This window comes from Mchenga conophoros, linkage group LG8, assembly GCF_057382185.1.
Source record: "Mchenga conophoros isolate Kocher_MC1m ecotype Shallow Benthic linkage group LG8, M_conophoros_male_GT1.1, whole genome shotgun sequence".
Taxonomy (NCBI): Eukaryota; Metazoa; Chordata; class Actinopteri; order Cichliformes; family Cichlidae; genus Mchenga; species Mchenga conophoros.
The window spans coordinates 28,891,460-29,003,175 of record NC_140533.1 but is presented as its reverse complement, the minus strand read 5'-3'; the positions used below and the strand labels follow the sequence as shown (position 1 = coordinate 29,003,175).

Below are 111,716 nucleotides of genomic sequence, written 5' to 3'. Positions count from 1 at the left end.
CCCGGTTTTATACAGCGGCACAACTTTAGCTATTTTCATTTTGTTTGGCACTTTTCCCGTCTGAAATGATAAGTTGCAAATATATGTTAGAGGTCCTACAATTCCTTCAATGACCTTCTTGACGATTTTCATGTCAATATCATTACAATCAGTAGATGTTTTATATTTACACATGTGTACAATGTCAATTATTTCTTTTTCCTCCACTGATGTGAGGAACATTGAGTTAGGGTTCCTATCAATCAGGTTTTCACTACATTCTACTGATGGCAGTGACTCAGGAATTTGTTCTGCCAGTTTTGGTCCAATATTTACAAAATAATGATTAAAGCTGTTGACCTTATCAGCAGTGTTTTCCATAATATTGCCATTATCGATAAAGTATTGTGGATAACTTTGTTGTCCAGAATTATTTTTAATGATACCGTTTAAAACATCCCATATTCCTTTCATATTATGTTTATTGTTGTTCAATATTTTACTATAATACTCCTTTCTACATACACGTATAATATTGGTCAACTTATTTTTGTATTTTTTATATTTATTTTCAGCTTCTTTTGTTCTTTGTTTTAGGTATTCCCTATAGAGTGTATTTTTCTTTTTACATGCATTTTGTAAACCCTTAGTGAGCCATGGTCTATCTGAATATTTGTGCTTTCTGTTGTATTTTATTGTTGGACAGTTTTTATCGTACAACTCCATGAATATTCTTAAAAATATGCCATATGCAATATCAATATCAGCTTCTTTGTACACCTTGTCCCAGTCCTGATTTAATAGATCGTTCTTAAATGCAGTCATAGTTTCTTCTGTCCTTACACGTCTGTATCTCAGTTGTTCTTCATGCTGATTTTTCTTATAATTAGTGTCATAAACTGCAAAAACTGGTAGGTGATCACTGATGTCATTAATTAATAATCCGCTCACAATGTTGTTTTCCATATTGTTAGTGAAAATATTGTCAAGTGAGGTGGCACAATGTGGTGTAATTCTGCTAGGCCTGGTTATTTTAGGATGTAAACTCAAACTGTACATAGTGTTTAGGAATTCGTCGGTCATTTTATGCTTTTTTGGATTCAACAGGTCAATATTAAAATCACCACAGATAAACATAACTTTTTGATTTGTTTTAGAGAATATTTCCTCTATGAAGTCATTAAATACTTGAATACTAGAGCCAGGTGTTCTATATATACAGCTAATTATTAAAATTTTTTCTTTTTCCTTATAAATTTCAATTGTTATACATTCTAGTAAATTATCAATTACAGTTGTCATACTTTCTACCACCTTGTAGTTTAGGTTTTTATCCACATACACAGCTACTCCCCCTCCACTCTTGTTCCTTCTATTTACAAAATTCACTTCATATCCCTCCAGTCCAAAGTCCATCTTCATAATAATTAATAAACAAGTGAAGTGTGTTACCAGACTGTGAGGCTTGTGCTGATTATTCATGTCGGTCGGTGTTACTGTTCCAAAAAGTTGATTCTGTTCACCTGGATGAAAACATGCATTTTAACCCATGTGTCCTGTGTTTGTATTTCTCTTGCAGCTGGAATGAATATCACTTGGAGTTTCTATGTGTGGACAATGATAAATCACAGGAGTTAGCGTGAAAATGTTTGACAGATCACTCCCGTAAACAGTTTGGACTTTATAGCCTAATTTTGTGGAACGAACTGAATTTTCCAGCAACTTGTTAGCAGCACAGGAAACTGAAATCACAGCATTCATGGCGTTTAGCATCAGCAAACAGTTCTCTGTTTTACACATCCAAGCACAGTCATTTGGAGGTTAGGACAAGTTCAGTATTCCCCAAACGGGAACTGCTATCAGCTGATCAAGAAACACAACACAAGAAAGCGGTGGAGCACTGGGAGTGTTGATTCTCACAGCAACAGAGAAGATGATGTCGCGTTTGCTTAGGAGGGAGAAGAGACCGACACAGCATGTAAGAAGGCCCTGAGTGTGCAGGGCAGCAAGTCCTTTTCAGTTTGAGAGGTGGCAGTGACTTAAGCCAGCGGTCTCCAACCTTTTTTGCGCCACGGACCGGTTTATGCCCGACAATATTTTCACGGACCGGCCTTTAAGGTGTTGCGGATAAATACAACAAAATAAAACTAGTACCGGTACCGAAAAAAAGAAGATTTATTCATAACACACGTGAAAAGACCCAGGAAAACAGAGTAAACGATAAAAACGATAACAAAACAACGCTGAAAACCGATAAAAACCCTGAAAACTATACATTTCATACCTGAGCCTCAACTCTCGCGGCCCGGCACCAAACGACTCACGGACCGGTACCAGTCCGAGGCCCGGGGGTTGGGGACCGCTGACTTAAGCTACAGATTTTTAGGTTAATATTAAAGCCATAACCGGCACCCACGGCCGAGGAAGAGCAGTGGCTGTGTGACAAAGATGTCAGTGATGGAATGAATGAACCAGATTCCCATGTGCAAAAGTAAAAATACAATAAATTGTGTCATTTGTCAGTGTTACTCATTTGTTCTGTGATGATTGGTATTGACGGAGGCGGTCGCACTTTCTCCCTCTCCCTTATCTTTCCTGCTTGGCTTCTCATATCTTCTTATCTCTTGTATAGTCTCGCTTATTCTCTAACCCTAAGAGTCTCCCAGACTTGTTCTCTAAAAACCTAAAGAAGAATTATGGATTTGATCAACTGGTCCCTTAACGAAACTGACAAAACTCCTGGGCCGGGGAGAGCCCGATTGTCCTGCGGAGACATTTGCTGCCGGATACTCGATGGTCGGTTGCGTCGCGTGTCTGGCGACACTCTCGATGGAGGACACTGATGATATCTACCAATTCGGAACCACGATAGACTGTGTTAAATGGATAAGACCTTGAAGAAGAACAGTGGGAATTGGTGACCAGTGACTGACATTAGACCAACTGTAAAATTTGAAGCAGTTTGCTCGCACTAACCAAAACAACTACCATCTTCATCTCATGCGGCCCCCCTGGCTCCAGCTGGATGCTCAGACAAAAGCTGACGGGAATAACACCTCCCTCCACCCCCTCCAAACATTTTTGACTTGACCTGATCAAGTGCCACTACCTCGATACGCCTATAAGACGAGGGAAAGAAAAGGAGCCTTTGTGGACAGTTCTGGGAATGTCATCATACCCCAAACTCGTTGCTGTGCTCCTTAGACTATTGCTGAACTGCTTTTGTTTTGTGGCAGGGCCCATTATCCTGCTGAAAGAGGCCACAGTCTTCATGGCATGCAACAATGCTTAGGTAGGTGCTACATGGCCCCATTACTCAGAAGAACATCACCCAAAGCATCACGCTGCCTCCACCAGCTTGCCTTCTTCCTGTAGTGCACCCTGGTGCCAGGCGTTCTCCAGGTAAGCGACACACACAAGAAAATCCAAATGCATCAGTGAGCCTCGGCCTTTACGACATGCTTGTCCGTCCACAGTGATCGTTATCATTAAACACCTGTAAAAATACCTCGGGAAAAAGTGGATATCTTTAAGAAAGATAAGACCCTGTTTAGCCTGAGCATGACACATTTCCACTATGCTCACCAGCTTCATGCTTCATGGTGGAAGCGTGCAGAAGCTTCAGACTATTTAGGCAGCTGGTCAATGAGAGACAGAAGCACACACTCATCTCATTCTCACTCTTCTGCAAAAGGATAGTTGTGTGATCTCTTTTTAACATAATAATAATAATAATAATAATAATAATAATTTAGTGCAACTTAACTTGCCTGCTCACTTCTTTCTCACCACTGACACTGGCTGTCAAATCCCACAAAGTGAATTTGTCATAATGGGACATTAAATTAACATGCGAGCCCACGACTTTGTAAAAGTAGCTTTGAGGGAAGTGAATAGATGAGGGTCGACTGAGCTCCAAGTTGGCAGCAGCGTCGAGGAGGATCGGAGCGAGCGGCCAGGAGCTAACGTGAGCTGTGCTGTCACACTGACAGGTGAATCCAGCTGCAGGGCTTAAACACAAACACACGCAAAGGTACGTGCAAAACGCCTGATGCGCGCGCACACACACACACACACACACACACACACACGTGCAGACATTGCAGTAATAATTACTGCAATGACCTGAAAATCATGCCCTCATCTAGCACCTTCACTGCATTAAGAGGGAAAATTGTCCATCAGTTGAAATATTTCAACATAACAGCAGAAGGGGTCAGACACACAGTCCCTTATAATTACTGAGCTGTCCGTCCAATCTGACCTCATCTATAAGTCTCACCATGAGTCCTAACTCAGCTGGCTTCACGGTGTCACTTGAAAGCACAAAAGCTGCACTTAACCTCCTGGACTGAGGGTTACATGATTGGTTTGGTTTGCTTGTCTGTTTATTGGCAGGTTTAGCTATGTGTGCATGATTACATCAGTGTTTTGTAACTAAACTCAGTTTAGAAGAGATTAACTTTTGCAGATGATGCAGATTATATGACCCCCTTTTTGACATCACACACACATCAACCTGAAAATTTAGCATGAGCCTCTGGACATTAGAAACGTGTTGTTTCCAGGCTGACGCACCGCTGTGGGTCTGCATGTTGTATGAGGAAAATGTAGCTTTCGAATTAAATTGATCTGCGAGCTTTTTGGTGGGTGGATGTGGAGTCTCACACCACCCTTGCTAACTGTTTGTTTTAGCACTGCAAATACATTGTCTAAATACAATAGTCCTTAACAGTCATTTGTGAAAATGCTCCACGCAGCGTGAGAGGCTCCAGACGAGCTCGCACAATATGTCGTCTAATCAGTCCACTTTCAGACACTAACTAATCAACAAAAATAAAAACACAACATCATTTAATTAATGTTCATTTAACACTGTTTTCTGCATTTGTATAGTTCTGTAATTAAACATAGAACAATAAAACTCCACAAAAGCTGAATTTGCAGAAAAACCTTTACATGTAGTTTCCACTGTATTCATACATGCATGATAAAATAACAACAGCTTTAAGCCACATATGAACTACATAAAAACTAAAAAAAATCTTGATCAGTTGTATATTGTATAATATTACATTTTAAAAAGTCCTTTTGCTCATACAAACACTGATGAGGTCGTCTTAGAGCCTTACTAGCAGTGGAGCTACAGTGAAAATGTAAAGTTTGTCCTGACAGGTGAGACTCATCGTCATAGTAATTTCTCAGGTTTCTTTCAGTATTTTCTGTAGGTTTACAAGAAAGTTTCCATTGAGTACCAACATTACATCCAAAGAAAAGTTTTAACTGTAAATTTTGTAGAAATGTAAGCAGCACTTGTTCAGAAACAAAAGACCAGCCTTAAAGCTGGTTTAACTAACGTTCGTCCACTTCGGGGCTGCACTCACACACTGAACTGAAATCTGTCTGAGGACAGTGATACTGAAGATATCTTTAACTTTTCTGTCAGTAAGAGCTGCTGTTACATAACCTCGAAAAAGGGACTGACAGTATCTTTAACATCCTAAGACCCGAACTCTTTCATGGCATGCTTTTTTAATTTCCTTTTGCTATTTGGCCTAATTTGGACCTGATGGATGTAAAAAAACAAAGAATTATCTTTTTACAAAAGCAAAATTTAGTATTGTGGTCTAGAAAACCCAAAATGTGATGTCCAGATATGTGGACGCCTGGTCCTAGGCAGGTTAAAGACAAATATTAAGGTGTGAATGTGGGTGAACAGCCCAGATTTGAGTGCATTAGAAAGTGCAACATGACCTCCGCTGTATGGATGGATGGATGGATGTAGTGACTTCCCTTATGGTTACTGAAGACCAGCTTTGAATCTTTTACTTTAACATGTCAGTTTTTTTTTAACATATATGACTAAAAAGGTGGATTATTTGAGTTGTTTAGCAAGGTGCCTCAATGTGCTTAATAGATATGTAGCAGGTAATGTGCAGAGACTCCTATGTGGTTAATTGAACTTGCTGGATGTTCAGGAAAGTGCGTTATTGGCCAGAGAGCTGTCAGGCTTTTAAAATCGGTCATAAAACGTCATATTTTTAAACAGAAAGACGTCTGTTTATAATGCACTCCTGCATTTCTTCATATTTCATCCATCTGAGTTTCTGACACCTTGTGTGGAAAACATCGGTCTCTTAAAGCTACTAAAAGTTGCCCTCTGTACTCTCAGTGTGTCTGTTCGGTGCTGAGCAGGTCGTGTACAGTTGGTTTCCAGCTGCTGCTGGTTGAAATAATGAAGATAGAGAACAGTCTGTTCTGGATGTGATTTTAGTTTTTCTTTCTTTCCCCCCTCCCTCACAGTGAAGTCAGGCACGACTGAGAAAAAGAGCCAGCCCGGGTTGTTCAGCAGTCAGTGAATGTCTCAGCCTGATTGGCCGAGCAGAACACCACCAGCTCATCAATAGTATAAAATGAACGAGACAAAATCAGAATACTAAAACGGTCGGGAGCATCAGATGGTATCACAGCGACACCACACGCTGAGAAAAATCACACGAGACGGCGTCAGCCCGTCACACGAGCACGTCAAGCTTCCAAAGAGAGAGTACAGCCAGTTTTACAACACAGATCAGTCAGAGTGTTTGTGAACTTTCAGCTTGTGCATAGATAAGCAAGCAGATTAAAAATGTTTATTGAAAGAAAGAACGGAGAGACGATGGCACAGAGAGAGAGGAAGGGAGAGGGAGATGAAGACAGATCTGCTCGCTTATAAAAAATTAATTTCAAGGCAGCAGGCCATGCCTGAAGCAAGTTTGGCTTTCAATTATTAATTTATCTTTACACCAATCCCACAGGAGGACTGTGTGTGTGTGTGTCACCCCAGTACTGTAAGACAGTACAAACTGTTTACAGCAATTACACATGTTTATCTTCACAACAGAGAACACATCTGCATGCACGATGTGATTTAAAGAACGTGTCTGTCTGTGACGTCCAGCTTCCCTCTTTGGATCGATGCCTTTAGGCTTCGACATTAAAAGCTCAGATATTGTCTCAAATACTGTATACGGCATTTGTTGACCTTTAGATTCATGGTGTATTAATACTGAGTAGGAAAGTGTCAAAATAAAAGAGTTACAGGAGGATTAAATGCTGATAAAGAAGAAAAGTGAGTTTAAAGGTCAAGTCTGTAATTTTTTAGGTTCTTTATTGAAAAAAAATCTGTTATACTCATAAATATACATTGATTCGTGTGTGATTACATTTTCCAACAAACTGGCACATTGTCATAAACCAATAAGTGTCATCTTCGTCGTCCTCATCTCCTGACCTAAAGTCGGGGCTCTGACACATGAAATGTGCATAAACGTGCTCATTTATTCCTGATGTTGTTGCAGTTGTCAACAGATCAGACATGCAACTCTCCCATTTCTGGACAGCTGACAACAGCTGGCTGTAAGCTACAATTACTCCAGCCGATTATGCACAAGTGTCCTTCAATACAATTTCCCTCTGATAAACACTTTCATTCTCATATTGTGTGAGAGTTTATTCACTAAGCGTAATGAATAAACTCCCTGGTAACACTCTTCAGTTTCAGTAATGCTGACTAGCATCAGATAACTGCTTCACTGACTCCTCTCAAAGTTTTACAGCCTCCTCCACAGCATATAAAGCTCATCCAGCACTGACAGCTGAGGTAAACAGGGAACCAAACGCCTTCCACAGGGAGGGAAAAACGTCTGGTCCAGAGTCACTTTGATATCTGAGAACAACTGAAGATGAGCCAGAATTTAGGAGGTGACTCTGGGATAAAATAAAATAATAATAATAAAAAAATAAAAATAAATTAAAAATAAAAATAAAAAAAAATAGTGCAAAATATATAACTGACTGTTTTTTATTTCCTTATTTCTTGCCAAGTTTGATATTATATAAACATTATTCAAATATTATTCCAATTTCTACAAGCATGTAAAATAATGTATTTTTATCCAAACAGCAGTAGAAACTAATGTTTTCTTAGTTGACTAAAACATCAGACATCTACTGATATGTTGTGGTAAAAAACTTTGCACACTATAACTTTAATAAAAAGCTGATTACTAAAGTGGGAGCACAGACCAAGAAGCAGTTAGGCACCGAGAACTGAGACAAACAGGTGAGAAACAGCCAAAAAGAGAGAAGACTGGACTATTTATACACCAAAATAAAGGTGGCATTAATGAACAGCGTGAAAACACAGAGGGTGGAGCAGACGGTAGAAATCCCTCTTGTTAGGCTGCAGATGTGGAAGAAGCCAAATGGAGACTCAAGGGAACCAAAAATAAGCTGAAATATTTCAAGTTCAACAAGCCGGAGTCCAAACTCACGAGTACAAAACAGCGCAGCAAAGAAACACAGAGGCCGACGAGGCGTGGCTGAACATAATCAGCACAGGTGAATACAATTAGTGCAACAACAAAGCAGGAAAATAAAGCAGTGTGAAAGTAACACAGAATAACTGCAGCTGATAACAGAGACAGCAGAGCAGGCAGGAAACACAGAACTGAAACTAATAAAGAGCCTCACAGGACGCACAGCTAGGACTGAAATGTAACAGAGGAGACGAGGTAGAGCTACGCACACAGAGGAGTGGAGGCAGACCTGGTTGCTGTGGAGCCTCATTTTAAAGTGAGGTCAGTTAAATACTGCTTGACAGGAGAAAAACAATGAAGTACTGGCTGTTTTTTTTTTTTTTTAAAACAATCTCACACGAAACAGTGCTCAAGATATGTGACCTTTTCTGAAAACCACACAGCAGGAGTGAAGGGCAGAACGTTTGATGCTCTTCATCATCTCATAGATGTGAAACACCAGATGAATAAAAAGATGAGCTGTTTGAAGAGTCCTCCTCCCACCGTGGCTTTTACATTCCAACTGTGAGCAGCAGAAACACGTCGAGGGTTACAGCTCAGTGCACAGTGAGATATCCCTGAGATTAACCTCCAGGTCACAGGCCAAGGAGGCAAATTAGTGCTTTATCCATTGAAATAATCTCTAAACTGAACTCTAGTCATCAACAAAGTGATGATGTGCGTATTTTTCATGCACAGGCCTCATTAAAATGTTGGCTCTCTAATAACGCCCTCAAAACCACCTGACGACCTCAAGTTGGTTAAACGATCCTCTCTAGGTGAGCGCTACGAGCATGGCAGCACCGTTTCTAAAACTTGTTACTCGACTTTATTTCAGATTCACAAAGAAAAAGATCATTTTAAGAAACAACATCATAAAGTGATTAAAACACAAACAGGCCTTTGATCCAGGCCATTGTATTTTCAAAAAGGCTAAACGAATCCTATCTGGACGGCTGCGGCTATAAAAGACATTGACATTTTTATTGGTATTTGTTCAAAACTTACGTTTATGTTGTTACGTCTGCAGTCACTTTCTCAAAAGCACATGTTTAATCACCCATCGATTGGTTTTCCACTGCTCAGCTCACATCAAGCCTTCGCCACAGACTGATTTACCAGCTCCTCCTGCTGGTGGTCTGGCTTTTTCCAGGCCAAATAAGAAGTGCAGCGTGTTCCCTGCAGCATGTTCAGGATCTGCCCCAGGGCCTCCTCCCAGGATACCTCCCAACAGGACTGTCTCCTGATCAGACGTGTGTCTAATCTGAGCCCAAAACTCAGCCATGAGAAGCTGTCTGGCTCAGTGAGGAAAAAAAGGCTGAGTTTGTGCCACAGCCCACCATCCCCACTCTAAATGCTGTCATTCGCACTTTAAATCTCGTATTTAATTGAAAAATGCCCAAAAAAAGAAACATGGCGGTGGAGTAGACCGGCCTCATGGCGAAGCGTGAGTGAAGGAAACTATTTGTTTACTTAGGTGAACACAAATGGACTTTTTTCCTGTTACAACCTTGAAACAAACTTCCATAAAGTTTAATTATTGCAGTTTCATTGTTTTGACCTCTATGGATATGTTTCTTTTATGGCAGTGAATGTTTTTATAACTCATTCATCTGGATGAAGTGTGCTGTTTGGATTTGGACCCTGTGAGGTTTTGCCCTCATGTATGCGAGTCGCTGTGCTGGACCTCTTCACTGCGTTTGTGCTGTTGGCGCCTCTTGGAGTAATTTTAATGGAATTACCGAAAATTGCAGGGCTTACGGTGCCATCCGAGAAGTCAGAGCTCCAGTTTGGGGAGTTAAGTTTTGGTATTTTATTAGTGAGTTACTAAACTAATGTTTCCTGATAACGTCCACACGTTCCAGACTGGACCCTGTTACAGCCCCGGGCCTTTGATGAGCGTTTTCTGTGCAGGTGTTTGCTTTCCTCTCCCCTGTGTTCCCTGGGTGGAGATGCAGTAGACCTGGCCAGGGTTCTGCAGGGCGATTTGAGCCTTGTCCCATCTCCCACTCGCCGGACTGAGTGATCTAGGTGATGAAGCTAAAGTGCAACCACCAGAAACCACCATTTTTATCTTCTAATTCCAGATTTTAGAGATGATATGAATTTCTAAAGTTTCACAAACTGCTGCGACATTGTGTTGGATGGAAAGACACCAGAAGAGTGAAAGCTCTATGACAGTTCACACTCATCGAACCATCAGATAGAGAGAAGCTGGAATATTCTGGTGTCTACATACTTTTGGAACATTTCCGTGCAGTTTCCTCCTCCTTTCACTGAGCCAGTCTATTTTCACTTTGTTTTGCAGGACCTCTCTCTGTGTGCTCCACCACCTCACTCCTCTTCTAACGCTGTGAAACTTTTACCTCTGCAGCGCTGCAGCCACTTACTGTTGTGCAAAAACTTGAAGAATTCCCCCGACTCTGCTCGTTCTCCTCCATCTCCTTCATCCGTCTGTCAGACAGAGAGACGTTCTCTGTCTGTCCTGGTTCTCCCTCTTCGAAACTGTGGACAGGCAGGGACCTACTTTTCTATCCACAGAGAAACTCCAGGGGGGACAGATTTCAACATTGCACGATAAATTATTGATGACTCCCCTTGCTCTGCTTTTCTTCCCCCCCTGAGGCTTCGTGCTGAGGGACGCTGAGAGAAAACCAAAGTCTCAGAGGACTCAGTCTACATCTCCGCACACTGCAGATGGGCTCTTACATGACGACACACATATACAATTTACATGCTCTCTATGAAATCTTACTAGAAATAGTACAAAACACACACACACACACACACACACACACACACACACACACACACACACACACAATTGTGTATTGCAGCCCAAATGGAAACAGTGACCCCTTGAGGCTGCAGAGTTCACAGCACTTTATATTAAAAACTTGAATGAAAGTTACAATTTCTTTCTCAGAGCTCTTATCTGGGCGCTTTTAGGGCTTCTTGTGCCCTCTGACTTAAAAGAAAAGTTCAAAAGTCATTCACAACCTGAGAAAAAGCTTGTAGGACAAAAACATCTCAACTCCAGGTGAAGAAATTTTGCATCATCTTCAGTCTTAAAGGGCCGCTTTCAGGAAATGATTTTAGCAGCGGCACTAACGTAGAAAAACTTTATATAAAACCACAAAGTAATTCATGATAAAAAAAAAATTGAGAATATAAATATTCGCTGTTGCTGGCATCCTCCTACCATCTCCAAAACCACAGCTTGGTATGCATTAATTATTCACCAGTATATTTACACGCCTTATTTTTTATTTATGTGCTGGAAATTGGAAACTCTTCAACCTTGTGTCAGATCTGCAGTCTGTGTTTAACAGATCTCGACTCGCTGGCTCAGATGTGCAAGAAGATGCTTGAAGAGTTTCGGTACAGAAAGCTTTTTTACAGCTACTTAGCGCACAGCGCTCCTATAATTAGTACTAATTATCTCATCGTCCACATGAATGCAGAGGTACATGAAAATATGTTCACATGTTGAGGCGTTACTGAATAGTTTTGATAACGGGTTTATAGAAAATTCTAAAAGCTTACCTGATTTGAATTTGGCCTTCTCTCCCTTTCAAGATCACCTTCTAGTGCATCTCTTCATGGAAATATGCTTCTGTCCATTTACACTACTCACTCTGTGTTGAGCTCAGTCTCCAACTGACAACTGTTGCAGAGGCAGTAACAGAGATGGAGAGGTTACCGTCTCCAAGCCTGAAGACAGCAGGTCAGGAGTGAGACTTGATGCATGCTCTGCATTTTTTCCTGACATTCACAGGTTTGTTCACCAAGAATTCGCCCCCCCCCCCGGATCCAGACAGATTCTACTGTAATGACCTGAGGGAGCACATTCAACAGAAACATCCAATCTACTCTGGATGTCCTCCTTTGTCTCCTCAGAGTGCAGGTTACACCAACACAAGTCAAGATGAAGGATTGCTGCCCAGCACAGAAGCATCTCAACATGCTTAGCAGAGATGTAAACATATCATCAGTAGTATTAACAGCTCGACTGGTAATGCTCAAGGAGACGCTGTTGGAGTAGAGACTGGAAAAGTGTAAAGATGGGTTTTATTTGGCTTATTACCAGAACTTTTAAAGTCTGACCTTCTATTTGAGTTCCACACGTTCCACTCAATCTCATACGAGGTTTATTTCTATGATCCAATACACAAAAACAGGGATCCACATTTCAACACCTCCAACCTTCACGAAAAATTAATTAATAATTGGAAATATCACAAAAATAATTCACAGCCTGCTGCAAACAACAAAGACGCCTCAGGATATAATTCAAAGAAACGCCCTGCTAACGCCACGAGGGGCCGTATGTGGTATTCAGTAGACACGATGAAATGTGCCAAAAGGGCGAGCCTTCATTTTTAATGACATTTTGACCCATCACTTGGCCCTGCAGCGGGGATGCACTTCCATCTTTCATCCATTTTTAAGCATTTTCTTCATGCCTTGACCTGGTGTAGCTTTACTCTGCGTCTGAAACCACTTTAGTCTCTTTTTTAAAAACCCTCGTGCAGCACTCTGCATGTCGACCCAGGTTCAGAGCTGCACCACATCATTTTGCTTGTCATGTTTCTACCAGGTAGATTGCTAATATCCCTGCAGATACCAGATTTCTAATTAAACTCTCCACAGCAAATGGCCTCCTCCCTCCTCCATCTCTTCAGGGGGGAGACTGAGATGCTCCCAAGCCAGCACGGAGACAAAATCTCTACAGTATGAAACATGCATGAAACATCTCACCTCAGAGGCATCCTAGTCAAATATCTAAACCACCTCGCTTCACTGAGCTCAATCTGAATGAACAAGGTCCTCACTCTAAGGTTCACTGCCTTTACTTCTAATCACGACAGCTTCACTCTCACACTCAACTCTAAACCTCAAACAACAGAGAGGTGCAGGCTCTGCAGTGGCCACTCTTATGAAGAAGACCCTGAGATGCCTCCACGTGAGAAGATGCTCATTCTCATTCCCGCCACTTTGCACTTGGCTGCAAACCATGCCAGCACGAGGAGTCAACAGAATCACACCTACTATTAAAATTAGATGATGTAAAGAATCACCAAGATCCTGAACTTTTAAGTAGACGCCCTGCGTTTGCTGATTTTTTCCCCTCCTTCAAACTTAAGCAAACAGGTGTCGAGCTTGTTGAAAGTGGATCAGTCATCACTTCTTCTCCACAGCCTGAAAGACTCATTAGACAAAGATTCAATACAAACGTTCGATTTTTACACTAACATGGAATTGGTTTGAAGTACTCAGAAGACCAAAACAGGAATGCTGCAGTGATAGTTTGTGCTTTTCCACACTGAAAAACTCACTTATTTAAACTGTTTACAGCTGTGAAACATTCATCACGGCTGGTACGTACAAAGGATGGAGGAAGGTCGCAGTATCGACTGAGGTATTGATCTTTCCACAAAACCCTGAGAAAGATATTGTTTTATTTATCTGTACATTTTTATTCAACATGAAAAACAAAAATAAGAAAAGAATTTCTCTGGCTCCAAGAAGGAAAGAAACGAACACTCGGGAGGAGATAACTGAAAACATGACAGATAGAGCAGCATTAATAGGATTTGCCCACACGGGGGCAGTCTAATGACCAAAGAGTGGCTTATTTGAACCGTTAGATTCAATAAATTAGCGCATTTAAATCTCCATTTTTCATCTGATCCTTCATGTCCTAAATTAGTGGCTACCTTGATGAGCTAGTTATTAACATATTAACAGTGACTGGACAATGAAAACAAGCTTTAACTTTGTCTGTAACTGCTCAACAACTGTTCAGTCTTGATGGGCGTGTTGTTGAGACAGTGACTGTTGAGCAGTTTTGTGAAGACATTTAATGGCAATGATCTCCCCAAGTCTCCAATTTTGTCCAGCACTTCACCCTGATTCTCTTAATCCTCAAACAGCCGTCAGCAAAGTTCTCTCTCCTACAGAGATAACTGAGATACGTTTGTGACACATTTTCTGTTTTATATTACTGTCATTACATTTTTTGTTTCATTTCCTTTGATAAAATTACTTCAATCGGCCAATCGTGTAGTTCAGACAAGACGTTCTTTAGAAAGCAGCGTTGTTGTTATGGACGAGCCTCGGGGGGTCCAGACCCGCCCAGTACAGTCACTCTGCCCCCTCAGCTGAATTCTACTGACACACTGAAACTACAGCTTACAGTAATTCACTGACATTGAATGCACCATTTCTTTTAATTGTCATTTGTGTGCAGCTCTCCTTCTGTCATGCCCAACACCACACATGCCTCATTTGAACCATTACTTTAACTCTGGAGTCTCTGTGGAAAGAATCTGCAGGTGCATCTGAGCCATTTATCAGACCCCAAGGTGACATTTTTAAAGACGCGCTCTTCGCCCTCTCTGGAGAAGTTCATGAATTTGCTTTTATTTTAGAAACTCTTAAAACCCTGCTTTCCTTTCTGAAATATTTCATTTTAATTGGCAGCTTACTTTCATGATGTCCTCACACATTTAACACCGCAGTGAACGCACTGCCGGTGTGAGCCCTTCAGACTGTGGCCTCCCTCATTATGAAGGTTGTGAAGGTTTTAAACAACTGGAAGTTGGTCTGGAAACAGATTCCATTCAATGAAAATGGGCGCCTTTAGGTGTGTGTGTGTGTGTGTGTGTGTGTGTGTGTGTGTGTGTGTGTGTGTGTGTGTCCCTGCTGAGCATTAAAAGTGGAACAGCAGCTGGTTTAAGCTGCACTCTCAGTCTGTCAGCCTGGTTATTAGACAACACAGCCTCACTAACACAATGCTGTGCTCTTTACTGCCACAGGGGAGTTCAACGGATGAGCACACACACACACACACACACACACACACACACACACACACACACACACACACTCAGAGCACAGACAAGAACAAAGACAGTCATTATTTCCCACCTCAGAACTGTTCGTTACGCTTTCACAACAGCCTAACTTCACTCCAAACTTATTTTCATTCCACATTAGTCTCTTGATTTCTGCTCCCATTGTTTCATTGACTAATTAACCGTTAATAAAGCGATTGCGGACAACTTTTGGACTCTCCCGTCGGTCCAGATGGCGAGTGTCGCTTTGTTAAACGCGTTTTTTGATTCACGTCGGCGTGTGCAGAAGGTGCGATATTTGTCTCGTCTCCTTTCAGGCTGAGAGGAGCATCGTCGCTGTTTAATCCCACATTCCCTTCCAGTTTATTCCCACTGTCCCCGCTGCTTCATCACAGCTACACAAAAGAAACAGTAAGATTTTCTCTCATCTTTCAAAGATTTAACAGACTCCCAGTTTGCCCATCTTCTTCTGCTGCTACACCAGTGTGTTCCCCAAGTCTGGGGATAATGTTCAGTCTCACCATGGTGCTTTATGTTAATCTGAGAAGAGGAGGAGGAAGAGGTGCTGTACCCTTCCTCATTGATAGGCATTTAGAAAACTGACAGCTCTCCATGCATTTGAAAAAGCTACAAAAGAAGCTACAACAAAACTCAGAGTTTATGTGGAAGGTCATTCGTGATGAGGAAGTCACTCCCAACTCTGTTACAGTTAAGAAGTTAATTTAGTCATTTCCTGACCAATTAATAGAAATTCAAGTTATACCGTTATATATGAAAAGGGGAAAAAAAACAAAAAAAAAAATGCTTGGACACTGCCAGCACGGGGCGCCCACACAAACGCAAAGCAGGAGATGAGGCATCGCTGAATATGTTTCCAAACCAACTTCATTCTGAGCCAAAGACTAGAAAATATGTTGGAGCAAATCTGCCCTTTGGCTTCACCCGCACAGGTGCCGAGGTCGGTCTCCCTGCAGGACTGGTTTTCCCTTCGTCGGGAGGAGTGCTGGGCTGTTCAAATCCCAGACAAACAGGATCCAACAGTTGTTTACATTTTTAAACCCATTTTGCACAGAGAGCCAGAAAGAATTAATCCAAACACATCCTGAGTAGAATGGGGGCCTTTTTTAAAATGTCAAGTCTCACAAGTTTTCAAAGCTTTTATGAGATTTGTCTGGCGATTCTTTACATGAAAGGAAATTTATCGACGTCTTGTTTAGGACAGAGCTTCAAATTAACTCACCAGATTTGTTCCCAGATGGCTGTTGAGTTACCTTTGTCTTTTTCCTCTGTGAGTAAGTGATTAACTGGCTGGAAACAGATGCAGCACAAAAAAAACAAAAAAAAAAGGCAAGAAGAAGAAATAGATGAAGTGTGTGAAACAGAATAAGAAGCATATTTGGTTTGTGTTTGTTTTCCCTTTAAAGTGAATGTGTGTGCATCAGACGGCCATTAGAGCGGACTATTATGCTTTGATTTTCTTTTCTTGTAAAGATCTGTTGTTAAATCTTCTCCCTCAGTGACATTTTAAAAAGTTTAAAATATATACAAACAGGTTTCCAAATTAAACAGGAAGTTGCCAAACAGAAACACAAAACCATGACCGGATCAATCGAAGGTCAGATTTTCTCTGGTTTCCTGTAAACTGGATTTTGGTCACTTCTGTCTTCATCTCGCCCAGATTCCAGCTGGAACATCTTTACATTACGCGGTGTAAATGACAGAGGTAGAGCAGCAGGATACACTGCAGGAATTCTTTAGTCTATGAATAATGAAGGACGCTTTGACAGGACGTCAAAACATGTCATATTGAATTCACTAAAAAGTTTGCCTTCGACTGCTGAAGAAACACCGACTCCGTTTCCTTCATCGCCGCTCTGACAGACCCGTGAGCAGCAGATGCAGAGCAACAGCTGTCAATCAAACGCGCCGTAGCCGAGGCCGCGATGGAGAAGGGAGAAGCGACTAAATCGCTTTTTTCCCCCCACAGCAGGAAAACAGAAGAAGCGATGACACATCTCAAACCCAGATGCTGCTGAGGAATATGAGATGAGATCTGGTATGCCAGTGAGCAGGAGTTACTGTTTAAGAGGTGGAAATGAACAAAAATAAGATACATCACAATACATCTCAGTATATGTAGTAATATAGATGAGAAAAGCGCGGAGCCACAACACCCATCAGACAGAGGTCACCAAAGGCTCCACCGAGAGTTCAGCAACACGTCACCAAACAGAGACTTTAACCAAAACAATCAAACACCAACAAAGTTTAAAAAAAAAAAAAAAAGAGGACGACACAGGGTTTCTTTTTTTTGATGATTAAACAAGAACATGACCTGATATTAAGACTAAGGACCACACATCCAATAGTCTCAATGCTTTTTCATTTGAAATGGTCTCCATTTCTGTGTCTCCTCAGTCTGGTAAGTCCCCTGTGTGCGAGCCCGGCACATGGCTGTATCAGTTTTTACTTTATGTAATTTTGACTTTGAAGTTTTTCAGATTTTTATGTTTTTTGTTGGGTTTTTTTTAAGTTTCAGCCCTTTTAATTATTATAGCAGAATGATGGTGAGTGTCGCTTTGTTATATGTCGCAGAATCATTTCTCATCCAAGCCATTTACACACACCACCACCATCAGCAGCACCACCACCATCAGCAGCAGCACCATCAGGCTAAGAGCTGTTTCCTTTTTTGGAAGACTTCATGTAAACATGCAAAGGTTCAATTTCCAGAGTCCTGATTTCTGTTGCAACGTTATATGTTGTTTTGTCAGATGCTGCCCTCGTGCACTGCACGTGACGCATCTTTGGTGTCGGTGCTTTGATGCAGAAAATATTGGCTGCCAAGAGATAATAGGCTGGGACCTGGTTTCATGATTCCACTTGCTTGGCTAGTAATAGTCACTAACAATGACTTTGTTATTAGGTTTAAGTTTAATACACTCCCTAAATGACAGGCTGGGAAGGGACATCCTGTCTTTTTTAGTGACACGGTGCAGCCAACATTGAACAGCCTGCAAATAAACCAAATAAACCTGAAATAAGTGGAGCTGAAATACAATAAGCTTTAATAAGCAGCGGTGAGTGAGTTGGAGTGATTTTTGCCCGGGGTTTCACTTCTCAGGTAAATCAGGTTGACCTGAGAGGAAAAATACTGCAGCTGCTGCAGCCTGTGTTTCTCTTTCTTGATGGAAATCAATTCTTCAGTAAAACCAGTTCACCACGTGTCTTTGTACAGCTTCACTCCTGCTTCTTCCTCTCTGACTCCAGCTCTTTAAATAAAGTTTCACACTCCTGTGTCAGACTGACTCACAAGAAGGTTGAGGCTCCAACGCTGTCAGCGTGCAGTCTGTACGAGCCAACACTCGACTGGTCACCGAGCAGGCCGTGGCCTTTTGTGACCAGGTGGGAGCCAATCACTGCTCATTAAGCCTGTACTGCTTGTTTACCTGCTGCCGAGAGACAACACACAGAAGCAAAGTCTGTTACATACACGAACACTCACAGGTATCAAACAGAGATGGACAGAATTACCCCCAAGACTATTCAACCCAACCCACACACACTACTGCACACTGCCAGTCCACAGCTGCAACACAGTTTAATGAGTTTTTGTTGTATAATTTAGCACACATGTCATCCTCAGTCTGTACGTGAGGATGAGTCTCTGCATTGCAGATACGCAGAGTTAGAAAACTAACTGCAGAGCTGTGGTTCCTTTCTCTGGGTGGCAGGGTGGCTGTAGCTTAGGTGGCAGAGCAGGTCAGCCACTAATCAGAAGGTCGGTGGTTTGATCCCAGGCTGCCTCCTGGCTGCATGCCAAATATCCTTGGGCAAGATACTAACCCCGTGTTTGCCTACTGGTGGTGGTCAGAGGGCCCGGTGGCGCCAGTGTCCGGCAGCCTCGCCTCTGTCAGTGCGCCCCAGGGCAGCTGTGGCTATAATGTAGCTTGCCATCGCCAGTGTGTGAATGGCTGGATGACTGAATGTAGTGTGAAGCGCTTTGGGGTCCTTAGGGACTAGAAAAGCGCTATACAAATGCAGGCCATTTACCATTTCTCTGGCCTCAAACTGAAACACTCCAACTGTTCTGCAAACGATTGTTTTTATTTTTACTATACATCCAATGACCTGTGAAGGCTTTTCTTTTTTTAAAATTGTTAGTCATCAAAATGCATGATGTGATTTTTACATCTTATGTCACCATTTCTGATTTTTTAAGCTTCATCATTTGAGCTTTGCCTGCTGCCATGTCGGGTTTGCAGCTAAGAGTGAGAATATCTGCAGAGAACAAAGTTTTCAGTCAACACTAGCACATGTTAATCCGTACAAACTTCACGGATGATCTTTACTACATGCCATCTTTTCTTTAAAAATACTCAGCTCAAACTTGCAGAGGTTTGCAAGGCGTAGAAGAAAACAAGTCCTAGAAAAATAAAAAGTGAGTGAGAGTGAAAATAATTGGCAAGTGGGCAAAAGGCAAAACCGAGTACAAAGCGCTGAGATCTGCAGGGGATGAGAATGGCGCTCCCCTGACTAATAAACCCGGGACTTATTCCACCGCCACCCCTCCAGCCTCCTAATGCAGTCTTTGCAGGTCTATAAAATCGGGCTGTTATTGTTGGTGCATCAAGACAGCAAAACAAAAAGACACTTTGTGTGAAACGCTGAGATGGACGAGGCATCTGGTAAAGCTTTTTACAACGTTAACTAAATGTTAAAAAGCTCACTTTCCTTCTTTTAAAAGGGTAACTGCCACATCTAAAAGGGGAAACCCCAGTCATCGCACTCTGCTTGTCCAGACTCAGGTCCTTCTGCTCAGCAAAGCTTTCTAGTTCCTCCTGGTTATTCCTGAGACCCTCTCAGGCCAAATGAGACAAATATAATCTCTCCAGGCCCGACTCAGGGTCTTCTCCCAAGAGGAAAGCATTCAGGACTGAAGCAGCTGATGTTCAAGCTCCGCCCCCTCTAAGGTTGAGCCCAGCCACCCTAAAAACGTCAAATATTTGTTCTAGAGGTCGATCATCTTTAAAACACAGCTATAGAGCACGAAGATAGTTTTCCAAAAGTGACCCATCAGTTCATCAGTCTCTGTTCACACTCGGAAGCTAATAAGCCTAATATCAGTGGGACAGGCTGTATTTGACAGACATTCTGCAAACCTCCCGTTTCCAGAAATCCAACCCACTGTAGCAGATGATGGAACCAGTCCACTGAACTTGTCTCCTTCCTGTGTGCTCCATGCTTGAGCTCAGAGTGCAGGTACAGCGATGTTAAAGCAGCGAGGCCAGGCACACCTTCCAAAAGATGCTCAGTGTTTTAGATTCCAGCTGCCTCGCCGGGCACTTACTGATATTACCTGTAACACCCCTGCTTCTATGGTAACCATTCAACCACAGCCTGTCAGTGATATAATCTAACTGAAAACACCTGTGTGAGTGGATCAAGTCTCTACCGCCACTTTCAGTAATCTCACTTCATCGGCTCTTCTGTTTCCATCAGAGAAAATGCTGCTGCAGTCAGTGTGCTGACAATTTGTACGATTTTCCCCTCAAACAGACAAATTGTCGCCTCGTTTTTTCAGCTCAATATTTACCTGCTTCACTCGCTTTTCCACTGAACATTCACACACACTCACACACAGCTAGTTATGCCAGGCAATCAAATCAGCATCTCATTCCCAGCTGGAGCTATAGCAGCAGGACACACTCACACACACAGAGCTCATCACCGGCCCTACTTTCAGCTCCCTGGTGCCTTTAACTAGCCTGGAATTTCAAAATTGAGGGAATCGATTTTCCACACACGGTACCGTACGGCTTTAAAAACACCAATGAGCAGGGAGCTTTTAGTGGCGACTGCCCACAGGTGCACCGTTCAAGTGACTGCAGCAGGAACTGATGAAACCGTGCTAGTGCCTGGCTCAGTCATTTCAAGCCACACGGGTCAGGAAAAGGAGATGTTGGATCCAGAAACAGGTGCGGTGTCATTTTTTATGAAACGCACATCACAGACTGAGCAGTGAACCACACAAGCCTCTAGGTGCCAATTTCAAGCTACATGCGCATACGTCCACGGGTCTAATGAGAGTGTTAGCTGTTGTATTAGGGTGATTAATTAGCAGAGCTGCTAAACAGACAGCATGATGAGAGTGAAAAGTTGGCTTGAAATGACAAAATTCTATATGTTTAGTAGCTGCAGGGGCACAACAATCACAGAGACTGTGTGTCTGGTCTGAGATTCTCTGTAACATCACAGCTCAGGCTAACACAGTCAGCAGAGCCCAGACCAGCAGAGAGTCGACAAGTTGACAAGTGTCAGTGGGGAAAGTTCAGTGGAGGATTCGGTACTGAGACAAAGTTGTGTGTCGTCAGCAGAGGAATGGAAGCAGAGACCATCGCGTCAGATGAGCTAAAGGGGAGCGCGGAGACGGTAAAGAAGGGGTCCAAGCACAGAACCTTGAGGGACTTCCTCGGAGCCTCTCATAGTGGCAAACTGTGCTCAGTTGGAGAGCTTGGACCGAAACCAGGAGAGCTGTCAGCAGCAGTGAGAGTGTCTTTAGTTATTTTGACGACATACGGACATGGAGTTGTGTGGCTGCTGCTTTTTCCATGACGCTACATTTAACCTGGTTATCTTCATAACCCGACCGGTGTGCTCCGGATGATCTCTTAGCTACAAAAGTTACATGTTGATACGAGGTGTGAATAGATTAGGTTCTCAGAGCATGTGCTGACAAACTGACCGGAGTCTTCACTAAAATCTTCAACCTTTCCATCAAACACCGTCCCGCCCTGCCTCAAAACCTCCACCATCATCCCCATCGCCAAGAAGACAGCTGTGGCCAGCCCAAATGACTACAGGCCTGTTGCACTTACGCCTGTAGTGATGAAGTGCTTTGAGAGGCTGGTCTGTCAGCACATCAGGGCCGGTGTGCCTCCCACTCTGGACCCCCACCAATTTGCCTACAGGAAAAATCGTTCCACCGAGGACGCTATCACCATAGCGCTCCACACTGCGCTGAGTCACCTGGAGCACCGAGGAAGCTATGTGAGAATGCTCTTCCTGGACTTCAGCTCAGCATTCAATCATATCATCCCGGAGATCCTGGTCCAGAAACTGTCTCACCTGGGACTCTCCACCCCCATCTGCCTCTGGATCAAGGACTTCCTGACAAATAGACCACAGTCTGTCAGACTCGGCCCCCACCGGTCCAGCACCATTACACTCAGCACCGGGTCTCCACAAGGATGTGTTTTGAGTCCCCTCCTGTTTACGCTCTACACATCCGACTGCTCCCCTACCCATCTCTCAAACACCATCATAAAGTTCGCGGATGACACCACAGTGGTTGGACTCATCTCAAGGGGGGATGAGTCGGACTACAGAGATGAGGTCAACAGACTGACTGAGTGGTGTTCAGTTAACAACCTCCAACTGAACACCACGAAAACTAAAGAACTTATCTTGGACTTCAGGAAGGGCAGAGCAGACCCGGCCCCACTCTACATCCACGGGAACTGTGTGGAGAGGGTACGCTCCATGAGGTTTCTGGGCGTGCAGATCTCTGATGACCTCTCCTGGACTGCAAATACCACGGCGGTGGTTAAAAAGGCCCAGCAGCGTCTCCACTTTCTGAGAGTGCTCAGGAGGAACAACCTGGAGGAGAGGCTGCTGGTGACATTTTACAGAGCCACCATAGAGAGCATCCTAACGTACGGCACAACAACATGGTATGCAGGGTGCTCAGCTGCAGACAGGAAAGCACTGCAGAGGGTCATCAACACAGCCCAGAAGATCACTGGCTGCTCTCTGCCCAGCCTGGAGGTCACTGCAAACTCTCGGTACCTCAGCAGGGCTGGCAATATCATCAAGGACCACTCTCACCCCAGCAACCAACTGTTTGAACTATTACCGTCAGGCCGACGGTACAGGTCACATAAAACCAGGACAAACAGATTCAGGGATAGCTTCTTTCCCAGAGCTATCACCGTAGTGAATAAGCACAAAAACAATTGAACCTATTCCATACCGTCACTGTCATTATATTATGCTGCTATTCATACTGTCATTATATTAATGCTGCTATCCTGTATATATTGTACATACTATTGTTTGAGTACTTACGATTGTTTTTTGTACTTTTTATATTTTACATTTATATTTATAATTGAAACTTGCACCAAGGGAGTGGCACTCCAATTTCGTTGTACTCTGTACAATGACAATAAAGGCTATTCTATTAATACGCCTTACTGTAACCAGAAGACAGCTTTCTTAACCATGAACATGAATCTAGTGAGCAGTTAAAACTAGAAATTTCTCACTCTGGTACACACACACACACACACACACACACACACCTTAAATGAGTCTGACGGTCAGAGCACAATCACACACTGACAAACATCAGCATCGCTACTTTTACACTTAAAGTGTGAGAAGTGTTTAATCCATCAACTCTGTACAAACAGCGCCCTCTATTGGCCAACAATAACACTTTGAAACCTGCTGTGTGCAGGTGGAAATCACGTTTCTATATCTAAAAGAATAAAACTGATAGGTCATAATTTATTTATTTTCCATAACCTGTCAGATATTTGTTTGTCACAGCCCTTCAGTCCTCCTGTTACACCTGCCTGTTTTTCACACTCTCTCTCCTCTCTGTGTATGTGTCCATGGTAACAGCGCCCTACCTTTCAGAGGCGGGATCCTCTTAGTCCCCGCCTTCCTGTCTGTCACACCAGGAGTAATCAACTCACCTGCTCTTCATCTGACCGATTGACTGAGAACATTCCTTCAGCCTGTGATTAGGTGTTAAACTAGGTGCAGTAGATGCTCACCTGTGTTCATGTGTGCGCGCCTCTCATCATTCTCTCTTCGGTCCAGGAGCCTGACCTGTTTTCCACAAGGAAAAAGAGACTTAGTGGAATCTATCCAATCATCAGCTTGGATATTGTACACAGAGACAGTGGATGTCTTCCCTTTTTGAAGGACACTGTAAACTGTTTCTTTACATCACTGTAAATAAGTTCTGTGTTTTCAGTCCTTCCCCCTCTCGGAGTGACATTGTTTTCCCCTGATTACAAGGCACATAAAGTGCATAAAGAGGTCTAAGATTAGTTTTGCCTTTCCTTTGACTAAATTTGTACTTTTTAACTTTCTTAATATTTTTTAAGATAGAAAGTTAACAGAAAGACCCAGGGGGCCCAGGCCCCGCCAGGGAGGGAGCTAGTGGGCTGAGCCCAAGGACCTATGTGCACGTGTCATGAGGATATAATAATGAGAGTGTCTAAGCTGTGGAATAAAATATGGAGGCCATGAGGGCGCAGAGAAGGAGCACGCTCCGCCTGGAGCAGTCCTTCCCTTTAAATCTAAGCTCTCTTCTTCCTCTCCTGTCCCGTCTTTCTTATCTTTCTCCGTCTCTGAGTGACGTTTGCTCTCCTTCTTTTCTCTCCCCCTGAAATACAGCAGTTTTGCTAGAAACACACTGTGAGACAAACTGCACACAAAAGGCTAAAAGGCTGAGTCTGTTCATCTGGATGTAGCGTTTTCAGTGGGAGAAACGTTTCATCATCATCCAGGTGACGTCTTCAGTCTCAGCTGACTGCAGGCTTCAATCTTATAAACAGAACATTTGCATAATGACTGAAACCAGCCCAGTGAAGGAACAATGGGCTGGGAGGGCAGTTCCTTTATCCACAGCCACTGATCATTCATCGATGGCCATGAGTCCCATTAACAGAGAGTTGGGGAATGGCTGCAATCACAGCATTGTAAGATGGGGACAGATGTACCCTTAGGCCCCTCCTCGATTCAGAGATGGTCTTTCCCTTTTCACATCAATGGCCTCTTTGACTCCGCCCTCAAACCAGCGTTCCTCCCTGTCCAGGATGTTACATCCTCATCACTGAAAGAGTGTTTACTGCACACAAACAGTTTGTGTGTTTGCTGATAGAAATGCTGCATTTCAAATTACCTAACACTTAAAAAACACTCACTTGTTTTCTCTAGCACTAGCTCGATGCTGAGGTAGCACAACTTATGGGACACCTGCAGTCGTTCCAGTGTTGTGCCCAAAGATAAAGAAAGACAACCCGACCCACTATGACACACAGCTTTGATCTCCTGGTGATTAATAAATGAACAGCACTTCCTTTCACGTTTTTCCTGTTTAGGCTCAAATCAGTTTGATGTTTAGAGGCTCGCAGTGACGTCAAACAATAACTCCACTAAAATCCGTTAAACCAAAAGCCTGTTTTTAAAGTGTGAGAAGTAGAAACTACAGATACTTGTTTAAAAATGTCACGAGTCAAAGTATAAAGTAGTCAGAAAAATAAATACTCAAGTAGAGTACAGATACCTGAAAATTCTACTTTGCTACTTCCCACCTCTGCCATTTTTAAAAATTCAGGTCAAAGTTTTCTTGAGTTGTTCATAACTGATGTAATATTTTTTATCTGCCTGATTCTACTTGTTTCACTTCCAAATGAGTGGACTGAGCTCCTCCACGGATGACCCAGGATGACCCAGAAGTACCCAAACCACCTCAGATCAAAGATCTCTAAATGTGATTTTTAAGAAACATATTCTAAGATAAATCTACAACGGAGAATAAGAACCAGGAAACTAAACTAAAGCTCATTTTGTGGCCATAACTCCACACGCTGCCTGAACGCAGCACCCTGTCTTCATTCAGGGTATCGACCCGGCGGGATGGAGACACACACTGTCACATTAAACAGGATGGATGCTCCTGGACTGCACACAGGGAGCTATTATACCCAGTACAGCATCATTTATAACCACAGTGCACAGTGAAGGGGAGGTGCGGTTTCCAATTTATTAGAAACACATAATACGACACATCAGAGGCAGATTTATCCAGTCCTGCCATCCACTTTAGTATTTAGTTTATTTTTTTTAGTTTTTAGAAGTATTGTACTTCCAATAATTCTACTTCAATTTAAAGAATATCACCTTCTAATACAGTCATTTGCCTCCTTTTGGTGCATTCAGGGACCTTTGGACACCTGATGTTTCCATTCATGCTAAATTAACAACAATGAAAGTGTTAAAATGGTCAGAGCTCACTATTCACTACTAAATCCTCTCAACATGTTTCTGTGTCTCTCCCACAAAGCCCTAAAGACTCCCATCCTCCTCCTCCTCCTCCTCCTCTCAGTCCTGTCAGACAGTTTCTCAGAGCCACAGCTCCCTCCTTCGGATCGCTCGTGCACTCTTTTACTTGTGAGGACCCCTCTGAGGTAACTGTATAAAATAATCCCACTCTCCCCAACTCTTCACTTCCAAAAGGATCTCGGTCTGATTATCACTACTTTCCATAAATGTCCTCATTTTGGCAGCGCACTTGTTAGATTCCCATGCTCTCTCACCTTTCTTAAACTTCCCAAAAATTATCTTGACATTTTATCCATTTTTTTTTTTATTTTGAAATTTTCTGTACATGTCCTCATTTCTAAATGAGGACATGTCCTTCCCTTTTTTCCAAGTTATGTTGGTTTCATTGGACATCATTAACAGAGAGAGGCTGGGAAGCATGGAGGTGAGATATTGACATCAGGCATCATCATGATCATCATCGAGTCATTTGTCGTCTATGAAATGTATTATTCAAGAAAGTTTTGAATGTATTATTCTCACATTATGTGCTATGGGCAGCACTTGGAAACTGTAGGGAGAAAGAACTCCCATTTAACAGGAAGAGACCTCAAACAGGACCAAGCCCAGCCATCCAATGACCACAGGAGAGGGGCCTCATAGCTGAAGGCTCTGCCTCCCATTCACACAGAGAGCGGTACCTCCGTCTACGAGGTATTTAAGATTTTGTATGAGCCAATAAAGGGAACCTAATATGGCTAATGGTGCTCTTAGAAGACCCTCGTAAAAATGGATATCTGCTATCCAAGCAGGCTGACTGTGCTTGCAAGAAAGAGCCATCTTGATGATCTTGGACAACAAAAGAAGAGTTTATACAACCCAAAAATCTAGTCCCTCGCTTTCCAGATCTACATATTCATATCCAAACATCCAACTATAACATCCTCCATTTAATTTTACTTACAAACACAATTATTTTAAGGCAGAAACACATTAATAGAAACACGAAGAGAAAAGTGAACATTCAAAGTTGTAATTTGACTCCGCTTCCTCTGATGGACTCCCTCTCTCTCCTCTCAGGCAGTATTCATAATCCAGGCTGACGTTTCTGTCATCTCCTCTCCCTCCTGCCTCGCGCTTCTATAATTAATCGCTGGTTGGTGGAGGTTACAGGAGCAGCGTCAGTCGGGGAGAAACAGGTAGAGGCCAGAGGGTCAAGTTATCACAGTGAGAAAAACACGGATCGTCTGTCAAAGGCGGAGACAGCTGAGAAAAGTGGGAGAGACGCAGAGTTCAGAGTAGCAGGGAGGAGGAGCGAGGTCAATAAACAGCGGATAAAAGGAAATTGGAAATGGCAGCAGCAGGAGTGGAAGGGTGGGATGTGAGGTACAAAGGAGGAGGTGGGAGTGGTGTCGGTGCAACGACAAACACTTTGTTTGTTATAGCTGCAGTTTGCAGATTTCTGCTAACATGTCACATGCAGGCAGTCATAACATGTTTCCATCTCAGGACGGCGTCTTCTGGTGAAAGTGGGCGTTGGCATCATTTCTCTTATGCACCAAAGTTATGTTACTTTCATTCTGTGAGGACACTGTTATGGCTCAAACATTCAGTATGACTCAGCAGATGCGTTTGTAAAAAGCCAGCTCACTCGTCATGTTCGGTGGCTGAGAAATAAAAGAACTGACTCAATGATAGGATGACAACCTCCTTGTGACAGGGATAAATCGCCTGTTGCACTGAATTTATTTGCTTTCAGAGATGAACTGCAGGTAGTTCTGGTGACCAACCAGAGGCTGAGCATGCAACATCTCCACCTGATCACCCAGGTCACCTGGTGGGAGGCAACCTGTCTCCAAACAATAGCAGTCTGACTCAGACCGAGTTCAATTACACTCTATTTTGCACGTAATTGCATTTCAGGTTTCAAATTTAGACAGATTGGCAACACTTCCAATCGATCTGAGTCAGTTGGTTGATGAGTGTGACTCATCTGCAAAACGTTTGCCAACTAAGACAAAAACACATCCCTGCAGTGTTAGAGCCTTGCACTGGTTCCCTGTGCACTACAGTCCTGTACGAAGTGGCACTGTTTGTGTTTAAAGCTTTAAATGATTTTGCACTTAAATATGTGGTGGATATGCTACATATAGTTAGTCATTTTAAGAGGTTATTTAATAGAATAAAGGATGAATATTGTGCCCATAGTGTTAGGGCAGCTGTCCCTTTAAGAGTTCTGATACCTGGTGACATCACAGGAAGTAGTAAGGTTTAGTGAAGTTTGCACATGGCCAAGGAGACTGCCATGAATCCACATGCATCTGCCTTCAATCCTTCGTCTTTTGGAGCATCGTCTGTATGTATATTGTTTATTTGATGCTTATCTGTAGTTGTATTTTGTGACATGAGGGAAGTTTAATGTGTAACTTTGATACGTTGTTGAAACCACATGTTTAGAGCACAGCTAATGCTTATTCTTGCAGCTAAAGTGCTACGCTATGTTGATTTAGATTATTGTAGACTTGTAGGTACAGTGTATATGTAAGATTTAAAGAATATACTGTAATTATAATTGTGTTATGTTTGTTTCAGTTTCACACTTTCTACATCATTAAACCTGTGGACAAAGAGTAATGGTCTTCAGAGTCTTGATGGAAGAAAAGTGTTGAACCTTGCTGCCGGTTCCTCTTCTGTGCAGTGTGAAGAGGGAAAGACAGTACAAATATACATTCCAACTAACCATGTTTTACATATCTGGCCAAAAACCAGACACACGTGTAGTATGCCAAAAGTGAAAGACAACAGAAGTCGTTGGTGTTCAAACATCCACGATGTCCTATAACTAAACAACAGCTGGTTATAAGCTAACATTATGCCAGCTAATGTTAGACTCAAGTGTCCTAAAGATCACAGATTCCCTGTGATAAAGAGTTTGGTTATGTTCTGACATGATATGAGAGTTTATTCACTAAGTATTAAAAGACAACAATGTTAGATAAACTTCAAAGTCATTAATTGATGCAGGCTAGCAGCAGCTAACAGAGACTAGCAGCAGCTTACCAAGAGAAAAGTTTAGGCTATGCTCGATAACTCACCGCAGTATCAATGTCACTGGACAGAAGTGAGCTTCAGTGACTCTTCGGCTCATATTAGACTCCTTTCCCAGTTTTACAGCCGTCCCCAGAGTAAATAAAGGAGGACATGTGTCACCCGGCATTGTCAGCTGAGGTAAACAGTAGCCTGACAGCCTTGCAGAGCTATGGAAAAACTTTGGATCCAGTCCAGAGTCACTTTGCTATTTAAGTGCACTTACTACAGATGAAGGCTTGTCAGGGACACTGGGGTGAAAAATGTAAAATACTGCAAAATGTGTAACTGACCATTAATGGAGCGGATCCATGTCTTATTTCCTGATTTAGTTGTGCTGATATTATTCAAACAGTAGGAGAAACCAGCAAGTACAGTCTGTATTTACTACCCTTGATCTTTCTTGACTGACTAAAACTTGTTTGTCCTATAGCAGTCACCGTAGTGAGGATTATTCACTTGAATTGGGAGGTCTTTCTGTCTGTCTTCATGCTGTTTTATTACTGCCTTTATGCACCAAAGTCTCTTTGAAGATGGCAACTGACCATGACACAGGAATTATACTTCTATATCAGAGATATGTTGCATTCAATTCAATTTTATTTATTAAGCACCAAATGAAAACAACAGCTACATCTAGCTGCTTTTGCCATGTTGTAACTCAGAGATAGGGTTCTAAATGGAGGGACAGTAACTGCGTGTGTATGTAAGCGTGTAAAACTGAAGATAGAGACAAAATACTGTTAATTTTTCTGCTATTCTGCAATTCATCTCATGTAAACAATAACGTGGCGCACAGCGTGACGTGAAAAAAGGCACATACCTTCAACGTTGCGTGACGAACTCTGTATTCCTCGTCCACACGTAAACGCAAAAGAGGAGTTTTAAAAACGAGCACTGCGCGAACATTTTTCTTGTAAAACAAAGGGGGGGGCTAGCAAAAAAGGTTTGGGAACCACTGTTGTAACTTATGCCACAACTGAAACCCCATTTTAACCCTACACATCATCCTTCTACGTAACCTGACGTGCAGCTCCTGATAAGTTTAAGTACACATCGGGTCCACAATGACATGAATGCTGCGGAAGGTTGCGGTGTACGGATAAAAGGCATTTCCAGTTACGACATCATCAGGCTTGGCCAACTCCAGGCCTCGAGGGCTGGTGTCCTGCAGGTTTTAGATCACCCTGGGTCAGCACACCTGAATTACATGATTAGTTCATTACCAGGCCTCTGGAGAACTTCAAGACATGTTGAGGAGGTCATTTAGCCATTTGAATCATCTGTGATGGATCAAGGACACATCTAAACCCTGCAGGACACCGGCCCTCGAGGCCTGGGTTTGGACACCACTGGTCTAAATCAAGTTTAAGTGATCACAGACAAAGTCCCTGTTTTCAAAACAACTATTGCAACTTTAATGCACACAGTCGAGGGATTTTGCTGCAGTCTCCAACTGCTGCTCTTTATAATGTGACTGTGGCATAAGCCAACAAGGAGTCTTGCAAACACAGAAGCACAAATGTACATTTGCTTCAGGAGTGACAGTGAATGCATCACAGCACAGTCGAGAAACAAACCATTAATAAAATAAAAACTCACTTTTTACTTTCTAACATGCACACACACACACACACACACACACACAGACTGCAAACGTCCTGAGGGGGCGATAGAGGAGGCCGATCTTTCATTAGTGGGGCAACACGCCTGATTAAACTCCTCGTGGCCACCCACACACACACACACACACACACACACACACACACACACACACACACACACACACACAACACTGAGCTGGACTGATCAATGATTAATGATTGGACCTGCAGGGAGAGAGAGCAGGAGGCTCCTGTGATGTGTAGTGAAACAAATAAGTGTGTGTGCATCTAAAGAAAGACACAATGAGGGAGGAAGGACGGTTCAGTGGTGTGAAATGAGACAAATGAGTGTGTCGGGGGCTTTGTGTATGTGTGTGTTCACTGTAGTGTGAGGCTGTTCTTCCATAGGTGTTTGGCTATTGATCTGCGCTTGTTTTCTGTGTGTGTGTTGGTGGTTCCTGTGTAATCACAGTATCAAAGCATTTTTGTCACTCCTGACACACACCGAGCCGGCGGCCGTCGTGTGTGGACGACCGTCACCTGTAGCGCTTCCTGTGTGGCTCTGTCAGCATGTCAAATTGCACCTCTTTGATTGGCTCCCTTTTCTTTCTTTTTCATCTTTTGTGCAGCCGAAACTTTGTAGTCATGTTTGTTATATGAGACAGATGACACACACAGAACATGGTCGGCTGGTTCGGCTTGTTTCCTTCTTTCTTAGTTCTGTCTCCTCGTTCAGTCCGACATCTTTAGATGTTTCCAGCTCCGAACGCTTCTTCGGTTCAAAATCAAAACTTCAAATTGGTCAAAATTCCTGAAATAAAAGATCACTGTTCTCTCCACAGCTGTTACAATAATGTGTAGACGACGGTTAGTGACATACAGTTATGGTCAGAAGTTTAATGACTTTAAAAAAAACACGAAATAGGTGCACAAGTTTGAATTTTTCTACAGGGTCTACAGGAACAACACAGGTTCAAAGGTAACATAGAGGCTCAAATATACCAACATTTGGTTAAATTACACCTCGATCAGACAGTTTTGGTTTCCATCAACAAGTTTCTGGCATTTTCTTGGTGGATATTTGATTTTTAGAATTGATTTTAATTAGTTGGTTTATTGTCACTGTTTAGGTACAGTCTTAAAGGGCTTAGTATAAGTACTTAAGTATAAGTATAAAAAAAGAAAAATGACTACTCCATGTGAATGCTCACTGTTTTTAACGTGCTTTATAAATAAAGTTGGCTTGGCTGTTCTCCATCTAGCCATTGATTTGAGGTGAAGTTAAAGAATTTGGAGGTGGTCCTTCTTCTTCTTCTGCCAGTGTCACCAGTACCAAAACAGCCCCCGAACACGATGCTTCCACCACCATGCTTGGTACAGTAGTTTTATCTGACTGTACAAAACTTTACCAAAAGACAGTTTGGCAAGTTCTAGAAGAAGAGCCAAGTTACTTGGATGACACACTAGAATACATACATATTGTTCTTACGTAAAATTGTTTGTTTCACAAATGTGAATTGTTTGATTTTGGGATCTGCAGTTGTTTAGAAATGGCTCCAAGAGAGCTTCCACACTTCGACAGTTCTGATCTCCACTGAGTTACTTGGACTTTTAAACTGTTCTGAGTATTCATCAGTCCAACGAGTGCTGCCATTTTTATGCTGCAAAGAGAAACTACCAATGTTAGTCAATCACGGTCAAAGATACTGTAGAACCTTCAGCATGACGTGAAAAAAAATTAATTAAAGGCCCAGAATGACTCTGACCTTCATGCCGATGGTTGGACAGAAATGTCTGACCACAACTGAAATCCTGCTTTGTAGGGTGTGACTCAGAAGTGATGTGCCAATCTATGAGAACAGTGTTCACACTAAATCAAACCAGTTACTGTGATAGGCAGGAGGGGACCTTCAAGACCTTTAATTCCATTAATGCTCATTGAAACTGAGTCTTGGGATTAAACATGTCCAGTCAGCTTTCTCACTGAACACGTGTTAACAGACCTCTCTGCACTGAATCGTATCTGTTATTAACCTCTGTCTCTCTTCCACAGCATGTCTTTATCCTGTCTTCCTTCTCTCACCCCAACCAATCACAGCAGATGGCCCCGCCCCTCCCTGAGCCTGGTTCTGCCGGAGGTTTCTTCCTGTTAAAAGGGAGTTTTTCCTTCCCACTGTCGCCAAAGTGCTGCTCATAGGGGGGCATATGATTGTTGGGTTTTCTCTGTGTGTATTATTGTAGCGTCTACCTTACAATATAAAGGTCCTTGAGGTGGCTGTTGTTGTGATTTGGTGCTATATAAATAAAACTGAATTGAATTGAGAATTAAATACATTTTATTGTCTTTTTTAATGAAAGTGTCAAACTTTATCGCAAACTTCTGACTTTTCTCAGCATTAGTAACAGCTCTCACGTCGTCCTACAAAAACACACTCTTTGCTCCACATTCACGTTTCGGGATCTGGTCACTCTGCCCGGAGTGAACTATCACATTAGTGTGTTTGGTGCTAAATTGACTCAGACTGGTTTGCTTTTTAGCCAATTTGGGTGACTTTTAGAGTGTAATGGTGCCTGGAAAAATGAGGAAGCTTGTTAAGATTTCAGCTTTTGGCAGATGGGTTTTCAGGTCGACAGACTGAGTGAAAATAACCTGCAAAGAGAAGCAAAAAAATGTAAGCATTTATCAGACAGCTGGTCTCTGACACAAGACACTGAAATGAACATTAAAAATTACAGAGTGATACCACTGCGGTCATGGTGACTGACATTCAGCCTGTCTGTTACTGACACGCTGGGCTTCCTGTTCACACTGCAGGCTTTTATTCCAAACTCAACAAAAAGAAGCAGACAAAGATGAAACGCATGCTTCGCCCAGGCGGACATTTATGATTTTAGAAATCTTTTTTTGGTCCCAGTATTTACAGCTGTGAGATAATTCATGTCTCTTTGGTATTTTATAGTTTTTTGTCAGCAGCAGTGAAAATGGAGTCATTGTGATAACGTGACCGTCTCGAGCCAGGATCAGGTAGCTTTGAACGGTGGTGAATAAATGTGGGGTAAAAGATTTGAGTTTATCTGGACAGAAATGACTTATTGTGTTAAAGTCCACTGTGGAGAGAAAGCTCAGCTGTGTTGCTTCAGCGACTCTGTGGGAAAAGGGTTTGATCTGCAGCCCATGTCGGTCCGCTGGCTCCAACGAGCCGTCTCATTGGGTTTAATAAGGCGCAGCGTGTTAACGAGTGAAGCCAAACCTCTTACCTCTAACTAATAACCGCTCGTTCCATGTTTGCTTCCCAAACAGAGGAATGCAGATGTGCTTTCTGTCAGCATCAGAGAGCAATTCATTCTTTTCATTTCAGGGCTTTTTGTTGTTAAATTACCTGCACATCAGTTTAGGAGAGCAGCTCGTGAACTGAGCGCGCCTCGAAACCTTTTTTGTCCAAAAACTAATGGAAACACCCTCGTATTGCACTGTGTACACAAATAACTTAAACAAAAATAAAGCTGAAGGTGAAAGATGTTCCCACCTGTAGCTGGTGGCACATGTGACATGTTTGCTACCCGTTTCATCTACAGGAGCAGATCACCTGTATGCTTTCCTCTCCTTCCAAATAATAATAATAATAATAACTGCATTGGCATATAAATACTTAAAGGCAAACAAAGCAGAACAACATGTCAGGTTAGGTTGTGCATAAGTAATTTTGAGTACAGTGTAATTTCTTGGTAATTTTGTGGGAAAATACAATAATTGCACATCTTACTCTGCAGGTAGACTGTAGCGTTTGTCGTGGCCTTAATGATAAAGTTTCCCCAAAAAACAATAGCATGCTAAAAAAAGACCCCTCAGTAATTCGAATTAAACAAAAAGAATCAGTTTAACTTGAGAATATCAGAGGAATGTTTTAAACATGTGAGCTTGTGCGCTTTCAGATCTGTGGATCTGTGTGAAATCAGCTGAAACACACACAAAGTGTTTTTCTGTTTAACTTTAAAAAAATTAGAAGTTAAACTTTTTGCAACAAAGCCCAGAAAAAGCCAAACTTGCAGATGTGCAGCAGGTCGGTGTGGCGTGTACGTGTCATCTGCACGGGCGCGTCACAGCGGTGGGAGGGTTTGATCTGCGGCTGTGTCCGCTCTCTGGCTGCAATGAGCCGTTTCATTGGCTTTAATAAAGCGGAGCGTGCCAGCAACTGTCAGCTAAGGCGTGAAGCCAAACCTCCCCACGTGCTCCAGATTGGAGGATAAAAAGAAAATGAGCCAGGGGCCCCAGACAGCGAGGGTCCCCCCCACCCCCGGCCATAAGGAGTCCATTATGCTCCCGTGTGTCACGCAGCCATTTTTGTGGCATCTCGGTGGCACGCTGTGGCGTTTGCAAAGGCCCGGCCCGCCAGAGCGCTGGCACACGGCGGCCGGGACACGCTGCTAAATCCCATTAGAGTCTGTCCAGAGGATACGAGGCTGCCAGCGGCTGTCAGTCATCGTCAGGCTTTAACCTCCGGGAGCACAACACTTTTAATTAACCTTAAAAGCAAGTTCCAGTGACGAGCTTTAATACATCAGACAAATGTCTCAGCAGCCTGCAGAGGGAAACTCAAGGACGCTGCAGCCGTGAAACGCTGAGCTTTTTAATCAAGTGTGTGATGCTAACATCATCCCCCAGCCATTTAGGAAAAAATACTATTAAACCAAGAAAATGTCTTCACCTACGTGCTCTGTGTGGCATTTATTCATGTCACTGTTGCATGAATAATTAATGCTCAGCCCAAAGTTGGACAGGATTACAAGGCTGGGACGAAAACCTTCTTCTTCCTTAGTCCTTCGCTGGCTGGAGACTTGAATCTATATTTACACGTTTAGTTGCAAAGTGGAACAAAATAAGAATTTATTCAACTGCAGTCAAAACGATTTCTCCAGTGAAAGTGCGGTTTAAGGAAACAGATGTTGTTCCAGGGACCTGGAGGCGATGCGAGGTCAGAGATGTAGTAATCATGTCCTCTACTCCACCTGTCCAGGCGACTTGTCCACCTGTAGAGAGGCGGGGAGACATTTTTGTCCTTTGCTGAAACAGAGAAGAGGCCTAACTTCTTAGAACTTGGTTCTAAAGATGATCCAAACATCATTTGTTTCACAGTTTTCAAACCAGGGTTCTCTGCTGCAAGCTTAAATGTCCCAACACCGGCATGGAGGGAGAATCTGTTTAGTCTGGACACAAAAAGAAGGATTGAAGTTTTCTCCCAGCTCATTACAGACAAAACTTAGATTAATTCTGATCTGAAGGACAAATGTGTTCGCAGAAAAAAAAGTTACCTGAATTCTGTGGGGATATTACAGGTAACTTAAAAAAAGCCACATGGAAAAACAAGATCCTAAATGACCGATTATGAGGGAAATTATATTTCTGTAAGAAATATAAACACTGTGGACTCTTCCTCACTGAGCGCGCCGGTGTTTCATCACCACAGAAGTAAGAAAACAAGTAAAATCTTGAATTTGAATAAAGTTTCTGCCTCAACACGTGAAAAAGAAACAGATGTGATGTCAACATTCAATCAAATAACAGAAAATAAGACAAAAACCAGTGAAAACATCTGATTAATCACGATTAGAGATCATTAAACATGGCTGCTGTGTGACAGGGCGGCTTCAAACTTTCCATTTAAACATGCGCAGATTGGGAATTTATTAATTATTTGCTCCCAAACCTTCACTCGATGGTCAGCTGAACCTTAGAGTTAATAACCTGCGTCTCTTTTACAAAGTTCACATTTAAAATGTGATTTTCTGAAACACAAAACCTTCAGAGGAGGATGATTTAAAACAACAACAACAAACATAAACAACAAGAAAAAAAATTGTTGATGTAGAATTTCCTTCATCTTTGAATACTGAATGAATGATGCTCCGTCCTGTGTGGACCACAGTGCGCCCTCTGGCAGGCCAGTTCTGGTCCCAAACCACATGTAGATTTTTTTTCTTTTTTACTTTTCGGTTTTATTTTCATGTTTGTTTTTTTATTTTAATTTTACTCTGCAGAGTAATAATGTTTGAATGAAGAAGAGAGAATCTATTCATCTGCTGTTTGTTTTACAAATGATCCCTTTTCACTGATCTTCATCAAATTAATTCATAACTGAAATTTTGACTTTTTTTAAATGTGTTTGCATTAAACTGGTCGTGCAGCTTCTCAGCATGAATGATTGTTCCAACTGTTCCATGTTGGGATGAATGTTTCTGTGTGGGAAAGAAACTAATTGTGCAGATTTCTGGTGACAGAACAGAGAAATACTTCCTTCACTAACATCTGTGTGGTGATGGAAGCAGTGCGAAGTGTACCAGCTGTACTCAGACTAACATACAAACACGTTTTCTTTAAATCTGAGCGCTAAAATGTTTCACTGCTTCTTAAATGATCTGCTGCACGACACAAGTTTGCTTTCAGCTCCAAACTCTTATTACAAACGTGAAGTTTGTGTGAGTGAAACTTCACACCGTGGCTGCTGGCGCTCTCCGTCCTCCTCCTCTTCAGCCCTCAGCGGCGCACTGAGACGCTTCTAATCCTCTTTTGATGAACTCGGTTAATCGACTTCCAGCTGCGCATCTGGCAAAGTTCACTGAGCAGCACACGACCCTGTCCACGCCCCCGAAGCACGCAAGGCCCCCCACTCCATAAATTCTCCCATCAATGCTGAGAAACGTGAAGGGTCCCGGTGAGGCTCAGCGGCTGTGGCCGTTTGGTGAAGGAGGAGACAAGAGGAGGAGAAGAGGAAGAAGTAGACAGTAGGACAAGGAGAAAGGGGAGAGCGGAGGAGGAGCAGAGATGCCTCCGCGTAAAAGCCTCTTCGCTCCCTTCGTGTCCGTGGACTCTGAGTGCGGTCCCGGTCCCGCGGCCTCGGCTCTCCATGCGGATCTCCACGCGCTGCTGCAGCGGAGCCTCGCACCGGACCGCTCCGGGGACTACCGGGACCCCCCGCGCGCCATCGTGGAGCTCCGGCTTGGTCCCGCCGGGGGCGCGCTGCATTACCTGCCGCCGGACACGAGCGCTCTAGAGCGCGCACAGAGACGCCGGCGTCTAGCGGCCAATGCCCGCGAGCGGCGCAGGATGCTCGGACTGAACGTGGCCTTTGACCGGCTCCGCAGCGTTATTCCCAACACGGACAGCGACCGGAAGCTGTCCAAGTCCGAGACCCTGCAGATGGCGCAGATCTACATCTCCACCCTCAGCGAGCTGCTGCAGCAGGGCGCGGGCGGAGCACGCAGCCCGGGCACCGACAAAGCGCCGGCGGCCGGGGATCTGCCTCGGCCCGAGAGGCACTTCCACACGGCCAGGAGCAGCGGCGGAGGCCCGGGGTGCCCCGAGGAGGACGTGCAGGGGGGACGTGAATATCTGTGATTCTTTCAGCGTCAGACATTAAAGGACCAAAACGTGTTTCACGTGTTCGAGGACTCAGACACCGAGGACGACAGAAAGAAAAACTCTGTGCCAGAATTACTCAAAGTATCAATTTTTATTATTTTAAAATTATGTACAGGTAACCAAAGACATCGGTCTGCAAATTGGTACAAAGATCAAGTTTTCCTGCAGGCGGCTCGTTAAGAAGCTCTCTGTCTGTCCAAAAACAACAACACGGCTGGGAGAAAAAGGCTTAGAAAAAAGAAAAAATAGAATCAGATTCAGAAAAGTAGAGTCTACGGTCTAAATTTAAATTTAACCCCGGCCCACCCACGACCCTCCCCAAACTGCCCCCTCCGTCCCAAACTCCCTCCATCGCTCCCCTCCTACATGAGGAGGTCCAATCTATTTACAGGAAACTATGTACAAAAAGCTCTTCCATTCATTCTTCCAGACGTCTGTGAATAAAGCTCTTGTAAACTTTTCATAAAGGAGTGTGAAGTTTTAACGTGTGTGTGTGTGTGTGCGCGCTGATGTCCACAGACAAACAAATACAAAACCACATGAACAATGACACAATCTTTAAAGGTCAATTCAATGTCATTTTTTTTCCAGCTCTAAAGATGAAATCAAACAGCAGCAGGAGCTCACGGCGCTGATGACAAACGCCACAGAGCACAAAGGAACAGACGTGACAACTTTCAACGTTAGCTTGCTCAGACGATGCTCTCTCTCTCTTAAACTGGACCTTTAAAAAATCTGTTTTCGAGAAAAGAAATTCAAAGGCGAATCTTTAGCTTAAAGCAGGAACGAAGGAAACCAAGCTAGCGTCAACCACTGCAGGTCCTCTAGCATCCACTTGAGGCTCCAAAAGCGAGTGGGTCCCCACACACTCGCATTAAAATGCGACAGATTTACAGCAGTAATTAACACGCGCAGCCTGCTGGAATTTAAAAACCTGTTTTGGCCTCTATGGACAGCGTCTGTGTCCTTTATCTCACAGCAGTGACCTTTAGTGCCACGGGTTTGCGTTTCAGCGTTGATGAGCGACTGTGGGGACCTGAGCGTGGCTGCAGACAAAGAGCCAACACTAAAACGATGCTCACGGCCATCTTTCTTCTTTTCTTTCTTATTCAGGTTTCCTTTATAACAAGCTTATTAGCTGGAGGTCATTAAAGGGTTAATAAAGCAACTGAAGGGACGCCTCAGTTTGAGGCGCCCAGTGAGAGTTAGACCAAGGCTGTATGGTTTTAATGGAGTGGGCGGGGCTTATCCGAGACATCTTTCAATGAAATTATTGGAAAAAACAGTGTTTCTATTGTGTGAAAGACTCACATGTTCCCCTGGAGTTTCGCTCTTTTGAGAGTCTCCAAACTGACGAAATGTGACACTAAACTTAAATAACTTTTTTTTTAGCTTTTTAACAACAATGAGGCTGGAAACCTTTTCAAACTAACTCATATCTATTTATTCTATTAATAAAGCCTTTAGTTACAACGCTGCACTTGAAGGAAGGAGGAACAGAAATGACTCGTTTAAGGCTCCAGACTTCCCTTTCCCCCATCAGGGAACATCTCTGGAACTTCAGCTGCACTGACGGTGCACAGAGGACAGGAAAGGCCGGGGCGGGTTAAAGCTACAAGTGCAATGGCTGACGTGTAATGAGTGGCTGTTTGTACTGTAAGCGCTGCTGGAGTTTTGACTTCTTCACAGGTGCGCCATCTGAAAAGGCTTCAAAGATGAAAACCACAGAAGGTCCAACGGAAAAGCACGGGGCCGATTTCTATCATTTACAAATTCCCAATCCAACCTCAGCATCGCTGAAATGTACGTTAGAGAGTGATGCACTCTTGGAAAGTCCAAACACAGGATTTGGAGTTAAACTGCGGGTTTGAGGATCTTGAGCTCCAGCTACAGTGTTTCCTCCTAAAAACACCTGAGCAGGAGGGACAAACAATCGACCTCCTCTGTGAAAACCCCTCTGCTGGCGGCCCAGTTCAAAAGCAACGAGCCTGGCCTTCACCTGTCAGACTGGGGGGGCTTACTCGGCCGTCTTTACTGTAACTGAAGTCTCCACCATGAGCGGCGAGCTCAAAGGCCTGGCGGTAATTGAAAGGAGCAGGAGGAGGACCGGTTCTGGCCCAGAGGGCTCGGGAACCCGCTGAGACACGAAGCTTTTGATGTTGAGCGAGAGCGCGATCGATCGTTTGAAAGGGAAAAACTTTCTGCTTTTTGGAAGCAGAGGTTGTCCAAAGTTTCTAAAACCCCCAAAAGCTTTGAGAGTCAGGTGTGAAGTCGGCACAAAGGCGCCGCCACGAAACGAGGTGTCATACAAAGGCAAGCAGTCCCACCTCGACTTCACCGCGGGTCAGGCTTCCCACCCTCCGCCCACAAATGATCAATACGCGTGGTTTCTCAGTGCTAAAGCACCTCCTTCAAACAGAGCCAAGAGGTTACAGCAGCAAAGAGGAGAAGAAGAACACAGCGTGAGAGAAATGAGGCGGCCTGTGAGGAGCTGGGGTCGACGTTTTCAAAGTAAAAGCCATCTCTTCTTTTTAAAGAGCTCAGCTTGTTTGTTTGGCAGTTATCAGCTCCAAAAGGCCGCGAGGCTTTGATGGCGGGCTGGGGGGGGGGGGGGGGGGGGGGGGGGGCAGCTTCACTCCAATCTGCCATTGCTCAATACGAAAAGGGGTTTTCACGAGGGAGGGGCTGAGAAGGTGAGGAGACGCTTTGAAATGGAATTTATCAGAGAAGAAGAAAAACATCGCTCTGAGCAACTTTTTTAAACTGAGGAAAAAGGAAGAAATAACAACCAAATACTGACTTGGATTCTTCAGAAAAACAAAAGCATGTGATCTCTGCTGCAGCTTCAAAGGGTTTATCCTTTAAAGTCACAGAGGAAACGAGCTGTTTCCAGCGCTGCCGAGGTGAAGCTCCTTTAAAAGGAGGAAGAGGACGACGTCCCGTTAGTTTACTCCAGCGGTCGACTCTGAGGTGGTGGTGATGGTGGTAACGATGATGAAGGAGATGGTTGTGTTGCATGTGTCTTTTTGTGTGAGTACGTATTTGAGACAGACTTCTCTCTAGCAGTGCTCCAGATAGTCAATGACCCGGGAGATGGACTTCTGTCCTGTGGTGCCGACGTCACACTGCAGAGAGGAAGCAGGGGTCAGAACACACACACACACACCTGGAAAATTAGACGTGCAGATCGTTTCTTTCTCACCATTTCAACAAACTCACTGCTGGTTTTTTATTTAAATCACAGATTTTACTCTTGAATAAACTTGTCTGATAATCGTCGTTGAATAATGAGCATTTTCTCTCATTAGTCTGCGTCTGACAGACGTCGGGCGGAGAGCAGCACAGGGCAGATGAAGGATTACGTCGAACACTAATCAGAATATATCAGTTTGATATTGTGGAACGAGTTTCAGTGTTGCGTTAGTCTGGACTTACAGCAGCCTCACGTCCACCTTTGTGAAACAGCGACTACGTTTTGCAGTCAGCAACAGCTGTGATAGTTCTGCTTGGAGGTAATGATGATGTATAAACTAGAGATGGCACGATACCACTTTTTTATGTTCGATACCGATATCATAAATTTGGATATCTGCCGATACCGATATGAATCCGATATAGTGTTTTTTAATCAACAAAACTGTTTTTTAAATATCTTGCTGCATTTTGTATAAGTTCATACTCAAGTTTAAAACAACAACTACACTAAAGCTATTCTGTTATACCTGTATGCAAAAAAAATATTTCATAGTTCAGCAATACTGATCAATCTAATAAACTTAAACCTACACCATCCTCCCTATTCTGGTATTTTAAAGAGTACTTAGCGTAAATATTAAGCAACCTAACTAATAGGGTTCCAACTCCCAGCAACAACAAAAATAAATAAATAAAAAAATAGGGAACCACCCCTCACGCTCCACCTCATGATGCTTAATCGACGTAATCAACCTTAATTTGATGCAGTGTGAAAAAAAATGCACAGAAATCAATTATTTTTCAAGAAATATTAAATAGATTCAACATCTTTCTTCAACAAAATTGCAGACTGCACAGATGGTACCTTCCCAAAGGAAAAAGTACTATAGCTTACTAGGGTATATTAGACTTAATAGTCACTATATACAGTAATTGACTTCTATTCCTTTTACATCAAATTAAAACTTTGGGTGTCAGATAATTATTTATTAAAAGCTCGACATTTTAAATGAGAATAAGAAAGAAAAGTATGTCTTTGTGCCCCCTTTTCCCTGTTAATGCCCTATCGGCCCCCCTGGCTAAACTTTGCTAGATCCGCCCCTGCACAGTTACCAGCGTCAGCTGTAGAAAAAGATCCTGGAGTAGAAAGTAATATTAAATACATTCTAACAACAGCTGATCAAGCTTAAACGTGCTGCTGTTGTTCAGCCGCTGGTTTCCTCTTTCTGGTGCAAAGTGGGCCAAAAACAAACAAGAGAGCCGATCAGCTGATCATTGATCAGTTTCATGATTGAAGTAGCAGCCGGAGAGCGAGAGGCAGTCGCTCGTTAAGCTTAACGCAGGAATGCTTTACAAACATTCAGAGATGGACTTACACACTTGCTTTACTTCTCTCGGGATAACTTTGTCGGAGATGAAATGCCGGGTTGCTAGCGAAGCTCCACATGCTATCCAGACCACCACAGGTCCGGCATGCCACAGCCGCTCTATCACGTGATGCATACTGCTCCGACGTGCTAACGTTCTGAGGCGAGTTACGGCGTGTTGCAAGTTTTGTGAGGTGCTTTCGTGATATTTAATGGATCGGATTACTTTTTTTTTCTTTCTCCGATATCTGATCCAGTAATTTAGGTCAGTATCGGACCGACACGATACGTAATATCGGATCGGTCCATCTCTAGTATAAACACATTATGTTGAACAAGCAAATGCTGGAATTGTAGCTAATGTGTCCATTAATGTAACGCATAACAGCCAGTATGCTGTCAGAGTAAATGTACGCCGTTTTTATTGCCTTCACAGTGAAAACAAGCGTAGATGTAGCTTCATTCATAAAAACAAAGCCAGTTCCGAAGTGCCTAAAAACCTGCATTCTATCTGATGACCACCAGATGGCGATAACTGTGGTTGCAAGTCGACTTGTGGTCCTAAAGCATCCTATGGGAAAACGGCTCCCCGTCTAAGCCTCAGTACACAATTTCCTGCTTTCGTAAATCTTGGTCATGCCACGTTTCAACAAAGCCAGTGGTGCTTGCTCATTGGCTAATGGCTTGTGATTGACAAGTCTTTAGCCAATGAGCAAGTGATTTCAGGATGAGACCCACCCCTCCTTGTCACATCCAGTTTTTTGTGACAAGATGGCTTCAGAATAGTTGGCGTCAGCGTAGCGACGTCCCTCCTTTATACCGTGTTTTTTCGCAGCTCTGATGCGTTTCTACAAACTCGCTCGGTTCTGAAATCTTCCCCCCTTCATGTATTTGGGTAAAACGACCCGCGCTTCCGGGTTTATGTGTCCAACATGAGCAGGATATACGGTGATTTGATAAACTAGCTTATAAAAAAGGCCAGGGGTCAAAATTTCAACATTTTTGTTTCTTATCTGCTTCAGCAACATTTCTTTATGTAAAACGATGATCATCTCCACAAGAAGTTTTAAGCTTTAATTTAAAAAAAATACATAAATGATCCCCAAACATATTCAGAGTACGTTTGGATCCGAGTCATCAGGACTTTTCTCTCCGTGCTCACTAGAACAGAACTAAACACATTACAGGGATTCTTTTATTGAAGCTGTGACTCACAGTGAGGTTCATGAAGTTGAGGAACTTTTTCAGCATTTCTGTCATGATGGAGAAATCTCCTTTAGGCAGGTTCTCTCTCACAGTAGTCACATTCATCTGCAGGACAGTCAAAAGAAATCAATCACACACACGAAGATGAATCAGACAAATTCAAACGAGCTCTGAAGCCTCAGAACAACAAGTGCTGCTGTGAACTGTACGCCTCAGTGTGTCATGAGGCTGCATTTATGTGTTTTTGAGGGTAAATGTGTTTCTACTGTGTTTAAAATGCAGGTGAAAACTTTGAGAAACTGCCTACAGACACACAAATCTGTCAGAGTCGCATTATGGGGACATAAAGCACATACCCAGCATGCAATTCATTCATGTTTTGATGTTAGTCTCCAGGAAATAAATGAGTCAGGGTGACGTCTTCTCAACTTACAGATACACAACTGTGTGTGTGTGTGTGTGTGTGTGTGTGTGTGTGTGTGTGTGTCAGACTCACCGGGCTCCCCTGGCATAGGCAGCCCAGCAGCAGTGCCGTGTAGGAGGCCACAATACTGTCCTCCATGTGCTTCCCTGCATGCTGCAGAGCTGGGACAGAAACGAGGATCATGTCTCACTTTTTGCTGCTCGATGGTAACGATCGTCAGGAGTGATCAAAGCCACACTCTGGTTGTACCTTTGTTTAGGTCCAGCTCCTCGTCCTCCTCGTCCTCCTTCTTCTTCTTGCCTTCGTCCTGTTTGTCGGAGTCGTTGTCGTTGGCGACCCACTGGATCTCGCCGCCCGTCTCCTGCCACTGGCCGCTCTGGTCCGAAGCAGCTTTCGGCGCCTCCTTTATGAGGTCGTCGGTCTGGGCCTCGGCCAGGACGGCGGCCCGCTCCCGCTGCAGGAACAGCTGAGGGCGACAGAGAACATCAGAACCAACGCCAAGCGATTTATAGGCTGTATATACACGATCATCATTTTGTGTTCAATAAGATTTGAAGCTAGCCAAAGTTTCCCAATAACTTCCTCTCAGATTTCGATACCATCTGATTGTTTTTACAGCAGAGGGGTCGCCCCCTGCTGGACAGAATAAAAGAGCAGGTTTATGCACTTTTCAAATGCAGAAACTACATCCATGAAAACAGTTCACAGATGGTTTCCTGACAGGCAGTGACTGATATTTAGGACCGACTTAATGGAGCTCATGGGAAACGCTGAGTAAGACGGCAGAAGAGAACAAAACGCAGACGAGACAAACTCAACTCAGAGGATCACGCAAGCATTAATTTTCATGCTAAAACATAAAAGTGAGCTTGAAATATTCCTCACAGCTGCTGCTGGAGACATTAATCATGATTGTGCTCCATTAATCAAAGACGCAGTGAGGGAATGATCAGCCTTTTCTTTTAATGCTGTGAATCGTCTGAACACCAGGAGACAAATTCAATTCAGTCTGATCTTAACTGTTTTAGAGGGAAGCAGAAAACTAAACTCTACACCTGACAGATGACACCAAAACTACCCACGACGAGACGTCGCTCATACAAAGGTTTATTTTCTCCTTCCAAACTGAGAAGGGTCCACACTGAGCACCGAGATGAATCTGAATGAAGGTCGGCATGTGAGAAAGAATTTAAAAGCATCCAGTATTATTTTAGAGCCTATTCTGGGAGGGAAATTTCCCCTTTTCTGGTGAAATAAACCAACTGAAGTGACAGAGAGTGCAGCAGATCCACATTCGCTCCTCTCTGAGCTGCAGAAAGTTTTAATACAAACGAAAACTTTTAAAAAAATAACCGGATTTACAAAAACAAAACATTTTGATAGTTTGTTCCTAAAATATGGACATTTATGTTTGTAAAGTGGCGACTTCACTTCAGTACTCTGATGTCGAACCTCTGCTCCTGAGGAAGATACTGAGGGACTTTGAGAACACAGTTCAGAGCCATCACTATCAAATCCTCCTGCTCTCCCGTCTTCGTGCTGCCCCACTCTGCAGACCGAGTTTCACACACGTTTATCGTACTCTTCTTTGGGTTTTTCCATCCACTCCTGAGTTTGTACCTGTACAAGAGCAGCGATGGCGCTCAGCGGGCCCGTGCTGGCGATGTCCTGGTGCTGAGGGTTGAGCAGGACGGTGGAGTCGCAGGGACCCTGGCCCCCTTCCATCTCCATCTCCATAAGGCAGTACCTGTTCCTGGCACTGTACTCCACCAGGTTGATGAGCAAACCCAGACCCTGAACGCAGCAAACACACAGTGGCACTCATGGGTCAGTCATTTTAACTCTGTTTTCACTGCTGTCAACATTAATACCACTTTAAGTCTAATTTTAACCCAAACCTGTAATGGAAACGGTCACATCACTCATGTTTAATACGCACCAGTACTCTGATGTCGAACCTCTGCTCCTGAGGAAGATACTGAGGGACTTTGAGAACACAGTTCAGAGCCGTCACTATCAAATCCTCCTGCTCTCCCGTCTTCGTGCTGCCCCACTCTGCAGACCGAGTTTCACACACGTTTATCCATCAGATTAATAATGTTTAAGTGTTTCAATAAGCCGCAGTAAAGTGTGTTTGGAGTGTTTTGGTGCACTAACCGTTGTCATGTGTCAGGTTGAGCAGGACTCCTATGATGGCCCTCATGCAGTCCTCCACCGCTTTCCCCACCGCGGCTCTGTCGGACTTCACCTCCCTGCTGTAACGCTGGATCATCTCCTCACACCTGCTCAGCGCCCTGACAGACAAAGAGAGGCCCGGTAACTTCACAGAACTAGGCTCAATATTTCTTCCAAATAATTACTGACCTTACTTACCAAGTGCTAAACACATAACTGAAAGGGCTGCACACTGATAACTCTGAACAAATGTCCCATAAACCTTTGTGTTACCAAGAAATTCAAGCTAAAATGAGCCGGTCCATGCGGGTTCACCTGGTCCTCCTTTTCATTTACAGTCACTTGATCGTCATCAGTGCAAACTGCGCTCACATCCAGATGTCTGAACATGACTCGCCTCCTTCCTTTTCTACTCCATCATAAAACAGAGCAGCATTCACACACACTCACTCTTTCTTGAGGACGGCTGCAACCGCAGAGGGGCAAGGCAGGGCAGCAGCCTGATGTAAATAACCAAATTAAATCTAATGACAGTGGTGACTGAAAACAGAGCAGAAACCAGAGTCTGAACATCAGGACACAACGAGAGGAAGGAGAAAAAAAAATGGCAGGTGGTGTGTCACAGGAAACTGATTGTGGGGTACAGAGAAGGGAAAAGAGGAGAAATGACTTAGACATGAATGTAAAAATGAGGCAGAAATACTTGGTCCACCTTTGGAAAATTAACGTGGAAACTTGCAAATGCTAAAAACTGCAGTTCCTCAAATGTCCACTCGGGGCCGGCTCCATGAGTGAGTCAGTCCCCACAGACTGCAGTGTTCAAATATCCAACTGTACAGCAGGAATGAACATGTTCACAGCCTGATACAGAAATACGGTTCAGTCCTCTCAATCGACCCCTTTCTGAAAATCAAGACATTTAAACTGTTTTAAGGCTTAAAGTTTGCATTATTAGGTGCGCGACTCATTGTACTGACACGGATGGCCGTCAGTGAACTGCACCTCTGCACCGTGCTTGTGCTACTGTAGCCTTTTAGAGCATTTTAATGCAATTGTCTGTCAAATAATAAGACCTGCTGTGCAGTTAATTTTGCTCAAAGACCATCCGAGAAACCTGAGCTCCAGGTTATCTGTGTGATGAACAACACTGTTTGTGTTGTTTGATAGCTCAGCTAAGTGCCTCTGGGTGGAAAACCCAACATGATTGTGACCAAAATACTAACACTGAGACAAAAAGGGTCAAAGATGTGACTGTATGGTGGCTACATCCATCTGTTAAAACACGCTACAGACGGCCCTGTTAGCAGGTTTGCTCCGACACAGAGTTTATGCCGAGTGTCCCTCCTGCCTTAAATCTCCCATTTATGGGGCGTGGAACCGACACCAGGACTGAACGAGCTCATCGCATTCATCGTCTCGCTGCAGCTCAGAGGTGCTTCATCAGAGTTCAACAGTTCCAGATTTGCTAAGTCTGGCCTTAAGCTGGGCTTTCACTCTTCTGGTTCACTTACAGGGAAATACAGTCAAGACAACAAGTGCAGGCAAAAATAAAACAAGGAGCATCATTAACTTCCTTTATATGATAATTCTATCAGCAATGAGTCCGGGTCAGGAGGGTGCAGCACACAGCTGGGTGCTCTGTGACAGGCTTCATATTCACAACTTTTACATTTCGCTCTGCTTAATTTAACAGAGTGATGCGTTTGTGTCCAGATGCAGACGAGGCTCGTCAATAAGCAAAAGGACGGGTGTGTGTGTGTGTGTGTGTGTGTGTGTGTGTGTGTGTGTGTGTGTGTGTGAGAGAGAGAGAGAGAGAGAGATGGGGTTGTTACGGGGCTTATTAAATTAATCCTGCAGACAGCTGAAAGTCTCAAAGCAGCTCAGGGTCGAGTTTGGTTTGAAACAATGAGGGCAGCGTGTGCGGGAACCAGGAGGAGTCAGGAGGAAGAGGAGGAAAACAGGAGTGAGTGATGAAGAGTAAACACTGTTGGAGTGTGTGAGAGTAACTTCACAGTTTCAGCTGCGTGTGTGAGAGAGAGAGCTTAGATGGCGGTGCTCGCTCTCCCACTCACCCCGCAGTTTCTGGGGTTAATCGAGTTAGCGCAGCGGACAGCTGAAGGCTCAGACTGAGGCCTGTGTCACCCGCCTGAGGGAACAGCAGCTCTTTGTCGAGCCATTCGACCTTCATCCTCATCATCCTCGACCCCCACCCTCACTGCAGACCTTCTGCAGAGGGCAAAGGTCCGGTCACACAAAGGACGCAAGAAGGTAAATTAACTCAGCGCAGCGCGACAGATGCTGGAGTTTGACTTGATGAACAGTGAGTACAGAGATTGGTGCATCATTCTGCAGCTGAGAGGAGCTTCAGTTTACCGACGGAGGGACCCGAGGCTGGGCTGACGTCAGGTGCTCACTTGACCGGTTCATGTTTACGTAGTTGGATCAGCTGGGCCTCGCTGTGCCGCGCATGTTCTCCAGGTGACTGCGTTAAGCCCCTCCCACAGGCCAAAGATTCAGGTGAGATTAAATGGTGCAACACGGCCAGAGGTGTGAATGTGAGAACGGGTGAATGCGACTTGCTGGATAAAGTGGTCATAAAGACCAGAAAAGCACTTTGTGCCAGTCGTACATGTAAAACCTGGAAAGCTGGTGGAAAATCAGACGTCACAGGACAGAAATGTGATGAATCCACAAATGATTAGAGGGAAGATTTTAACTGTTTATTCTTCAATACAAAACAGAGCATTTCACTGCTGTAGACAGCAGCGCTGACACAGCCAGCTGTAAAATTTCCTCAAACTTAGAGTTTGAGGAAGCTCACTAATAAGTTCTCTTTGTTTATTTAGTATGAATTATAATTAAATTCAACCAATGTATAAAATAAACCGTAAACGCACAAAATCTGGTCTGTCTGTATGAATCAGAACACCTCGACGACTAAAACACACTAAAGAATGAACAGAGACCAAAGCGGAGACTCTGCTGACAGCAGGGGTCAGGGTCGAAAGGTCACCGCTATGACTGACAGGATGTCACAACCAGGAAATGAAGCAACAAAAAGATGATGGCGATGACACACACAGGATATACAGGGAGTGCAGAATTATTAGGCAAATGAGTATTTTGTCCACATCATCCTCTTCATGCATGTTGTCTTACTCCAAGCTGTATAGGCTCGAAAGCCTACTACCAATTAAGCATATTAGGTGATGTGCATCTCTGTAATGAGAAGGGGTGTGGTCTAATGACATCAACACCCTATATCAGGTGTGCATAATTATTAGGCAACATCCTTTCCTTTGGCAAAATGGGTCAAAAGAAGGACTTGACAGGCTCAGAAAAGTCAAAAATAGTGAGATATCTTGCAGAGGGATGCAGCAGTCTCAAAATTGCAAAGCTTCTGAAGCGTGATCATCGAACAATCAAGCGTTTCATTCAAAATAGTCAACAGGGTCGCAAGAAGCGTGTGGAAAAACCAAGGCGCAAAATAACTGCCCATGAACTGAGAAAAGTCAAGCGTGCAGCTGCCAAGATGCCACTTGCCACCAGTTTGGCCATATTTCAGAGCTGCAACATCACTGGAGTGCCCAAAAGCACAAGGTGTGCAATACTCAGAGACATGGCCAAGGTAAGAAAGGCTGAAAGACGACCACCACTGAACAAGACACACAAGCTGAAACGTCAAGACTGGGCCAAGAAATATCTCAAGACTGGTTTTTCTAAGGTTTTATGGACTGATGAAATGAGAGTGAGTCTTGATGGGCCAGATGGATGGGCCCGTGGCTGGATTGGTAAAGGGCAGAGAGCTCCAGTCCCACTCAGACGCCAGCAAGGTGGAGGTGGAGTACTGGTTTGGGCTGGTATCATCAAAGATGAGCTTGTGGGGCCTTTTCAGGTTGAGGATGGAGTCAAGCTCAACTCCCAGTCCTACTGCCAGTTTCTGGAAGACACCTTCTTCAAGCAGTGGTACAGGAAGAAGTCTGCATCCTTCAAGAAAAACATGATTTTCATGCAGGACAATGCTCCATCACACGCGTCCAAGTACTCCACAGCGTGGCTGCAAGAAAGGGTATAAAAGAAGAAAAACTAATGACATGGCCTCCTTGTTCACCTGATCTGAACCCCATTGAGAACCTGTGGTCCATCATCAAATGTGAGATTTACAAGGAGGGAAAACAGTACACCTCTCTGAACAGTGTCTGGGAGGCTGTGGTTGCTGCTGCACGCAATGTTGATGGTGAACAGATCAAAACACTGACAGAATCCATGGATGGCAGGCTTTTGAGTGTCCTTGCAAAGAAAGGTGGCTATATTGGTCGCTGATTTGTTTTTGTTTTGTTTTTGAATGTCAGAAATGTATATTTGTGAATGTGGAGATGTTATATTGGTTTCACTGGTAAAAATAAATAATTGAAATGGGTATATATTTGTTTTTTTGTTAAGTTGCCTAATAATTCTGCACAGTAATAGTCACCTGCACACACAGATATCCCCCTAAAATAGCTCAAACTAAAAACAAACTAAAAACTACTTCCAAAAACATTCAGCTTTGATATTAATGAGTTTTTTGGGTTCATTGAGAACATGGTTGTTGTTCAATAATAACATTATTCCTCAAAAATACAACTTGCCTAATAATTCTGCACTCCCTGTACAGCAGCTGAGGTAATCTGGGCTCAATGTGACCGGGTTTAAAGATTCTGCTGTTACATCACCACATTTACTGATTTTCACAATAACAGTGGAGAGCTTGCGTCCATCTCTGCTCAGAAACCCGACTGGAACGGCACAAAAAGATGATAAAAGAGGAAAAGGCAACAAAACAGCGAGTACAAAGTAGAAGTTTTCAGCAGACGTGCCACCTGATAAAAACTGCTGAATCTAAGCACACAGAGCCGAGCGGCTCCACACGAACACATCAGGGGTGAGGAGCGTGTGTAATCACTCACTTTGCAGAAGAGATGATGAGCAGCGAGTCCTTGTAGGCGATCAGGTAGCTCTGGTTCTCGGGGTTGTGGACGGTCACCTATGAGTGCAAACACACAGTCAGCAGGAGAGCACCAATGAACTCGCTATTTTTACCCTGGCTCTCTGCTCCAGTGTGAGGACGCTTCTCCAAACAGAATACGTTTGAAACACCATCATCACGTTCAAGCCAACTGTCAAATTGAGTGATGGTTTTGATTTTCAAACATCAAAACAGGTGTTAAACCTTTTCTGAACAAACATGTCGGGAAACGTGACGACGAGCAGAAGCTGACAGAAGCTTCAACGTGACTGAGCGGGTGGGACCCAGACCTCCACGTCAAATCAAACTGCCCCAGCTGTACGATCAAAGAGGTCAGCAAATAGCTCATTGATGGTTCAAAAGAACCAGTAGTTTTATGCTAGCTAGGAAGAACCTAACTCTTCATCAGTATCATCTTAAGCCTCTTTTCCACAAGTACCTACTCAGCTTGGCTTGACTTGGTTTTTAGCGTTGCTCATTAGGTGGTAAAGCCTGGTTTTGGTGCCTGCTCAGGTGGGGCTCCAAGCAAGCTGAGAATGCAATAAACAGACAGCAAACTGCTGATTGGCCAGGGAGTGACATCACTAGATGAGTCATGAGAGCGGCGACTCCGCACGAATCAAACCCCCAAACAACGAGGGAAATGACCGCACACAAACCAGTGCCATGGTCCAGCACTGATTTAGCATCACCTCGGCGTCCTCCATTGCCGTGACGGTACGGGGCTTTTGGTCTGCGTTGCTATAACAACAGCACCCTATTTAAGTGGTACTCAGTCGTAACAGAAAACTACCAGAGGCGAGTGGAGCCGAGCAGAGCAGGTGCTCGTGGAAAGGAGGCATTTCTGTTGTTTGGATGTTTTTGGCCAGACCAAACTTTTTGGTGCTTTCTGGCTCAGCTGTAAAGAAATAAATAAATAAACACTACAGATTTAACGTAGTCGTACTATGTGATCGGGAGGGGCACAGGGTGTAAACAGCATTTGTGCAGCGATGCCACTTTGCCACACTCAGGGAGCTGAGAGGTTGTAGTCGGTGGTCTGCTTGTCACGGTCGTCACTGGTACAAAACATTTGAGTAAGTGGACGTCAGCAGGCCCAAAGATAATTGTAAAACTTTAATAAGGTTTCCTCACAGTTCATTTCCCCCTCCCATAATTTAATTTGTCTTTGTGTAGAACAACAAACATGTCTCCCAGCGAAGGAAGCATGTCGGCTCAAACTTCCTCGCCTGTTCGCACCAGCCGAGTTTAACTGAACGCTTCTTTTCACTTTGATACTTTATATTCTCTGTTTTTGGCATCAAAGTAATAATGTGTGTGTATATCTGTTTTTTTATTTCCAATTACATTTTGCTCTGAGCCTCGCAGGCTTATAAAAAAGAACACAAGTGGACTTTAAAAACAAAACCCTGTCACGTCTTTTCTTATTTTGATTTGGCACTTACACTCTCCAGCACGCGTAAACACCGCTCAGCCCCCCACAAAGACGACACCAGCTTCTCCTTATCGTCCTCTTGGTTCAAGTTATCCACACATTCCTTCACTGTGGGCAGAGAAACCAAAACAAGGACACGAGGTGAGAAATGAAACGCTTGACAGTTTTCCTCTTTCTGCTGGACTTCTGTGTAATGGTCGACCTTTGTCTACTATGTGGTCCAGTCCTCCCAGCAGCCGCAGCTCCTCTTTGAACCAGTCACCTGCTCGTTTCGAAGTCAGAGACAGCAACGTCTCCATGGCCAAATGACCCGTCTGTAGGGAGAAGGAGGAGGAGTCAGGAGCTTAAATCTAAACTCTCAAGCATCACTTCACACGTTTAACACGTTGGAGTTATTCTGTGCACCGTGGGCAGCTTCCTGTGGTTGTAGAAGTTGAATTTTGTGTTTTTCTGGCTCAGCTCTAACAGATCTGTGAGAAACATCCTGACACATGTGGGAGTCTGTGAGTCACCCCGACTGGAGCAGTTGAAATAATCGCTCAAAGCTTTTTCCGCCCTCAAAATAAACCCCCTCTGAACACGTGTAATGTTAACGTCGCCACCGCGTGCGTTTGTGTACCGTGATGTTCTGCAGGTCCAGGTGCTTGTTGTGCACCGTGTCGCACAGCTTCCTGATCTTCTCCTTTATTTTGGCGATCTCCTTGGCACTGAAATGGACCGTGGAGTCCGCCCCATTCCCGCCCCCCTGGTCCTGGTCCAGTTCGAGCAGGCGGAGCATCAGGTCCAGGCAGGACCGGTCCAGATCCATGTTGAGCCGGTCTCTGCTCAGGATGTACATGAGAGAGGCTGTACACAGAGCCAAGTTCTGCAGAGGAGACAGAAAAAGAAACTTTAAATTATTTACTGTTGTTCTCAAACTTCCTTCAGCTCTCTCAGAGGTCGCCTTCTTTGGTTTTTTTGAACATTTGTTTCCAGATTACAGACACTGGATTTCAGCGTATTTACTCACTAACCTGACCCAGAATCAGTTCTCACCAAATTATTTGTTCATTCTGTTAAACAACAAATTCTGAATTTTGGATGTAAAACAACAAATAACAAAAGTGAACAGCACTGAGTCGGGGCTCAGTGCTCAGCTGCTGATCCTCACCGGGTGCTGTGGGGCATCGTTGAGCGTTTTGAAGACCTGAGCCACCTTCCCTCTGGCCCTGAGGTGCATCCTGAAGCTGGGCATGGCGCAGCGTGTAGCCAGGCTGATCACACTAAAGACACAACACAGAACATCAACACACAAAATGAGTGTTTGTAAGTGTGAAAACGAGGTTTAAATGTTGAAAATGTAACGCTCTGCCTCCTTCATTAGCGCCCCGATGCTCATCCCAAATTTCAAACACTTTATATCCCACTTCCCAAATCTGAACTCCGATACGTGTTAGACACTGCAAGGCAACCTCCACAGCTGGTTTCATCTCATTTGTATTGTTGTTATAACCAGAAAGTGAGTGTACGAGGGGTGTAAATATCACCTGTAATCACTGGCTGCTGGACTGTTGTTGGTAAATATGGGAAAATTTTAACTTCCCATGGAACGTGGAGACTCTCACCTAAGGCATCGCGTGTTGAGAGGCTGTCCGCTCTTCAAACCAGTAGCTAGGTATTCAAAGTCATCGGTGAACTCCTGGTTTTCCCCGAACTCCACCACGTCGTTGAAATGCTTCACGTGTTGGACGACTGTGTACAGCTGCAAAGCACAATGAGAGACATGTTGATGTTTCTGGTGTTTCTTCAGCGTGATGTGCAACGAGCTCAAGGAGAACATTTTCTGTGCACCTCTTTATGTTCTTTGTGACACTTGAGTGCAGTGACGGTGTCCTGGTATGGATCTGTAGGGACAGTGACACACTTTGTGACCTTTGGAGGAGGGGGCGGAGCCTTGAACACACCATCGTCCTTCTGAGAGTTAGAGGGCTCCTTACTGGAGCCTCCAGCTGAGGCTGAGGCCTGGAGACGGAGCAAGGTTGACATGAGTAAGCTGCAGCTGCTTTGTTTTTGATGCAGGCTGAAATCGAATGTTTGGTCTGAAAGCGAGACTTACGGGAGTCGTCTGTGATCGCGCGAAGAAAGGCGGAAGGGGCTCTTCTTCGCTCTCCAATGTCCAGTGCCTGGCGTTGTACACCGCTTTGGTGGGAGACTGAAAAACAAACAAACATATAAAAACATAAACATCGCAGAAGCTGGAAACAGACATGCAGTTCCTCAAATGGCCACTTGAGGCTTCAGCGTGCACTGTGCTGTGGGTGCTTTTTACAGCAGTATTAATGAAATACCTGACAAACAACGAGCCCTGCTGTGTCGTGGGATGCTACTGAGCACACAAATATGTGTGTGTTTGCACAGCACCAGCAAAAGGATGCACTTGTACAAATCTAACACCGTAGTTAAAGTCAAGGCTTCAAAACCGGAGCCAACAAACCAAACAAAACTAAAGTGTGAGAAGATTACACTGAATAATTCAACTGTTACTAAAGCAAAGCATCTCAAATTCAGGAGAGTTTGGTGGATAACAGACAGAAACCAAGACGCTCGAATCCAGACATGTTCTGAACCAAAGTGTTTAATGTGAGAACCCACAGCAGAGGATTTTTAGGGCAATATGGTACAGGGTCAATATTTATTTTAAATGAGAACAAAAACTAAGCAGCCGTTGTGAACTCCGCTCCATTTATCTGGAACCTGTTATAACTGGTATGACATGCATTTCTGCACACGTGCAGTCGACGTGCCATTCTCAGGGGGGGGGGGGAAGAAGAAAACTGACTTAATTTATATTTTTTAAACCTTTTCTGACTCCTGACTTTCTCCAAATTTCTAAAAATATTAAATTCAATATTTCAAGTTCTGTATTTTTACTGTGTCACCAGACAGAAGCCTTTGCTGTTCACCGTGGACCAACTGTTCTTTTGTATCTTTATGATTTTTTAAAAGAACTTTTGGAATAAAAATCAATAAATAAAATCGACTTGAAACAATCGAGGAGAGCAGATAAATAAAAGAGAACATAGTGGATAGAAACTGATGCTCAGGGTGAAGCAGAAACGGAGGAGGGGAAGCGCATTAAACTGAGCAGAGTTTGCCAGCGTTGATCAAACAGCAGGACACACACACGCACACACACTTAAAAAACAAACACACACACCCTCCCACGCCACCGTCCACCCTCATCCTTGGCTCATCTCCTGTCCTCTTTGTATATTTTTGCCAAACCTGTGGTTGGTGGTTGCCGGGGCATTCATAATGAAAAACAAAAGAGGACGAGCGGAGAGAGTTGGCTGAGGAGAAGAGCGGTGAGGAGGTGGGGCGGGAGGGGATTTCTGCACCGCGGGGTTAATAAGCAGAGACAAAGGGGAGTTTGGGGATGAGCTTTGCTGTGCTGGAACATCAACACACCAAATTAAAGCCTGCGACAGTAATCTGAATGACACAGGCAGACACCCAGCCCACCCGCCCCGCCCACCTGCTGCTAAGAAGTATGGGACAGATGAGAGGGGGGTGAACGTGCCGTGTCTCTGCTATGGGCCAGATTAAAAATATTAGAAAAAACAAAAACACGCTGTTTTTGGCATTGCGGGTGTGCATTAGGAGCAAACTACAACTTCACTGCCAAACCTCGTGAATTAGTTATCCCGACTTCACCGGAGGGGTCAGAATGGCAGGAAAACCATGATCAGAATATGAAACTAGTGTAGTGTGGGGAGCATATTTGGTTCGGACAGCTCTCTGATTCTGGCTTTCCCACCAGGGCCCAGTGCCAGAGTGAACATGGAACTGAGAAAGCGAAGAGCAAAGGGCCAACAGTTTGGAGACATTTCATGCATGCCTACAGATTTTCTCTGATAAACTTTTCTCTCCCCGTCAGCTTCTCCCTCTCATTATGCTCGGTTACCACTGATTGGTAAGCTTTCGCTGCACTGGCGCCAACGTAACACGTTGATGTTAACTTGATGAACATCGTTTCATTTCTCCCGTCTGTCCGCTCCTCTCTGCGTGTTTGGGCCGTAAATAACACTCAGTCTGCAGTAAAGACTCCCCAAACATCAGGACTGCAATCACAAAAAAACTTTGCCGTGGCGACGTCATCGTGACTGTGTCCATCGGCAGGACGGGTGATTACTCATTCCTGTCATCCTTCTCTGAAGCTCACTGCTTAGAGCACACGCACAGTTGGTGCTTTGCCACCTGCACAGCAGCAGACTCACGGAGGCGGAAAGTAAAATCAAATCCTATGTGAAGCGGATACCAGCGCCGTGTGACCGAACCATGGAAGTTAAGGCAGCGATGCCGCGTGTTACTTTGTGTTAAAGAGCAGGCACGCTCCAGTTATGCTGTTGTGTGCTTGTTTCACCCCCAGCACCCATCCTGTGTGTGTGTGTGGTAATTTTGTAGATTTTATACAAGAGTCTTTATGGTACAGCAGTGGAATGAACGACATTAGGACAGTGGAGAGGGTCACTGTTATGGATGTAATAACCGCTCGTCCCTTAAAAACATTCCCCAAACAAAGCCAGCGCCATCTCCTAAATATGGATGAGCCTGTCCAAGTGTTGTCATTATGGTAACATCTAATATCTCCCAGAGTCCTCAGCTCAATAACCTAACAACGCCCAGGCTCATCTGATGGCACAGACGTACAGTTTACTGTAATCAAAGCAGAGTTCTGACGACTCCACCGTAGGCCGCTCACTTCCGAGGGTTATTATTTTTATAATGAGCTGCACTCCTCTCTCGCTCTCGATCACGTTAATGGGAGATGGAGCGAGATCTGGGCTGTACTGCGGCCCGGGGGAGGGGGTAATACAGGGAGGTAAATAGTATGATGAAGCGGTCAAGACAAAGCGATGGAGACAGAAATTCAACTGAGAGGGAGGAAAGTTATTTTAGGAGTCAGAGCATGAAACTGGAGAAGAAGAGAGGATGAGAGAGTACATTAAGTGCGTTATTATGCTCCTATGGGCACCGTGTCTTCTAATGCCATTACTGCTTGTCTGTAACAGGGAGGAAATTAACTTCATACTTTGGCACTTCAAAAGTTCTCTGCAGGTGCACAGATTCAAAAGCTATCTCATACCCAGGACAGGCTTCAGACTATCAGAGCAAACCAATCAGGTCATTTCAAAGCGTGCAACTAGACTGCAGTGCAATAAATACGTTTGTGCAGAAGACACGAGGAGCAAAATGAGCAAAGCATTTCCCCTTTCTAAAGCAAAGCCTGTATATAAAAGAAGGCTGCTGGAAGTGCTGTGGATTCTGAAGAATTTCAGTTTTAAAGTGTCTTGTGATTCGGTGTGAAGTTAGTATGTTTCCCACCTCCAAAGTTCCTTTTTCATGTCATACAACCTGTATGTATCGGAGATCTATGAGGTATGACTGTAAAGTTTACATATAATTAGTAGGGTTGGGCAATATGTACAAATTTGCCAACCCGCAATCGTCAGTCCAACAATCGCCGATGGACGATATATTCGCGCATGTGCAGACTTTTTGATGGGCGGAGCAATGTAATCACGCGCAGACTGATTTGTGCGTTTACAACACAGAAGTCGTCCAAACATAGACGAACTAATCCCCCCCCAAAAACCGCTGTCAGCGCTAACGTGGTTTAAACGCGGTCATCACGATTACAATTTTTAACGCTCTCGACCCATCTTGAGCGCAGAATTAACAAAATTAGGACAAACTGCCAAAATGCGTTGACAAGAGACATTTCAGGGATTTTGACTCCAGATGGGTTAATTGTTAATCGCTTTAGTCGTGATGACGGCGCATTAACGCTGACAGCGCTAAAAATAATAATAATAATAATAAAGTCACCAATTTGGGATTTCTTAGGTTTACGTCTTTTATTTGGTTTAAAGCCAAAGGATGTAACCAAAGCTGTGTGCCGCTCGTGCAGATGTATGGTGCGAGCAAAGTACTCAAACACTACTAACTTGCATGAGCATGCACGTGCTATGCTAGGCTATCACCAGCTTCTACAGCTCCATCAACAAGCACTTGGGCGCACGCTGAGGTGGGGGCATTTGCTCGCAGATGAAAGAGGGTGCTGTTAAAACAGCGCTATTATTTTTTTTTCTGTTGACTGCTTTTATTAGCGCCATCATTATTAGCAAACTCACTCATGGGCAACCAGATAAATAAATCCCCCTTGTAAAAAGTAGTCGTTATATTCGTCCAATCGTCCAACCCTAATAATTAGAAAGGAGGCCATGAAAACTCAAAAAGCTAAAACACAGGTAGCTATCACTGAAAGCAGTCATGCCTCTATAGGAAAAATTAAACAGGTGAGCAATAAGAAGAACACCATGGAGTCTTTGCCTGCTGCAAAATTCAACCGTAACTTTTAGAGGGAGCCTCAAGTGGACATTAGAGGAACTGCAGATTTTTTTCTTAACTTGAGGGTTTGTTGACAGTATAAGAGACATCGAACATTCAACGAATCCTGAGCTGAAAGCAAGTCTCCAGCTGCAAAGATGGGATGGAAGAACAACTTCCAGGTGGAAAACCCCTGCCACTGAAATGAAAGTTAATTTAGATAATGCCTCACATAGATCATTTTGGCATGGGACCCACCTGACATGCTGAAAGAGCATATGAGGTTGCATGAGGCAAATATGAGGCTAATTAGGCAGATAAGATCAGCTGCGATCAACACATCTTTCTTTTTAATCGAGTTTCAGGATTTCAGCTACAACTTTAATTCCTTTATTGGCTCTGCTGAGTCTGCTCACAGTGCTGCAGCGGTCCTTTGCCTTACACAACCTTATAATAAGATGACTCCAATGCATTTGCAGCATGTTAAAGTGAGGGGAAAACAATACTGGATCAGCAGATTCCCAAAGATAGGGCACTAAAAGGACAATCAGCGGAGCAAAAGCAGCCTGCGGTATTAACTCCAGAGGCAGAAACTCTGGTACAAATTACCACATTCCAACAAATCCTGACACGCTGCCGCAAAACTAATTTGGATGCAGAAATCAGTCTTACTAATTAAAACGATAATCACGCGTCACCTTTTCAAACAAAGTTAAAACGCCTGCAAACTAAAGAGAACACAATTAACACGCGGCTGTAATAGAGAGGCGTCGCAGAGCTCATTAGGACAAACTCGGAAAAGTACGGAAGCGGCAGAGAGGCCTGATTAAAAACACTCCTACAGTTTAATGCAAGTAAGTCCAATTAATCTCTCACTTCAAGTTTTTCACCTGATGAGAGGACAGGAGATAAACACCGCCTCAGGTATGAGACGCTGGCAACTCATTTACAGTAATATTAAGATGTGCACTTCCACCGCTGCGGCTCGCTAGCATCGACCCGTCTTCGCTATGAAACGGGGACCCGGCTCTTATGAGATCAATAGTCTGATTTGCAGACGGGGAGGTAGAGGCCATTAGCAGGCAGATAAATAAAAGACTAGGAGTCAAGAAATGTTCAGAAACAACTCTGTCTGTCCCTCATCGATGCACTGATAAACCTCAGCTCTGCCCGCCCCCGCACGCACACGCACACACACACACACACACAGTACTGAGTCATACAGGACGTGGGTGGACAGTCTCGTCCCCACAGGTACATTGAGATCTCTTTCTGTAACAAGTCCTGGTTTTACATTTAGAGATGAGGATGTTTCTCTGAAGAGGTTCATATGGATTAACGAGCTTCTTGATGAAACTCCTTTGTGTTTGGTTTCAGCTGATTTTCATCCGCTCATTCTGTCTGAATTCTTGTTTTATGAAGATGTTCATTGATTGGTTTTACGGGCTCTTCACTCTCATTCATCCTACAAATGTTTGCTATCAGGTTGGATGACACGCTTTCTTCTAGTGAGCACTTTGTTAAATGCTCCTGATTATAATTATGGTGACACTTTGACTCTAATCTCTGCATATCACAATTCATGTTATCCTTCTCATTATCCAGCACGAATATTACAACTGTACGCAATGATCTGCTACTTGGCCTCTAACTAAGCCTAAAGGAGACAACAGCACCAGTAGATTTTATTTACTAATCCATAATGTATGAACCGTATTATGATTTTGGCTCTTCTCAGTGGCTCCTCAAATCCTAACTCTTAAGTTTAACTAGACCATTACTTGTATGACCTTTATTGTGTAACTGATGAGCCAGACTTTCTATTATCCTCCATGTTTTCTGATGTTTATGTTTCATATCTTTGCAGCTCTGTAACTGTGTGCTTCTTTGGACCTGTCTCCGCTGTAAAGGATTTTACTGCCAAGGGGCTTCCTGGTTAAATAAAGGCAAAATAAAGTTTTAGTCTGGCTCTCTGCACGAGATTTCCTGGCCCACACGTTTGCAGTGCATCCAGGTGACATTTCAACACACTTAAGTCACTCAGCCTGTCACATAAACACTGCAAACCCTCATGTGACTCAGCAGCGGTGTCACGTCTGACCTTCTTTTGTGCACTGAAGATCCTCCGGAGGGTGTCCGGGTTCTTCTCTGCAGGTTTGCCCTGAGGCGGCCTCCTCGGGCCGCTGGCCACCACCCTGAGGCCGTCCTCTGAGAAGTCCAGGACATCTGCAGGGAAACATTTTTTTTTTAAGTAATTAAATTTGAGATTATGTCACATCTATTTATACTTTTAAAGCCCTTCTCCTGGCCAAACTAATTATTTTTAACAGCACACATAGAAAGAAGCAATATGCTCATGAGCTGCCTGAATCTGAAAGCACACGCTTCTTCATCATGTTTAAATCCAGGAGTTTTTCCACATGAGAGAGAAAAAAAACCATGTTATTAGAAACAAGGTCAAATGAAACTGTGTGTTTGTGAGCTTTAGCTCATTTCCAGCAGTCCTAACAGTGAGCGCCTGCTGGATAGTGAAACAGGATTAGCTGATTGTGTTTGTTGTTAGAGTGTGTCCGTGTGTTCAGTCTATGCTGGCGTGTTGGCTTTCTCTAATGTTTATCCATACACAAAACAACAAGAAAAGCACACACAGCTCCAGTTTTATTCCACCCGATCGTGCCATTTTTACTTTATTCAGCTTTTTTCGTCTTGTCGTTTTGTAAATATATTCTATTGAGCTGTTATATTCTTCTGCATTTAAGATGAGTAATGTGAATGCTCCTCAAACCACCTGCGCTCATAGAAGGAAATACTGTAATAAAAAGGAAAATCCAGATTCAGAGACTCAGAGTTTGATGTAATAAAAGGTGTTTGCTTTAGTGTGCAAGAGACACGAAAAAGAAAAAACCCTACGAGCTGAATGAGGTGCAGGGCAAAATGTGTTGGTGTATTTTGTGACGCTAACCCACTAAAATAAACTGTTCAAACCTATTAAAATCTTTGCATTTCCCTTTTTAAACAAGCTGTGCTTAATGTTTTGGCTGCTGTTACACAGTAACTTCCTTACTTTTGGAATAAATGAAGTGCATCTCATCTTATTCCATTTCATATGGAATTACGGCACACTGTCGTAGCTACAGACTCTATGATGTGACCTTAAAATAATGACAAAATAAAAATCAGTGTTCACTGGAGGACCGCTAAGAATCTCACTCTCTCTTTAAAAGGCTGTTCCAGAAACAGCGCGACTGGCAAACTGGTGTCAGAGGGTTTTCCCAGTCAGACTCAGACAGGCATGTGTCAACAGGCTCAGGGCAGGCGTGCAACAACCCCGTTTTATCATCGCTTCACATTAGAGCTGGGCGATATGAGATTTTTTCATATCACGATATGTTTTTTTCATTTCAGGCGATAACGATATCTATCACGATATAAGCCAAATAACTATATTTGTAAGATTTAAATGTGCCGTTGCTCACAAGTAAAATGTGAAATAATCAGCAGCTTGTTTTTATTTAAATATTTATTTCCCATAATAAGTTCAACAGGGTAGATGTACTTAAGGAACATGAGACTTTTTCAGATAAATAAAGGCAAATATTGCAAACTACACAAAAGGCAGCCGCTAAAGCGTTTAAGTTTCAAAATAGAACAAACGAAACAGACTAAATTGTCAATTCCACTTAGAAATAAAATATTAATTCTAAAAATAAATCTTAGTTTGTTTTACAGAAGAACAGACAAAACTGACTAACTTTTGTCAATATCAAATAAACTGAGAACTAAAAGGAAATTCTCAATCTCTCCTTGTTGTATAGCTGAGCTTTTCAAACAGTTTTAACAGTTACTTTAGTCTGACAAAAGCCGAATGACGAATTAGCGCTTCCAGTCAGAGACTGAGGCTACGTCCACACGTACACGGGTATTTTTGAAAACGGAGATTTTCCGTTTTCGTTTTAAAAAATAATCCCGTCCACACATAAAGGCAGAAATGAAGGAAAACGCTGCTATGAACATGCCAAAGCAGCAGGTGGCGCTAGATTCCTAACCGTGCAGAAATGTTGGCCAATCAGAAGTCTAGAAGCCTCGGTGGGAAAAAGTAAACAAAGCTGGGGCATAGAAGCAGAACCGAGTCGTATGTGTGGAGGGACAGTAACTGTGTGTATATGTAAGCATTTAAACACTGCAGAGAGTAGAATTAACAGTATTGTAGAAATTCATTTCACCGAAACAATAACGTGGCGCACAGTGTGACGCATGCACCAGTTTATTGTATTTCCAGACTTGCTTTCGGCACAATTTACAGTGCACGCTACTCTGTTTTTTGTCAGACTTGAAATAGCCGAAATACCTTCACACTACGGAACTTCTATGGCTCTTCCGTTCGACAATCTCTCCGGCGTTGGAACCATCATCTGTTTTCTCTTCGGTCACGCTCGGTTGATTTCTCTAGTCGGCACACTCATTTCCTCCATTACGCGCTGGCTGCTTCCCAAACAAACACACGTGCGGCTTGGCACTTGTGCTGTACGTAACAAGTCACGCGACGTGACGCTGCGGCTGTGATTGGTTCGGCTCTGCGCTACTTAGTTTGGATTGGCTAAACTTTTATTTTTTTTATTTTTTTTTTATTTTAAGAGGACAAGAGCGGCGAGGTCTATCGCGATAGCTTAATTTCTCTATCGAGTAAAAGTTATATCGCGATACATATCGTTATCGTTCTATCGCCCAGCTCTACTTCACATATAAGGCGACGTCCAACTAAACTTGAACATCGTTTCAACTTTGCAAAACAAATAAATGTTATTCGACCAATTTATTCGCCAGAGTTTCATTTCGGTCTTCACTGCTGTCGCTGCAGTCCGTTCCCCTCTCCCTGCTCTCTGAGCACACACCTCACACACAGTGTGAAGCAAACAGAGGCGCCAGACATGAAATAACACAACAGGACCTTCCCAACAAGTGTTACACTGAAGAGATCGAGTGAGCGAGTCGAGCCGACGCTTTTCAGTCGTGTTGGCTTACGTTACCACAGATTATACTTAAATCAGAAATTTTAAATATGAAAAGACAAGAAGCACTCGGAGAATGCTTTTTAAGTAGCTCTATAAATCATTATCATCACTTTGACCTGCAGATCAATGTGTTGACCTTGAAGGAAAGGTCAAACTGAAGGAGAGGTCCATAATCAAGACACCTGATCCAGGTCGGCGAGCTGGGATCAGAATGTTATTTGATACTCAGCTCAGTCCTTCCTTAATTAATTGGATGATATGCACAGGATTAAAACAACAAGCCTGCTCATGTTACCGTAACACTTTGCACACGGCTCTGTGGCTGATTTTGTAAAAAAGGTGGTTTCACGAGATATCCTCATCACTACATCGGCGTTATCAGTCAGGCAGTGTTGGTGTTTTAACCTGTTCGTATCCTGCTCTCCTGCTTCTCAGAGTTCTTCTTGCTCTCCTTGACTGCCGGCCTTTCCTGGACCTCCAGCATCTCCTGGACCTCCAGCCTTTCAAACGGATCTGGCGGGTCATCAGCTGGCATTTCCTCTATGGTGACCACCGGGGTCGCTGTGGTGATGGCGGCCTTCTTTTTGGCCCTCCTCCTCTCCTTAGCCCTGCCGCCGTCGTCTTCAGCGCCGTCGCTGTCGCTCATGTCGTCGAAACCGAAGTATTTGATTTTGTAACTGGACCGGCCATCCGCGCTGTCGCTACTGTTCTCCTCCTGCTGGGCCTCCGAGTCCTCAAAGCCAAACAGGTCCAGCTTACTGTCCTTCTTCGACTTGGTCTGGGTCTGCCTGAACCTGCGGAGAGGACATCCAGAGGAACGGCGTTAATATTCTGCTGAGACGACTTAATTAAAACTGAATGTTAATGTGTAAAAGTATACTTGTGGAGAGGATTTTTCATTTCAGGCTTCAGTCTAACGTGTTTCATGATTAGCTCGAACATGAAAAGACAAACCACCATATTCTAGTTAACACTTTCCCTCATAAAATGTATCGTTTTCAGCCCAGGTAATGAAAGCAAAATCAATATCAATTTGATTTCTTGCAGCATTTTAAAAGAAAAAAACCCTGCAATTCAGATGGATGGACTTTTTTCTGTGACCAAGGTCATTTAATTCAAATGAAAAAAATTAAATCACCGAGCGCTCGTTCTTCTTGGCAAAACAAAGGGCATTACGCTAACTGCCAAAATATTACAGTGGAGTGGAAGTAAATGAAGTCTCAGCAACTGAAATGAGACCAAAGAGGCCCACGGCCTCACACTGAGACGGAGATATGGTAAAGATGTAAAATGTGTGAAATGAAAGGCATCATAGATGGTTTTCACTGAATAATATGTCCCCGTGCCTGTGAGAAGTCACACAGCATAAACAACTACCTACATGCATTTTTATGTATTTGCTTTATGTTTTTCTCCTCTCAAACGTCTCAAACCTGATATTAAATGACTCTTTGCTTGTTATAATAAACTACTTTGAAACAGTCTGATTTAAATCTGTATTTTCTCTCCAAGTCTGTTACAAATATTTTATTAAGCAGTTTAATATAAAATATTAAAACTCAAAATATGCTTTTAGTGGCTGCAATTTCAAATGAAGTACTCTGGGTGCTTCGTGCTGGCATGTTCAGCATCCAGGTTCTGTTTATGGACCTACTGAATCACTTTCTACAGGTCTGCTGTGGATGTGGACTAAAGAGAATGATCATCAAGCTTTGTGTCCATCACCAGATGTCGCACAACTCAGTTACTTAAAAAAGAAAAAAAAAAAAAAAGAGACAGAGCGAGTTGTTTGACTGAGGGATGAGGTCGATCTGTTGTTCCTAGAGTATTTAGAAGTAGAATGGGAGGCAGAGCCTTCAGTTTTCAGGCCCCTCTTCTGTGGAACCAGCTTCCAGTTTGGATTCAGGAGACAGACACTATCTCTACTTTAAGATTAGGCTTAAAACTTTCCTTTTTGCTAAAGCATATAGTTAGGGCTGGACCAGGTGACCCTGAATCCTCCCTTAGTTATGCTGCAATAGACGTAGGCTGCCGGGGATTCCCATGATGCATTGAGTTTTTCCTTTCCAGTCACCTTTCTCACTCACTGTGTATTAACAGACCTCTCTGCATTGAATCATATCTGTTATTAACCTCTGTCTCTCTTCCACAGCATGTCTTTTATCCCGTCTTCCTTCTCTCACCCCAACCGGTCGCAGCAGATGGCCCCGCCCCTCCCTGAGCCTGGATCTGCCGGAGGTTTCTTCCTGTTAAAAGGGAGTTTTTCCTTCCCACTGTCGCCAAAGTGCTTGCTCATAGGGGGTCATATGATTGTTGGGTTTTTTTCTCTGTACCTATGAAGCGCCTTGAGGCGACTTATGTTGTGATTTGGCGCTATATAAATAAAACTGAATTGAATTGAATCTGTTAGATGGAAAACTGGGATACTTTAGACTTCCTGTAGTTCTTGTGGGATATCAGCAGGTGTAGACAGTTACACATCAAACTGTCCACACTGTGGAACACCCTGACACACAAGGACCGCCGGTGCCCGTTAACCAACCTTGTATTCTGTTGTTCCAACTTCTTCCGCTGCCACCCGGCCTCTCCCAGCTGCGTCGTGCTGCCTGAACCGGCGCTACCGCTACCACAAGCGGGTGCTGCATCAGTCCCAAACTCCTCCACCACTCGGTCCTGGATGGTGACGTTACACATAGATATGGAGGATGGGTGCAACACTGTGTAGTCCCTCGTCCTGCCCTGGCTCCCTCTGCCACCTGTCGTTTTGTTATTGCTGTCAGATGCGGATTTGGGAAGATCTGAGCCAAAAACAGTGGCTGCGAAGCTGCTGGAGTCCGAGGCTTTGCCCTGTTTGTTGGGCCTCCTGTATGTCCGACAGTTCGAGTTCCTTTCAAGTGACGATGAGGTCGACATCTGGGAGTAATCCGACGTCTCAGTGAGGTCAGGGTTGCCCTGCAGGTCGTCGCTGTCGCTGAGGAGCAGCTGTGGAGGAGAGGGGGTCTTCTCGTGCCGAGTTTGCACCGGGTCACAGCCGCCTGCCGTCGTGACGCCCGCCGAAGCCCATGACAGAGTAGGGGCAGGGTTGCGGGGTTCCTGTGTGGGAGAAGGTGGCCGGAGGCCCATTATAACATCCCACGAGTCATAGGTGGATTCTGCCTTGGAGCCAGTCTTCAGGGTGGTGGTCTGGGCGAGGGGCTTCTTGTCGCTCTCAGAAACGTTTTGGTACCACGTGTAGCTGTGCTGGTTCTCTGACGACGAGGACAACAAGCTCTGCTTGGACTTTCCTGAGAATGAAAACAGAGTCAGAGTCAGTGCATCAAAGTCACTGAAGGTACCGGTCATTTTTATGCTGGTCCAGTTCCAGTTTTCACAAGCAAATTTGTATTAAAGATCAAATGGACTAAACTTTAATATTTGAAAGAGGAAAAGGTGCTGCACAAATAACTAGAACAACAATGAAAATACATCTTTGCTGACTGAAAAAACATAAAAACTAGACCTGTGTGCTTATAAAAATAATGAAAAGAAGATAAATATACACATAAAATGTCAGTCTTTATATGCCTGGAGGGGGGAAAAGAAAAGACCTTCACACAGAACCTTGTCTGAAGCCAGCAAAGTGAATTAAAAACAGAAAAATAGTAATAATCATAATAACAACTAATTAAAAAAAATATAATAACTGCAGCTTCATTCTCACCATGACAATGAACCCAAACACACAGCCAATGCATTACACCTGGGGACACACACACACACACACACACACCTCAACGTTACTGAAACTATCCCTGAAGACTACGATAGGAAAGTTGCCTCAGAGAGTTCAGGCTGTGCCGAAGGTTAAAGGTGGCCACACCCAATACTGACTTTCAGGTTCATTAGAATTTTAACTGGAATTTATGCTACTGAAGGAAATTTACGCTGCAGTTTGTGACTATTACTCTTATAATCAGTAAGTAAACTGACAATAAACTTCAGGGTTTAAAGGTGAGGCTTTGCTTTTGAAACCTGTTGCAGTTTGTCTACAAACCAGAAAACACAGAATTTAAAAACTAGACAAGAACATGTTGGTTAAACTGAGAAACTTTTCTGCCAACTTCCACCTCCAATGTTCTCTGAGCCGGACTCGAAGGAATGAGACACCGCGTGGTTCTGCATGATGTGTTCTTGAAACCGAATGCTCAAACTTGTTTAAGCAGCTTAGATCTGCTTAAACATCTGCTTGCCAAATAATTCCCCCTCATTTTATTTCTTTAAATTTGAAAAAAGAAAGCCCCCCAACCACACACACTCTATATGCCCTACATTCACTTTACATTTTACCGCTGAACTTCACAGACACCTCAGCACAATGATGATGCACCCAAAGCTTACACCATTTCAAAAAACACCGTTACGCAATAAAAGCAGGTCACACACACACACACACACACACACACACACACACACACACACACACACACACACACACACACACACACACACACACACACACACGTCTCACAGCAAACAGTCATTTGCCAGCAGCTGTAATTCTTCAAGAGAATCAAAATGGGTCTGGAGCCACTTCCAGGACAATTCATGCCGTTTGGTTATTAGCACCCCCGGTTATTTGTGTCACTTCTGCCGTGGCACATAACTCACAATGCTTCACTTTCCCCTCTGAGCAAACAGGAAATTGCTTCACGCTGTAGCGTCACATAATATCAGCTTCTGCGGTTTTTGATTCAAGGTTGATTGGTAGCAAATCTGGAATGGAGGCAATTTCAGTTACTTCAGCTTATGATTCAGACTTTAGTTGACAAATTAAAAATAAAGAGAGAAGATCAAACACACAGAACGAGCGAGGCCCCCAGAGGACTGCTAAAGGTCCTTAAAGGCCCCACACTCCAACGCCACCAAGGTGTGTACGTCTGTGGACACAGGTCTTTTTCTGGTTAAGATCTAAATGCTGTTTGTTCGTTTTTTCCCCAAAGTGTTTAATCTGATATCAACTGAGTGTAAAACGTATAAAGTGCTATGATTCCTCCATGACTTCAAATATTTTACTGTCCTTTCAAAGCGTGACGTGAACCGAGAGCTGCAGATGAGTCATTTAGTCTTTTCTTCTCAGCCCTCCAACGATTTCTTCTAACTTTATCAAAACAAGTCCACGTGAACGACGCCGTGCAGCTCTGAGGGTTTCCGTGGCTACAACTCAGGTACAGACACAGGTTAGCTATTAGTGTCTGCCAGTTCTACGAAAAACACTCAAGTTATTCTGACTAAATTAACCTAACACATAAATTAATTATCGGACACCTTCATGACGGCTAACCACAAGCAGGGTTGGAAGCAGGCCTTTCTGAGCGCCCTCCAATCCCCTTCTTTTGAACGTGCACGTGTAAAACGTCAAGTCTTAACTAAAGGATCCCAGATAAGCTCTGAGTTTGGCGTTTTTGGAAACCAAAGGGATCGGGTTTGTTTTTCCAGTCATGTGCTGTTTTTACTGCTGACGCGGTTGCAAAATGTTCTAGTGATTAACACACTTTCAGTTCTTTGGCAGATGGCAGAGCGAGGAGCAACACACACACACACACACACACACACACACACACAGTGTGTGTTCTGTAGCCTACGAGAAACTCAAAATGTTGCTCTGAAGCCGTTTGATGATGGAAGCTGATCGCCTTGCATTCCTTTAAAGCCGGGCAGATAAAAATAAGAGTCTGGAGAGGTGACACCTCGGGAAGGTGCAAAGCCGGCAGTTTGCGTACTTTGGCTTTGCGAGGCAGATGGGGCTTGATGTCAGTATGTGTTCCAGCCTGTGTGGGTGTGCGACTGTCTAAAGGGTTTGCAGAGCGGTGTATTAAAAACAAAAATTAGGCAGCACAGAGGTACTCTGTGTTTAATCTTTAACCAGGTAAGAACCACCAAGTCAGAAGGACTCTGGGCTCCAACCTGCACGAGCCTCCAAATGTTTGTCTTGAACTAAAAGTTTAAAGATTCCTTCACTAAAGGAAGAAGAGTCCTACTCTCTGTTACCCTCAATATCATTTAATAACCCGTGTTCATTAACTGTGGAGCCAGCCATTTCCCCCATCAACGAAGACTTGGTTTGTCACCAGTCGGCTTCATTAGTTTCCCTTTTTTTTTTTTCCCCTTTTTCTTTTTTTTTTTTTTAAAATCAGCATTAGTTTAGGACCGAGTTTAGTGTTTGGTTTAGGCTCTCGTCTTTGGCAATAACTTGTCTTCATTTTATTAAAATGCCTTCAAACGCAGCAACTTTGTGAGCTCCAGTAAGTTGGATTCTTTCTACAGCAGTGAAACGTCACAGAAAGTGACTCTGAACTCTGAGAGCGCAACACGTCTGTGACGGGCAGATAAGAGTGAATGTAACCATTAAGATTCTTCTTAGATTCATTGTATCTGAACTTGCCCAAAAAAATTCTGTGGCAGATATATTTAATTTTATTCCTCCAAACGGTTTTAAACGATGACGCAGCAGCGCTAAATGAACAGGTGTAGCTTCTCAGAATGCCAAATATGACAAACAAAGCAAATTTTCTCATTAAAGTTCAAAATAAAGCTGCATCTTAAAAAAAAAAAAAAAAAAAAAGAAAGACTTCACTCTGACTCACCCTCACACTGCAGTAGTACAGTACAGTAGTTTGCATTTGCTCAGCTGATTATTAACCACCTGGTTTCGAATTGCTCAGTTTATCGGACAATCCGAGTCCCTTCAGCTTCAGAGCGCCCTTTCAAAACAGCACAACTGCACCACCACCACCTTCTTCCCCCGACTCTGACTCTCAGTAAATGTTGACACAAGAAGCCCAATTTCTGATCGTCTGTGGCAACAGAAGAATCGAGCTCAGCTGAGTGATCCCGCTAAAACATTTTCTCCTGCAAATTGAATCCTGAACCGTCTTCTCCTCTGTTCACATCAGTGGCGAGTCTTTGATGGTTTCTATTAGGGGTGGGTTTTTAATAATCGGTTTATCGATTAAAATCGATTCTGGACCTTGTGAATCGGAATCAAATCGATTCTAGAAATCAGTGACGACACCCAGCCCTAGTTTCTATCGTTGCCCGTCACATCACCACATCGCAGAAAGCACTTCCTCATCATTAAGTGCGAACGGTATGGGGAGAAATTTGACTCAAAAGCTTCGCTAATGCTACGGTATGATCCACAAGCGTACGCAAAGATTTACAAATATGTGTAGTGATTTGTGTGCAACGTTTGAGGACTCGTAAACGTCTGCGGCTTATGATGCAATTTAACTGCGCGTAAAACGTGCCTCAATGCAAACCTGAGTAAATACTGATCACTTAAACACAATTTCTGAAGTTCAGCTTTACTAATGTCCCACGTGTGGGACTAATAAAGGTTATCTTATCTTATCTTAATCAGATTATTTTCTCTTTCTAAGACCTTTCTTTGAACGCAAATGTCTAAAACTAAACGTAGCATCCCCGTCACTCACAAAAGCTTAACTGCGTGTGGACGCATCGCCTGACACGCACAGATCACGTCACATGCCCTCGTGGGGTTTGGACACAAATTTCATGCTGCCAGCTTTGCACAGATCCACAAATGTAAGCTGCTGATTTATTGGTTTTCTTTGTTTGTTTGTTCAAAGAAAGCAGGCAGTCCTAAATAAACAGAACAGCCTGTGACCCTCAAGTAGAAACAGAGTTAACAATTACAGAAACTACTCATTAGCCTGTGACAGTTAATACATGGCTTAAATAAGCTGCTGCATCCTGAAATGTTCAGGATTAGACATTAAGCTAACAATAATGTAAGCCTGCTGTTATTACAGAATAGTAAGATTAGCATCAAAGTGCTATTTCCATTGCCTGGATTACATGTATATTCAAACGGTACAGAGATCAGCTGCATATACTCACTGCAGAGCTCAACCATTACACTCCCTCCATCTGGAGCTGTGCACTGACCCAGCAGAAGAACAACCAGCACGTTGCAGCAGCTTATTTAAATAATATTTTAACCTTTATAGCCGGGGTAGGAAACTCCAGGCCTCGAGGGCCGGTGTCCTGCAGGTTTTGGATCTCACTCTGGGTCATCACACCTGACTCAGATGATTAGGTCATTACCAGGCCTCTGAAGAACGTCAATACATGTTGAGGAGGTCATTTAGCCATTTAAATCAGCTGTGTTCGATCAAGGACACATCTAAACCCTGCAGGACACTGGCACTCGAGGCCTGGAGTGGCCTATCCCTGCTTTCTAGGCCCCTGCAGAGGTCCCAGTTTTACACTGGGACGTCAACAAAGCCTACATTCGTGCATCTGTGCACCACGAGGACATGTGAGGTGATCTGTGCGTATCGGGCGATTCGTGCACTCGTATTAGTTTTAGACATTTGTTTCCACAGAAAGCTTTTTCTAAGGGAAAAATCTGTTTGGTGAAACTGAACTTAATATATGGTGTTTAAATGACCAGTAATTATTCAGGTTTGCATGTACACATATGTAAACCAGTCCTGCATGTGGTCAGATTGTTTTGTATTTTGCATTGAAGAAGGTAATCATCTGGGAGTCTCCCAATGCTGCTGAGGATCAGACGATATGGACATAAAAAAGGAGAGCATTCGGGGAAGAGCGGGAAAACAAATCACAGAACTTCCTACAATTTCTAGAAATGTTTCAGTAACTCGAATCAGCTATGAGTTGTATGCTGGCGGCGAATATCTGTGGGTATATGAGGCAAAACCTCACTTCAGCGCACTCTTATGGGCCAAAACAGGGAACAGAACAACGGCAGAGTCCGTGGGAAAAACTTTGAAGATCAAAAATGCAGCCTGAAAAGCAGATGGTGGCTGCAGTGGATGCTTTTCATTGTTTTTAACACTCTTCTTCACTTTGCTCTTCTGCAGAGCTGACTGATGGTAGCTCAGACCTGTGTAGCACAACCTCAATCGACAACAGCTTTCTCTGCAGGTAGGCGGACCATCCACAGACCGCCACTGGACTGCAAAGACGCTAACCCCACTCAACCACAATTCTACTCCAGAGGGTGAAGAGCTCAGAGTAGAGCTGCTGCTCTTCCATCAGGCTGATAAAGCAGTTCGGGAATCCGACAGGACGCCTCCTGGATGAGCTGTTTTGTGACATCTTTGCTGAAGGAGACCTGAGAGAGGTGTGTGCCTCTGCTCATATTAAATCCTTGTTAAATACAACCACACCAATGTTATGTAGGTCCCATAAGACATTAGAGTTTGAAAGGAGGAAAGTGATGAGGGTTAGACATCTGCCTTCAAGAACAGGAAAGTAAACAGCCTGCAGCTAACCTTGCTGGAGTCTGTTTAAAAACCACAATACCCCTCATCTCACCACTGCAAACACAACGGTGGCACGTTCAGCGTACCTGTGGTGTAATAAAGCCAGCCAAATGTGCTTGTTACTCACAATCTTTACAGCCCTTTGTAAGCTGACAAGCTTAAATGTACTTTTGATTCACAGCCACGTGCTATTGACTTGTTTAACTGTACAAACAGACCACTCTGAAAGAAGCCGTCGTCAGCCCTTTATTTTATAAAAAGAACCATTTCATCAATGACATTATCATATTTATCGAGTCAACATCTGCAGCCTTTGTATGCAGATAATACACATGTTTATGGCAGGGTTTAACTTCAGTGTCATGCTAGCTTCCCGTCAGTGTGGCTCGGTGTACCATCAGTGTGAAAACAGCCCTCTGAGCCATCTGAGGTGCTCGCTGGGGCAAAGCTCGCTGTGAGGAGCGAGCTCGCATCTCTGGCAGGCAGCCAGAAGCAGTCACAGAAAGCTGAAAGCGAGTCAAGCTGACAGGGAACGGCTGAGAGGGGTACAAACGGGGAAACTGATTTCTCTGTGTCTGAAATGATATCACTGCCAACTGAAAGGGAAGCAGCTGGAAGAAAATAACGAACATTAGACTTTTCTTCCAAGTTTAAATGACTTCACCCTGATGTGCTTGACACGCGATGCAAGACACCCGTGTCCTGAGCTTACTAGCTGGCTCATTTAAACTAGCAAGGCTGTGAATGTCACCTCTTTGGCGTTACACTGACACACTGCAGATTTAACTTTCAGGAAAATCTTAACAGACTGTGTATTACCTGTGCTGGCACTGCTGCTGTTGAAGAACCGAAGGGTGTCGTCCATCGCCCTCGGCTGGGTCTTAGATGCTCCCTGGAAGCTGGACCTGCTCCCTGTATCCGGGGACACCCCAGGTCGTTCTGCCTGGGGCGGCTCTGCTGAGGCTGGCTTGGCGGGAGACGACTTGCTCCCGCTCCGGGACGACACGGGCTTGGATTCCTCATCACTGTCAAACCCAAACGGGTCATCCAAACCTTCCCCGCATGGACGGGGCCTCTTATACACCTCCAGGACTGAGTCATTCTTGGGAGCGCCAGCACGCTTTGAGCCCACCTTGGCCTTGTAGGTGGTGTCACCCCATTTGGTGCTCAGGGTGCCTCTCTTGGTGGAGAGAACTTCGTCAAACTTGGACGTGCCCTCACCACCCTTGCGGCTGTAGGTTTTACCAAATCTAGATGTCATTGTTGCATCTGGGTCATATTCTCTGAAAGAGGAGGACCAAGGAGTAGAAAGAGAGGGCATCTTAGGCGAGACGAACATGTATGTGATTCTCTAAATGTAATTTACAACTTGATCCGGAGCCGCCAAGAGAAATACACAGAATCAATCAACATCTGTAAAATGAAGCTCTGCTTTTTTTAATTTTATTTACAGGCAAACTGACAATTAAAAAAACATATTTTTTGAAAAAGAAAGTCGTTTATTCTTAGGTTAACACAGGGCAGAAGTGCCAGCTAACAGCCGGAGTACTTCTCAGCCAGCTGGTTATACAAAACAAGGCTACCCTTAGCTTAGCACCATGCTAACCGTGCTCATTTGCAGCTTTCTGCACAGGTTGGTCGCTAGCATAAATATTAATGAAAACATAACAAATTTTACAAGTGGATATCACGTAGAGCAGACTGGGTTTCCATTTAAATGCGCGGTGAGAGCTCTTCTACATCCCTGAAGTTGGTATTCAAGCAAGTCGAGTGTCAGCCGTTAGCATAACCAGTAAGCTCAACACAGAGAGCGGAGTTAGCTCGAGGCTAATGGCTAACAATAACTAAAAACTGACATGGCGTTACGTCGAAACTCCAAAAGAAAAACTCAGAGAATATCCTGCATTAAAACTGGCGCTGTCTGTTTTCTGGTATTTTCACTTACTTGGTGAGCTAAAGGGCCGATCCGCACAAAACACGCTCCAGCCGCAGGACGGCCGTTAAACGGGCACAGGAGAGCCGGGCCTGCTTCCCCGATTCAAGCAGCCCTGCACAGTATAAACAAGGCCGAACGGACGCCGTTAGAGGCCGATCGGTGAGTTTGAAACCGAATGTGACAAACCACAGACCAAGGCTGTTGAGAAAAGAAGCCCTTTAAAGATCCATCTAATGAAATCAGCTCTGCTTTCGAGTTAAATCTCACTCGATTGTCTCCTCCGGGCTGCGACGAAGGCTTCCATTGGACTCCCCCGCGGTGTCAAGCTAGCCGCGAAAATACTGTAACCGGAAGTCACGCGGCCGACATTTCAAAGTAAAAGCGTAAAATAGGCGCATGTGAACGTAATTTCCTTTAAAAGTAACTGATCTGAACGCTTTTGTAAAGACGGAGCAATTCGAAAATGTGGATTTAATGGTGAACTATTCGTCTATATATTATTCACTGTGACGCGGATTTATTATTTTGCTAAGTTTCTGTAAAAGCGAAGTTTTTTGTCCAATTTTACATTTTTTACATTAAGCGGAACTGCTTTACGTTACGTTTCAAACTTCACACAAGTGGCTTCATGAATCTTATCGTTTCAAATGCTGCGTTCAGGTAAACTCGCAAAATTCACTATTGTAGACACTAAATGCGACACAAATAATTGTAGAGGCTTTTAAAGTCTGCAAAAAAATCCAAATGAGTTCAAGAATCACCAAGTTAATAATTTAAACCAATCTAGTGAATTACTAACGTATTGTTAGTAACTTATTGTTAATAATTCACTGAAAATGCAAAACTACTGTACTTTTTGTTTACTTGGTAGTCACAGTTTAAAAAAGAAAAACCACAGTGATATACACGATGAGCAGTTTACTGAAAAAGCAATCTTCCACTGTTCACCAGGCTGTTCATCAGCTTTTAAATAAAAAGCAACAGAATCAATGCAAAAATACTCAAATCCATTAGTGCACCTTGTTTAGCCGTTCACATAAATAATACACAAACCAGCGTCGAACAAGCAGCAGTGTTCATTGTTGCCTTCTGTAAACAGATCCCTACTGTGATTTATACAGGTCTTATAAATATTTTCAAAGTGTTCATTTAAGGTACAACATTTGGCAAGATTACATTTAAAGTCAAAATCATTTGTTGTGCAACACAAATAGTTCCTCTGTTGTGTGTTTCATGCAACAGCTGTAACCCAAACTGACCCAGTTCTGGATGGAAATATTCAATATCCTCTGTTGTGTCCCGTGGTGCAGTCCCACATGAGAGAGTGGTATCGATCAACCAGACTGAGGCCACGGCAGTCTCCACGTTACTTGTTAGAGGCTTGAAACTCGTTAGCTGGAGGAAAACAATGCCACTGTCACACCTGTGCTGGGTGGAGGGGGTAATGTCCTGTCTCTAAATGGAAAAGCTACACTGTGTGACAATTTGTCCACTGTTTCAAAGACAAGCTTCCCCTTATCAATAAAATATAACACACTCTTCTCTTCTCTCTAAATCCATCAAACACGATAGAAAGAATAACATCTCAGAACATGAAGCAGCATCTTTGTGTTTGTATTCTGGACTGTTGAGCGCTACTTTGATTATGTGATATGCCCTGAAAATCAAAAAGATTACATAAGATTAATGATAGCATCAAAAAAGAAACATTAAGATGATGAAACAACTGAACACTAGATGGTAGTTATACTTCATATAATTGTGTCAAAATCCATATTCGTGATGGTGATGAGTGTCTCTTTGAGGAACAGACAGAACGATGACAAATAAAAGAGTCTTAAGAAGATTCGCTGCTTCTGGTCCCCCATTTGGTGCTTTGACGATCAAGGTCACAGCATATGATCACTGAGCTCTATGTGAACTGTATTGTCATCCAGGAAGAGACCCCTCCCATTAGGAAAGGATGCTTTATCAAAGATTAAAAATAATCACTTCAAACAACCTTGCATTAATTTGTAATGAGCATTTCCTCTGTGGTGACCCAAAACATGGGACTATTGGATTTTCAGTTCTACGGTGTTGTTGTCACAGAATGGAGAAGCCTCTCTTTTTGCTTTTCCAAAATTAATGAAGTTCAATAGATGTTTTCGGCACAACTTCACCTGCTGGTGCAGGGAGTCGAGCACAGAGTCTGAAGAGTATAAAGTTCCAGCGACGCTGGAAGTGCACTGAACAAATCCTTTACTTACTCGTTTCATCAACACTTTAAACTCCGAGTGCTGCTTCTGCTTTAACCTCTTCAAGTTACTGGAACTTCCTTGGAGAATATCAGGGCCATCATCAGTATACAGTTATTGTTGAAAGGTCTCTGCTCCTTTTGAAGGCTGTCGCACTTGGTGCTGTGTTGTGTCAGCAGTGTTTCCACAGAGGGTGTCACCGGCTCACCTGGAAATATAATTTGTGCCCATGCCACCCACACCCATGCTGCCGGGCTACTGTTAATCTTACACCACTGAATAGTAGTGTGGAATTTAACTCAGTGCTTTTAGGCCTCAATCACACAGGCCTAGAGACCCGCTGGCAACCTCTGGTTGCTAGGGAAAAATCTGTATTCTCCGACCATTTGGAGAGTGATGGTAAATGGCCTGTATTTGTATAGTGCTTTACTTAGTCCCTGAGGACTCCAAAGCGCTTTACACTACAATCAGTCATTCACCCATTCACACACACATTCACACTTGTTAAGCAATTACAATCTGTCAAAGTGAAGAAACGTTCCTTAATTAATACCTTTGTATGATTCTTGTTCTGGTTTTCCTTATTTTCTCGTGTTTTCACCTGTACCAGTTTCACCTGGTTGCTCGACCTTCTGGCTGTCACCAGGTGAAATTGGTAGCAGACAGTTCTGCAACAGAGCTCTCCGTGTTGTTGCTGCGGTCGCTGGCAGACTGCTGCTGTTAACTAGAGTTTGCATTAAGGACACAAAAACTTCACACTTACTCTCCGAGCTTTAGTAAAACTTTAGTAAAAGTGTGAGAGTTGGCAGAACATTTGGCCTTCTCTATGGAAACTACTGGTTACCGCGGCAACCTGCTATGATCAAACAATTTAGAGGAGATCCTGGTGCAGCTCCATGCACTTCTTTAAAAAACACTTTCGTGCCAGCAAAGTTTGTAAGCCACTCGTGAACAACCCAGGGGCTCACTGACTTTAGGCCTGTGTGACGGGAAACTTATTTAAATACTATTTACTATTTCATTCTACTTACAACCATTATATTCTACACTTAAAGCTTAAGCTAATTCTTATTTTTCAAATTTTAAAATATAGATCTATTAAATTATTGTGCTGTGTTGTGGGGGACAAAGCTTCACATTCATATAGACGTTGGTAAAATCATCTGCTGCTTAAACTTTTGTACTACTATTACTTTTGCTTAGGTAAAGAGTCATTGTAAAATGTTATTGACTACACTTCTTATCATCTGCACGAGTCTGTTTTCTGCTCCAGTTCTGGTCACTGAACAATCCTGGAAACACTCCTGGTAGCAAACTACGAAATGTCAACTAAGGTAGCACAGTGTATATAGTGTATATTTGCACTTCAGCTTGCCAGCATGTGCAAACTGAAGAGCAGCAGTATTTACACAGTAACAACGCGCCCTGACAAGGCTTTATGAAACCATTTCGGGCTATGAGCACGTTGACGAAGGATGCCAGATTTGTGTAATCGTGACTGTGCCTCCATCTGTCCTGTTTCTAATCTGTGATTAAAGCTGTGCTCTTACATGGTTAAAGCCCAGCTAGCCGTAACTTCACTCCTCCTGATCTGTCAGCTTTCTCACACACACTTTTACAGGCACTATTTTCAGAAGCTGTGGGTTCCTGGTGCAAAGATAGGGGCACAGTTTTTCAGTGAATATGTGTGTGAAAGTGTGAATGTGTGTGTTTGTATCAGGCTCCAAAAAAGACAGCTTCCCTTCGTCCCAGTCCAGATGAACTCTGACCTTCTTGACCTTCTCTGTGATGGAGAGAGCGATGTATTTGTTGGTTGGGGAGAACGCTCTGTATCCGGCATGGCTGCATTCTACGCTCCACACTGTGGAGCCCACAAATTCTCTCCTGCACATAGACTCTGCTATCACCCCAACCTCCCAGTCCTTGTTGTCTCCAACCTCCACGTCCCAGCTGTGAGTTCCCGAGTTAAAGCCCTCAGAGCCCAGGACAGAATCCCAGAATTCAAACCTCTCCGGGTTTTCTGGAAGGAGCCTTCTCTTTCCGTGCCTCACGCCAGTCAGATCTTCAGACAGAATGAGCTCTGGATTGGCTGAATTTGGATCCAGAATCACAGGACTGTAGGAGACCATGTCTGTCATCTTATTCCAGATGTTGAAGGTCAGGTTGCCCAGGTGTTTGGCCACATCTATCAATGCTCCTGAGCCCAGCTGTGGATCATCCAGCTGGGGGTGCTGCTGGACTCTTTCCACCACAGCCTTGTAGGTCCTCAGGAAGGATGGATCTCCAGCTCTGAGGTGCTCCTCTGTGGCTCTGACTGTGTCTGAAAGATTCGCCATCTCCCTACACAGAGCCTCCATCTTCTCCTTCATCACTTGGCTCTTCTGCGCCTCTTCCTCCCGCAGAGCTAACATCCGTTCCTCCTCTTCCTCCTCTAGGAACTGGTGAAGCTTCTTAAACTGCTCCTTAAGCCTCCTTTCTATCTGCAGAGCCTGCACTTTAATGTGCTCTGCTGTTTGATGTAAGTTCACTTTAACTTCATTAAAAAGCTTCAGCTTGTGCTGCAGAGGGTTCAGGAACGTGTGAAGCTCCTCTCTGTGTTCCTGTGCAACTTCATCAATGGGTCTGAACTGATGGTCGGCGTGGATTTTTGCATCCCGACAGATGATACACGCGGGCTGCTCATGGTCCAGACAGAAGAGTTTGAGCTTTTCAGAGTGCAGACTGCAGAGACTGTCAGACCCCGATGAAGCTCTCTGACTCTGCAAAAATCCCTCACAGAGGTTCTTCAGTGCCCGGTTACAAGGTGGATCACTCCACTCGCACACTGTCCGACAAACCAGGCACTCTTTGATTTGCTTCTCTTTCCACCAGCTCTGCAGACAGGCTTTACAGAAGCTGTGGCTACACAAGAGGAGGACGGGATCTTTAAAAATGTCATGACAGGCAGGGCAGCATAAATCCTCCTCTGAACGGAAAGCCATTTTCCCCTCAGCGACAAAGACACCTGGCAGAGACGGACAGCAGGGAGGAGGCAGTGCCAAAACCTTCCCAACAAGTCTTCGGCAAAATCTTTCCTTCAAGCGTTCTTAATTTGTAAGATCCCAGTGCTCCCGGTATTCTTGCTGCTGCTCAGCGCGTCAGTGTAAAGGTGACGCTTTCCTTCCCTTTACTGTCAAGAAGTCGTGTTTCCTGATAGTCGTGTTTGTCAGGTGAGCCAGAGTGGGTGGAGCTCTGTCAAATAACTGTAACACTCCAGAGACTTCTCTTACACCGCTCTCTGGAAACTGCAGGTGCTTGCACCTTCCACATGCTCTTAGCTTTCAGTCATGCACAGACACCAGCGGCATGTGTGAGCATGCTGTAGATCCGTTAAATGAGATCATGAGATCTACAGCATCTCTTGGATGAGAGAGCGGACTGATAAGTTCAGCTTCTTCCATAAACACAGATGTCTGCTAATCAGTGCAAAGTAACGGAGTAATAAATAAGAAAAGTGCACTCTCTAAAACTGGAAGCTTCTGTACGCCACAGAATTCCTTTAAAGAAATGCTCCAAGCGGCACGAGCACATTGGAGAGGTCCAAGCTGTGTCAGAACACCTGTCAGTCAAAGAGACCACGCACTTAACTTCAGTATCCAGGCGAAGCTGCAGAAAGAAACTATTCAGGCTTTAAATATGTTTGTTTCAGCTGTAAATCTCCAAAGGTTGAACAGAATCAACCTTTTGGGATCTACTTACCTGGACGGTTGAGAATGCATCAAGACGTTTTAGCTGTAAAGTTTTCATCTCAATAAGTGTAAGAAAACTCCTTTTTGGTTAGTTTGCCACAAAAATCTCCTTTATTGAACTTAAATACACAATGACTTCCTATTTTTCTCCCTGGTTGTCTTTGCCTCACCTGCTGCATGTCGGTGGGGCTCAGCACACAGTTTGAGGAGCTTTGTTCCACATATTTATTTTGTCCATCTCACAGCGCACCCCCTGGTGTCATTTCAATAAATTGCAGTACAGTGGCATTTCTAAGAAGCGAGCATGCTGTCTGCAGACACGCTCTGCTGCTCTGATGTCTGACATGGTTTGTTTTGCTTGAAAAAAGCCAAATTATGGGAGCTGAAGATGCTTCCCTTTGGTTGCTGCACGTGCAGAAACACGTGGGAGATGTTAAAGTGGAAAGTGTTTCAGCTTGAACACAAAGCTTGCAGGTATGCTGACTCAACTTCACTTTAAAAGGAGGAAGGTGTGGAGGAGGCAAAAAACTGGGCTATCCGGTATGTTCCTAACTAACGCTAAGTCAGACCTGCCTCACACACACCCAGCAGGCTACATGTTACATGCTACTGCATTACACCATAGATGTATTACCATAAAGCAAACAAGAATTTTCAAGAAGCAAAATTTTTCCACGAAGTTGAAGCCGTGCCTCCATTATGTGTCACTGAATGTGATCTGTTCTGCTTCTCCTCATATTCTGTGTACACCTCTGATGGTGGATGTCTGTATTAAATATGGCCAAAGATTCAAATCATAATGTCCATAACATGGATGCGGCCCAGATTAAGATGCAGAATGATTATTTTTGAGCACCAAATGAGAATTTTGCATTTGAATGCTTTGTGAAAAACTAGTTTTTGAAGAGAGATGGGGGGACAACATCAGAGATGGATGGATGTCCCAGTACTTGTTGACATGCACCCCGCTGTGGCTGTCTGTTTCTCCGGGCCACTCAGGTCATGTTGGCAGCGACCCTGAAAAATCTTTCCAACAGTTACTGAGGAGCACTAAGCCTGGATGAAGTCCCTGAGTGGCATGCTGTGGCCCCTGTGCCAGCATCAGCCTTCCTGCCAGCCTTCAGACCAAAAGTTACTGTACCAGGAGGAGGTGGGGGTTTGATATTCTGACAATAAACAGATTTCAGATCTTCGCGCTGTTGCCAAACGCTCCCTGAGCAGGAGCTGGTTGTTGAGAACCTGGCAGAGCTTTGCAGTGACACCTGGAGAGTTCAGGCTTCACACAGCTCTGAAGAATAAGCTGGCACAGCAGCTGGCAGCAGCGCTGGCAGTGGCTTCTTTAAAAACAATTAGGCCTTTGACATTCGGCAGACAGACAAAGAGAAAGATGAGTGCAGCCAAATGACTTACCACCCAATCAACTCACTTTCTTAAAGAGATTAAAATAGAGGATTCTGGGCAATACAGTCAGTCTGCTAACAGCCGACAGAACAAACATCTAAGGGCTGAAACTGACATATAATAAATCATCGTCTGCATACAAAGAAACTTTTAGTTACAGAATAACCATTTGTCAAAAAAAACCCCAAAACACTAAACTAACAAAGACAGCTTGGTCACGAAGCAAAACATCACACTCACAGGCAGCCTGTTTGTTTTATTACAATAGCTTTTATGTGAAGAAAATGAGGTACAGCATGAACAGGAAGTGGGAGGTGTTCAGTGTCCACGTCAAATATTTCACAAACTGCTTTGTTACACTGGAGCTGGATCATAGTGTTAGTGACTGCTTTTACCAAAGGAAGCAAAACTATCTGAATAAATGAATCTCTGCTCCTGGCTTTTATGATGTGAACCAATATCGATTTTTTAGTTTTTTTGGCTAACTATGCATCTAATACTCTGTTAAAGTTTGATTTTAAGACCCTCAGAGCTGGAAATATTAGGCTTCTGGACAAAAAGTGACGAGGCTCTACCCTGTGGGCCTCTTCAATGACTGTCAGGCTTTCAGTCACTATTTACAGTCTGTGGCTGTGCTGTAGGTGAAGGCAGGAATGTTGATCGACCTGAAAGTGGTTCTAAATACATGTTTTCCCCCTCACACATCCTTCCACACAGATATACACAGGTACATCCTCCTGTTAGGCCTTAGTGATGGATTTATCACTGCAGTCATGTTGCCACAGAGTGAGTGAGCTCAAAGAAAGCTTTTAGCTATTCTATGCTGTGATTGAGCAGGAGTCTCGGGGAAGTTTGGGTCAGTTTTGCAACACTTCCAGCCGTAGATGTGAAAGAAAAGAAAAGGCATTTCGTCACTGTGATTCTAGTCTCTCACCACTAGATGTCAGAATTTACAAATAATCTATTTCTGCTTCATCGTCTTGTTCTTCTGCCTTCAGCCTTTTTATTTTTCCTTCATTTTGGAGCTGCTGATGTCTCAGTTTCTGTCAGTGTGTTTCAGGGGTAGAGATGTGCATTGTGACAGCTTCTCATACTAATAGCATATAAAGGAAAATATTAAAAAATGCAAAAAAAAAAAGAATGAGTTGCATTTAAAAAATCAGTGAAAAATAAAAATTTTGGATATTTGGGGTGGGAGCACAAAATGCACAGTTGAGCAATGACGCGATGATTGTGTCTTAATGTTACCTGTCGTTGGTTTGAGGCTTAGAGTTCATGTGTGGTCAAACTTTCACAGGTCTCTCTGCAGTGCTGTGAAAAACGAAATACAACCCACAGCTCAGCAGCTTGTAGAGGCTCCTTCAGCAGCAGTAAGTCAAAGTCATTGATGTCTGCACGACTTTGTTGCTGTGGAGGAATTTTGTCTCACACTGCTTGACTTCAAAGAGGTTTTCAGTGTTCGTTTATGCACAGCTCTCTGAAGGTTGCACCACATCAGTTCTTTTTCTGCCATGTTCTTGTAGACTTGCTGCTCTGCTTTCATGACCTCATTTTGGCCTCATTTAGCTGTGAAGCAGGTGGCCTCACATTTGCCTCAAGAATAATTTGTTATGCAGACGAGTTCATGGTCAAATGAGTGACAAGGTGCCCAAATCATCATGCCTGCTCCACTGTGCTTATAGGTGCTGTGTGCTCTTTTTAGACAGCAGATGTTTTCTCCTGGCAGCCCGTCCAAACATGTTATGTTCAGTTCATAAGAAGATGTTGTGTAGAAGGGAGTGTTTTTATTAGAAGTGCTCGCAGCCTTTAGTTTAGACAAATGAAGACTATCAGGTCTGAGAGAGGTGACTGTAAACACCGCCTGCCTGTGTGTGTTTGCACGTTTGTTCGCCCACCTGTTTATTCGGCTCCGTCCTGTGTGTGTGTGTGTGTGTGTGTGTGTTGGTTTTGTTTTCTTCCTCCTCCTCATCGTCCTCACAAAGAGACTATCCACACGAGCAAACAAATGAAACAACACCCACACACACTTAAGGCCAGTCGCGGGCTCTGGGAAGTCCCCTGGTTGTGTATGAAATGGTATACCAGATCATGTGGGGTATGCATTTACTTTGGATGTTTGCAGTAACATAAAACATTAAAACAAACAGTCATTAGTTCCAGGCCTCAGGATTGTAATATCACAGCTTGAAACGTTTCCTTGTGCACATAGATCTGGATAAATACATCCTGCTGAAGAGCCCCTCTTAAGCACGTCGCAGACTCTGTGCTCGCTGTCCTTCAGCTGACCTGCTGACATCCTGCTGCACAGGCCTCCGTGCTTACAGCTCTGTTATTGTTTCTGTGCATCTACCATAATCCTTTGCAAAGAGAGCGAGAGACGAGGAGGGAAAAAAACTTCATCTCAGTTGATTGGCTGGAAATCTGCAACATGATCAAGCTGCCAACAGTAGGAATGTGTCACATCTATGCTCCCTTCAAAATAAAAGCAGAAATGTGACCATTCAGACAAAATTCGGACTACATTTATATGTTTCTATGAATTATGAGCACTGGAAACAATATGTGAAAATTTTAATAAAGAAAGGAATGTAGACCTATGTTGATTCATTCACTTGTCTGTCTTGGACTGTATTGCTATTTCAAAAATAAATGTGAATAAAATATGACATAGTGTAAGGTTTTTCTTCTTTACAGCAGAAATTTGACATTTGGCAAAACAGTGTTTGAGCAGATTTTCCCCCATAATCACTGTAAACTAGGAAAACATGAATTAGCCTCCCCATTAGCACCCTTTACATAAAATACATTTCCCCCATAAATTAGAAAAATTGTTTCATTTAAACTTTGTGCATTAAACTCATCATCAAGGTTTTCAATGAGGTAAGATGACATCAGCTGTCTGTGTTACAGGAACTAAAACAGTGAAGAAAACAGTAACAAAAAATTAATAAAAAGGCAATAAAACACAATTACAAAATAAAATATCTCATCAGTATTAAAAAATAATAATAATAATAATTTAAGAATTTAAGTTTAGATAATAAAACTGAATGTAATCCCATACAATCGAGTAGGAAAGGCTCAATTTAAAAAGAGAGCAAAATTATTCTCAGACAAAAGAAAGAAAATTAAAGCAAACGTTTACTTTATTTACTTTATTTTGAAGTCCAGACGGACGTAACGCGGTCGTCAGCAGAAGCTTTTATTTCTAAAGGCTGTAAGCGGAAGCAGTGTGGGTTTATTGTGGTTTAACTTGACGCTGGTGCCGGACAGCTGCCACACTGGACTCGGACTGAGCCGGACTGTGTAAGTAAACCTGAAATCCGTCGCTTTTCCTGCCTCCAGACGGTCAGACCGTGTTTGTAGGGATGGTTTACCCGGGCAGCAGCGGCCTGGTTCAGGGCCACAGGCTGTCGGAGAGACGGTTAATGTAGGCGGGAGAGGAAATGGGTCGATGTTTTTAGGCCTGTGACTACAGTTTGAGCTCCACGGGGAGGAATTGAGCACTGGTGACAGTTTAATAGGTATATTTACCACCGTGAGTATTATATCTGTACCAAACACGGAAAATGAAAAGCAGCGGATTCACAGCAGAAACACCTTAACTGATCCAGGTTGATCTGATTCATGAGGTGAAAGAGCTGTAAAATCAGGGTTTATTCAGCTTTGTCTGGTTCATATATTACCAGGAGCGACTGTAGGATTCTCATAGGGTGGCACAGGGACCAAGAACACTACTTATATATTAGTGTACTTGATTTTTAATATTTGTGCTACTTATGTTATTCAGCTCTTACATCGTGTTTTCAGATTTATTTTGTCCTTTATGTTTTATTTTTCCTTTTTCTGTCTTTAACTTTATTAATGTTTAATTTACTTTAGTTTCTTGTTTTACTATTTGTTTGATTTCAGCTCATTTTGGCTGTTTTGTTTGTTTTAGTTTTTCCATCTTTTTTGATAAACAAGTTATTATATATTGAAGGCCCAGAGGAAATCAGAATACCTGATCTGAAATAAATACAATGTAGAAAATTAGTATTAAAAAGATTAGGAGGTATTTTTAGGCTTACGTGCTGCCCTGTGGCTTCATGCAAATGTTCTTACACGAGAAGAAGTGAATAATTTTTTGTTCTGAATAATTGTTCAGGTCGTGAAACGAGTATTTAGACTCAGAGCTTTCTGTGGAATATCGATAAGAGTGTCCAATCGAGTGCACTTCTTGTCCTTCCTTTGTGTGTATTTTAATTTATACTTTTTATTTTCCCTTTACTTTAAATTATTACATTCTTTTATTTATACATGTATTTTATTTGTTTCATAAAGGAAGTCTTTGTAGGGTCTGTATAAAGTTTTTATTTGATGTGCCGTATTTGAATGCATCACTCGGGCAGATGTTCATTGTACACCTGTACGATGACAAAAACATTCATTCTAGTCTATTCTGTTGCTTAATCAAAAATTATAGTCCTATATAAGCACAGAAGTTTTAAAGTCAAAGTTAGGGGTCATCAGGTCAGCAGTATGTACTGTGACATCATCAGTCAGATGTGAGAACAAGAGAATAGCCGTGTTTTCCCCTGAGAACTTGAAGTAGCAGTTGAATGTAACTTCTTAACAAGTTTACAGTAACAGTACATCAACCTTGTGATCTCAACAGAAAGCCTTCTGCACGTCGTAAAACTGAAAGTGAAAAATATCGTTGTGGAGGATTTAAAAAAGAATCTTGGGTCAGGATTTTAAAGCTGCTGTTTAACCCCCATCAGTAATTTCCATGTACTGTTTGCTCTTCCTGTCATATAGAACACAGCTATAGTATCAGTACAGGGACACCAAATATCAGTATTTTATTAATTAATAAGAAACGCTTAGCTAACAAATCTACCTGCTAATTCAGAGCGAGCTAATTACTTTGTCACAAGGGTAACCATAGACAGCTAGCTGAGGCCGAGGGTGTTGCACACTCTTTTTTTACGACAATCATCATTAGGGGCTTAATAATTTTCAGTTGTAGACCTTATAAATGTGAATACTGTTAAGCAAATAGCTCCAATAATAATAATAATAATAATAATAATAATCATAATGGATTGCATTTATATAGCCCTTTTCTCTCACATTCACACACTGGTGGAGGCTACAGGTGTAGCCACAGCTGCCCTGGGGCAGACTGACAGAGGCGAGGCTGCCATATCGCACCATCGGCCCCTCTGCCAACACCAGTAGGCGGTAGGTGAAGTGTCTTGCCCAAGGACACAACGACCGAGACTGTCCGAGCCGGGGCTCGAACCGGCAACCTTCCGATCACAAGATGAACTGACAACTCCTGAGCCACGATCGCCCAATACTTACTATGTAGTTATAAATATGCAAAATAATAAGAAAGGAAAAGCTGTGTTGGCACCAAAACACTAGTTGGTGGTAGAATTGCTGCCTTCAAGTCGATCCATTCTCTTCTAGTAGTTTGGACAGTGGAATAATTCGATGGAGATGCATCATCTGCTTATATTTCTATTTACAGTGTAGGGTTTCAGAGTACAGCACAGATTTAACACAGAACAATTAATTCTCTGTAATTTGTGCTAATTTAACGAACGAAGGGGGAGTTACCTGAGTGTCACTGGGTTTTTTGGTGTTTAAGATTTCAATCACTGAGGAGCTGCTGAGCCGGAAAAACCGTGGACTTAAAATAGCCACCGTGACATCACTTACTGGTCTGTGGATTATGGTTTTGAAGCTTTGCATCTGCCATTGTTGAATTTGAGAGCTTGCATGAATGAATGACAAGTGAAAGTCAACATGTGGTATGACCTCTTTTATTATTTAACACAGTCTGAACTCTCTGAGGCGGCTTTCTTGTCCCTTCTTTAAGTAGTCTTCGGGAATATCTCCCCAGGCTTCTCCAAGAACATTCAGAGCTCTTCAGTTCCAGTAATGGGATTACATAATTCCATCAGTTTTGACAAAGCTGCCGTCAAACTGTTACAGAGCCTTCACTGTGTTTCACAGATGGCTGAAGACATTGTAAGAAGCATGAGGGGTGTCTCGAGACTTTTGCACTGAGCCGTTTCTTTTACCTGATCCCAGTTTGTTTTACTCCTTCTCTACTCGTGTGCTGAATATTTGCACATTTCCAAAAATAACCCAAATCTTTTTTTGCTCAAGTAATTCAAAGTGAAAATTCGAGGAACTGCGTTTGTGTCTTTTAACACTCATCCAAACAGTCCTAACTGGTGACACCAATACTTCCCCTGTTAGCTGAGGAAGGAAAGGCAACAGTATGAAGCTCTTAGAGACTTTTTAGAAAGAGAACCTTATGAGTGTCTGCCACTTATCTGCTGTACAACTCAGACCAGGGTAGGTGGAAGAAAATGAATGGATGGACTTGCATTGCTAACATTCATTCACACTTGTGTTCTAAATTTGCATTCCCGTACCTTTGCTAGCTTTCTGTCTTTCAGCAACTCCTGCGTTATGTTATTTTCCTTTAATCAAACAAAAGGTTAAAGTGGAAAAAAAGCTAATTTTTAGTTGTTTTTCTGATTTTTGTGCTATTCTAAAACTCTCATGGCTTCATGTTTTCTATTGATCTCTAAGTCAATAGAGATCTTAAAACTGTAAGATCATTCAAGATTCATTCCCCCTTAAAACTGTAGCATCACCTCACTGTCAACCGTGTACATTAAACTAATATTCATACAAGTTTGTCATTGTTTAGGCATTTTCACCAAATTTAAAGAAAGTTGAAGAAATCTAAAGGCATGAAATCAGGTGTAAGATATATTCATCCTTCGGCGGTGCTCTGAACTGTTCCAACAGGATTTTTTCACTTTGAAATTGAAAATGAAAACCACAAAGTTGAGCTCTGTGACAGCGAGCCGCCTCCCTGTGAAACTTCTAACCTGCTTCTGCTGTTTTTTTGGCTTAAAGTCTGCTTTTACGGACCAAATTTTACTCATCCCATGATGGGTGGGTGTGCCTGAGACACTGAGGAAATTGCACACTCTTACAGCGGTGACTCGTCAGCGACAGGGTAGTCACACCCTGAAGCAGTGGTTTTCAGGCTTTTTGTGCACAAGCCACAGCAAACTGTCTGCCCTAATTTGAAGCCACACCTGTTTTCTGCTCAAAATAACATCAGAGTCATCTAGCGTGCCATCAGTTGTTCTTTTGATTGTCTTTTGTGGTTTCTTGACTGTGCACGACTCTTTTATGCCAACGCATTAGCATAAAGGTTGCCTCCGACGTCTTATCAGACACAGCTCAGTGGACCAGTCCTGCAGCGTCTGCTTCAGACTTGACTAGACCAAGTTTGTCTCAGAGGGAATGTTTGTTTTCAGACTGGCTGTTTAGTTTGTTCGGCGCTATGTTAGCATTACCCAGATAACACACTCTGAAAATGACTGACATCCCCACTCCAGCTTCCAGTAGCTTTAGCTTTCCCCCCACTTCTTAGTCAGTCGCTTTGTTAGCTGCACTGGCAAATTGCAGTTTTCCATTTAAGAAAATGATCTATTTCCCTTTTATTGTCAATCAGGGCCTTTGATGTGTTATGTTCTAATAATTCCCACCATTGTGCAATAATGGGAATGGGCTGTGGTTTTCCTTTGACACACATTTTTTTAAAGCAGTATTTTAGGGGAAGTGACTGTGTATAAAGTACTGATACAGTACAGTACATTATGCAGAATACAGCATGTGATATATGGCTGTCAAAAAATTCAAGGCTCACCTACTCTTGTCTGAAGTCACACCATTGTTCCTTGGACACCATCTGGGGGTCGGTCCCCTGAAGCATGCCCGGCCTTATTGCCTGTTTAAGTCTGCAGAAATGACAAAACGAACATCATTGTTGTAGCGATTGAAGCCTTAAACTCTTCAGGAAAATGTTTACTCAAGTACTAAATTAAGTTAGCAGTTGGACTATGTTTAGAGAGTTTTTTGTGGGTCGTTAACATCTTTTTTTCTCAACGTCCATCTGTGTTATCTGCTTTTTAGATGCTAACATGTGAATATTAGCCTAACCATAGCTCTGTAGGTCACCAGGCATCACTAACCTTTCAAGTGCTGCAGGTTAGTTTTCATCTTTGTTTACGTCCAAAGTTAAAGCAGAACTGCGTGTTTAGTGTTTTTTTTAGAAATACTTAAGTCAGATATATCATCTTCAGATGGAAACCAATTAGATAATTTAATTGTAATTGTAACTTGGCTTAATGTTGTATATTCCCTTTTCTTGGGAATGTGAGAATATGTTTATAATATGTATTTATTGTAACACCCGTGGGAGTAGCTAAACTAGAATTTTGCAGGTATCTGAACTTGAATCTGGGTGTTAAAACTCTTTGTTGGCCAAAATGCTCAGGCAGCAATTGGAAAGAAAGGGAACACGTTTGGCTTTTCCTCCTGCTTTAAAGGAAAATTGAGCAAAGCTGGACATGACATAAGAAACGTGAAATGCAAAAATCTCGTTACTCCTGATGGCTGGAGCAAAGTTGAAGTTCAGTTTGGACCAGACATTCAAGGCAATTAAACCAGTCATTGAAAATGTTGATACATGGTGAGGTTTGAAGCCGCTCTGGGGTGAAGACACAAAATAAATGTCTGTATGATTGATTTCAGCAGACATGTTGATTCTGGCATTGCAGTGTGAGAGTAAATCACAGAGCTGGAAATGGAAAACAATAGTCTTTTACCTCTTAGGGTGTGTGTGTGTGTGTGTGTGTGTGTGTGTGTGTGTGTGTGTGTGTGTATTACTCATATTGTCACGGCATGAATCTGTTTGCATAGCCTCTATGGAAACAAAAGACAAGTCCCTGTAATGTAAATCATTAATTTTCATCCTGAAGTCCTGGCAGCATTAGGGTAAGGGTTGGATTAGGATTAGTAGAGTTAAGGTTAAGTCTGTTGAATGTAAATCAATCGAATGTCCTCTGAAGTAATGGAAAGACAAGGGTGTGTGTGTGTGTGTGTGTGTGTGTGTGTGTGTGTGTGTGCGTGCCTGAAAGTTTTTAGTGTGACAAACCACACTTTACATCTGCATGTTTCAATGACACGTTGTGTATTTGATGTGAAGAAAACTGTCATTTATGTATGAAAGGAATCCGGTGCACAAAGGATTCTGCACAGGAATGAGTGTTCATGTTTCCCCTACTTAAAGACAGTGGTATGCACTATGCATGAAGGAAACTGGTGAAGAAAAAGTAGATTCTGAAAGTGAAGGTTGGATTAGTATTATCTTCCTTATCTGGAAAACTTCATGCTGGGCTTCATTAGCTATGAAAAGGCTGCAGGCGTTTCAGCGACTTACCTGCCAGTAGAAACTCGGAGGGGACTGAGGCTTTTGAAAGACATGAATCTTAGCAGCCGGCAGTAAATTGCTGTAATTGTTTTTTATTTAAAATTAAACTTTGAGGTTACAGTTAAAAGCAGGTGAAACATGCAGTCCAGTAAAGTCCACTCCCACTGGAAGAGTGACCCTTCAGAAACATTAAAAAAACTTTGGGCACAGAGAGTGCACAGAGAGAGCAGTTTATGTGGAAAGGTAAAGACGATGCAGTAATACAAAGAAGAAGAAAAAATGAGAACGCCCCAAATGTGCAAGCACTTGGCAAAAGTAGAAAGAAAAAACTCCCCTTTAGAAGGAAGAGACCTCCTCCAGAACCAGGCCAAACCAACTTAATTGGCTCCTTTTATTGTGGAGGAGTTGCAGCTCTCCATGAGTTCCTGCTGAAGGACTGAGCTCTGCAGCACCCACTCACAAACAGGAACCCAAGATACTTGAACTCCTCCACCTAAAGCAGCAACTCCTTCCCACTACAGAGTGACGTCAGACTTGCTAATTCTCATTCCTGTCAGTTTTTACCTACTCAGCTGCAAACTGGAAGCTGGACGTCACGAAAAACCAGATCTGGCAGGCAAACCAGTCTTCCCATCCTTACTGGAAAAATGGAACACAAACTTTCACTTGTTTCACTTTCTCTACATGTTTTTGGGATACAAGTTTAGCAATAAGATAAAACAGAAAAGCAACAGACTTTGTAAAAACAGAAAAACACCCAAGCTGCCAACCACTGTTAATTAGACCCGTATGTCTGTACTGAGTCAGCAGTGTAAAGAAATGTGCATTGTTCACTAGTCATAGATCAGTCATAGATCAGCCATAGATCAGTCATAAATTCCAAACCTAGCACCTTTAACCTGCCTTGACACTTGTGTCTAAATGTGTGTGCAGAGTTCCTGTGATGCCCCAGAGCGGGCTGAGCTGGTCGGGGTTGCGATGCCTTACGTGGACCGACAGAATCGCTTCTGCGGCTTCCTGGACATCGAGGAGAATGAGAACAGCGGCAGGTTCTTGCGCCGTTACTTCATCCTGGACACTGAGCAGGGCAGCTTGCTGTGGTACATGGATAACCCCCAGGTAAGGCTGTTTATGAGCTGAAAACATCTTTATCATCTGAAAAGAAACTGTTTTTATAGGTGTTTTCATCTGAGGTCTGGGTCATGATGTCTTGGGGTGTGTAGTAAGAACATAAATGTAGGCCTTTTATTTTGAAGTTCAGAAGCCATTACAGGTATTGACTTTGGTTTTCTTACCTCCAAGTGGCAATAAACAGCTCGTGAAAATCATCATGCAGGGACTTGAATCGCTTCAGGGATGTAATCCATCACATTGTTGCACAGCTCATATTTTAGATGCACCTTAAGAATCAGCTGCATGAAGCATCAAAGTCTTTATGCTACAGCAGCATTTTTCTGTTGTCGTGCGCTGACACCGTGAAGCTCGGCTCTCGTATTGTTCTGCATTTTTCTACTACCTGAAAAGGTGCTGCAGACGTCTCTGCCCGTGACTCTGAAGCCCACTGCTTTTTTGCAACAGGAGGAAGTAGACGCTGTTGCACCGGGGAATACATTTTAATTCACTTTCACACTCTGCTGTGCAGCAGGATGGTGTGTGTGGGAGTGAGTCAAAATGAACTCCTCTGTGTGCGAGCTCATTGTGATGAAGGGACATGTCAGACACGTGAATCACACCACTGATGTGTTTTTCAGAGGCGCTGGAGCCGTACAGCCCCCTGAGACCCTCCCCCCTCATATGAGGACGTTACACTTTGGCTTTTCTGCACCTTATACTTCATTAAAGGGTTTTGTTAAGCAACGGTTACTTTAGAAAGAATGCAGGATTAGGGCACTTCCTCCTTGGCTTCACTGTTCAAATCTGAAATCTGATTGAGTAGTCTCACCTCTGCATGAAACCAAGCAGACAAACGGGAACCAGAACAGAAACAGGTTAGCGATAGCACTGAGATTTCCTACTGTTGGGGAATTTCTAAAACTCGTCGCATCCTCATGCAGAAAGCTGGTCGGACTGCCAGCGCACAGAGCTTTGGTATTTTCCAGATGATCTTCCCACATAGATGTTTATAACAAGTATTGTGAGATCAGAGAAGACTGAAACCGGTTCTGACCATTTTTTTTATTCATATCTGACTCTTTGGATGAAGTTAAGCTCTCTTATGACTCCACATCATCGTCTTTTACATTATTTTGTCATTTTTACTGAACATTACTGAAAGGGGAAAAAAGCAAACTCTTCTTAAGATCATAAATTTAAGAAAAAGAATAATTAATGTTTTTAAATATCATGTTGTGAAATCTGTAAATAAACGCAGGAAATACTGTTGTTGATTTCCATCATAGCAGGCAGCAGTGATGCTAGCGCTACGACCTTGTTCACTTCTGTTAGTTCTACGTCTTCTCGATGCAATCACGAATGGCTGATGCTTATACATTTGTGTACATTTGTGCTTTTTCTCTTCAGAATCTGCCCAAAGGTGCAGGAAATGTGGGCTCTCTCAATCTTTCCTACATCTCCAAGGTTAGTCCTCACTCTTCCACACACACCGTTTCACCTGCACTCTCTGTGCGTACAAACGTGCTTAAATCTGTAAAATCCGTTGTTATTTTGCCGTGTGATTTCTCTTGTTACCAGCTGTAGACTGAACAGAACATCTGCTGGATTATCGCCTCTTCCTTTTCATGACTCTATCCTAAAGCCTGTCGAATTCCTGTGGCGTCAGCCGGATTTTAAACTCAAAAAAATGAAATGTTATATCACAACAACCGAATAAATTCAGAAATTCATTTGAAAGTCACACAGTAAATAGATGCTTCAGAACAGGAAGAAACCTCCAGAGGAACAGGGCTCAGGGAGAGGCAGCCATCTGCCACGACCAGTTGGGGGTGAGGTGAGGGAGACAGGACAGACGATACACTGTGGAAGAGAGCCAGCGATTAATAATAAATTGGACTTTTCTAATTTTAGAGATGTTGCACAAATACAAGAAAGCAAGCCTACAGTTTTTTCAATATGTGCATTGAAGGACAACGCCGAGATTCCTCAAAGTGTTACTGGAGGCCGAGGTAATGCCATCCAGAGTTAGTATCTGTTTAGATACCACATTTTTATATGAATTTTGAAGCAGGAAGTTAAACCTTATTCTAAGATGGGCATAGAAGTGAAAATGTTTTCTGTGCCTTGTAATAATACTGCTGAAGGGAAGCATGTATAATGTAAACAGAACTGGTCCCAGCACTGAACCCTGTGGAACTCCATAATTAACCTCAGCGTGTGAACTCTCCATTTACATGAACAAACTGGAGTCTGACAGCTAAGATTCAGACCACTGCTGTGAGTGTAGCATCTTTATAGTATGATATGTCGTTTGCAGCACGGTGGCACGGTGGTTAGCACCGTTGCCTCACAGCAAGAAGGTCCTGAGTTCAATTCCACCATCAGGCCGGGGTCTTTCTGTGTGGAGTTTGCATGTTCTCCCCGTGTTTGCGTGGGTTCTCTCTGGCTTCCTCCCACCGTCCAAAGACATGCAGTTTGTGGGGATAGGTTAATTGGATAATCCAAATTGCCACTAGCTGTGAATGTGAGTGTGAATGGTTGTCTGTCCCTATGTGTTGGCCCTGCGACAGACTGGCGACCTGTCCAGGGTGTACCCCGCCTTTCGCCCTATGACAGCTGGGATAGGCTCCAGCGCCCCCCGCGACCCTGAAAAGGATAGGCGGAAGCGAATGGATGGATGGATGTCGTTTTCCTGAGTTTTTCCCAAATGTGTGGTTTTCTGTAGGCCACATTCGTCTTGTCCCAGCCACAAGTCCACCTTACATCGGCTAAATGACAGCGGTGCCAGGATTTATCCGTCCCGTACTCTGCCATTAGCAGCATAGAATTATCACAGATGAGTGGGTTCATGTTTTTGGTGGGTTGTGCTGACACATTCACCCTTTACTCTTCTCTCTCGCTAAGGTCAATGATGCCACCAAACAAAGACCAAAGGCAGAGTTCTGCTTTGGTAAGTTCATCTTTATTCCCTCTCACCCTGCACTGCGTCTCTCTGCCTCCTTCCTCTTTACCTGCGTAGTGACTCTGGCCACATACATTTCTCTTTGCTTTGCTTTTGACCTGTTTGTGTGTGGCTTTGTTTCCAGTGAGAGGAACTATCGGTGCTCCAACACGCTGACGTTTTAAACAATAGCATGCTTGTAACTTTGTGGCAGCAGATTGTCCCTTTCCTGTTTCAACATCACAATGTACCTGTGTGCAAACAGCTGTGTACGAGAACACAACCGGCCTGCACAGAGCCCTCAGACCCCACTCCTTCCTCACTTCCTTCCCAGTCTCCTTTGTCCTCAATCCTTCCTTGTTTCCTTCCTTCCTCATCGTTCTGCCCTACCTCTTTTCTTTCTCACTCCCTTCCTCCCTCTTTTCCTCATCTGTGCGGTTTATTTCCTCTCTTTTGTCCCTTGCTACTTGTTGTTCCTCTGCTGTCAAACAGTAGGCCTTTGTCACTCAATAGGAGGAAACTGTACAATGACAAAGACCTGACCTCTGTGTGTGTATTTGCATCTGGATGGGATAATGGCACACACACATCCTCTGGCTCTGAAACAGAAATAAGACGATATTTTTAGATACCCATGGAGCTCGTTTCTCTTCTTCCTCTTGTGCTTTCGAGCCTTACACATTCCTCTCTCTCCCTCTCATTCGTTCACAGTTATAAATGCAGGAATGAGGAAGTTTTACCTACAGGCCAACGACCAGCAGGATTTGGTAGAATGGATCAGTGTTCTCAACAATGCCATCAAGATTACTGTGAGCAACACACACACACACACACACACACACACACACACACACTCTGTCTTCAGCCTCGGGCTGCAGCAAATGGAAAGTTACACATCAGGCCACTGTGATAAAGATCAGTGCAGGCGTAGCAGCGTGTAAAGACACAACAGCATTAAAGCCACCTGCAGCTGCTGTGGTCTGCAGTCAGCTGACAAGTTTTCTGTGCACACTTTCACCTTTTCAAACTCCCTGCCTCTCTATAATCAAGGAATCTCCGAACTCGTGCGCCGATATCGACGCACGTGCTGCGCTGGCCGCTGCTGAGTTGAGCAGGCGGGCAAAAATCTGTTGGGTTGCAAATGGAGGGTCCTGTAGAGATGCACGGCCAGCTGAAATGACACCGAGACGTCGCTTGTGTCAGCAGATGCCATTTTCCTTTTTGTGTGCACCATCCTTTGCAAGGGCGACAACAGCAAGTGCATTAGCCTCACTAAAGGACTCGCAGCATTGGTCGGGTTATGTGCAAACAGTGACGTCGCCACAGCTCTGTACCATTTATACCAACGCTAAGGTCCTTGGGCTATTCTCCGGAGTACATCCACGTCAGCACAGGAGATGTTAAAAACCACTGAAATCACTTTGCTCCTGATTTTGACTTTCGAGTTTTGGTGGTAAAAACTGACAGTCGTACACGCTAAAACCCAGCAGGCCACCTGCATTAGATTACTGCATTAGCCGGCTGCTAAGCAGAAAGGCGCACTTGCTGCCAAAACTACACCACAGTGTGGTTTTCACCAGCAGATGTCATGCCACTATGTGCAGTCTCAGTAGCAGCTAGAATAGGCTGACCGACGCCATGCTGTGGATGGATAACCTCAGACGCTCTGGCTGAAGTCTGAAGTCTGTTTTCAGTGTTTACCTCTGCTTCTACTGAGAGCGATCCTCGTCATGTCTTCCCTGTGCTGATGTGCTTATACTAGGCTAACAACAGCTCTATAACTAGTCACCAGGTCAGTCCTCATACAGTTTAGACCACCTGTACGTGTAATGTCATGTTTCCTGTGAGGCTTTAGTGCCTTAACACGCAGGGTGTTATAGTATTGGCTGCTAAACTACAAAGTCGAGGTTATTAAATCACAGGGGTGGAGGGAGCATAGTGGGAAAGGTAATACCCATCACAGCAGTAACACTGCTTACTGAAAAATGATTAGCTGGGAGTGGCAGATTCACACCACCCATCCTTTTATCGTTTATTCCTTTTCCATCTATCAGAGTCCAGGAAGGAGTCTAAAACAGCACTGATTTTAAAGTTAATTTCTGGTGTCTGCTTGTTATTTTAAGCTGTGAGCACCTCTCCTTTAAAGGAATGGTACATATGTAACATGCTGGTTGCAGAATGAGCTTCCTGTCAGACTCAGACCTCTGCTCCAGTTCAAGGTGTGAAAATAACCATCGTCACTCTTTAAGACCAAAGCCAATAACTGATCCTAATAGCTTTTATCTCTATTTAATTAGCATTGCTAATGTAATGTGAATTCCTATGATAAATAACATTCAGAGAGTTAAGAAAAAAGGTGAAATAAAGCCCAAGCTCTTAAAAATAGTGAGATGTGGAGCCTTTTTGCTCTGTTTTCAGGTGCCAAAGCCTGGCGAGGGCCACAACACCCACGCAGAGACTCCCCAGGAGCTGCTTGGAACCGTGAAACAGGTCTCCTACAAAACTGAGATCATCGGAGGAGTCCCCATCATCACGGCCACTCAGGTAACGCTCACAGCTGCGAGCGGCAGGAGCAGCTCGGCAGGTCCGGTCCTGCCTGTGCTGGTATGCAGCTGCAAATATGAGTCAGCTCGCAGGAACACAGGCGAGTTAAGGCTGGTTTAATTATGAGTCGGAGGTTTTAAAAATATCGAGGGGAACGCGCATCGACATTTAGCTGCTGATAGCTGAGGTTTGTTTTTATTTGTTAAAGGGGACCTCTGACAGTTTTGCACATCTGTGATTGTTACGCCGGTTTTAGGAAGTAAAACTGCAAAATCTTTGTAATCCATCGTTTGTTTATGATTGAGACTAGCGACCCCAGTCAGAGGAGTTGCATTATGGGTAATATATCATTGAAAACAATGACAAGAACAGGAAGAATGCATGGATTAAAAATATCATCGCTGACTGTCGTCTTATTTTTATTCTTGGATTCTCTTAGAGTAGCTTTGGATGATTCAGAGTTCATAATAATCCTTATTTGTTTTACACCGGGCTTTCATGCTGCCCCTCAGTTCATCCTCTGTGTGAAAACAACACGTTTAGCTCCTCCCTCTTAAAGTCTTTCAGCTTTCTTCTGATTGGCTGCCCCTCAAAACGCAAGATTGGATCAATGGGCTGGCAGGTGGCCGGTGTGTCGTGGTAGGGGTATCCCCTCTCGATGACATCACCGGGTGTCAGAAGTAAAAAAAAAACAAACTGTGTGAAACCGAGTGTTCAGAGCAGTTTGAATTGGAGAAATGAAGTGTGGACGTGCTGACTGGACACGGCTCAGTGTGGAAGTAAAAAGTCCACAAACTCTTCAGCAGAGGACGACTTTGGAAATCAGTTGAAACTTTAAGACTTCAGTGTTTTATATATGTGAGAAAATCCCGTAAAATGAATCCAGATGAAGTCTAATGTTCGTGTGTGTGTGTGTGTGTGTGTGTGTGTGTGTGTGTGTGTGTGTGTGTGTGTGTGTGTGTGTGTGTGTGTGTGTGTGTGTGTGTGTGTGTGTGTGTGTTTAAGGAGCAGGGAGAGGGGCACAATGGAGCTGATCGTGGAGGCGTAAAGCGGGCTCAGAATCAAATGCCCTACTTCCTGTCCAGAGGAGCGCAGGATCAGGCCATCATCAAAGCGGGATACTGTGTGAAACAAGGAGCTGTGGTGAGACACACACACACACTCAGGGTTATTCAGTGTCGTCATAATGAACCATCACGTTTGGTTGGATAAAATCTCACACAGTAATCAGATAAAAATACTTTTGTGTTATTAATGAGCAACAGTCGATGTTCAGAAGAGAAAAATCTTTGAAAATAACTCTGTCACTGGTTTCAATCTTAGAAAAACAAAGTAAACCTTTCGCTGCAGTTACCTGCCATATTAAAATAATGTTTTTTAACAGAAAATATTTCTTTCCAAAAGTGAACAATAACCACAGTAAGAATACAGTCTGGTGCCTTATAAATACACCGTATGTACAGGTGCGGCACAAAAATGTTAGAAAACAGAAGGAAGTGGCAGGCGTAGAACTAACCTAACTGTATTTCAAAATAAAACAGAAAGCAGCTAAACAGAAACTTTGAAACGTGCTTTGCTTCTTCCTCTCAGATGAAGAACTGGAAGAGGCGGTACTTCGTCCTGGATGAAAATTCTCTCAACTACTACAAAACTGACATGGTGAGGAAACGGTGAAGAGCTCAAACACGGTGACATCAGTGCTCAAAGACGCATCACGTTGCTCCCAAACAGACACTGAAGAAGAAGAGAGTGAAAAAAATCTGTGCTTGTTGCAAAACTTGCTGCGTGTCTCCACATGCAGAGGCATGCGTCCTGAATACCTCCTCATGTCATCTACGTGTGGACAGATTAGCCCTAACTACGGCCTGTCTGTGCACATATATGGGCACACCCCGTGTGTGCGTGTGCGTACATATATGTGTGTCTGGCTGAGTGTTCACACCTTTTTATGTGTAATCATGTCCTGAGTGAGTGCAGCTGCTGCAGAGGACATTTGTTTGCATGCTATCGCCGCTGACTGCGAGTCATACAGACCGACACGATCAAGCATTTAGATCATGCATATCATCAGCACACGCGTGTCTTCATGGATGCTGATCCGAATGACACACGGGCGAACTATCTGACAGTCAAATAACCCCAGCCTTCAGCAATAGCACACACTGAGCACCGTTTATAGGTGATTTACTTAGTTAGCGTCGCCAAGTGCTGATTATAGGCAGCTCGTTAAGCCAGGTGATGCTGCACATCAGGGATGTCAGACTAATCTTCCATCGTGGTCACGTGCGCCCCAGTTTGATCTTAACTGGGCCAAACCAGGGAAGGTGGTGTTTCTGACAGCGTAAAGACATTTCATCAAACATTTAATCCCTGAAATGTCTTAATACATGAAATATAAGTGCAGGTTCAACAATACATCTCAGTTTTCTACCTGATAAATGTGTAAAATTACAGTCAATGTTCTGGCAGCTCATTGCTCACATGGCCTTTTTTTAACCCTGGAGCCACTGTAAAAAAATCAAAAACGTCTGTAGCAGAGTGGATAGTAGAAAAAGAGGAACTTTTCTGTCATTTAATTGTTTAACGATTATTTTACTACTTGGTGCACCATGAGTGTCCATGGCGAGGTCTTTATTGATTCAAAAATACAGTTAAAAGTCTAAAATTGATGCACTCGTTCACATTTTATTGCAGTGGGCCGGATTAGAGTCTTCGCTGGGCCGGTTCTGGCCCTTGGGCCTTACGTTTGACACCCTTGCTGCGTATGTTATGTATGTATGTTGGTGTAAGCCGAGGTGATGATCTCTGATCAGTGTAAAAGCATGCCGCTCACTGCCTTCTGTGGTTTGACAGAGTGTGAATATGAAAGTTCGTCAGCTCAGCCGTGGCGTGAGTCGTCCTTTGATTGCAGTGAAGCCGCCGCGCTGCAGAGCTGTGTCGGATATCTAAACGTCTGACTTAGAGTCGCGTTTCCAATCGCTGTGAGACGACTGACGTTTTGTTCACTCGACTGACCACAGCAAAGATTTAAGCAGAGGTTTTTTTCTCACAAAATTTAAATGAAATCAAACGCAGACACTAAATATGCTTTTGATATGTACTTCCTCTCCTCCGTCGTCTCAGGAGAGGGAGCCGCTGAGAGCCATCCCGCTGAAGGAGATCCACAAAGTGCAGGAGTGCAAGCAGAGGTCAGTCAGCCTCCCTGTCAGCTCTGTGTTTGGGTTGATTCAGGGGAAGTTCACTAAAACGTCTCCTCTGTGTCCTCCAGCGAGCACATGATGAGGGACAACCTGTTCGAGATGGTCACCAGCTCAAGAACCTTCTACATACAGGTAACACGCATGAGGAGGACGCGGTCATCAGTCAGGAGAAGCTCTTTCTGCACCGTTGTCTCATCTGTTCTGCTTTGAGCCAAATGAGTGTAAATTAGATTCAACATTTGGATGATTGCTCCACGCCTCCATCTTCTGAAAGATTTACTCTCTCCGCTGTCTCCACATGAGATACTGATGAGGATGTACTGATGGGACATTTGGTCGTCTTTGTTCTTTCCAACTCTTCTAACTCAACTACTGAGAAGGAGTGATTTACTGACAGGAAGACTTCGTTTAATCGAGTTAAAGTCACCGTATTATGTCATATGTACGTGTTTAGAATCATAGCGTGCATTCATTTACATTCCTGTGTTTCTCTCTGTCAGGCTGACAGTCCAGAGGACATGCACAGCTGGATTAAGGCCATCTCAGGCGCCATCGTGGCCCAGCGCGGTCCCGGGCGCTCCGCTAACACTGTACGTATCATCTCAGGTGAAGCTACTTGGTAAAAGAGGTTTAGGTGACATGGAAAAGGATGAGTTTGATTTAGCAGGACAGATGTAGCAGTTTTAGAACATGAATAATTCAGTTTAACTAAGATGGTACAAAGATGCTGCCATAATTGAAGATGCATTCCTTCTTCTCATTGGTCTTTAAAATGATATGAAGTGTTTCTTCCTGCTCACTTCACGCTGCAGCAACATGTGGCTGCATGAGCGAGTGCAGCAGTGCCACCATGTGGCAGAAACACAGCACTGCAGCAGCTTAATGAGGTCTATAACTCTGTAAACCTTTATTAGATTTCTTTAATTAATTCAAAGATTTTTATTAACAAAACAATCTTCAGATGATTTGGGTGCTTAACCCAGTGTGGGAATATTTTAATTGTAAATCTGTCATTCGGGATGAGACTGAGTGTGAAGTCATTTGTGTGTGTGATTTTAATACCCTGCTCGTGATTTTGTGACACTTTCACAGATGATGATGACCGTGACTGATGCATGTGTTTTTGTGCATTTCTGTTAAATCTTTCTCGCTCTCACACACACACACACACACACACACACACACACACACACACACACACCCCTAAAGAGTTTCCTTCCCAAACTACAAAAAACTATAAACATTCAAACCGAAGCTCGTCTGCATTACTGAAACCAACCTGGATCACAGTCTGAAGCTAAAGTCTTTTAACTTAACGCAGCGGTAAACTCCTGGAAGGATTTAAAGGACACCTCCTTGTTTTGTAGCAAATGAGGCTTTTTTGACTCAGAGCCAGTTTTGATTTTAACTTGCAATATTAACCAGATACAGTTTGTTCAAAACATGAGACCCAGACGCCAGACTGACATGAAGAGGAGTGGTGATTCTGCCAGTGATGACAGCTGGAGTGGAAATCAAACTGGTTTGTAAGAGAAAAACAAACCAGTTTATGGAAAAGCTCTAAAAGACGTCGATTTCAGACATTTTAAAGGTTTCTGATGCAAAACAACATTGTTATCTTTACCCTTGTAACTGGTGGAAGAAGCAGACCACAGACAGCTTAGACAACAAGCACCTCTGGACAGCTGTTATCTTAGATCTCTCTGTGAAAGTCCCGTCATGTCCTCTTGTACTTGTGCATCTGTGATTGCTGCTCCAGTGTATCAGACCTTATAAAAACCCGCCATTCTCCCGGTAACGCTCTTCGCCTGAAGCTATAACTAAGTTTGGAAACTATTAACTCCAAGTGAAAACTGCTCAGCTGTAGTCAGAGGTCCCCCCATCAGAGGAAATTCAGGCCGACCAAAGCAGAAGTCCATGACTGATGGTGAAATCACCGATTGCACAGTGCAAGTGTTCAGAACGGGACGTCCGAGCACAGATTTCACAAACAGCAGCAGAGCTGGAAGCTGTGTGAACCTGCCCGGAAGAGGATTACAGCCGCTGAAAAAAATGGGGGAATTTGGGGATTTCTTTCTCAGAATTCTGGGAAAAAATTCCAAAAGACTCCTCACTCTTTTCACTGGCCCTAAACTTCCAGTAACCATGACCCTGAAGGGGGATTAGCAACTTTTAATTGAGCTGTCCTCAGAATGTCTGGATCACACCTCACACAGATGTTTGTCACAAGAAATAAAAGCAGGTTGGCTGGTTTCTGTCTGTGTAAGGTGTGGATGATGGATGGATGGAGGGATAGATGGGTGGATGTGTGGATGGATGGATGGATAGCTGGATGGATGGATGGATGGATGGATGGATGGATGGATGTGTGGGTGGATGGATGGATGGATGGATATGTGGGTGGATGGATGGATGGATGGATATGTGGGTGGATGGATGGATGGATGGATATGTGGGTGGATGGATGGATGGATGGATGGATGTGTGGGTGGATAGATGGATGTGTGGGTGGATGGCTGGATGGATGGATATGTGGGTGGATGGATGGATGGATGGATAGATGGGTGGGTGGATGGATGGATGGATGGATAGATGGATGTGTGGGTGGATGGCTGGATGGATGGATAGATGGATGTGTGGGTGGATGGCTGGATAAATATGTGGGTGGATGGATGGATGGATAGATGGGTGGATGGATGGATGGATGTGTGGGTGGATGGCTGGATGGATATGTGGGTGGATGGCTGGATGGATATGTGGGTGGATGGATGGACGGATAGATGGATGGATGGGTGGATGTGTGGCTTCGCTTGAATAGGAGCTCTCTTCCGCGCTGTAACTGAGTTGTGCTGTAAACTGTTGTTTTCAGATCCGTCAGGCCAGAAGGCTGTCCAGTCCTTGTATACAGAGGTATACGCCATTCTGCAGCGGTGAATGCAGCACGTATGTGACCCCCGTGCCCTTTACCCCCAACCCCTGCACCCCGACCCATTCACCACAGCTTCCCCCTCACCGAGCCTTCACCCTGCGCACCACAACAGACGCGTTGTGGTCCTTCCTCACTCTGAGCTCTCTGTGCGTCGACGCTGTAGTGTTCATCCATCCTAAAGCTACAGCCAGGCTGAACAGTCACTCCAGCTGTTGCTCAAGCAGCAGGTCTTTGTAGCCACATCTGGAGCGTGCAGCACGTGCAGCTGGATAGTTTGTGCGTTTGGATGAATCTCAGAAACATTCAGAGTTTGAGAGTTTACAGTTCATGCCTGGATCTCACCCAAACCTTTAGTCAGAACTCTGATTATCAAGTATTTCCTTCCTGTTTATGTGATTTATTCAGATCTTCTGTTGATTTAAGTTCTTTTCAGCTAATGAAAAGATATAAGACTAGTTCAGTATCAAAAACAGGTTAGAAAAAGTAAGAATAGTAATAAAAAAGGGATTTTAAATCCATAGCCTTGTTTCATTTGTTCAAATCTAAATGTTTAAGATTTATTCTACAGGATTATGGTATCTGAATCTAATTAAATACTTAATTGAATTTATTGGAAATGACCCATGTAGACCCTTGTGCAGTACCCTTAAAGCCCACCAGGGGGTGACAGCCTGCACTTTGTGACTCATGGCTCTAAATAGTGAAAGTTCAGATTTTCTTTCTGCCTTCATCGAAATGCATTTTGTTCATGAAGAAGACACTTTATGGAATAATTCAGGGTTTTTGGGTTTGACGCTTCATTTCAGACCTTCTGAATGATTCACATCCAGATTAGACTGAACTTAAACTCATGATAAAAAAATGAACAACCTAGATGATCAGATTATTTCCAGTCTTCCTTACATATTTATATCCTGTGGATGGGTTTGTGCCACAGTGTTGTCCAGTCACAGTCGTGCTGCCCTCAGCTTGATGCAGCTGGAAAAAACTCTGAAATTGAGTTGATCAGCTGACCTTTGACCTTTAACTGTAGCTCACAGGCTGAGATGCTTCCTCCACATGGACACTGACGATTTCTTCGTACACTGTTGTTTTGGCAGCGTCCTCCTCGTAACACGTTGACTTTTCTCTCTGGTCCTCCATCGACTGCCTTGGATTAACACGTCCATCCTCTCACATCACAGCTCGTCTCTCTGTCTTTCTTTTATTGATCCAACACGCTCTCGTGTAGGCAGAAACTTCAGCTCCACCCGCTCATGAACATCATCCTGCACCACCTGCACCATCATCTCTGAGGGTTTCACGTTGTTTCATTCTTCACTCCTGATTCAGATTTACAGCGTTCCCGACTCCCAGCAGGACTCCACAAGAGCCTAACTCATCCCGAGTCTCTCTTTTTTATCCCGCTAACACTTTGTCTTTCTGTTTTTCCTCCGTGTGTGTGTGTGTGTGTGTGTGTGTGTGTGTGTGTGTGTGTGTGTGTGTGTGTGTGTGTGTGTGTGTGTGTGCGTGCGCGTTTGCCTTACAGAGAGTAAGGTGTGACAGTGACGTACTAACCTTCCCCAAATGAGCCCCACCGCCGCCTTCTTCCTGTCCCTCCTCCTCCGCCTGCTGCTGCTCATCGTCCAATCACCAAGCCCCGATGCCTCAGCTTCTTTGCACCTGCTGCTTGATCCCGCCCTGCTCCCTGGCGGCTGCGGCGCCACCCATTCGTACGTGTTGCTTGTATCTGCATGAAGCCTTGTTTAAACTCACCGCATTTCACTCGTGTGTAACTGTTTGTCCATTGAGAGCAGGTTAGCCAGCTGGAGGATTGTGGGTACTGTAGTGTTTAGAACCCCCTCTCTCCATTAAAGTGGCAAAAGAAGGTCACGGTGCTTTAATGTGGCTGCCCGTGCTGTTAAATCATCAAAGAGAACGTCCTTGGCTTCACCTCTGTAAGCTGTCCTTGCTAGAGTAACTAATCATCATCTTTTACAGTGTTCATTGCACCCTCCCTGAAAGCTTACTGTCCAAGCACTGCCTAATAACAACTAATATTATTATTATAACACTGAGGAAGCTTCTTTGCTTTTGCTGCCACTTGTCTGTCTGCTACTTTTGCCTAGCAATAGGGATTATTGTGTATTTAATGGGAACCCTAAATATGCAGGCTGATCAATCAGGTCTGATTCTAATCTAAAATAAGGATTAGAAGATGGTGATGACTGATGAGCATCTTTAATATCAAGCGAGCAGCTTTCGTTTCACAGAGCCTGATCCGGATGTTTCCGATTAAATTGGCTGTAAGCTCCACGTTTTCACTGATTCTGTGACTCGAGCTTTACATTTTCCTGAGCCAACACAAGGAGTCTAATGTCAATACTTTCCAGAGCAGTTTCAGGAGTTTAGTCTACTTTAATCCAGGGAGCTGACGAGGACATGTGGTCACACAAAGACACGGAGTTTTAGTTTTAATGCTGTTTTGAAGAAAATGTAGGAAACGTCAAGTTTTTAGCAGCAAAGTTTTAGTTTAGACTTTCAGTTTTCTGTAGAGGAAGAAAAATAATGTGGCTGAGCTGCAGCTTGATGGGAAGCTCGGGCCTGAATGACTCTGACAGCGTTTCCTCTTTTCCATCTCCATCACACACTCATCCATCCACCCACCGAGCCCTCCATCCATCCATCTCTCCATCTGTCATTCATAGTCACCGCTTCTGCCTCACCTCCTCCTTCTCTTCCCTCCGTCTCCTCAGGAGCACAGTGACCACTCCCCTTCCACCTCCACCTTCTACCTCCCAGTCGATGAGGAACCCCAAGACTCGCAGTCCCCAGAGAGTGCTCAGCCTCGCTCTGGACACGCGCCATCGGGACAACTTCCTGGGCCTCCTCCCCTGGAGGCTGAGCGGGGTCCAGTCCATGATGGTGCCCCTTCCCCCGGCGCGCTCCCGCCTGTCCCTGCAGGAGACGCTGCAGCCTTCAAAGTGAAAGAGGAGGACAAGCTGGCGTGGGGAAGCCCCAGCGGCGTCTCCGGGTCCCAGCTCCTCCTGGCTGAGGATCAAGATGTGCACATAACCCTGTTCTGACAAACTCTAATGGACACACACACACACACACACACACTTGTGCACACTGTCAGACTCTGCGTGTCCTGCTGAACCTCCTGGGACCAGTTCTTTGTTTTGTTTTTTTGGGATGGGACCTTCCTCCGCTGTTTTCCCTTCTCCTTGTCTTCCCTTGTATCCTACAGTCTGTCACTCCAGGCAAACGACAAACACGGCTTGCTGTTACACGTTTCAGCGGCGCCGCGACTCTCACTTCCTGTGATGCACCAAAGTTTGTGTGTTTGCTTCCAGCAGCATGGAAGACTGACTGAGAGACTGACTAATCCCACATCTCGGTGTTTTTCATTTTAAACTCGCGCAGAGAAGCTCGAGGTCCAGATTCACTGAGCAGAGGTCGCTGAGCGGCCAGCTTTCATGAGCAGGTTTCCAGAGGTCACGCTTACTGAATATTTCCCGTCGTCAGTGATGGAAAAATGTGTCATTTTCTTAGATTAGAAAAGATGCTGGTCTGTCTCTTTCATAAGACAGCACTGAACACAAGTCACGCAGCAGGGTCATGCAGGCATCTGTGTCCGCCACGGGTGATCCTGCTGCAGGGAAAGTCCCGCATTGAGAAACTTTGGGTGGCTTCTGATCCCTGAAATGCAGAAGGACGGCCTAGCCTTGAGAATAAAATAATAGCTGTTTGTCTGAAGGAAAATAGAGGAAATACGCCTCTGCAGAAGCCTCCCCCGATAGATTTGATTAAGCTTCCAGCTTTAGTTCATTTACTTCATATTTGGTCACCGCGACTACAGTGCTTTAGAGCCTCTGCGATGAAAGACAATCATCTGCTTCATGTTTGCTATGGAAGATTTAAAGCTCTTTAATGAAGCAGGCATTCCCAAAGTGAAGTGTGCTGCAGCCCGTTTAAAGACGGGAAACTCACATGGAGCACGCCCAATCTTAAATCTTCACCAAAAATCAAAATACAAGTGATGTATTTGCTTAAAAATTATATTTAAAAAAAAAATACAAAAATCAAATTGGCTCCAATGTGTGAAACTTCAGCACCGAGCAGTAAATTCAGGTCAGAGTAATGAGTGATATCACTAACTGGCCATGTCATATTAGCAATTTTAAATCACTTGTTATATAAAGAAATACATTTATATTAATATGTGACTGTACATACTGTAGCACCTCTGGAGTCCACCAGGGGGCGCACACTTTCGGAATGACTGTAATAAGAATTCAAATAACCGGTAAATTTAGGCTATGATGGAACTTCCGTTTGTCAAGTGTGTCGTGACCTCTGTTTGCAGCGTTTCCACCTCCTTTTTTAAGCGCTTATTTAACCAAAGAAGTTTATTTGAAAGCTGCAGTCAGTGAAGGTTTATTTCAGTTTCTCATCACCGTCCTTCGAGAACGCTGCTAACGTCTGTGAGGTTACTTCTTCTTTCCAGCATGCTAACTGGTATCTCCAAACCAGCAAGCTTTTTTATTTGTCTCTCAGCACCAGCACGTTACCAGTTAGCTTGCTAAGTAGCCGCCAAGGTGCTCCAAACATCAGCAAGACTCCAGTGCAGCTTTGAAAGAAAGAAAAGCGCCTCTGGTGGTAAAACGCGTCGCTCTGGCCTGTTTTAAGCGAGTGAAGCCTGATCAAGGAGGTGAAAAATCTAAGATGGGCTTTAACAGAAAGCTTCTGCTGTCCTTTGTTTTTATCCAAGGTCAAGTCCTTCTCCTGGCTCTGTTGGAGGCCTCCAGCTGTTCAAAAACGAGTTTCTCTCCGTTTATTTGCTTGTAGGGGATTGTTTGATCGTCTGGGTTTTATCTTAAAGCGCCTTGAGATGGCTTGATGTGAATCGGTGCCTCTTACTTTGATTCCTGTTCATGTTATCTGATCCTCAGACTTGCACATAAGCCTAAAATTCAACCATGATTACTAAATAACCCTGAAGCACCCGAGGCTTTGTCGACTTTTGTGCGTCCACAGAGTTTAAGTCTTCAGACGTTTACGCCTCTGAATCCTGCGGTTGGGAATCTTTGCTCTGGCGTCAGGACTGAAAACGTGCTCGGCTGTTGAAACTGCAGCGGCTGTAATTAGTGAGATCGCACAGCGCTCTTTATCTCAGCTCTGTCCAGTTTCAGCAGTGAATTTAATTTCTTATTAATAAAGCCGAAACCTTCCATCTGCGGTCCAGTTGCTGCTTTGCCACATTTCCAGATTTATCATATTTTTTTAAAATCCAAAAGAGAAAATGAGTCTGGCTGAAGCTGTGTTCAGACTCCAAGTGTGACTGTTGCTTCTGTCCTCTCCCTCACTGCACATCCGCACCGCTGTACTGCTTTCTAACTGATGCCGTATTTGTTTCAGTCTTTGGCTGTAAGATGTGGGGACGTGAAACCAAACTGGACGTGTAAATGAGACTCTAACGCTCGGCGGCAGGTTTTCGTTCCTCTCGGCGTCCGGCTGCGAGCTCTGGTTGTGGGTGTTTCTTTTTCTTCGGTTTCGATGTGCTTTTAGTTTCTATGATGATATTATTTACAGTGATGAAACATATATGTTGTTTACTGAGTTTTTTTAAACACGTGTGCGCGAGTGCACGCACACGGCCCTCCTTCCTGTTGTTCCCCGTTCACCATAAGCTGGTTAAAGTGCCTGCCTTGTTCTTACTAAGAAAAATGATATAACGATGAGCTCTTTTGACCCTTTTTAGTGTGAACATGATTCTAAAAACATGTACTCTATTTATTAAAAGAAATTTGGAATAATTTGAACTGGTTCATGTGTCTGCTTTACTTTACTTTTATGGAGCGATCGTGGCTCAAGAGTTGGGAGTTCGCCTTTTAATCGGAAGGTTGCCGGTTCGAGCCCCGGCTTGGATAGTCTCGGTCGTTGTGTCCTTGGGCAAGACACTTCACCCGTTGCCTACTGGTGGTGGTCAGAGGGCCCGGTGGCGCCAGTGTCCAGCAGTCTCGCCTCTGTCAGTGCGCCCCAGGGTGGCTGTGCTTGCCATCACCTGTGTGTGAATGTGTGTGTGAATGGATAAGTAAAGCGCTTTGGGGTCCTTAGGGACTAGTAAAGCGCTATATAAATACAGGCCATTTACTTTTATGGACTGCACACTAATTATTACACAGACGACATTTCTGGCACTTTTGCCAAAGTTGAGAAGGAAATTGAACAAAACAAACAGGAAGCGGGAGGCTGAAGAGACCATCCAATGAAGACAGAAGGAACAAAATAAAACACATGAACATGATCAAGCTTCAGAGGGCTGAATTCAAAGAAACCCTGAAAAAGTGATGCAGGAGGTCAGTTTTTCTGAAATGTCATTGCAGCAACAGAAAATGGTCCTGAGTAGTTTGGACAGCCCCGATGTGCTGGAAGCATGCATTTGTGAGAACATCGGGGCGTACTCCTACTGTGTGGGGATCAGTCAGTGGCAGTGATTGCTTCATCCTCTAGAATCTA

The 111,716-nt window shown here is 43.6% G+C and overlaps 4 protein-coding genes across 11 annotated transcripts; 2 read left to right on the top strand and 2 right to left on the bottom strand.

The window, feature by feature from the left end:
* Window positions 1–37,704: 37,704 nt before the first annotated feature.
* On the top strand, window positions 37,705–38,658 carry atoh1c (atonal bHLH transcription factor 1c). Its single transcript, XM_085285491.1, has one exon. It carries the CDS (start codon window positions 37,811–37,813, stop codon window positions 38,381–38,383), a length of 573 nt encoding a protein of 190 aa, XP_085141617.1. The 5' UTR covers window positions 37,705–37,810; the 3' UTR covers window positions 38,384–38,658.
* Window positions 38,659–41,013: 2,355 nt separating this feature from the next.
* LOC146569159 (wings apart-like protein homolog) lies at window positions 41,014–76,179 on the bottom strand. 2 transcript variants are annotated; one of them, XM_085285490.1, is made up of 21 exons: window positions 76,095–76,143; window positions 75,837–75,939; window positions 74,711–75,174; window positions 67,141–67,882; window positions 65,004–65,392; window positions 61,688–61,812; window positions 55,313–55,408; window positions 55,048–55,218; window positions 54,822–54,958; window positions 54,368–54,479; window positions 53,837–54,082; window positions 53,420–53,531; window positions 53,228–53,325; window positions 51,724–51,800; window positions 46,757–46,893; window positions 46,539–46,654; window positions 46,220–46,393; window positions 44,849–45,065; window positions 44,672–44,760; window positions 44,185–44,280; window positions 41,014–41,532 (listed from the first exon to the last, which is right to left on the bottom strand). In XM_085285490.1, exons 3-21 carry the CDS (start codon window positions 75,150–75,152, stop codon window positions 41,467–41,469), a joined length of 3,642 nt encoding a protein of 1,213 aa, XP_085141616.1. In that variant the 5' UTR covers window positions 75,153–75,174; window positions 75,837–75,939; window positions 76,095–76,143; the 3' UTR covers window positions 41,014–41,466. The 2 variants fall into 2 exon arrangements, with proteins under 2 accessions (XP_085141616.1, XP_085141615.1); XM_085285489.1 differs by having other exon boundaries at window positions 75,837–76,179.
* A 344-nt stretch (window positions 76,180–76,523) lies between these two features.
* Window positions 76,524–81,180, bottom strand: LOC146569158 (nuclear factor 7, ovary-like). Its single transcript, XM_085283456.1, has one exon. The coding sequence runs from the start codon at window positions 81,043–81,045 to the stop codon at window positions 79,642–79,644; it is 1,404 nt and encodes a 467-aa protein (XP_085139582.1). The 5' UTR covers window positions 81,046–81,180; the 3' UTR covers window positions 76,524–79,641.
* A 5,205-nt stretch (window positions 81,181–86,385) lies between these two features.
* LOC146569157 (pleckstrin homology domain-containing family A member 1-like) lies at window positions 86,386–111,013 on the top strand. 7 transcript variants are annotated; one of them, XR_014893688.1, is made up of 13 exons: window positions 86,386–86,499; window positions 93,422–93,607; window positions 95,009–95,065; window positions 96,506–96,551; window positions 97,254–97,351; window positions 98,961–99,086; window positions 100,092–100,229; window positions 100,677–100,745; window positions 102,210–102,274; window positions 102,355–102,418; window positions 102,787–102,876; window positions 106,744–106,927; window positions 107,951–108,089. XR_014893688.1 is itself a non-coding variant. In XM_085285487.1 (13 exons), the coding sequence occupies exons 2-13, from the start codon at window positions 93,467–93,469 to the stop codon at window positions 108,180–108,182; spliced, it is 1,194 nt and encodes a 397-aa protein (XP_085141613.1). In that variant the 5' UTR covers window positions 86,386–86,499; window positions 93,422–93,466; the 3' UTR covers window positions 108,183–111,013. The 7 variants fall into 7 exon arrangements, 6 of the variants coding, with proteins under 6 accessions (XP_085141613.1, XP_085141614.1, XP_085141612.1 ...); XM_085285487.1 differs by lacking the exon at window positions 106,744–106,927 and adding an exon at window positions 105,156–105,229 and having other exon boundaries at window positions 100,098–100,229; window positions 107,951–111,013; XM_085285488.1 differs by lacking the exon at window positions 106,744–106,927 and adding an exon at window positions 105,156–105,196 and having other exon boundaries at window positions 107,951–111,013.
* Window positions 111,014–111,716: the final 703 nt, after the last annotated feature.

What these genes read in the sequence shown, in the direction of transcription:
- LOC146569158 (XM_085283456.1), bottom strand. Translation starts at nt 81,045, where the DNA reads ATGGCTTTCCGTTCAGAGGAGGATTTATGCTGCCCTGCCTGTCATGAC.
- LOC146569159 (XM_085285489.1), bottom strand. Translation starts at nt 75,152, where the DNA reads ATGACATCTAGATTTGGTAAAACCTACAGCCGCAAGGGTGGTGAGGGC. An exon ending in GTCACAAAGAACATAAAGAG is followed by an intron (nt 54,959 to 55,047) that starts GTGCACAGAAAA and finishes TGTGCTTTGCAG; the next exon opens with CTGTACACAGTCGTCCAACA. An exon ending in GGAGCTGGACCTAAACAAAG is followed by an intron (nt 44,761 to 44,848) that starts GTACAACCAGAG and finishes TTTCTGTCCCAG; the next exon opens with CTCTGCAGCATGCAGGGAAG.
- atoh1c (XM_085285491.1), top strand. Translation starts at nt 37,811, where the DNA reads ATGCCTCCGCGTAAAAGCCTCTTCGCTCCCTTCGTGTCCGTGGACTCT.
- LOC146569157 (XM_085285483.1), top strand. Translation starts at nt 93,467, where the DNA reads ATGCCTTACGTGGACCGACAGAATCGCTTCTGCGGCTTCCTGGACATC. An exon ending in AAAGGCAGAGTTCTGCTTTG is followed by an intron (nt 96,552 to 97,253) that starts GTAAGTTCATCT and finishes ATTCGTTCACAG; the next exon opens with TTATAAATGCAGGAATGAGG. An exon ending in ACTACTACAAAACTGACATG is followed by an intron (nt 100,746 to 102,209) that starts GTGAGGAAACGG and finishes CCGTCGTCTCAG; the next exon opens with GAGAGGGAGCCGCTGAGAGC.